The 144179-nt window shown below is 39.5% G+C and overlaps 1 protein-coding gene across 2 annotated transcripts; it reads left to right on the forward strand.

The window, feature by feature from the left end:
• The first annotated feature begins 1718 nt into the window (after positions 1-1718).
• On the forward strand, positions 1719-95056 carry CWF19L2 (CWF19 like cell cycle control factor 2). 2 transcript variants are annotated; one of them, XM_075050006.1, is made up of 18 exons: positions 1719-1853; positions 17947-18057; positions 18820-18939; positions 20347-20454; positions 24273-24392; positions 25765-25858; positions 27000-27115; positions 28679-29397; positions 34558-34654; positions 38336-38425; positions 63206-63331; positions 64593-64730; positions 83749-83961; positions 85100-85216; positions 89312-89467; positions 90855-90935; positions 93856-93957; positions 94853-95056. In XM_075050006.1, the coding sequence occupies exons 1-18, from the start codon at positions 1776-1778 to the stop codon at positions 94991-94993; spliced, it is 2727 nt and encodes a 908-aa protein (XP_074906107.1). In that variant the 5' UTR covers positions 1719-1775; the 3' UTR covers positions 94994-95056. The 2 variants fall into 2 exon arrangements, with proteins under 2 accessions (XP_074906107.1, XP_074906106.1); XM_075050005.1 differs by lacking the exon at positions 17947-18057 and having other exon boundaries at positions 1738-1853.
• Positions 95057-144179: the final 49123 nt, after the last annotated feature.

Below are 144179 nucleotides of genomic sequence, written 5' to 3' on the forward strand. Positions count from 1 at the left end.
AGTTTGAAGCACACAATAGCTATAGAAATTTAGGAACATACAAAATGTGCAACATGCAATCATAAAAAAATAAGTATTGTCTAAGATCAGTTAACCATAGAAATTTAGGCAATTTGTTAGATTATAGCTTTTAGTCTTAATGAACTAAGAGAGAGATCGTTATGGACTTTAGTTCTGTAGTTTAGAAACCCTACTTTGATCAGGAGACCAGTTAGTGAAATTAGGTAAGATTAACCAATGAATGTTATAAGATACGAATATTGATGAGGTGATGTGATTGAGGGCCAATCACTAGAAACATTAAGTGTAAGAATTAACATTGAATGTACTTTATGTAAATCTAATGCATGATGGCAAGATCGTACTGCGCAGAATCACATGAGAGGTCAACTATCGGACAAGGTGAGGAAGACTATGGAAGACCACCAGAGGGCTTCTGAAGACCACCAGAGACTTCACCACGCCTGCGTAAAAGGACATTTACATATGCTAATGATTTATCGGACAATTGATGATTATGTATGGCATTTCCCAGAAATCTAGTGAATATGTATAACAGGTGTGTATTTAACCTACATGATTGAATCAGACAGGTGCACACACTAGGTGGAGTGATCCCCTGTGTGCCCAGTGCTGCAATAAAGAAGTGCCTGCTTCTTAACTTCTCATTGCTGTTAAGGAGTTTTATTCCGGTTTTTGGCAACAACATGGTATGGAATACACCGTTGGCCAGTTTGGGTCAGGTGCCCTGGCTGGGCATGAGAAGCTGAAAAATCCTTGACTATAGTCTAAACACTACTGAGCAACAACTGAAAACATCAGTGTTATCAACATTCTTCACATACTGAACTCAAAACATAGCACTGTACCAGCTACTAGGAAGACAGTTAACTCTATCCCAGCTGAAACCAGGACAACAATGCTCTGATCTCCCAAAGAAATGATGTCTCAAATAAACGTTTGCTTCACTTGAGATACAGCAGCCCTGTGAAACACTGTTGGCCAACTGTAGCTTGTAAGCGCTTGAACGTGCATGTTTTTTAATTTCCTTCCTCCCACCCCAAACAGCTAGCACCCTGCCACTACAGAAGCCACAGGCTAGCACAGATGCACCAAACCGGCTGCAAATGGGGCAGAAAGCGGCTGGGAGATGGTCTGCAGGTGGGTCGTGGCAATGCGGAGCAGCAGGCGCTGCGTGGCACTGGAGCATGCAAACGTTGGTTAGGCCACATCTCCCTTCTTTGCTTCTCGTCAGTGTTGGTCTAGAGGAGGAGGCTGGGGTGAACCCCGGGTAATTTCAGCCCAGCGGGAGCGGCGAGCCTGGAGGTCAGTTTCCCCATCCCGGTGCTTCGTGGTCCTGTCAGTCAAGCAGCACAAGGGTCCGCTAAGCTGCTTGTGCCACCACACGATATTTGCTGTGACCTTCACCTGCGAGGCCGCGGAAAGCCTTCGGCAAGTTCACTTTGATTTTGAAGCTACGAGGGAAGTTGGGGAAACTCTGTCGTAAGACCGAGAGCGTTACGGCCGGACGCTGGCTGAAAGCCGGCCTCCGGGGGCACAGGGATCTGCCGCCTCACCCCGTACGCGGGAGGCGGGCTTTGCTTCACCTCAGGGAAGGCGCAAGGACCTCGGAGGGCCCCGGCCCAGCGGGGAGGCCGCCGTGCCCCGCAGCACCGCCGGGAGGAGCCGCCGTTCCCCGGAACGCCATTTACGACAGTCTCCCGGCCTCGCTGCACGGCGGCTGCGCGGCGGTTGGTTTCCGGCGGGGACTGGCGATGGCGTCCGGGTTTGAGAGCGAGCGGAGCTTGCCGGAACGTAAGGAGCAGCTGCAGCGGCAGGCGCTGCTGGCGCAGGTGGGGTGCCCGGCCCGGCCTTGCCTTTCCCCGAGGACCGTTTAGCCTCTCTCCCTCGCTCCCCCAGGCCGGGTGCTGGGGCCGTGTCGTCTTGCGCGGGGTCGGTGCGCTCCTGAGGGCGGCCCTGGCCGCCGCCTCCCGCCCGCAGGCCCGCCAGCGGCAGCTGGAGGAGGGGGACGCCCTGGGGAGAGCCCCTTCTGCCCCGAGGGGAGCTGGGCTGCGGTACCGGCGGTGGCAGAAGGCAACCGGGAACTCAGTTTTGAGTGGCAGCCGCCTGAGTTCATGCGTTTTGCCCCTTGTAGAGCTATTGAGCTGCTTGGTTTTTCTCTTATTACGTGTTTTTGTGCGTACGCCTTTGGAAAGAGTCAGGGTCGGTCTTCTTTACAACCCCTCTTCAGATATTTGTATACATTGATAAGATGACACCACCCCCGCTCCCCAGCCTTCTCTCCTCTAGGCTAAACAGTCCCAGCTCTCAGCTTTTCCTTAAATGAGATATAAAAGGCAACTCCTCTTCCATCTCTTCCTGGCCTGTCTTTCCTAAGAGTCAGTATCCCTCCATTACAACACTCTGGTCATGGAGTAGTAGTAACTTGAACAGAAGTAGGACAGCCTGCTTTCGTGGAGCCAGGATGTTATTTGCTTGGTTATATCTTGCTGTAATGTTAGTTGAGAATCAGGAGGCTCCCACTCACAGATGCTTTTGTAGAGTTGCTGTGACTTTGAGACCTGTGCTAATCCTGATGCATGTTATTCAAAATCTGCCTATACACTATGCTTGGTACTTGTGTAGTAAGCTGCTGATTCTTGTTGTAACTTATAGGTGGACTGAATGATAAAATAGTAAATGGCACATCAGTTAGATGACATGACTTGTTTTGAAGTTTAAGGAGTGGGGAATAACTGTATGGAAAGGAAAGTGTAAGAGGAGGACAGGGTATGGAAAAAGTATGAGGTTGTGATGATGGGCTTTTGAGAGAGGGAAGGCCAAAGTAAGCAGCAACCAGATCTTCAGAAAAAAAGTAGTGAGAAAATGGCCTGAATAGCCTGAGGCTTACGCAGTAGTGATGTCTTTTCTCAAGGCAAAGAGGGAAGACAGAGAGAGGACTTCAGGTAATATATTGTGTCTCTCTTGCACAGTTGTGGAACTGTTTCTACGCAATAGAAGTTCCCTTCAGTGACTTCGCAAGTGTGGGATGATCCTGCTGCACTGTGTGCTTCCCCCTTTTTGAGAAGCAGTTGAAGGGAAATTCCTTTAACTTAGTAATAGTGAATCATACTGTCCTGCAAAAGTTTGTTGTTGTTGTTAAGATGTCTTTTGCTTTACTTGAACTGCTGTATGATACATTTAAGAGTGCTCCTTTGCTCCATTCAACCTCTTGGATGTTCAGAAAATACTTCTAACTGGAAGCGAAACTTATGTAGGAAACCATTATACTACTTTACCTTTTTTTCTCAATTGGTGCCACTTGTACAGCAAGCTATCTGGGGCAATGCCACTCTCTTAGAATCATAGAACAACCCTGGCTGGAAGGACCTTTAAAGTTCACCTGGTCCAACCTTCTCTGGGAAGGGGAGCCTAGATGAGATTATCTAGTGCTCTGTTCAGTCACGTCTTAAAATCCCTAGTGATAGGGATTCCACCCCTTGTCCTCTACATGTGGCTCCCTCCTTGTGAAGGGAGAGTCTCTGTCCTCTTTATAGGTGTCCTTTAAGTCCTGGAGTACTGGGATGAGGTCCCTGCCTTTAGGTCTTTTCTCCCTGGAGAAGAGACATCTAACTCCTTCAGCCTTTCCTCGTAGGGCAGGTTCTCTAGCCCATTGATCATCTTTGTGGCTCTCCTTTGGACCCTCTCCAGTCTGTCCATGTCTTTCTTGAATAGTGGGGGCCAGCACTGGACACGGTAATCCAGGCATGGCCTGATAAGCGCTGAGTGGGATGATCACGTCTCTATTGCTGCTAGTGATGCCCATGCAAATGCAGCCCAGGATCCAATTTGCCTTTGTTGCTGCAGCAGTGCACTGCTGACTGCTGTGCAGCTGGTTGTCCACCAGGACCCCCAGGTCCCTTTCAGCAAGGCTGCTCCCCAGCCACACAGATCCGAACCTGTACTGGGCTCTTGGGTTACGTCATTCCAAGTGCAGGACCTTGCACTTGTCTTTGTTAAACTTCATACAGTTCTTGCTAGCCTGCTCTTCCAGCTTCTCCAGGTGTCTCTGTAAGATGTCTCACCCTTCTGACGTGTCCACCTCACCACCCAGTTTGGTGTCATCAGCAAACTTGGTGAGGGTGCTTTCAGTCTCATCATCCAGATTATGAAGATGTTGAGCAGTGTGGGGCCCAGTATTGATCCTGGGGGACCCCACTTGTGACAGGCTGTCAGCCTGAGTAAAAACATTGGTAAATAGTTACTTTTTGTAAAAGCTTTTTACAGTGTCAGGTGTTATTGTAGTAGTTTATTAAATAATCATTTTCTTCTGTTCTCATTTGCTTCTATTTGCATCAACAGTTTAACATGAAATAAAAGTGTTCTGTGAGGATGTTGTTTAAAAATTTTGGTGTAACCTCCTCTTTCCAAATATCTGTGGATGGTTTTTATATTTTTTTGTTAATATCTCTAAAGTACTGTTAATTTGAAGCAAGAAGTCTAGCATTAAACACTTCTGTGATGTTTTTGTAGTAACTGGATTGTGTTATTAAATATGCTGCAATCTGTGGAAAAGGCAGTAAATTTGTATTTAACCTCTCATTGTGTAAGGTCAGTCTCGATTCAGGGAGGTAGCAAAGCTGAGAAAGGAGGTTTGGTTGCAGTAGTGTTGGGAGAAATGCTACAGCAATGAGCCAAACTACTCATAGAGAAAAGGTTGAAGTCAGGGATGAGAGCACTTACTCATACAGATGATGTGCGGGGAAAAGGGGTGAAGGTTGGTTTTGGCAGAGTTTAAGTTGGTACTAGAAAGCATGGTATCTTGAATGTAGGGGCTATGCTTCTTACTGTTAGGATATGTCTTTAGAGGTCTTTGATGGTAATGTAGCTTCATAGGTCCTAGCTCTCAGTGTTAACTACGTTCTTGTAGGTTTAGATGCTGCTCATCAGCCTTGTTGAAGAATATTAGAAAAACTGTTTTGGAGGTTTTAGAATGAAACTAAATCTGGTGTGTTTTCTTATCGATAGGATGCACTCTATTACAAGGTATGTATATAGGACCTGTGTTGAATTTTTTTTTCTTTGATTTGAACAAGAAACAGACCATCAGCGTGTTTTTAAAATGCTATGAATACAAATTACTCCTAGATGGAAATCTTAAAAACATATCTGCAACTTTTGTGCGATGCTAAATAAAACCAAATGCACAACCCTAATTTTCTGTATACAACAGTGGGCTCAGAGTTGACTATTTACCACTCAGGACTAATGACTGGGGAGTGAATAGCTCTATAAAGATGCTACATCATTGGTCAGACAATCAAGTGTTAGAAGTTACTGGGAAAGCAACAAAGAACAAAGGAAATGGTTACACAGACAAATTACTGATTTCTGTATAATATCAAATAGCATATGCAGTCCTGGTCCCAGCATCTCAAAGAGAACTGAATAGCCTTGCAGGAGGTGGGAAGAAAGGTGTCAGAGGTGATCTTGGTTCAGACTGTCCAAGGAGACTAAAGGTTTTGAGATGGGGAAAAATAGGCTGAAAAAAGTTAATATGAGAGAGTTCTGTATAATCATAAGTGATATGGACAAGGGAATAGAGAATAGCTATCTGCTGTTTCTTTCAACACAAGAACTATGTCCCATTAAGGGATTTGCAGGTAGCCAGCTCAGAGCAGACAAAAGAAATGAACTTTCAGCTGGTGCACAGGGAACTTGTAGGGCCTCTTGTATAGTGTGTTGCAAATACTGACACTTCACTTCTATCCAGACAAGAGTAGCCTAAAAGCAAAAATATATGTTGGTAGTTATTAACTGAAAAGCTGCTGAGCCTCAAACTGCTGGAGGATACAGGAATATTTTGGAGATGTCTTGCTGTGGGCTTAACCCTGTATTTACTTCCATCAGCTTCCCTGGACGTTACTGAATGTTTTTCACTTGGGGTACTAGCTTAGATTCTCAGTTCTTAGAATGACAGAGTGCTGAGAAATTCAATACAGGGAAGCAGGATGGAGTATAATTTGTGAAATACCAGGCACTATGGTTTTACAAGTCAGGTTTTTTTGTGGAGTGCAGGAAGGGGTCTTGAGACAATGACATTGTTTTCTACAGGATTTAACCATTAGAGGTGCATGGTCCCTATATGGCCATTGAGAAACTCTTGCAATATGACTTTTCAGCTTCTTTATTGCAAGTGCACATTCTGGAGTCTGTGTTATTTTTCCATGGTATTATCTTTCCACTTTGAGCAACCTAAAGCTAAGGCAGACTCCATGACTTTCAGGGATTCACTTGGGTGCATTGGGTAGCACTGAAAACATACATTAGTGATCAGATGTTTTCCATTGCTGTTGCTTGTGGGATTGCTGTGTTCATCATCATATGTATGTCCTTGAACTACTTATTTTCCTTGCAGTAAGAACTAAAAGTTGAAGTAAGGAGAGGACATGCTGAAGGTTGGTAGTTTCCCTGCCATCCTCCTTTCTGTACCAGAGTTTTAGAATGTGTTAGCAAAAGTCTATAATAAGCAATTTTATCCTATTCAAGTTGATATGGGTCACAGAAAGTTATAGAGTTTCCTTTATCCCTATTTTGGCTGATAGAGAAATTTAGGAATGAAGCTTTTTTTTAAAGAAAAAAACTCTTTACATGTTTCCTCTTCCCATTTATGGACTGAACAACCTAACATTAAGCTATGTAAAATGGCAAAATTTTTAAGACTTTTACGTAGCTACTCTGCTATTTCTGTGCAAAATCAGTTTAGCATTTTGTAACATGGAAGCATGAGGATGTCTTGGTTGCCATGTCAGTACTCTGCTGTCTGCTATTCAGAAATGGAACTGACTTGCGGCCAACTTTTTGCTGACAGAATAACATTTCTGTCTTCCTTGAAGTTGAGAGACACTGTAACTTGCAAAGCCTGGAGATGAATATATATATAGAGAGATATAAATAAAGGCTATAGATATATATGTAATATGTACTGGTACTTCAGACATGTGGTGACATACTACCATTTAAAACAGCATTTGATAAAGTGGTCAAATCTATATTTAGCTTAAATAATTGACGTTGTCCCCATTAAGTATCACACATTTAGCAATAATCAGTACTTAGCTAAATTTGAACTCCATTTTTGTTTCTTATGTTTTGAACTTTTCTTAATAAACTCTCTTTTGAATTAAGTTAAAACTAGATTTTGTTATGTACAGGTGTGAAAATCTTTCTTTTTCTCTGTTCAGAAAAAGAAGAAAGCAGAAAACAGACAGATGAAAATAACTAACCGCCCCTTGGGGGTACTCTGCCTGAAGTTTTATGCTGGAAAAATGTTGCAAATGGCAAATTAGTTGGTAGGGTTTTTTTGCTTCCCTACTTCTTACTGGGGAAGGAAAACCAGTCCTCATTTGAAGAAAATGAAATATTTCTGAAGTTTATGAACTCCTAAAGATGTTCATCTATTGATTAAAAGAGGTATATTATTGATAACATCAGTAACTGAGAACGGATTAATGTTTTAAGTGTATTGACTTTCTCTGCTTTACCCAGGTTACTTTGATTATTGTTAGACTGCCTGCTGCTGTAGTGGTGGAACAGAACTGGGAGAAAACTACTGCAAGGCTTCATCTCAGTGCATTTTGGCCGTGTTGCTTGCAAAGGCAAAAAAAAAGATGCGCAGGGACTTTTCGCATGTGGCTGATGTAGTCAGGACAGTTATTTGGAGGTTGCAATCTTGGAAGCTCCTGCTTTTTGCTTTGTGAAATACACTTGGGAAGCTGCATAGGTCTGTCTTCTGATAATCTGAGAAGTTTGCAGAAATGACTGTACGTCAGCAGTTCTATTTCTGGAAAGATGAGGTGTTCAACCAACTCACCTTGAGGAGCTTTGAGTTATAAATTATTGAATATTAGTCTGTCTTCTGTTCTACAGAGTATGCAGTTGGGGCTAAGATAAAAGGGAGCTCTTTAACTCTGGCTCTTGAAAGTTAGGACACTGAGGAGTCTGAAGGAATCGTCACAATCTCTTCAGAAGTAATTCTCCCCCAATCACCGAGTGTCGCGGTTTCAGCCCAGCTGGTAACAAAGGACCACGCAGCCGCTCGCTCACTCCTCCCGCCCCCCTCCGGTGGGATGGGGAGGAGACAGAGGAGAGAAAAGAAAAAAAAGACCAAACACCTGGAACCTCGAGGGTTGAGATAACGGCAGTTTACTGGGACAACACAAAGAAATTACAACAACAACAACAACGGTACTAATGAAAGAGTACACAAAAAGAGTGATGCACAGTGCAACTGCTCACCACCGGGACTCGACACTCCGCCACTTTCCCCCACCGAAAGTCGAGCCCACCCCCCGGCCCGCTCCCCATTTATATACTGAGCATGACGTGACATGGTATGGAATAGCTCCTTGGCTAGTTCAGGTCAGCTGCCCCGGCTATGCCCCCCACCTCCCAGGTTCCTGTAAAAATTAACTCTATCCCAGCTGAACCCAGGACACCGAGGTCAGTACAAGAATCTGGGATTAGCTCACTCTTGCAGATTCCATATCCACAATAATCAAGAGATAACATATAGTAGATTTTGAAACAGTTATAGAAATAGAACAGATTAATACCTTTTACTTTTAAAATAAGCTAAACAGAAGAAGTTGCTTCTTGTGGATTTTTTAAAAATTTATTTAATGTTTTTGGCCAGTTATGAACTTACGCTTCTTTTGAAGAACCAAAATGCCACCAAACTCATTGATTGAGATTTCTCTTTTATATTTTGGAAATGTATTCTTTTATGTGTGTAGTCTGTCCTCCCAGCTGCATTGGTAACACCCAGCAGCTGGTAATGTTTATGATAATGATCAGTAATCACATAATTAAGTGTTGACATGCAAATTGTTATTAAGCTCCAGAAATAGCGTCTTGTTTTGATGAGTGGGATAGTTTGTGACACTACTGTTTTAGTTTGCAAGTTTAGAACTAGAAAATAATCTGATGGGTGTTTTGGCAAGTTCAGGGATGTGTACTTTTCCTAGACATGAATGGGGTTTTTTTGGTAAAAACTAGCAATAATTCAATTTTGAATTAATTCTTGCATCTGTGCTAAGACATGGTATTTCTGTACTTCAGGGCTACTCTTCTGTAACTTGTGTTTTTTCATGGACTTTGAGTCTTTCACTCTTTGGTCTCTGAGGGTGATGTGATTTGACCATTCCTTCTGCATAAAATCCTGCCTTTTAATTATTAAGGATTACTGATAGATTACAAGTTTCTCTTGATAGCAGTACGTATTGATTTAAAACAAAACCCCACACTTGAGCATAGGTAAGAAAGACCTCACTCAGTATTTCAAACAAATAAGATATTCTTGAAACGATGTAAATAAAACAATACCTTGAAACAGGTTCATTGCACAAACAAGAAATTGTGTGCTTAGTTTTATTTAGGTTTCTGAAAAAATTGATTTGAGATGTGCAAGCCATTACTTCTGGAAACATCTTGTTTGATGCTTTTTACTCAGACTTCTACCTTTATTTTTGTTTTATATTTTTTGGTTTATTTTCTTTGACAATACAACCTAAAATTTAAAAAATCCTAATGTGTAACAGTAGCACCAGGTTCACCGTATTTGAGCTCTAAACGAGCTGTGAAATCACCAGGTTTTCTGGTGAAGTACAATCTGGTATTTCCTCATAAAAGCCTAACCATTAGGTTGTTGCAGTGATTAGCATTTGCCAAGGTGATGGAATGCTTTGGCAGTATTTTACATGGCAGTTGTCAGCAGAAAATTACAGAAATTTCTCTTTAGACAGGAATTAGTAGCAAAACATATCACTGTTAGGGTTTATAGAGCTGTTATTTGTTGGAAGTTGCTTTGGTGCTGTAATACTAAGCACCTCCTTTTTGTTCTTTCTCTTTTTAAAATCCTTTATGAAGTGTTACATCCCTGACTCTCTCTGTCAAAGGAAATAAGCATGTCAATATTACTATACTTACTTAAATCTTTGAGTGATATTAGGATAGTAACAGCACTGAGAAATGAATATTGCCTTTTCACAAAAGGTTTTCAACAACGTTTGACAAAGCACCTCTATAGGCATTTTTGCAAGCAACATCTTTAACAGACAGGTCATTGTATAAGGTGAGTGATGAAGACAGATATCTTCATTGCTGTATTCTGTAAGTCCTTCCTCTAGAGCTTGCTCTGCTACAGGAGTGGAGAGGTCCTACATTAATGTGAAGTATCTGCCTATGGTTTCCTAGCAGTAGTAGCTACTGTAGTACATCTGTTTATCTGTTGTCTATCTGTCTGCAGCTGTACCAGCAGAAACAGTTCCGGCCTCCCAGATGTTTCTGACTGAAGGTTGACCTCTCCTACATCTGCTCTTTAAATCGCATGTCTGACTGTTCTGTAGTGGTTATTGATCACAAGAAGCTTAAATGATTTAAATGATGATCGTTTCAGTGACCTGTCTTCTGTGCCTTTTGGCAGGTGAAAATGACAAAGAGCGGTGACGTTTCCAGCTGGCAGGGCTGTGTCTGCTGGAGGTGGAGGTACAGGCAGCACTCTGACTCAGTTGTGATTTGGGAAGTTGGGATGGAAGCTGAGTCCTTTCCTGTGTTTCCACTGCTGTCCTCCTTGGGGAAGCTTCGTGGATGTAACAATAATCGGAATATTGAGGGATGAAAAAAGTCTAAGCATTCACAAAAAGAAGTGTGTTAGAGAATTGGTAGGGCATCAGAACTGCAAGGAAGGGTATGTTCAGGTTCCCTGAAGGTAAGCACTCATGTAACCAGGGCTCTCCTGCCCTGAGCTTTGGGGTGATGGAAGCCAGGAGGGTAATATAGGCTACAGCAGCCTTTCTGATAGCTGAATATTGGAACTGGTAAATGAGTGGAATGGTTTGTGTGATAGGATGGGAGATGGTCCTGAAATTAAAAAGAAAAGCTCATTGGTTAGATTTTGGGTGCCTCATGTTGGTGTCTGAAGGGTAGACAGCAGGAAGCCGCACTGTGCTGTTGGTGGGATTCATTTTGTGTCAGGGCGGTCCTTGAAGTGGCTTCTCCTGAGGCCAGAGTGCAGGGACAGGCCTGTGTGGGGAAGGTAGTGGGAACACACGAGGGGGCGCGTGGAGAGGTGAGGTGTGGGAACAGAGCCCTGCCTTTCAGTGGCAGGTAGCCGTTAGAGCAGCTTAGCTGTTACTGTCTGTGATGGATGTTTTTGTCACACTGTGTTGACCTGGTGTTGTGCTGTAGAGTTTCTTATGATTGTTTGTCAGAGAAAAAAGGAATTTTTCTTCTTTTGGACGGAGACATTGACTATTGAATGGTGGTGATTATCATCTGAAGAACTAGAGTTTGACCACAGTTAAAGATGGGAAATTGGATGGTCTCTGTAGTTCTATGGAAAATTTTCTCTGGCCTTGGTGAGAGCTGAAATGGTAAATAGAGTTGGGGTCAGGAAAGAGTGTTGGTCAGGGTTTCTGTGAGCTGAGAGGAGTGTTTTAGCCTGTCTCCCTAGGTGACATCCCTGCATCCCTTTTGGATGTCTGTGGGGGACTGTCATGTAACAACCTCCATTTATTGTGTGACCTAAACTTTGGCCATTGGCAGTGTCTTTGATCTTTTCTGCTTCTTCCTGGGGTGGTGTGATGGGTTGACCCTGGCTAGATGCCAGGTGCCCACCAAAGCCGTTCTATCACTCCCCCATCCTCAGCTGGACAGGGGAGAGAAAAATATAACAAAAAGCTTGCGGGTCGAGATAAGGGCAGGAGAGGTCATTCACTAATTACCGTCACGGGCAAAACAGACTCAGCTTGGGGAAAATTAACTCAATTTATTAAAAATCAGCCAGAGTAAGGTAATGAGAAATAAAATGAAATCTCAGAACACCTTCCCCCCCCCCCCCCCTTCTTCCCAGGCACAACTTCACTCCCAGATTTCTCCACCAAGCCCCCCCAGCAGCACAGGGGGACAGGGATGGGGTTTACGGTCATCACATGTTATTTTCTGCTGCTTCACCTCCTCAGGGCGAGGGCTCATCACACTCTTCCCCCGCTCCAGCGTGGGGTCCCACCCACAGGAGACAGTCCTCCATGAACTTCTCCAATGTGGGCCATTCCCATGGGCTGCAGTTCTTCACAAACTGCTCCAGCATGGGTCCTTTCCACGGTGTGCAGTCCTTCAGGAGCACACTGCTCCAGCGCAGGTCCCCCACGGGGTCACAAGTCCTGCCAGAAAACCTGCTCCGTGGGCTCCTCTCTCCACAGATCCGCAGGTCCTGCCAGGAACCTGCTCCAGCGCAGGGTTCCCACAGGGTCACAGCCTCCTTCGGGAACCCACCTGCTCCGGCGTGGGGTCCTCCACGGGCTGCAGGTGGATATCTGCTCCACCGTGGACCTCCATGGACTGCAGGGGGACAGCCTGCCTCACCAGGGTCTTCACCACGGGCTGCAGGGGAATCTTCGCTCCGGCGCCTGGAGCATCTCCTCCCCCTCCTTCACTGACCTGGGTGTCCGCAGGGTTGTTTCTCTTACATGTTCTCACTCCTCTCTCCGGCGGCTGTTTCTCACTCTCCCAACTTTTTTTCCTTCTTAAAAATATTATCACAGAGGCGTTACCACTATCACTGATTGGCTCGGCCTTGGCTGGCGGCGGGTCCGTCTTAGAGCTGGCTGGTATGGGCTCGCTCTCTCTCGAACACAGGGGAAGCTTCCAGCAACTTCTTACAGAAGCCATCCCTGTAACCCCCCCGCTACCAAAACCTTGCCACATAAAACCAATACAGGTGGCATGGTGTAATTTGTACAGCTTTTGGTGTTCGTGTCTGCAGTGTATTACAGGCTGTTTGGAGCAAGTTTTGTTCTTCATTTAGCAGATACTGTTGTCAGCAACCACGCACGCTGGCCTTAATGACCTGCCTAATGAAAACCAGAAAGCAATTTCCCTGAACTTGATTTTCTTCCTCATTCAGATGGGGCTGTGAAATCCAAGACCCTTTGGCCTGTTTGTGGTAAAGACTGCACAGTTTGGCTCTGTTCACCTTGGCAAACATAGCTAACATAGTGCTGTAGAGTAATGTTTTTGTTGCACCTTACCAACAGACCTTTCAGAATGCTTTGCCAGCATTATACTTCACCTTGTGCTTATTGCAAAGGAGACTATGAGCAACTTTATTAGGGTGTTGCAGAAGTATGTAATGTAGCATGATGCTTGTCCTCCTTGACAGATTGTGGCTTCTAATGGTCCTCTGTGTTTGTGTGTAGCATGCACAGTCATTTCCATAATTAATGCATTACTTTGAAATACAGGTATTTCAGAAATGTAGCATCCTATATTTATGGAGAAAAAAGTTAAAAATATTGCAGTGGTGACCTAAAATGTACCTAATGTTAAGTACTAATTTGTGAAGGGGAAAGGATAAATGGTAGGATATTTTTGTGGTATCATAAAGTATTAATGAACCTTAATGTGAATTAAATGCTTGAACTCCTGTGGGTTGAGATGTGAAACTATTAGAGTTAGCCTTCGTAGCATAGAAAAGTAAGTCTGACAGGGGACTTAACTAGTTTTTCTTCCTTTTCTATATTTTATAAGATGCTAGTAAGCCCTGCGTCATTATAAAATATAAGTAGAATAGAATGGTAAGGTTTGAAGCTACTAAAGTAGTGTAGACAGGTTTTCCTCCTCCCTCCCACTTGAAATAATTGTGTATGTGTGTGAGGGGAAAGCATTCACCAACACTAAAAATGAATATTGTAATTTGATGGTAGAGGGAGCTAGATAGTTTTTAGAGATAGAAAGGATCAGAGGGTATTGCTGCTAACTTTCTAGTCTCATGTTAAAATGATAATTTAGGTGAAAACACATCTTCTTTAATCTTTTTAAATCTCTAGGCAGCTTTCTCTTTTTATTTTACATACAGATATTAAGATTCTTCTGTGTTTTTTATCTTTGTCTAAGAATAAACAAACTTTCACCTGATGCTTTTGTGTCTGTCTCTCTCTTTTTAACAGTCTGGTGGTATTGCCACTATCGATTCATCTTGCCCAATCCTGTCTCATTTAGTATTCATGAGACAACAGTCTGTAGTTTGATGATTTCTAGTCATTCTGTGTTCTGAGTATGTATTTGTATACTTCAGCCAAGGTGATGATCCACCTCTTTTTTTAGGATCATGTATCTCAATTACCTAAATACATGCTTGCATTTTTTCTGTTTATTCTTAGATCTAACAAAAGGTATAAAAACTCCTTTTGAACCTTATTTATAATGTTAACTTCATTTTATGCAATGTATATTTGTAACTTTGGTAACATGAAGGAAATAGTAATTTTATTTAAAAATATACCTGTTATTATAGAGAAGGGTAAGAGGCTAAATTTTCCTAGACAGGCAAACAGCATATTAAATAAAGACATCTTGGTAAGCTGATCTTGATTGCCCTTTGAGGGGTTTATAGATTTATAAAGTCCAAGAGCTGCTAAAGGGGTGGAAGGGAACTGTTGACTCCAGCTGCACGTCTTTCTCAACCAAAAGTGAAATGGAGTATGCAGAAAGCCTGTCCTTTTTCCAGTCTAAACTTTGGCAATGTTTCATGTTTACTTGCAGAACAAACAAGATTGGAGTCTGTTTTTGTTGTGTTTTTCCCCATCTAGAACTATATTCAAGTTCCCTTTATCTCCACTGTTTCATCTCTGTCCAGTTATAAGCTTAAGTTTTGTGTATGTGTGGCTTGTAGGTATTTTGTGAGTTGCATAGCTGAGGTTATTACCCTCTACTTGTCCACAAATGTGGCATTTTTAATTACTTTATTTTGGTCAGATGAATATATTTTTAAGACAGAAGGGCCATTGTCATCTGTATGTGTATTGGCTTTGTGTGGCACGGGTTTGAGGGGGGGGTTACAGGGGTGGCTTCTGTAAGAAGCTGCTGGAAGCTTCCCCTGTGATAACATTTTTAAGAAGGAAAAAAAAGGACAGACAGAAACAGCCGCCAGAGAGAGGAGTGAGAACATGTAAGAGAAACAACCCTGCGGACACCCAGGTCAGTGAAGAAGGAGGGGGAGGAGATGCTCCAGGCGCCAGAGCAGAGATTCCCCTGCAGCCCATGGGGAAGACCCTGGTGAGGCAGGCTGTACCCCTGCAGTCCATGGAGGTCCACGGTGGAGCAGATATCCACCTGCAGCCCGTGGAGGACCCCACGCCGGAGCAGGTGGGTTCCCGAAGGAGGCTGTGACCCTGTGGGAACCTCGCGCTGGAGCAGGCTCCTGGCAGGACCTGCGGATCTGTGGAGAGAGGAGCCCACGGAGCAGGTTTTCTGGCAGGACTTGTGACCCCGTGGGGGACCTGCGCTGGAGCAGTGTGCTCCTGAAGGACTGCACACCGTGGAAAGGACCCATGCTGGAGCAGTTTGTGAAGAACTGCAGCCCGTGGGAAAGACCCACGTTGGAGAAGTTCGTGGAGGACTGTCTCCTGTGGGTGGGACCCCACGCTGGAGCAGGGGAAGAGTGTGATGAGTCCTCCCCCTGAGGAGGATGAAGTGGCAGAAAATAACGTGTGATGAACTGACCGTAAACCCCATCCCCATCCGCCTGTGCCGCTGGAGGTGCTTGGTAGAGAATCCGGGAGTGAAGTTGTGCCTGGGAAGAAGGGAGAGGTGGAGGGAAGGTGTTCTGAGATTTCGTTTTATTTCTCATTACCTTACTCTGGTTGATTTTTAATAAATTGAGTTAATTTTCCCCAAGCTGAGTCTGTTTTGCCCATGATGGTAATTGGTGAGTGATCTCTCCTGTCCTTATCTCGACCCACAAGTGTTATATTTTCTCTCTCCTGTCCACCTGAGGGGGGGGATTGATAGAACGGCTTTGGTGGGCAACTGGTGTCCAGCCAGGGTTAACCCATCACAGTATGGACTAGAACAGAAAATACCAATCAGTGATTTCTGCATGAACTTTCAAGGGTATTGTCCCAGGTGGATAGATGTCTTAGGGTGGCCAGGGTTAGCCAGTGAGCTCTCTGGATCATGGAGAGGTAGCAGGAAACATACCTGCATTTTTTGGAGTCAGGGGTGGTTTTGGTGGCCCTGTTACGCTTAACAGCTATTTCACTCTCACTGAGTTATAGTCTTGCTTATTCTTTTGTTGGTTTGTTTATTTATAAACTGGAAAACTGTTCTGATATTGGAATAAATGTCTCAACGTGCTCTTAACTCATTCTTTCTTTATCGCTGCCTTTTGAATTTAAAGATGTAGCATTCATCCTTGTAGACTGTCAGCTTCATTCTAGAGATGGAAGTCCCAGTCTCGGCCTTTTTATTTGAGCTGCCTTAAACTCTTTTGTTTTGTTTTGCAGAGTCCCTTCTTTTAAAATTAAGTCTGGGTAGCAGCCTTGCCTTGCTTGCATTTAAGTGCATTAAGAGTTTTTATCACCTCGGGCTTCTAAGAAAGTAGACGATGAAGGTTTAAAAGGGTGCTTTGTTTGGACACAGATGTGTAGTATTTTGAGGGTTTTTTTGTTGTTTTGTTGTCCTTTGTGCTACTTTCAATGTTGATAACGACAATGTTCAAAAATACAACACTCCTACCTTATGAGTTAGCTTGCCTTTTTTTTTAAATTCTTAATTTTTTAGCATGTGTTTCTGTTCATTGAACCCTTATGGCATATGTCATCTTCCTGCAAGCCTCGGTTCCTATCAGTACAAAAGCTGCAGATTTCCTTCTTGGCTGTATTGAAAAAAGACAAACTGGCCCTTGGTAGGGAGGTCACTGTCATGCGCAGTGCAGGGGGTTGTATCTATAGTTTGTTACAAAGAACTAATAGCTAACCAGGAGGAAAGACTTCAACTGGTTGTCTGATCTCCTGAGTGTTGTGAAGGGTGTTTGTTTGTTTGTTTTAAAGATTGGTCTTTTTTAAACTTGTATGTGATCTCTTGGCTTATGATTGAAAACATTCTGGTAAAACTCGGTGTTTCAGGATGAAAACCAAACTCTACCTTTAGTTTTTGCTTTGACTTTAGTTATGTAAAGAAACCCCCCACAAACAAAAAAAAACCCAAAAGCAGGCTCAAACGCACAAGACTTATCTCACACAAAATTAGGGTTGTGATTATATGACTTTCCTCCTGTTTAATCAGGTGTGGTGATATATTGCACTTTGGGATAAAGAGTTTCCTAATGGCAAGTTATATTTAAGTAAACTTGTTTTTGATTCTGCTGAAAGTAATACAGGGAACTTCAGAGGCTGAAAAGGTCATTACTTTATTGATGTGGTTTATGAAAATCCTTTTCAGGAATTGAAACTGTCTGCAGTGATTATTATTTTTTCAGAAGTAGTAGTAAGATTCCTTCTAGTTTTATCTCCATAACCGGAAAGGGAAGAACATTCTGCAGCCCAAAATGCTAATCCTTATATAGCTGTATATTCCTTTAGAGCATGGACTTCTGCATGTCCAAGTTTTGCACCTGGCTGTGATGTTTTCAAAGTTGAATGAGCACAAAGGTACCTTCTTGCTAACTTCTCAAATTAACAGCTGGTGAGCTGTGCTTTGCAATGGAGTATTTGCCCAGAGAATTTTTTGAAACAGAAAAATCAGAAGTCCACTTATATCATATCATATGTAGTTCATGAAGGTTATAAGAACAGGAGACTTCTCAGAATGAAGAACCGAAGTAGAATGTTTTTGTTTCACTCTTGTTTAGGATGATAGGATGAAATCAGTGCTAGAGGAGCTGCAAAGCTGTAGCTTGAGAAAGTAGGGTGCATAATATATTTTAGCTGAATTTCCCCTTTAACGTGTAATCCAAAAGTATTTTTATTGCAGTCCTCTAAAAGGAAAAGTTCTCAAGCACAGTTCTCAACATTGCGTATGGTTGTGTCAGTGTGGCTTACAAAGGTGTGTCTGTCAGTAAATGCTGCTGGACTCCGTCTGGTTATTTTTCTTCTCTGTTTGTCTTAGGCCAAAATTAGTTATGAAAAGGAGCAGAGGTACAAGCTGCTAAAGCATCTACGAGGTGAAAATACATGGATGCTTGCTGATGTGAATGAATGTGTGGAACAACTGGAAAAGGTGTTGGAACTGTAAATCATTGAATTGTGTTGTTAGCTTTACAGCATGTTTGAACAGAAGGCTTTGAGGGCTTTAAGATGATCTTTAAAAACCTCCTGATTTTCTAATTCTTTATGCTTTGATATTAGCTTTTTTTTTAAGTGGAAATAATCTTTTACTCACAAAGAGGAAAAATTTCTGTCATTCAATTCCAGCTTTAATTTTTACCAAATGCAGAAGAGCAAGCACTGCCAGACAAAAATAGTCCCATGGGAAGAAATCTGGAGGATCCAAGGCTTCACAGCAGTCCCATTTGGGGTCATTCACACAAGAAGCCCTAATGGAACCTCTGAATATCGCATCCTTTTAGTGTAGTAATCTGGGCAGATACTTCAACAAAGGACAGATGTGTATTGATGATGCAGTGATTCTGGAGGAAATAGATTTGACCGAAATAAAAGTAGTGTAGAAGGTATTCTATGTATAGTTATAGTTTCTTAGTTCCAGTAAAAAAGATACTGAGAGGGGGAAGAAAAATTGATTACCGATGTGAGGCATGCCCTCCCTGCCTGTGCCCAGTGTCGGTGTCCCGTCCCTTTGTCCCCGTCCCTCCCCACACCACCCCAGTAGAAGAGAGAGAAGGTAGTAGAACTAAAATGTAGCTATGTCCAGCTGTGTGTGTTTTACCTTTTTCAGTGTGGTTTGGCAAGTAGGTTGTGATTGTTTTTCTTGTATGTGGGTGATTTGGTTTACTGGATCTCATTTACAAACATTTACTTGTAGGAACATTCTGTGCAGAAAAAAAAGAAAAAGGATAAGCATTCAAAAAAAGCGAGGAAAGAAAAGAAGAAAAATAAGAAACAAAAATCTGAAAAGAAGGTTGACTTACTTGATAGTTCTTCGGTAAGTAAGAAACTTTAAAGTGCTTCAGATGACATTTTTAAAACCTGCACCATTTTAGTTTCTGTGGCTACACATGGTTAGTAAAATTAAGACTTATTCTTGCCATTTTCTGTTGGGAAAAACTGAGGCAAAGTTTGCCTTTTTAATATACTGAGTATTTAATCAATTTAAAAGATGCTGTTATTTGAGTGCTTGTGAATTTTATAATATTCACTCATTAGGAACAAAGGTATTTACAGTTTTTCAGGAGAGAGAACTTGGGAAAAAATCCTCATTCTAGGACAGTGTGCAAAAATTCGTAGGTTCCCTGTTGTCAGTTGTATATGGTAGAATGGTGTGTCTAAAATTGCAAATACTTGACTTTGATTTTAAGCATGAGTTAATGTTGCCTTTTTCCATAGATGTTCAGCCACCAAAACTCCCAACAACATGGGAGTTGTATGTGGATCTGAAGGAAGGCTCAAACTTCTGCATTTGAATCTGTACACAGATGCCCTCACATTGAGGGGCAAAACAGTACACAGATGGTATTAGAAATCTGAGTGCTGCTTTCTGACCATGTTGTGTAAAACATCCTCCCAGCATTTTGGTGCAAGTCAGGTAGCGCTGTGATTTTTTCTTTTCAGAGAGTCTCTTTTATTGAATGAAAGAACATGCAATATGACGAGATTTATTTTCTAGGGACTGATATCAGAGGTGAACTAGGCTTTTCAGTATGGGAAGTAACCTTAGGCCAAATGTCCCACATTTCCCATGGGAGTCATCAAAACCCCTCAGATCACATCAGTGAGACCTCAGAAACAACACAGTTCTGGCTGATACCTTTGATCCAAAGTCTGTTATTCCCATGACAGGTTCATGTAAATAGCAAAGAAACTCTGTTCAATGGAGTCCTATTTGCTTCAAGTGTAAAATCTCAGTACGCTGTGGCAAGTGCAAGTGTAGGAAGTTGGATATGAAAAAAGGAGGAGGTAGCATGTCCAGTGCTTTATATTATACTGTGTTACCGATTTTACTTTTTTAATGTAGAACATAGTAATGAATTTAGATTTTTTTTTAATTTTGTTTTTTTTAATGCCATAAACCCAATTTATTTTGGTTTCATTCTGACAGTTAACTTTAGCAGTGTTATGCTAATAAACTGCCAGTATGAACTAGTTTTACATAACTGTGATGTGCTCATGAAGTATAGTGGAATGTTTTGATTATGAAGGAACAATCTCCTATGGGAATATCAATATTCTATTTTTATTATCAGTATTTTAAAATAATAAACAGTATTATATTAGTAATGCTAATCAGAATCGATTTTGATTATCAGTATACTTGGTAAATATTGCATTTTATCAACATATAAAAGTACGTTAAGGTGTTATTGTTATTCTTTACATTAAACTCTATTTTTAGGATTCGTCAGTTGAATGGGTTGAGTCAAATGTGTCACAGTCAGATAACAGAGAAAAGGCTTGGAAGGTCAACAAGCAATCAGATGCTGTGAAAGATCCCTCCCTGCAGGTGAGCAGCCTGATAACAACTCTAGAAATAAATTCAGGGTGACCAAATGTGAAACTTGCTTAGGTTTCTTGACAGCTCTTTTGCAGTGTGTTGAACAAAACCTATTTTACAGACAAATGTCTTTGTTTAGCTAGGTAAATGTTACATTTCATTCATTGGAAGACTTCTCTACCTAATACTTGCTTAGTATTTAACAAGGCACTGTTACCCGAAATCTCGGAATAAGGAACTTATCAACACCAATTTAGTGTAGATAAGCAGACACTTCTTTATTGACGGCTGGGTGCGCGGGCGAGTCCTCTCACGAACCACGCACACCTGTAACCAAAACAATACACCTTATATTGAACTCACTTATGCATATTCATAAGATTACAAAGACGTCATTTGCATATTCATCAGATTTCCAGGAAATCATTTGCATATGTTAATGTCCATCACGCAGGCGCACTAAAGGTCTCTGGTGGTCTAGAGTCCTCTGGTGGTCTTTCGTAGTCTTCCTCACTCGTCCGCTTCTTGACCTCTCAGGTGTTTCCAAGCAGCAAACTGGTGTCCATAACGGTTTCCTTAGCCTTTAAAACAAACACTACAAGACTACCAATCTTTGTCAAAACTTCTGTGGTTAAATGATTTTGAACAATACTTGAATTCTTATGGTTACACATTATACATTTTCTAAGCTCCTAAGTTCCTAAGGCTACATTTCAAACTTAACACTCCCATACTTGTGCTTCACAATTTTCTACTTTTTAGTCAAACCAAACTCTTCTATAATCAGATTTTAATTTTCTTTTATCTTGTTATCTAAGTTCTAAATGTTCCTACTAGATGATTTTAGCCAATTTCTCCGGCCTTGGTACAGGGCTATACAGGGGATTTCACAACAACACTAGTTGTTGGTTAAATATATAAAATACAACATACATATAATTTTGCTAAACTATTAAAATTAAATATGATTAATTCTAACTAATAACAAATCAATGACAAATCAGTAACAGCACTACACTTAAAATTGCTTAGTGCTAATTCCTTTCATCATGTTTTGAGGCTCTAGCAACTTAAGCTTAATTTTCTTGAAGAGGTCAACTTAATGATCTTGACTAGACATGTTATTTTTTTCTGCATAATTTTGGTGGCTGTTCTACAGTTGAATGAATTTTTGCTTCTGTGGTGCTTAAACAGATATAAGGAAGAGAGGTGTAGAACTTTTCAGCAACAATATTTATGGCATCAATGCCTCTTTTGATCTTCCTATGTGAATTCTGTGCCCAGTAAGCAGTGTTTATTCTGGAAAATGGAGTAATTCTGCAATGAACTGATGTGATTTTAGTAATGTAAATGTACTTAGATATCATGACATCCTCAGTTGTGTGAAAATGATGATTTTTAATTTAGTGTCTAATTCCACTCCTGAAAAAAGTTCCTGTTTCTCATTCTGAATTTGTGCATCTTGTTAAGAGAACTAAAAAGGTTCTCTGAATCATATCTATCTTCTTGGAAAAGTATAAAGTAATGAAATATAAATCCTTATGTATGTCGTGATAACTTATACTGCAAAACCATTTTTTTTTCCCCCAAGCATTTCTTGTATAATGTGTCCCCTGGGCTTGTTTATTTTTGGAGCCAGAGCGTGCTTTTGAAAGGAATCTCCTGGTCATCTCTTCTTTTTGTATTTTGGCTCACATGATGAAAAAGTCTAGGAGCATGTAAATCCATTTTCTGTTGGATTAAACTTAATTAGAAGATATGTTCTCAAAGTGTACGTAAAGTGCTCCACAGGACCAGTTTCGGACTAGTCCAGAGTGCTTACTTAAAAAAAAGACATAAACAAACAAAAATCACCAAATGGCTGATCGGAAGCCTGTACAGAAGACAGTCAGGCTCGTTTCGGTGGTGCCCAGTGACAGGGCCAGAGGAAATGGGCACAAACTGACATACAGGAGTTTCTGTCTGAATATCAGGAAACAGTGTTTTATTTACTGTGAGGGTGATCAGGCACTGGCACAGGTTAGCTGGAGAGGTTGTGGAATCTCCATCCTTGGATATATTTACAAGCCATCTGGATATGGTCCTGGGCGACTGACTCTAGGTGGCTATGCTTGAGGAGGTAGGTTGGACCAGATGACCTCCAGAGGTGCCATGCACATCCACTTCTGTTGATCCACATTGCTTGCTAATGTGGGTGTAGATCCTATTGAATCACTTTAAGATAAATTATTTTTCAGTTCCTCCTCTTTTCTAGAAGAGATCCGAGAAGTGGAATGTTGTATTTCACCTTTGAAATTCTCTAGTGTGTTGCCTAATACAATTTTTAAGTAACAGAGAAAGCGTGACATATGGTATCTGTTCAGATTGACAACTCAGACTTGAGCCCTACTGAAGACATGAAGACTCTTCTGCAAGGACATGTTTCAAAATAGGTGTATTCTTGTCATTTTGGTTGCTATACTGTGATAAATGAATTTAGTCTCAAACAGGATTCCAATCAAAGTTAACAACTTATTAAATGAACAAAGGCAAGCAAACACCGCTGGGCACACCAGGAGCTTCTGCTCTACCAAGACGCGCTCCGTGAAAAACAAACCAGCTTCTTTTATAACCTAACATTAGTTACGTATTCATACTAGGCGTGTCCTTCCAAAAGACTCTCCACCTCCTGGTTGTGTGGGTGCAGTAGTTCTCCTAGAAACTTATCTCTGACCTGGCTCCCCACTGCTCGGGCCAGGCAGCAGACATCCTGTGTAACAGCCGACACCTTGCACAGCACCAGCTGCGATCACCAGAACCCAAACAAGTTCACAACAGACACCTCCCCCTCAACAAATGCACACCACAAATGGCCCATCAAGACCTAAGTACTGCAATCTCTGAGGCCAAACACACATCCAAATGCCTCAGTTCTCCCCCAGGAGCTCTTGTTTAACACTGTGCAGTTAACAACAAAACCGGTTTTGGGCTGGCAAAAAAGAACATATCATCTGTCTCCTCCTGGCCTGCGGTTATACGAGGACCAAGAAAATGGTTAAAGACAGTGAGGGTCACATTTTATTATGCGGCCCTAGCATTGTTTATATTGACACGAATCAGATGAACACATTTCACATATACTATCCACAGAAGTGTTCCAAATACTTGTTTTTGTAGAGTAGTTTATAATGTGTATGTCACTGCTTTATTTCGAGGCTTCAGGTTTTGTGCATGTAAAGGTGGTAGATGTATCTAGGCTTTTTATATGCTGCTTTTCTTTAGAGAGTAGTCTTCATTTTTAAAATGTCCTTGGTCTAGCTTAGGTTTTGTAAATGCAGTTTTCTACCTGTTATTGTGGGTACAGTTCACAGGATTTAGATGTGTAACTGTGTGAGGGTGCAGTTAGTGCCTAGATACCTGAGGTATGAACTGTGCTCAGTTACTGATTTGTGGATTTTGTATACAGTAGAAGACATGTAAGAGGTCGTGAAGTCAGAATTAGCAAGATGGAAAGGAACTGGTCTGGATGTACAGTGCTTGTTTAACCAAATAATAAGCAGTCTATATGGTTCGCATGTTTACTAGTGTCTTAAATACACTGTGAAGATTTCAAATTACAGAAGGACATTTGTGAAATTTATTTGTGTACGTGAATATTAAATAATTGAAAGATTGGGGCTCTTAAAATAGTACTTGCTTTTCATTAAAGTATTTCATATGTGTTTGTAAAACCTATACTGTTCATTGTAAGTAACATTTGTCAGTAGTTGCAGTGGTTTGATTTGTGCCTAACCCATGCTTTTTTTTTTTTTTTGGAAGTATGAACACTGATTCTGTTTATTTTAAAGAGAGAAGAATGGATGAATTTAGACTTTATGTCATTGAAAACCACGTCAGCAGCAGCTGTCAGAGGTGAAAGACACAAAGAAAAAATATTGGAACGACAGAAAGCTCAAGAACTTGAGCAAGTAGGAGGAATTAATATATCAATTTTTTTCTGCATCTTACTAAATTTTGTGTGATGAATGAACCAATGAATTGGTTCAAATATGTTAAGTGTTTGTATAGTTTTTAAACTAATGCCTGATGTGTTGTGTGATAGTGATTTTAATTAAATTGTTCAGTTATTTGTTCTGTTTGGGATGGGAAGGAAGGGTTCATACAGCAGGCTTATCTTGTGGAGAAAAGACTTTAAACTATCTCCTAGGTAAGGAGAAAGCGAGTTTTGTTAGTACCAAGTTCTGTAATATTTGAAGTGCTTCTGAGATATTTTCCTTAATGACAGACTGTTGGTCTGGCCTTCTTCCCCATGGTGTGTGTGAAGGGAACACCATTATTTTGTGTGATAAAAGCTAACCTAAGTTACTATGTTTAAAGTGTAGGGTGCTGAGGCTTGTTTTCTTCCTGAAGAAAGAATTCCCAGTAGTTGCTGTTACTTTCATGCCACAGTTGTGCATGAACATATGGGTGGATCAGGGTCTGGCTGGGGAAGGGGTTGCTGTCATTACATTAGTTCTGTTTACGTACAGTTGCTGGCTGCTACATTTGTTCATTCAGCTCCTTAAATACAATACAATGTAGTCTGATCTGAAAACATAGTTTTGGTTATTTGTCTTATGAGAAGGGATATTTGTTTTTTCCCCGCATAATTTTTTGCTGAGCATTTTTTCTGAACTGCTGAAGGACCATTTAATGTGGAGATCTTAAATCACCATAATGTCAGCATGTATTATATGGTTGATGATGATTTATATGTATTTGTGGTCCTAGAAGAATACGATTTTTATAGACTCTGCCACCCAACCATGTGCTCTCCAGTTTTATACTTTTGTGTTTTCTACACCAGAATGTCTGTCCTTTCTTTGATACCCAAAATAATATATACAACAGATGCATACAGCATGCCAATGGTGATGATGAGTGTCAGTGCTGGAATGCATGATCAACCCTTTTCTCCAGTGGACTTCCTTGCCTGCTTCCAGAGAAGTCAGTTGACAGAATCACAATAAGAGATCTAGTTTGAGGGTGAAAAGCAGTAACTTGAGGTAAAACTAAGAGCCCCCATAACAGCAGTGCTTCGGACACAAGTGCATATTACTGCTATGCTGGCAATGCAGTCAAATAGTAGAACTGCTTCTGTGTAATAAGGGTGCCAACTAAGCACATGTTTGAGAGCTTTGACTCAGGATGGAGTTACATTTATTTCTACCTGTGTTTAGATAGCACAAGTTATGAATAAGCTGTTCTATTCCCACACAAGTCTCACAAAATTTATTTATCGAGTATCATAGAAAATACAAACCATATGCCATGCACACATCAAAATTATTTCTGTTTTAGGCCATGCTGTCTGAGAGAGAACTCAATCCCTATTGGAAAGATGGTGGTACAGGTTTGCCACCAGAGAAGGATGAAGCAGCTTCAGTTAAGAAAGGTAAACAGCAACTTCTAGTAATAATCTTAAATTCCTGTCTCCAGTCTCTGGTCTCTGTGTTGCTAACAAGTTACTACTAATGTTGATGGAAAGGGATTATGAATAACATGTAAAAAAGTAAAATTTGGATGAAAATTCAGTAGTGAATATTGGATTAACATCATAGTATGTTGTTTTGCAGAATTTATCTTCACTGGTTTTTAATCTTGAGTGGTTTGAACTTCAATATCTTTACAGAAATTCTCCATTTTGAACTAATTAAAGGAAAGCATGCTCTAACCAAGACAAGATAAATTGTTGTATCTCATTTGGTTCCTTTCATTCCATTACACAAATCATAGTTTTAAAATATTCAACCACAGAAGTCTGAGTCACATTAAAATGAAGTACCTTACAGATACAGAGTTTGCGAAAAATATTATTTCTGTAACCTTTTCACTTCTTTCTTTACCCTAGGGTTATCCTGCCTATTTCCAGCAAGAGCAGTTAGAAAAATGTTTTTCATAATGTCATAAAGTGTTTATTATGTGATAAGAAGGATGCTTGTATTCTGTCAACAGGGAACAGTAGGGTTCCCGGCTTTTCTCTTTGGGAGCCTTTCCTGTGGACAGTCTGTCCTGCAAACCATTAGCCTCATGCCCACTTTTAGGAGTCAGAGATGAGCCTTCTGTAAGAGGTGACAGGCATCAGTGAGTATATGTCCTGAATGTTAAGACCTCTGCTAGCTTCTCAAATGGAAAGCAGTGGTTTACTCACTAATTTTCTGAGAAGGAGAATGCACTTGTTTGTATGTAAGGAGTATGCCAAAGAATGGACATGGAAAGTGGAAATAATAAGAAGGTTCTTTAATTTCGTAAAAAAACCCCCACAACTTCTCATATGCCACTCCTGTCTTGTAAACTGCTTGTTGTGTTCTGTGATAAAATGGAGCTTAAATTAAATCAGTGGTATTACTGAGGTATATCCAGCATTAACTTATAAAAACATGTAATTTTATTATAATATTCTTTGTATTTTTCTTTTGCACCCCTTCAATTTTTACATTAAGTTTAGGTGAAGGTTTAATGTCACGTACAGAGTAAGGTTAAATAAGAGTAACTATTGAGATAAAACTATGACCTCTCATTGTTTTCTGCTTTAGTTACAGTGGTAGAAGATGCTGGATTAAGTTGGCTACAAAAATCATATCAAAGAATGAAGGAGCAGGCTGAGAGAGAGAAACGAAATTTTGAGGAAATTGTAGCTGAGAGATATGGGGTAAGGATCTTCAATTAAATTTTTGTCATACTAATAGATGCTTGGAAAAGGTTACTTTCATGTAAAGGCACAAATGCTTAATGTGTAGTGTAAGATACAAGGAAAAAAGCAGGAAAAAAAGCCTCTGAAGCTTATCTCAAGCTATGAAGAGTTTAAAGCTACCTAGCCTTTTAGATCTTTTTTGTTAAATATTTTTTAATATATGGGATCCTATAGCAAATTTAAGATACTTAACTCCTACATCTGGAGGTTCAAATGATCCCAGTTACAAAATACCCAAGTGCTTCCAAAATTATGATGTATAGTAGAAAATATATTTTTTTCTCCTGCATGTAGTGGATAATAATGCATGTTGTGGATAATAATAATGTCAAGATAATTTTGAGAGCTGTGTCAGATTTTACCTACTATGAATCTTCTGGCCGCTTGCGATCTGCTCAGTCCAGCTACACTGAGAAAGCTGCTTGCTTCTGAAGGGTTTAAAAGTCTTCAAAATTTATTTTTAATGAAACAGTCTGCCATAACAATATTACCTCTTTAAAGCTTGCCCCCTTTACATATTTTATTATTGTCTTTGAAAGCATTGGTCAAAGGGGTGGGGTGTTAAATCTTGGCCATAGTGTTACATTTGAGTTTTCTGTGGGTTTTTTGATTGGGCTGGTTTGGTTGTGGAAATCTGGGATAAGGCAGTATGACTTCATACTATTGTCTTTGAACTGAACCGTAGTCACTTCTGAGTGATAGAACCAACATGGTCAGTGCTGGTAGAAATTATTCAGTGCCAGTGATTGTAAAGAATATTATTTTTAAGAATCTTTCTCAGGAAACTAGAGTTGAAACAGCATGAACCACTCTGGCTGCTAAAGTACAGCATAGTGATTGAAAGAGATCCCTGCCTGATTTGCTTCAGTATGTAATGTTTTGAGGGGGAAAAAAAAAAAAAAAAAAAAAAAAGTAGTTGGTGGCTTTTAATTCAGCTTAAAAGAGGGAAGAGGAACAGGCCACACTTTGCATAATTGCCTAATGGATAGAGTATTTGTCCAGAACCTGAGACAGGAGTACAAAGCTTGTTTCAAGCTAGTTTTTGAACCCACTCTCCAGTGTTTTTAAGAGTTTAACTAGATTGTAAAATAGTTTAGTGGGAACATCCATTGGTTTTATGGAAGCTGAGCATCTGGCCAGCATAAATGCAAAGTTATTGAGTAAGAAAGAGGAAGCCTTTCTCCCTAGCTCAAGCCCCTAATCTCCAGGTTGCCAGGAGGAGACAGTTCTGAGGCTTTGGTCCCTGTTCCTAGGAGTGCTTTAGCACTTTAGAGCCACAGGATGAAAGTTAGAAATAGTCCAAGAGAAGAGAGCAGAAAGCCTTCCCAACAGACAGTCTTAGACACGAGGCTGTAAGTTCCATTTTTCATACTACTCTTCCACTCCATGGTTCATGCCTTGCCCTTTGCACAGTGACTCATTCTCACAGAATGGTGCCTTTCTTGTAATAATTTTGTAGGGAGCTTCACGATACCCCATGATCTTAAAAGCAGCATGACTTTTTTTTATTTTTTCTTATAGTCAATGGAGGTATTTCAGTCACGATTAGAAGAAGCTGAAAAAGTTGCAACCAGAAAGGAAAATTATTATCGAAGTGGAAGATGGAAGAAAACTGACTATTCAGAAAGTGAGAAAGAAAAGAAAGAGCAGCATATGAAAAAGGAGACACGAGATGAAGATGATAGAAACAGGAATGTGTTTGGGGGTTATACTAGGGAGAAGTATGGCAAGGGATGGGCGCAAGAAGACAAAGGTTACAAAAGAGGTATGTCAGGAGAAGACCAAGAATGTGGACACAGTAGCACAGACTCAGTATTCAGAGGCTACAGCTCCAAAGCAGAAAAACACTCCGATGAAAAACGAAGTCAGGAAAAGAGTTCGTCTCTAAGCAACATGAAACAAAAATTTCTGAAACCCTCTGAAGATGATTTATCGTCTTACAGTGCACCTAGAGACTATAGGTCACAGCAGTCCTCTTCCAAACTGCCAGTTCATAGGTCTTTGAGCAGCCATTTCCAAAAACCTAGTGAGGATGCTGCACTGTGGACCAAAACACGCACAGAAGATGACAATGAGAAATTAACATCTGATCAAAAATCATCAGGTACTAGGGAACAAATTGATGACAATAGTTGGGAAATAACTCCAAGTGATGAAAAACAGAAGCTGCAACAGGAGTACCCAAGTGATATCGCTGAGAAGAAACAAACATTATCTGACAGTAAAACATCATGTTCTAGGTATTTTACAAACATTTTTACTTGTCTTTTATTTGCTGTATTTTTCATGGTAAAGTATACCAGAAACTCTATCTTCTTTGTGACAGTATTAGATCTGATCATATCATATCTCTTTAGTTAGGAGGAGGCTATCCTCCCAGCTAGGGGCAGCTAAAACAGACCACTGTAGAAGTTATGAACAGCCCCTACTTGTCCTGTCTCCTCAGCATATTTGAGAATTGCTAATGATAGATTATTTTCTGCTTCTTTCTAATGTTAGTTCACGCTGCAGTAAAATTGGCCTCTTAGGTAAAAAGCTGCAAAACAGTATCTTAACTGTTGTTGAATTCATAAAAGACAAACTTGAAATGTTAGAATGCTGATGAAAAACTGAATTAATTAATACAGCAGGGATAGATTTGCCACCTGTGAGATGAAATCATATGCTGAAGTACTAGCATATGAAAAATAACAGAAGGTATTGATTAGAATAGTGCATTTTCTGTGGAAAAGAGGAAAGATGAATATGAGTGGCAAGGGAAATGCAAACTAATACGCAGTAGGAATTTCAGTTTGCCTGACTTGCTTTAGTGAAAGACAGCAGAGTAGTAAGGAGAGGTGGTCAGAAAAGTAAGTTGTGGACAACTGAGCTTTTGTTCTACTCGAGGCCACCTGTTTTCCAGTATTACCAGTTTGCTGGTTCTTCCAGTGATACAAGTAGTGTGGTTATTACTGTGAATGCTTTCCTTCAGATCTTCCCAATAATAGGTAGGCACATGCAGAAGTATTTCATAGTCAGGATGGTGTTATTTAATTGCTTGGGAAAGCTGGAGAAGTAAATATTCTTGGTCAGAGTATGTAAGAAGGATGATATAATTTAGTTGGAAACAACATTTGATGAAATATGATCAAGCGTAATTCCTTCTTTCTTATATGCTTATGTCAGTTACTTGCAGAAAAAACTTCTTATAGCAGGGTTATGAATTTACTTTTAATGTTTAATCTTTGGATTCTAATAACAAGACGATACCTTAGAAGTATTTATTTTATTTATAACTGTTCCTGTGTGTAGTACTTGCAGATACCTCACTGTGTATTTGCAAAGAAATATAGTATATTAAATAAGTACTGCATGACTAACCAGGAACAGGCAGCTTAGTCTACACAATTCTTTGTACTGTATAGGTTGGGTTTTTCCAGATTTTTACTTGCTGTATTTTCTAATTTGATAGGAGCCAATTAAATCTACATTTTCTTCGATAGCAGGAAGATAAATTGTTTGCATGATGTTCACCTAATCTAATTTATTTATTTATTTATTTTAAAAAAGCATGAGTTTGAATATACATCATGGCAGGAGTAGTTCCCGATTCTGGCATGAATAGTTTGTATGCACTATGGGAAGTCCCACTCAAGTGTTTGTCATGTCTTGTTTTATTGTTTATTTTAGTATTTGGCTAGGGGTTATTTTGCTGGAAAATGAGAAATATATCTTTATAGTTGTTTTAGTTACTCTGAAAAAAAATATTGTAGCATTAAGCCTGTGGTGTATGAGACATTATTCGACACTGGAATTTAGTGATCCTCTGTTTTTCTAGATACTGCCCAAATAGATACTGCCCTGAAGCACCTGGGGTTTACTACTTAAGTGCACTTTGTAAACTCCTGATAAGAGCGATTCACAGTGTGTCTGAGTGGGGCCTATGAGACTCCCTCAGCTCTTGAGTTCAGGTTTGTTCATGACTTTGTTCAGGTGCAAGATCTGCACAATCCACAGTTGTTCTTTGCCTGCCTTGGGTAGTGCATCAGTTTACATAAGGAAACATAGGTATTCATGTAAGGAGGGATGCTGTGGTGAGCTGGGAGAGTGCATCTGTGCTGCAGTTCAGGCACAGACTCCATGAAAATGAAAATATACACTCAGAACTATATGTCTGGAAAAAACCCCACCCTGTTAAGAAGCTTTTTTGGGCACATAAAAAGGCATAATTATGTGTGGTTAGAGCCTTATCCTTCATCTTTAAATATCATGCACCTTTTTAACAAAACCAAATACTTCACTGATTAGCAGCACATAATCTGTGTAAATAACATATAATCCTTTAGTAAGTCTACCTTCATTCTCAGTTTTGTTTTCTCCATGACTCCTGAAAGGAGGAAGCAAGATCTAACAGCTGTGTCACACAGCTGATAGCAAACAGGAGTTCTGACAACCAGTATACTTTATTTGACTGTAGTGAACTACTGGTTTGGACTGGTGATTGTTCAAAATGCAGAGACTGAGTGAGAGAGACCATGTGAAGACCTGGCACCGTGTTTTTGTTTTTGTTTTTTTTGGGGGGGTGTGTGTGTGTGTGGAGCTGGGTGTTGCTTTGTGTGTGTCCTGTGTTGACCCTAGCAAGCAACTAAGTGCGTACCCAGCTGCTTGCGCATTCGTTTTCCTGCAGAGGGAATCAGAAGAGCAAAAGAGAGAAAAACTCATGTATTGGAAACAGTTTAACAAGCTAAGGAAAGAGACAAAAATAAGGGATGCAAAGGCAGTCAGTCACTCACCACCTCCCACCAGCAGACTGATGCCCAGCCAGTCTCTGATCAGCACAGCTACTTTGGAAAGACTGTGCTCCCCAGCTTTTATTGCTGAGTGTGGTGTTATGTGGCATGGAATAGCCTCCTTTGGCCACTTCTGGTCGGCTGTCCTGGCTGTGTCTCATCCTAGCCTCTTGCCCACCCCAGCCTACTTGGTGGGGGTGCAAAGTGAGAAATGGAGAAGGCCTTGAGGCTGTGTAAGCACTGTGCAGCAACAGCCCAAACACTGGTGTATTATCAATTCTGTCACCAGTTAAGTCCAAAGTACAGCACTGTACGGGCTGCTATGAAGAACATCAACTCCATCCCAGCCAGACCTACTAAAGCATATAATTATTGAGTAGAAGTTAGTTATACCATTGCCTCATTTTTGCTACCTTAAAAGAAGCAACTACTCCTCTACAGTCTTATTTTTTTGTTAAACAATGGTGATTCACTTTTTAATTGCAAGTACAAAGCCTCTACCTTTTAGCTTTTTGTTACCACATGTAGTAAGTGCAATGCTAATTGTCACTGGACAGAGCTGTAAATTTTTGGAAACTAGATTTTGTATGGAAGTGGTTTGCTTATTTGAGTTCAAAGAATTAAATTATTATGATAGACAATTATTTTCTTTTCCTCACAGAAGAGAACTAAGCATAGAAACTATTTAGCTGATACTTTCTTTTGCATGTGTTTTCTGGTTTAGTACTGTTAAACCCAATTGTGCATCTTCTTTGATATTTTAATTGTGTTTCTTAGGCAATACAATTACCTAGCTGATTTATTAGTAAAGTGGAGATTACTTAGGCCTGGAAAACCATATAACCTCTGCTTATTGACTTATTTGTTTCCAAGTTCCTTTAAGCTGACTCTTAACTCCGAAGCTTCTGTGTGTTTGAGATTGTGCATGACCTGTCTTCCTGTTTCCTTCAGTGAGAATTGTCTTTTTTTGGTAGAATTTTGTAGAATTCTGGCTTTTGGAACACTCCAGGTTTGGATATGTGGGGTAGTTATCTGTTGGGAATAATTTATAAGCTGCTGCTTTCTTTTTCTTCCTAAAGTTTCAAGTCTTGTAATACGTGTACTCTTTCAGTGGTGTCAGTCAATCACAAAAAGTAAATCGTCATCAACGTGAAGGCTTGGATTAATAGGTGTTGCTAGTTCAGTTCCTCATCTCTCATGCTGACAATGTACCTTTTAAGTTTCATCTCTTCTAAAACACAGAGAGTTTCTTCAGCCTATAAAGCAAAGTATTTTGGACAGTTATGACACAGGTTAATTAAAAGTGCTGACTGGATGTCCAAGGGATCTCCCCAGAGGAAAAGTCCATCCAGCTAGTGTTTGCTGAAAATCGCACTTAATGTGACTGCTTCAGAGTTTAATTTGAGACAAGATAAAAAGCAAATCAAAACAATGTCTCTAGTCTCAAAAAGTTCAGACAATGATGCAACTGCTAGCACTGCTTAAAAAAAGCATATATAAAATAATAAACACCTCTTGCTCCCTTTATTGAAATAGTCTGCCTTGTTTTGAAAAATACAGGTTAAGTAGATGTGAAAACTCCATCTTTGAGGACTCTGTTTCTGGTGAAGTTAATGTAAATATTCCTGCTGAGTTTTGGGGTTTTGGATTGGGCATCTTCAAGACAGACAAAAGTAACTTTGGTAATTTCCTCAGGGCTGGGGAGATCTGGCAGTTAAAGATGACACCATCTTCAAAGTTCTCCCATTCTTCAAATTCTACAGGGTTTAACCATATTGAGTAATGAGTGAATTCTCTTGCTCTCTTTTAATAGCAGGAACCAATATCATAACTGTATTCTTATGTCTCTTTTGTGTTTTAGAGTTATAAGATATTTTTAGAGTTAGTTGGGTTTAGTCTTTCCTAGGGTTAGAGAAAAAGAACCAAACTTGTTTGCCTCCTTGCAATAATTCTTAGAGACCTTATTTATTATCATAAGAACTCATACACTGACCTTTTAATATTAAAAGTAAGATAAAATACTATTTATTACTAGCTGTAGCTTCTCTAGGGTGACTTCATATTTTAAAAACTGTACCAGTTAATTTTCCATGGAAAATTACCATATCAGCCTTATCATCTTTAAAAGCAAAGATTGTACTGTGAGCAGATAAGTATGGGCATTTAAGTAGTTTTCAGGGGATGGAAGGCCATTTGGCATACAGGAGAACTGGGAAACAGGTGATTTTGCTGGAGCTGAGAAGTAAAAGCATGACCAAAGTCAGAAAGGAGAATGACAGAGTGGGTTTAAATTACTCTTTCTGCTCCTCTTTTCCTTGCTTTTTGTTTGCTTATAACTGCTACTGTCTCTTGACTGTTTTTTCATGCTGAGAAAATGTTCATGCATAGTGCTTTTCATTTTAATTGATCTCAAAAGTAAAAGGAAACATACTCCTAAAAATTTTCATTCAAGCTTTTTAGTTTTAGAGTCCTTGACAACTTCTGACTGCAAATATATTTTTACGGTATGTTGTTATCAATTATTTTGATAATAGGAGCATATGTACCAGTACAGTAGGCATATAATACTTAATTACACAGGTGAATACTACATTGTTTTTTTATGGGTTTAGTACTGCTGGTGTTTTACAGATACACATCAAAGGATGAGCCGCCTCGGGTCCTTAGTGAAGAGGAGATGAACAGACTGGGAGCGAGGATTGTGAAAGCAGAACTCACGGGAGACATGGTAACGTCTTTGAAAAATTGTCATGATTTACTGCAATTTTTCTTCAAAGCTCACAGTGATTTAGCTGTTTAAAAAAAAAAGTATTGATTCAAACAAATAAAGTCCTGCAAAATTTGATCAGGTAGGATTTGAAGATACTGCTTTTACTGTAACTTCTGCTTTAAATGCAGTGGTTCATAGATTAGAATAGAGGATTCAGGTCCCCAGGTTTTGTAGGCTGGGCAGCGTATCCAAACCCTGTTGTCCTCTGCCTTTTTTTATAGGATTGAATGTCTTTTTATTAAGCAGGGAGCAGGTGAAAACTACAAAGGTCCCAGTCTGTGTTACAAGGTCGACAGTGTCTGGAGCTTTTGTTATTTCACCAACTTTGTCAAAACTAGATGCTTGTGGTCCATAGCTCTGCTGTATAAGCATGCTTATTAATTATGATACGGGAATATAAAACTGAAAGGAACTGCATAGGCCATTGCATCCAGCCCTGCGATGAGAACAACTTTGTAGTCAGCTTCACAGAATGTCTGCCCTGGGTGAGACTGGGTCCATGGAGCTGAGATAATCAGCTGCGGGTTTAAAGTTGCTTTAGGAGGGTTGTTTCAGACAGCAACCTGAAGGATGAAGAATTTCACTCTTTTGGAACACTCCAAGCTCTAGAAGTGTATTTTTTAAATTACATTAAGTATGGCTATAGTGAGTTAATTGCATTCAGTAGTACTGCCTGAAAGTTTCAATTATAGCAAGGTCATAGTCTGTTAGTTTTTAAGCTATGTTTTACAAGTGCTTGCTCCAAATAGCTGCTCTTAAGAAGTACTGCTGAAATTATTTGAAGGATATAATACAATAACATCTCTTAGAAGTGAATCCTATCACTATTGGCCTTTTTTTTTTCTTTTCTAAACATTGTTAGTGCACCTGTTTACCTTGCCTCTTGTGACAGAATATTTGCACCCCTAAGAAGTAATAAGACATGTTACAACTTCAAGTGCCAAATTATATTTCCTGGGAGCCATCAATTCTTTGATTTGTGGGAAGTTTTAGAGTATTTGGCATACAAATTTATTGCTGGATTAGGACATGGTGTTGGTCTTTGTGAAAGCCCGTCACATAAAATTTTGTTAGGAGAGTGTCCATCGTATAAATATTTTCTTTTCAAACAGATTTTATATTATGAATTCTTAGTGTTAATGATTTAAATAGATGCCTCCATGTTTTAATCTGTAGTTGTCCTAGTTAATATGCAAAAAAAATATACTAGTGAGGAAAAAATCTGTTTATGAATGTAATTATATGATAGGTTTGTCTAATGCAGGACTGGCGTTAGTCACTATCGTGGTTTCAGCCCAGCCGGTAACAAAGCACCATGCAGCTGCTCGCTCACTCCGCACCCCGGCCACAGTGGGATGAGGAGAAAATACAAAGAAAAGCTTGCGGGTCGAGATAAGGACAGGGAGGGATCACTCCTCACTTATGGTCATGGGCAAAAGATAGGCTCAACTTGCGGAAGAAACAAAATCAATTTAATTTACTACAAATCAAATGAAAAAAAGGATATTAGGAAGTAAAACCAAACCTTAGAACACCTTCCCCCCACCCCTCCCTCCTTCCCGGCTCAACTCCACTCCCGGTTCTCTCCACCTCCTCCCGCGCAGGGAAACGGGGTGGGGGTTGGAGTCAGCTCGCCACACCTTTGTCTCTGCCGCTCCTTACTCCTCCCCTGCGCCGCCGTGGGGTCCCTCCCGCGGGAGACAGTCCTCCACGAACTTCTCCAACGTGAGTCCTTTCCGCGGGCTGCAGTTCCTCACAAACTTTCGTGGCGTGGGTCCTTTCTGCGGGTCGGTCTTCAGTCACACGCTGCTCCAGCACGGGCTTTCCCATGGAGTTACGGCCATCTTCGGGAGCCTCTGCCTCTGCTCCACCGCCCCCCTCCATGGGCTGCAGGGGGACAGCCTGCTGTCTCGCCACGGGCTGCAAGGGCATCCCCTCCTCCAGCACACCTCCCCTTCACTGACCTCGGGATCTGCAGAGGGGTTCCTCTCACATTCCTATCCCCCCACTCACTGCAGGTTCCCCTTCTTAAATCTGTTCTCCCAGAGGCGCTGCCACTGTCACTGATGGGCTCGGCCTTGGCCAGAGGCGGGTCTGACTTGGAGCCAAGGTAGCTTCTAGCAGCTTCTCAAAGAACTGGCCCTGTGGCCCCTCCCCTGCTACCAAAAAAACCGTGCCACGCAAACCCATAACAGTCACTTAAGATAACTTAAGGTATTTTCCTACAGGGGAAAATGATTGAAGCTATCTGTACACTACTTGCCATAAAGTACTGGGGAGGGGAAAGTTTTCCAAACACTCTTATGGAGAGCAGCAAAAATTTGTAAACTTCTTTTTTTCTACTGCTCAGCTTCAATAGCATTGTCCAAATAAAAGTTTGGGCACAAGTGTGAGTTTTTTCAACCTGACAGTAACTGAATAAGAGTAGTCTGAATAAAAATATAGGGGTGTTCTGTGGGGAGAGTGTGATTCTTTTATTATTCTACCATTTTGACCAAAATAATGTAGCGGAGGCAAACGTTACCATTTTACTGTTAATTTTATATACACATTTTTCTACATCTGCACTCTGAATTAGCCTAATTAAAAAAAAAAAAAAAAACAAAAAACAAACCAAACACAGTATAAATAATAAAACAGCTAATTTTTGCCTTGTTGCTGTTTAAATATATTTTCATGGACTTTCTCTGGTCAAATTGAAAAGGCAGCTTGTTTAAACAAGTTCATCCCCACACACCGGAACAGATGGTTATGTAACAGCCTGTCCTGGTGGCCAGAGCTCAAGGTTGACCATGTGGGACAAATGAATTCTGAATCTGTTTTTGTTAGTGACTTGCTGCTTGGTGTTGATCAAATGACTTAATTTTGGGGTGACAAGTATAAGAATGATTGTTGGAGTCCAATCAATGAAATGGCAGAGTGGTCACAGTATAAATGGTTGTATTTCTTATAGGTTGATAGGTTGACACCTGGCAATTCTTAGCAAAAAAATACTTGTATTTATTTAATAAACAGATGGATGAGAGAGCAGGAGCATCAAAAACAATTTACACAAGACTGTAAACAGTTGTTATTTTCCAACTCTTGTCCATTTTAATACCCAAAGTAAGGTCTTAAGTGCCAAAATTGGACATGCGGTGTAGAGAGATGTGAAACTGCACAGCCAAAATGTCTAAGAGAGAGTTCCCTAGACCCACTGCGTGGGGGGTTGTGTGTACATATGTGAGTGTGGGTGTATATATATAAAAATAAATAAAAGGATATGTAGCATAACATGGAAAGGTTGTACACTTGATGTGTTCAGGCTTCCTTATTTGGCTTCCTATACATAAAGTAGTATCTATGCTAGCTACATAGAACATTTATTAGTATAACTGAATAATGTTTAAGCATAATTTTTCTGGTGTTTTTATGACTATATGTTTCTATACTTTAGATGCCTCTGTTCTGAACAATTTTTTATCTCCAGTAAAGAATTGTGTGAATTATATTGACATTTTCTTTAGGTTTTTTGTGTCATCCAAGTTTAAAAAAATATATCAAAACATAAATAAATGGAATTAATAGTTAATTCTGTTATAAAGATCTGTAGAGGTTTAAAATGCTTAAACTAACCGAGTATTACCACTTTCTTTGAAGGAGTTAGCTTCAAAACTTCAAGCAGAACTTGAGAACGCTCGCAAATTGAGAGAGACTCAAGGGCAGATTCCAGCAAAGTCTGACAGAGAGGTAAGGGGCAAATAATCTTTTTTTTTTTATGCTAACACAATGGTATGATACAGGTAGCAGCTGAATTATAGGAAATGTGAAACGTACTTAGGAAAACTACAAGGTGTGACTTTAGGCAAGTTACTGTTCTAATTGAATTGTACTTTTTCATGGTAAACAAAACTTTCTCCATTGTACTTTAGTAACTTCCATAGGATTTTTTTTACTGGTAATATTTTCTCAGCAATGATATATATCTTCCATTAAAAATAAAACTGATATGTGTCGTGTTGTTGACTGTGCTGGCTGTCACAAAACTGATGTCTCTGAAGAAGCTGGCACTTCAAATGTTGTTCTTTTTAAAGGGTGGTGTTGAAGAAATGGGTAGTAATCTTCTTCCATACCAACTTTGATATAGCTACAAGGAAACAGGGTCAGTATCTTCATGTACGAGCTCTGTCCTCATGATGGAGAGGAGACTTTTATGCAAAAACTAATGTTCTTGTTCAATTTGACACCAATTCCACAGTGAAAATTCAGCTGCAAGTCAGCTGAGTTTGAAAAGCCACTAATATTTCTTTCTTTTTTTTGAAAAGGCTTCATCTCAGACCTCATACCTTGACTAGTATTTCTCCAGTCTTTAGAAGTCAGACTCAACTGGAGGTTAATGTGTGGCCTCTTGGTGACTACATTATGACAATAGCATTAAAGTAGGAAGTCTCAGACCTTGAACTCAGAAGAATTTAAGATTACATAAGCTCTGTGTAGGTAGACTCTGCTTTGTTGCAGTGCAATTCTTAGGCATGTTTTTTGTGTCTATACAGAAAAACCTGAATGAAGCAGATTGGAGTTGTGTAATTACACAGGAAAAAATCCATTCAGATTTTAAAATTGGAAAGTAGAGGGCATGTTATGGGTGGTCCTCAGAAATGCTGGTATGTAGGGTTTAGGGTTATTCCATGCAGGGTCCAGATGATAGAACACCAATATGATGATTAAAGTCGCTAGTTAATGAGCCTAGCTGATCATTCTTATGCAATTCTCTAAGTTGTTTAGAAGCTTTGATTGGCTGCGACATGCAAGCATTTGGTGTCCACGTGCACAAGCATAAACTGTGATTGGTTACATCGATACTGTCCACGCGTATAAACATAAGATACAGTTAGTTATACTCGCTTTGTACACGCGCATACACACAGGAGAGCATGCGAAACTTGTCTCAGTCCAATTGGTCGAGATAAGCCCCTGAATTGAGGTTGTTTGTGCCAAGTTGCCTTTATCGTGGAATGTGCATCTGTGTTTTTCTAATTGGGATCTTTCTTTTTCTATCTTCTTGTTTATTCTTTCAAGGCCTTCTAAAGGCATCTGGAACGCTCTTGTGACCATGAGCTACTTTCAGGCCCAGTAACTAAGTTCCCTATAACTGAACCCTACACTGGTAAAGACTTTTTCCTTAGAAATTGAGTCACGAATAACAATTTTGGTCAGCCTTAGTCTTAACTGTAGTCTGATTTTTATTTTAATTTCTAATTAATGGATTTTTAGAACTAACAGCATGTAGTCATTGCAAAAGTACCAAATGTAAATACTATTTTAATTTTCAGAAAGGAAAAATAATTTTAAAAAAAGAGTGAAAACATACTTAGCATGAGGCCTCTCTTTCTAGCTCTCTTGATCCTGAGGGCAGTTGATCTCACGGCTTGTGCTTTTACCAAGTGATGGGCTGCTCTGCAAGAGGGAGATTCCTTCCTACATGTAGAAACACCAAGCTCAGCAATGCAAGGGTTTGAGGATTCAGAAGGATAAACTGACAAAGAAGAAATAGTCTGCATCCTTCTGGCCTGACATGGGTCCTGATCTCTCTCTGGACTGGCATCTGAAAAATGTATGAGTAGTCCGGGAGGAACCTTACTGAAAAAGAATGGTGTATTATAGACTTGGCTAGATTGGAAATGCCATCTTGTTGTCCTAAAGCCTCAAAGGGATTGACTTATTCACTTCTACTCATGAATATGCTATAAGATAATAATGATTTTTGTTTTATCTTTTGTGTGCCTGTCCATATTGTTTTGCACTCTTGTGTGCTTATTTACCCAAGCTGGTTCTTGGGACTTAGAGGCCATGTCCATTCCTTGCCCTGCATTCCCTTTTAACATGCTGGAAAAGGTCGTGAATACCCCTAGTCTGCCCCCTCTTTCTTCCTCTCCTGTGGGAGCTTGACTAAGCCCCCATTGACCACCTTAGTGTTGTAATTGATAGAAGCTTCTTTGGAAGATTGAAGGGATTTAAAAACAGGGCTCTTTCCTCTCTGAAGTATCTTGGATGCAAAATATCTACCTGTATGAGTTCCGCGTTGGCTCTCTGAAGCTCAGGATCAGCTACTTACATAATTCCAGATGTAGAAGCTTGATTTTTAAGTCTGTTCATCTCAGAATGCCTATTTTTATGTTAGAGTCCATCTGTCTTGCAGCAATGTTCTTTAGTTTGTGGGAGCCAGCACTGTTGACAGTCCTGCTGTTTTGGACTTTCTGTGGTTTGGCAATGCAAATAGTTCCTTACAGATACAATGGGCTTGATGTTTGTAATTCTGGGAAGGTTAGCTCCTGAGCTGCATCATGCCAGAACAGTATCAACCTCTTTATAACTTGCTGTAAAGTTGCTCAACTTCTTTGGCAGACTCCCCAGACCATAGTGAAAACCTTGAAGTTTATTTGAAGTCATTCAGGTTTTAATTACTGCCAGGGCTTGCTTTCCAGAGGGTGAAGGTCCTCCTGTACATTTTAGAGGGTTGCTGTCTTGTCTTTATGAATATGCCTTGCCTGCGCCTGTTTCATGGCAACTTCTAGCCTGTATTATGTGGCTTTTGACTGTGAACAGTCTAGCAAAGCTGACATTTGCTCTGTCCTAAGTCCTATCCTTGTGATAGTTGCCAGGGTAGTCTTACTGGCTTTACAGCTTCATACTGATACTGTATTACTGGGACACAAGCAGAATGTGTTGGATGCTCCTGTGTATCCAGGGCCAGCTATATCACACTGTGTGTCTGAACAGCCCAGATGTTCAGAAACCATGTCATAACACAAAAGAGGCTGATTTGTGAAGGTGCATTTGATACTGTATTAATCAGTCTTTCAATAACATTGACCACCCAAATGATAGCCTCAGTCAGTTCAGCCAGATGTATTGGAAGTAAGATAGCTGAAGCAGTTTTCACAGAAGTGGTTTTCCGAATGGATGTCCCAAAGTTTGATAGCTTTGCCTGCGCTACAGATAACAAACTCAAAGCATTTTGTTTCGGGCAGGTCTGTCTCTGGTTCCTTGGAGCAGCATGGCCAATGTCATGCTGAAAGGTCCTGAAACATGGCTTTGGTTTATTTTCACTTCTGTTGGGAGAACTGGGGAGATAAATCAGGAAGCAGGGAAGGCAATTCTGAATGCATCTCCCTAGGGAGGCTTTTTTTTTCTTCTTGATTAATTGAACATGGATCAGTTTCCCAATTCAGTTCACTATGTGACTGAATGAAGACTTGTGCTAGTATAAGGGGGTGTGCATGGGTGGATGAGGTTTGTACAGAGGACAGGATCAATTCTTTTGAACAGCAGTGCTTGTTTATTCTGCCTTAAAGTGATCAAGAAACTACAGACTTGAAGGGATTGTAAAGTGGTAGCTTAAGTCCTGGTTTTATTTATTTGTTTGTAAGTGAGAACAGAGGCAAATCTAGCTTTTATAGTTTATTTGATTTAGACAAGAATTCTACCCCAAGCAACCCCCAAAATGTGGTTTTGAAGTACAATTTTCAAATACTGATGTTTGGTGCTTAAAAACCTTACGTTTATTAGCTGATATATTTCACCAAGTGTACAGATCCTGGTAAGACTATTTTGTTACTAGTTTCTGTTTTGGCTAAAGTCATCCATCATTTTGAGACCTGTTCTTTGTGATGCGTTTAGATGTTGCAAGTAGAGATTTCCAACTGAAAGGTGCCAAAAAGCATGAATGTATACATCTTTCTGAACTTAGAATAGCAAGAAAATTGTAAAAGATACTGAAGGAGAAGAGAAGTCTACAGATGCATCCTGAGTAAGCCCACGTGGGTAATTTTATAGCAAAAATTTACCTTGAGGAAGAGGATTGTTGTTGTTTTCTTTTTTTATTTTTCTTTTTTTTTTCTTCTTTGTTGTTGGTAGTTAGTGTGATGTTTCTATTAAATGAAGTGAACACCCACAAATAATAAAGTTATAGGTTTTCTGTGTATGAAGTTATCCCAGGATAAAATTCAGTACAGGCTAAAACATGTTTGGATTCTCTTGATATTGGAAAAAAAAAAAAGTAACTTTGTCTTAAACCATTTTTCAGCAGTATTGAAGTGTTTCTTTTATGTACTACCAGCTCTCATTTTGCCTGTCTAATATTTGATTTGTTTTTAACTACTAGCCTTCCATGTGTCTAAAGTGCAGTCAAGATGAAAATTTATTAGTTGAGTTGTTCTTAAAATTGTTTGTGGCTTTTGAGTGGCTTTATAAATGGAATTCTTTTGTCTGAATTGAGATATGAATTTTTCAGTAAAATCTGTGTGGTTTTTTTGAACAGGTTAGTTTATATATATATATATATTCCTCTTGAAGACATATGAGTAGCTGTTATCTTGCTTTTTTGGTACTTCATGAAAAATACTAGGTAATATTGTTTGGGGATATTGGTTCACTAATGTTGTTTAATTTTTTCCACATTTTTTTTTCCTCCTTAAATATTTAATTTCTCAATTTCACTTTTCCCTACTTCTTTCCTGTAGCTAATTTTTTGGATAAAATATCTATATCTATAAATAAATACAAATATATACACACACACACATATATATATATATATATATATATGAAACCCAAATAGAGGATAGGTGTTTTTTAATGGCTTCTGAACTGGTGTGCTGTCATAAGTATTTTCCTAGTAATTTGTGCTAGGAGAGCTAAGAAGCATTGCTGTTATCAGGCTTAATGCCTGAATATGCAGTTAAGAAGATAGAAGTTTTCTGCTCTACAGTAAGCAGAAGGGCTCTGAGAGGACACCACTGTGTATCAGGCTGCCATAAGTTGGGAAAGTCCCTTGGTACCAAGGCTTTGTGAAACAGAACACAAGACTAGACAGGAGGATAGTTGGAGGTAAAAGGTAGATTTATTAATATTTCTCTTTGCACCTCTAAATATGTCAATATCCTTAAGTGCATCACAGGTTATTTTCTGTATTAGTAACATTAAATAAACATTTTGATCCTAATATTTCTAGTTTGAAACATGAAATTAGATTGGAACAACAGTTTAAGCACTCTAGACGCTGAACAAGCCTGACTTACGGCACATTGGAGTAGATAGCTCTCATGGGGTAGACAGACTGTGTGTGTTGTAAATGGAAATTCTCTGACCAAAAGCACAAAGTGCAAAATGCATAGGTGTCTCAACTGGTTTTGTATGTTCAGCTCCAGGGAGGCAGACATCGACTTGTCTGAATGTAGCATCCTGAAAGTCTGTAGACGGAAGTTACTTGTGTGGTGTTGCATGCTATGTGGATGTCTCAGCTTGGGTAGAGCCCCTCTGTTCTTCACTGCAGGGTACCTTAAGTGTGTAGTCCTATAAATCTTAGTAGGATTACGGTTAAACTATCTGTTAAGTGAAATTTGGGGGCCTTAATGGCTATTGTACTCAAATACTTGAGTCACATGTATACAACTGCAATGAGTGCATGTGCAAAGACCCTTTTTAAAAGGATGAATTAAAATGTCAATTGTGCTTGTTTTGTCTTTACATTTGAGAAAGAGGCAACCTTCGAGCCTATGGAAATCAAAAAACTGAGTGAATAGGAAAAGAGGCATGTGGGCTGTATGAAGGGACCAACCCTGAATTAAATATTTTAATTTAATTTGTGATAGAATTAAATGATGCTTATGTCTAATTTGTCACGGGCGTTTTGAGAAAAGCAAAGTTGCAGTCTGACCCCTAGTGAAACTGTGTAAGAGAAGGGTACTGTACCATAGGGTTTCTGAGTTAGGATAGGTGATGAAAATTAGTACTTACTGAATTTAAGGAAGCAGCAGAAAATTGTGGAGACTTCAGCATTTAAAAAATAACTTCCATGTGTTCATGGTTTACCTCTTAATTACAGTTTGTATTTCTGAAAGTGCTACACAACTCTTGATTTGAGTGTGTTGGTTATGAGGATGTTACCTCTGCCATTGTCAGTACCAGTCATAATTGATGTAATTTATGCTTTTATTCTGTACTTTAGCTTAACGAAATATATCTGGAACATTAGTACTCCTTTTGAGGCTCATCATTTGCAATGGTTTTTGGTAGTGCAAAAATTGGGAGGTAAAATTTAAATGAGCAAGAGGCAGAATATGGAATATTTCAGTTGGAAGGGACCTACAACGATCATCTAGTCTAAATTGAAAAGGCAGATTAAAAACAAGAGGGGAAAAAGGTGATTCTTCACAGAATGGTTGTTCCAGGGTGTTGTGGATGCTGAGAGCTTAAGTAGATTCAAGGAGAGACTGGGCAAGTTCATGAAAAATAAATCCCTTGAGGATTGTACAGAAATGATGTCTGGCGCTTAATTGCTGAGTCACAAATGCTCGGAGGTATCCTTTCTTTTTATACTCTTCGTTAGGCATTAACTTTTGGCTACTGCTGGAGAAGGCATGTTAGGCTTTGGTTTGATCCAGTATAGCTGCTTTTATGTTTTAATCTGCATGTAGAAAGTGCTTTTTATGGGGATTCCAAATAATTTACGGTGTGCATTATTTGTGTGCTTTGCCTTTTCAAATTTTCAGAATTTTTTTCCATCTCTTCTCATGCTTCCTTCAGTATGGTCCCTGCATAAGAATTAGAGTAAAATCTGCTAAATGAAAAACAGTTTGCTTTTGTGTTGCTACAAACTGACTTAATTGTGTTTTTTGGTTTTTGTTGTTGTTGTGTTTTTCTTTTTTTTTTTTTTTTTTTTTTTTTTGTCAGGAAGTAAATTGATATGATACAAAATTAGGTAAATCTAGACTCAGTTCATGGTGGTGGATGAATGAAGTATAAATGTATGCGGTTTTTTAAAACTGTTTTCAATTCCAAATGAAGTAGGGCCTATAAGAAAAAAAGCTTCTCAACCCTAAGCCTGTTACTCTGTTCCATAGCACTTAATCAGTATGCAGGAAACGGAAAGTAGTCTCTGCTGAGCAATGGCTAGAGACAGTTCTTAATAATGATGAATTGTGTTTAAAATACAGAATCAATACAAAATTGAATGAAAGCAGAAGGTGGTACTTTAAGCAAAATAACATGGTAGAGGATATACTATTGTAGAGTATTTAAAAGAAGAGGGTGACGTTCTGAAAAAATAGAGAGAAATACAGGCTTTTCTGTCATACGTTGAGAAATTGTAAGGAAAACATGAATGATTTCAGCATAGCAAATCTTTATTTGAATAACTGAATTTTCTATGAATGTCCATCAGCCTTCAGTCTACTGTAATTAATTTAATAAATACATTTAAAGCATAAGGAATTAAACAGTGATTGAGACAAATATATATACAGACACACACAAAATATAAAAAGATATATATATTCCACAAGATATATTTGTTCCTCAAGATAGAGCAAAAAAACTCAGAAAAAAAATCTCCTGAAGTTTTTCTGATGAAGGGTATGTAGTGCTTCTGTGAAGCCTTTTGGGCATGAAAGATATCTGTAGAGCAATAGTTCTCAATTTTGGCAGGCACCATATTTCACTTTACATAGGCATCTGACTGACATGATGCTGCTTTAAAGGAGATAACTTTCTAGGCTACCTGTTTCATCTGTAAGAGTAACACTCTCCAGTCCATTGTTTGTGCATCTTGGGTGGAGAAGATTTATAGTGCAAAAAGAACTTAATTTAGCTAGTTTTGTGGCATAAGTAGGCCACGTCTTTAGTGAAAACCTTCCTGATAGCAAGACCTTCATGTACTTCAAATGCTTCTGCATTTTTTTATTTAATTATTCTTCCCAAGTATAGATAATGATGATTAGGATGATTAGGATTAAGGATGATTAGGTTTCCAACACCTCCTTTTACAAACTACATCTGAACACAAATTTTGATGGATTGAAGGTCTGTTGTTTAATTTGGATCCCTGCATTACAGTCCAGACTGAGAGAGAATTCTGGGGAACCTAGCTCAGTATAAATGATTTTCTTTTTTTTTTCTCCTTCTTTTTGAAGAATTATTACTTACCTTTTTTTTTCTGAAAGGAAACTGAATACAACTTGGCTCATACCTCAAATCCTATTTATGATAAAATACCATCCATTGCATACCATTATGTATAGTTTTGCAGTAAGAGAGACGGGATGGAACATGCTGGATCTTTACCCAGAGAATTTTTTTGCAGCACAGTTATTATCCCAAGACAAGTAAACCATATGACATTAGGAGTAGCTGAGGAGAATCAGTTGTGGAACAAACCTGAAATAATGTGCTATTGGTTCCAATAATGATAATAGGGAAAAATGAGAATGTTTCTTTATTTTTCACGTGTTTTCAAGATTGGCTTTTTCAAAAATAGCTTAAAAATGACAGTGATTCCTTGGAAAAAGAGCCAGTTATCTAAAAGTAAAATAGTGTGTTGTTTGTGTGTGTATATGAGTATACATGTAAAATTTAGATAGTGATTAATACTTTGGAATAGGAAGTGAAAGAAAGAAGAAAAATAATCAGTGCTTCTGATGTGTGGTTTTTTTTTTTCTTTACCTATTCCTAGTGCAAAACTTAAATACAATTGTGGTAACGCTTTTAGACTTACTATGTATAAAGAATCACTAAAAAAATTATTTAAAACTGCTTCTCAGAAAAATGTAGCTGAGACACTTGTATAAAAACTAGAATGCTGGGGATTAATGATCCTTGCTAAATGCACGGTAAAAATCTGTAATTTCATTTGGAACTTCAGATGGTGGGGAGATACAGCAACAGATGGTTCTTGGCCTGTTTACTCTCAGATATTTTCAGTTCATCATGATTTCTAATTCCTGCTGTTCCATCACACTTGAATCTCATCTGCAGGATGGCTGTGCCGTTCTTTCTTCAGCAAAAGTTTGTATTTGCCACACAAAGGGTTGACTAACTCTAACTGGAACAGGGAATAATAAAGTGGACATACTTTTGCAGAACAGCTTTAATATCATTAGTGCATACTTTTTAAAAATAATAGGTATATGCAGTTTCTGGTGAGTGTATTTCCTGAACACTCTTGTTGATGTCAGTAAGAGAAGATTACACAGTTACTTATGAGACAAAAATATAATAAGACAAAATGGCTTAACTTCCTGAATGAAATCTATAGGAAATTGTTTTTTGCAATTAAAGTACTGGAGAAATTGTATCAGTAACTAAATGATGTAAAATATCTTACTGGTTTTGGTACATACAACAGGTATAAAAGGGCAGAGCGGATAAAACCCCTTAGAGTTCAAACTGATAATACAAAAGCTTTGGAGTATGCTTTGACACTGGAAGCAAAAGCTGTACCCAAGTGCCATGCAGCACTTGTAGTTGACGGTGCCATTTTTTCTAGCTCTGTTTTTCTCCTGATACTGTGTTGAATTTCTACATGTTTTTACTGCTGTATCTACCCTTTCACCGTGTTTCCTCAGAGTAAATTCTAGTTTTCTTAACAAATTTGACACACCCCCAGTCCCAAGAAAAAACAAAAGCAAAAACATTCCTGGAAAGCCTTTCTGGTGCAGGAGATACTTCCAATCTGAAATGGAACAGTAGAACCTCACTGATGCTTCACTTGGTCCTCACACAGCTTTGGTAAATATATGGTATTAAACCTTTTTGGACTGTAAAATAATTTACATGTAAAACCATTTATAAAAGTGTGAACCATAAATTAACAATATATTTTGTATGTTTAAGCAATGAAACACAATTATTGTGTTCAAAAAGAGGTTTTGAAAGGAGAATTTGATCAACCGATGACTGTTGGGACCAGCTGGTCTTTAGTGTAGTTACATGTTAGGTCTCATTAGCTGTTGTTACCAACATAAAGCAGAAACATTTTATAGGCTGTTTAAGAGGATCAGTTAAACTATGCATCCATACTTCTAAAAGGAATGAAAACATTTGGCTTTGGGCCAGCACATCTGGATAATGAGAGACATTCAGCTAGCAGCATGGTTTGCAAAGTTGTATGCGTGAGATTTTTGCAGAGGTTCTTCACAGGTGCTGCACTGATGGCTGTGGAGAGTGGGGCTCTCCGCTGGTGTCTGGAATGGAAGTGCCACTACCAATGTCAGTGTTAGCGTTACCATTCTGTTCTGCCTGTCTAGGTAAGATGTTACAGGGTCCTTGCTTTTTCAAGTCTTTGGCTTTCTTCTGATGTCTTCCAAAATAACAGCAGTGATAATGGCTTGAGAGTATGATATACAGGAGTAGAAGCTTAAAAGGATGTGGAGTTAAATCTTTGTTCTGCAATATCTAATTGTCCACATTCTTCCTCTGCTTTTTTTTTTCAAGACCCTTTTCTAGATATACTCTTTTAATAATAATATTTCTGATTGGACTACCTCTCTTTATAATAAAAATGCATTATTAAGCTCCCTCATACGCCTGAATTACTATTTTTTGGTTGGGTTAATCTGTTGCTTTCAGTTTGTAAAATTACCTTTTCTGATACTACAGTCTCTGAAAGTATCTCATATACCAGATCTAGGGTTATGTGGCTTTCTGACATCCAATATTATTGTTAAGTTCGACTTGATCGCTTTAGTTTTCCCTAGTACTAGGCACATCACTGGACACGTTACAAGCTGCTGTAAGTTACACATTACAAGTTCCAATCTTACTTCCACAGGCTGGCAGCACAACTCTTACTGAATTTGATTTGAGGTTTGTGTGTGTGTCCATTCTACTCACAAGATATTATTCTGATCGACCTAGCTCAGAGATGCTCTACGACAATGAGTACTGAGAGCAAATTGATACCGAAAAAGCTGCTCAAAGAAACTCTCTAAGACTCGATTTTGGAGTTTTAGAAAGCAGGTGTTCTTTACTGCAGTGCTGGGTGCATGGGGGATTGCTCCACCTATCGTGCACACTGTCAGGCCTTTTGGTTGTGCAGGTTAAGTACATGTTCTACATACACATTCACTAGATTTCCAAGAAATGTTATGTAAATTCATTAGTTTTCCGGGAAACTATTAGCATATGCAAATGTCCTTTACCTAGGTGCACTGAAGGTCTCTGGTGGTCTTCAGGAGTCCTCTGGTGGTCTTCTATAGTCTTCCTCACTTGTCAGCTACTTGACCCTTCTCGGATGATTCTGTGCAGTGTGATCTTCTGCATGTTTGATACATCTTATCCTAAAGAGTGCTCGTTAGTGCTTCTATTATCTATGTTTACATTTTGAAGTAATTCACATGGATGCTTCTAAACTAAGTTACTTAAAAGGGCTAAAGTCCTTATCTTCTTCAGTGGGGGCTTGTCTGGGATGGCCCAGAATCTGCAAGGCCATCCAAAAGCAATTTCTCACGCATTTTGCAACATATACAGAACCCCCCATCCACCACTGATCAGCAAACAATTGGGTAAAAAAACCAGCAGCGCCATTGTATTCAGAAAAACATCCTGCATCAAAATAGAAAGATTTTTGAATGCAGGGATGATTGGGGGCATTCAATATAAAGAAGAGATGAATAAGAAGGTCAGGTTACTTATTCTGAGTAATAAACAGTTTAGCTAAAATACCTTTTTTTGTAATATAAGAACAATGAATTGTTGAATTTAAAGGACAACTGATTTTTGTAGCAATAAGACGAAATTTTTAACACAACGTGTTATTAACCTGTGTCACTCACTGACTGGGGGAAAGAAAGGATAGAGACCAAACAATCAGTAGTTATCTAAGTATCTAATCCTTTTCTAATAATTAATGTTTTCACTTATAAAAAGGAGCTATGGTTTGGAGTTTTTGTTTGGTGGTTTGGGTTTTTTTTTTTTTTTTCAGTCTCAGGCTTTATATGTAAACCTAGCACTGCCTGATGAAGATACTCTTCTGTAGACTTGTTAATTTCTGTGTTACAGCCTGCATTAGATTTTCTAATGCTTCTCCTCACTGTTAAGCACAAGGTCCTGATTATGGCAGACCAGCTTTCTGATCTTGTAAAAACTTTTTTAAAATCCTATTTCTGTATTAGCTTAATACCTTTTGAAGTTATAATAGTGATGCTTATTACTATGTTTATTGAGTCTTTCTTGAAATACTAAATTTTTAACCTAGTTAGAAGTTTGCTCTTGCTTCCCTTCCTCATGCTGCTATTTCTCTTAATCTGATCTTTTTTCTGCTATGAGAAACCCAAATCAAAGATACGAGTTTTATACAGTGGCCTGCTGTTACAGACCTGTGACCATTTTAATTTCATCTTGTTGTGAGATCCAAACCTTGGTCTTCCTATGGAGAATGGTCTGCCTACTGATTTTATAAGTATTACCTCAAAGTTGACAGTTCCATTATTCATAACAAATGGCAGAGCCTGAAGGGTAGCTTAGGTGCTTTGAAACCTATGTTACATGGGGACTCCAGGTAGTGACTACACTGACTGCAATGATGACACGTGCTCTTATAAATAGCCAGCACTGAAGGAGGCAGACTGCTCCCTCTAAATGAGACTGGCTCATCCTTCTGGTAACTGTGGTGATGGTGTGTAAATGCACCCTGAGAACCTAACAGAAGGGTAACTGATGGGGGAGAAGAAAGAGTAATGGAAGAGAACAGGAGACAGTGGATGGAAGAAATAGCTACATCCAGCACTCTGAGAAGTGGTAGATGTCTTCTAGACACTAACTAGATATTATAATATAAAGACAGACTTTTCCAATAGAGGAAAAAGATGATATTCAAAGCATTTTCATTGGCCATAGACAGTAAGAGAAAGGAAACAGGTTGTATGCTTAGTCCAGCATCTAATTTGTCCATAGCAAGCATTTAATTGTAGAGGATTGTTCCTTGCTGAAAAAGGTTGCTTCGTTACACTGTTCTGGTACCATTTTAGTGTAGCTTTCGGTAAACATTTGCAGACAGCTCTCCAACTCGCACAGCATGCAGCTTTTTGTTGGCTGAGTAATTAAAAAAAAAAAAAAAGTTCGTTTTTCCTAGCTCTGGTTGCTCCCTATCTCACAATATACTGACTCTTAAAATATATTTTATTCTCTTTAGCTATTAATATTGAAAACCAGTTCCAGTTGAGTAGATCCTATCTCAGATGCTTGGCCTACTTACTCCCTTTGTTCAGCTACTCCAGTGCCTGTTCCTCAAATTAAGCTGTCCACCTGGTGGCACAGTTTTTCCATTTCCTCCTGCTGGATTATGGAACAGGCATCATCTCTGGAGAGTTCAAAAATCTTTCTCAGAACCGCATTTTATTTATTTATGTATTTAATTTAAAGCATTTATCTTTCAAAACCAGACTTGCCTGCTTTGTTCATTGGGTGTTAATCGCTGTATAGCGGTTTGTACATTTGGTGAGAACAACTGTGTACTTTGCATATTTAATTGGCCTGAAGTAAAAATTCATGTTCCTCAATTAATGTTAACAAACAATTCCCCTCTGATTCTGTAAATACACACTATCTTTGTTTGTTTCAGACTGCAAATTATATAGTTTGTGTATCAGTCGTCACAAGATTCAGGGATAGTGACTGAGCCTCTTTTCCAGTTTCAACTTTAACATTTAATAATATGTATCCTATTTAAAGTACTTTAAATATATTTTTAAACCTACATTGTACTTATATAGATAGAGATAATATTTATCTGTTAATTATCAAGTAATATATTACTATCACCATTTCTGTTTATAATATAGCTTATTAAATAAATATTACTAAATATTAAGCATATTAAGCTATTAATTCAGAAACTTGAGAGGTTTAAAGTAAGTTATGTAATGCCATGCCACTGCATGAAGAAGTAATATACTTTCAAGATATTAAAAGCAAGTTAAAACAGAAGCAAAAAGCCAGACTCAAGTGAATCTCTACATAAAGCATAAAAAGATAATTCTTGCCTCTTTTATGAAAGATGGTAACAGTTCCTGGGAATATTTGTAAGGTTGCCTGCACAATTTCACAGTTTGTTAATAGGAAAGAAAGTAGTTAGTCTATTCTTGTGCTATGCTGGCTGGCACATAGGTGTTACTGTATACCATGTTGTATAGTTGTAGGAACGCAAGTCTATAAATTTATAAAGAAAATATCAACAGATAAAGTGAGAGTTTTAAGTACACTCTTTCAGTTAGATTGGTATCCACACTCCTTTAAATCCTCCAGTAAAGTCTAATATTTCTGTGAGTCATGGCTTTTCCCTGCAAAGGATCTTTCCCAGTATGCCACATTTGTTCAAGTGTAGAGGAATTCTGTTCTTTATTATGCTTGTATGAGTTTGTCCATTGCAAATGTTAGATGCATCACCCCTTAATTCCCAGAATCAGCCTTTGGTGCATTTTAAAAGTTTATGTTGTAATTGCCACCTTCTGCTATTTTTGTAATGAGACCTGTTTAAGTGATATAATGCATGCTGAGGAATGTGGACATTATGTATTGCAATTCTTTTTGGGAGCTGTAGTGAAAATAATCTCTTCATGGCAGCTTGCTTGAAAACTCTTTTTACTGATATTTCAATTTAAAGATGATCCCTAAAGTTTGTTCTATTTTTAAAAAGAAAAAAGTTGTTAAATAGGAAGATCTTATCTTTAGAATGCAAATAATGAAGTTATTATTCAAATGTCATCATCTGATACTGCTATAACCATTTGAGCGTCTTTTTTTTTCTACCAGAAAGCTTTCTGCTTCTGATGTGTTTAGAAATAGCTTTAGTATTTATTGTTAGTAAGATCCTCCTCAAAATCAACTTTTGCCTTGCCTTTTTATGTTAATACAATTAACTTTCTATATTTATGCTGTGTTTTTAATTCAGTTCTATTTAGACAGGATTTTGACTTCTGAAGGATGTCTTTGCCTCTAATAACATCTTTAATCTTCTGAATAATCATGCCTGGTGTATTTGATCCATTGGATTCATCTTGGTTCATAGTATGCATTTCCTTCTAGTCTCTAACATGACTTCACATTAGTCTTTATGCTGTCCATAATTATTCTGCTCTTTTTAATTTCTCTTTGAACTACTTTTTTTGTACCTTGTCTTCTAAAGCTAAATATTACTATAGTTTTTTTGCCTTTTCCTTTTCTCTGAAATATTAAATCTAAATACGTTATGGTCAGTCTCATATGCCTTGTGTCAGGACTCTGGACTTTTTGAAATTAGGAAAAAAAAACCCCCAACCCTCACAAAACCCACAAACCTGCCAGCTCTAGGATTCTGAATCAAAGAATTCAGTATGTATTATATCTTATATCTAAACGTTTGTCCTCTGCATCATTTCATGTTGTGTAAATCAGAGCCTGCTGAAGTCTCTCATTAGAACTTACTAATGCCTTACTTTCTTCCTCTCTAGTTTCACTGTACACATCTATGGTTCCTAGTAGTTTTCTAGCCCGTTTTGGTTTTAAAATAAACCACCAAAACCCCAAACATGATGATTCCATATTCTTCTTAGGCAACTGTACTGTTGTTCTACACTCCTTAATGTTAGAAGAACCTTTCTAATACCTAATGTGCATTTCTTCTGCACTTTAAACCTTTTAGTTTTCCTCTTATTCATCATAAAAGGTTTTGGCAAGCAGAATATGCGTTTTTGTAACCTACCAGCATGTTTTCCCTAATTTTGTCTTCCTTCTCTTCTAACTCTTTTTTTTTTTTTTTTAAAGAACTTTTTCTTGTCCTCTGGTCATTCTTCTTGCTTTTTTCCAGTTTCTCTCCTGTTAAGTTTGCATGTTTCTTGAAGTGTAATGCCCCAATAGGTTGTGAGGCCATCTGAAATTTTGCACAAGTCAGCTTATACTGGTATACATCTTGTATATGTGTTCCAGTATAATGCTTGTTTTTTTCCAGAAAACATAAGTTTACTTGGTTTGTGAACCATTCTGCATCTCCAAGATCAAAGCATTCACCTGGAGAAAAGATCATACCTAGATAGGACTACTTCTAAAAACAGAAGCTTAACAGCAGCTTAGTGTTTGGTGGCAGCTACTGAGTTTTATATCATGCTAAAATAACAAAATGTTCTAGTGCTGTGTTTAATTGGGAATTGCTTATTGCTAGAATAAATACACAACTTTGAAGGGCCTCATGGGACAGTATTTATCGAGAAGCTGAGAAAGTGACTTTTGAGGCAGAACTACAGCACCTTTAAACAGTAAAAGGTGGGAAGGAAACATATGCCTATTTATGTGGATGATCATTAAACATGGAAATAAAGCATTGATATCTGTATCAAACATGATACTTTTACTTTAAAACATTCCAGAAACATGTCCAAAATCATACTTCTAAGTCAGAAGTTAATCATTGTTTATGGGCAAATTTGGTCATTTTTCTTCTCTCAGTCTATAAAAGGCTTTTTTGCAAAAAGGTTGGGGTTTAGGTGTTTGATTACTGTATTGTATTTTTGCTTGATATTCAGTCAGATGTTTTAAGCTTGGTAGCAGCCTATGGGGAGTGTAATACTTGAAGTGAAACAGTTGATCCTCCTGAGGATAGAAACTTAATGAAGAATTTGATTATCAGATGCATTAAGAGAAAGGAGAAACATTTGAGTGGGCACAGAGGCAGCTCTATTTCATTGAGTTCCTTTCCAACCCCACCTGAGATTCCATGGTTCAGATCCAGGAGATACGCTTCTACTGCCTGTATATTAGTATGTTGGCATGCAGAAACAAGAAGATGAAAGTGCAGCTGTTGTTAGGATCTAACATTTTGGAGCTTGTCTTCAAAGGCACATAAAATCTGTTTTTCTGACATGTAGAACACCTCGTGAATTCTGTTCATCTGGGGAAAATAATAGGCTACTCAACAATGGCATCCTTTTTGAAATGTCTGTATTTTAAAAACTTTAGTGAAGACACTTTAATCTTGGGATGGATGTTGTAGAAAGGAATTGGATGCTTGTAAGTTGACTTAAGAATCTGATGTTTACTATTCTGTCCAGTTGCTGCAGCATTGCTGTTGTACTTTCTATTCTTTTTAGTGATTTATCTTTTTGAAAAGTCATGTATGCAATGAGGTGAAAATTTAGAGACTGGGAGTGGAAAAGTTGCAGCCATTCCTTGTGGAAAATTTCCATCCCTTTTCTTGTCTGAGCAACACAAAGATGTGGGGAAGGAGGGACATAATTCACCTAAAAATCAGCATCTTTTTTGAGACTCCATGGGGGCAGCAGGCCCCTTCACAGTTTTCAGTGAATAATCTAACAAGTAACCATTTCTGAAGGGTCCTGTTTATGTGAAGTCCTCAGTCAGGTGCATCTTTCCACTCGTTCAACTCCTGTTATTTGCTGCCCCTTCTGTGTGTGGATTCGCCTAGTCCTCTTGAGAGAGCTGCTCTATCCCTACTTGGCCATGTGCGTTTGGTAGGTTTGAGACAAGTTGGTTTTTTTTCCTCTACAAAGGTCTGTTTCATTTCAGACTGATTAGCAACGCTCTGGATTTTTGAGTTTTCACTGCAACATCTGTAGTTGTATCTTCAGCTTCCAAACTTGTGGAGTTATCCAAGTCTTTAAAGATCTAGAAAACGTGGCAAATGCCCTGTGATACGTTCTGTTGGTGTTAACTTCATTTTTGCTTTCCCTATCTGCTGTGTATAAATTTTTAAAATTATTCCCTGTTTCCTTTCTACCTTTTCGTACTGCTCTTTTTATGATTTTTCTCTACATGATTATCTTGTGTTAAGTCTGAACTACTTAGTCTGTGAGTGCATTTGTCTTTTCCACCATTTCAGACAGGATTTTGTGCTTATTTCAACCAAATGTTGCAGATGGGTGAGTTTCTTGTTGTCAAGTGAAGTACTCCTTATGCAACATTCCTCCCCCCGCTTCTCGTTTTTAAAACTTTGTTTTTTCTTTGGCTTTCCTCTTCCCCAGCTCCTTCAACTGTTAAAATTTTCTACTGTCTGTAACAGTACTGAGCCTTGCTAAGTTATAGGTTGTTTAAGCATTACAATATTCACAAATGTCTGCCTGTTTGGTTTTTTTTTTTACATGCAGAAATGACCAACGCCCTAGAAACTTGCATCAGTTACCTCTTCACTATTATATCCAGAATACTCCATTTGCATTTATTCCATTTATATCCCATTTAAAAGTGTGAAGTACATCCTGCTGCTTTTCGCTCATGTTGTATTCTTTCTCCACCCTGTTGTCCTTTGTCTTTGCTCATCTGATGCTGATCATTTTTTTTGTTGTTGTTATGTTTTCAAATTAATAGTGCTTTTAATGCTGTAGCGGTAACTAGGTCTCACACCTGCCTGGACAACATAGTGATGACATGAAAACAGCCCCCCTCCCCGGTTGTCTCTAACCAGGTTTGACCTTTAGCACGTGGCAAGCATGAGGTGGAAGCACACAGCCTTTTTCTCCTATTGTGATGAATAACCTCTTCTCTCCCTCCCAACAGAGAGAAAACACCTTATCTTCTGAAAAAGTAACAGCTGAGGCATGTATCTGGCTGATGCTGGAAATAAGTACTGCTGCATGTCTATTGTCTGAAAAAACCGTTATCAGAGCCAGACTAGTGTTGGACATCTTGGTTTGCTTTGCAGAATGGGATTTGTCTTTGATGGTACAGAAGAGAGAAGTTTGGCTTACCTAGACAGCTTTTTAGTCCATAACTTCCACCTTCGTGTGACTTTTCTTGGAAAAATATAATTAAGCCATTGAAGCCAGCATACTTCAGTATCTACAGAATATTCAGACTTTATTGGGGTTTCTGGGACAAGCTTTCATTAGGCGAGGATGGTGGATGTAAAGCAGACATCAATCGTTTGGTGGAAAATAGCTTCAAATTGAGATTAATAAAGTTGTTTATAAGATTTGACAGAGGCTGTCCTAATATCACCAGATTCAGTAATGTCCACATTATTTGCTCTAATTTAATCAACCAATTTACCTAAACATCTTTGTAGTGTAATCAAGAAGCTCTCAGGCTTTTTAATTTTTTTTTATTCTTAAACTTTTAGAAAGTTAAATACTTACTTTCCTGGTGAAGAATTTCTGCCTTTGTAAAAATTTTTTATATGTGTATGTATATATGTGTGTGTATTTATACTTATATACAGACATACATACACCTTTATTAAATCTGAGAACACCCCTGTGAAGTGGGAATGTACTGTTGTCCCTGTTTTGGAGGGAGCTGAGCTGACCTGGCTCTTGACAGGATGTCCGTCATCTGAACAGACATCCATCGGCTGAAAAGGTAGTAACCTCAATTCTAAATGAGAAGGTAGTTGGTGGGGGCACTTGAAGATATGGGAAGGCTGAGGGCTGGGTGCATAAAGGGAGTGACACAGAACAGCACTTAGCACTCCTGTGCTTTACTTGTAGGCAGCTGGCAACAATAGCGTGAGCTGCAACTCTTACGTACCTAGAAATGGAGTTTGCAATAGCTGAGGTGTAAGGAAGTATTTAAGAAGTCATGTGGGAAATGGATATATCCATTCAACTCCCTGGGTATTTTGTCTGAAGGACTGCAATCCATGGTAGTGCCTTCATCACCGAGCTGTATGATAATGCTTCATTTTCATATGTGCTGATAAATTCTGTCTGGCTTAACGAGTCCTTTGTGTCTATTTTTCACTCCTGCTGTACAGGTATTCCAGGCCTCTTCTTCCTCCTCTCTCTGCTTGGTGGGTAGAGAAGTCGTGGGAGATTAGATTCGTAATCTTCCTGAGCTGCATTGAAGTTAAATAAGTGAATGATATTCCTCTGGAATATTTTCACAAAAGAGTGTATTTTTCTGGATTAAATCTGTGGCTGCAGCCCTTTTTAATGAACTCAAGAGTGTTAATGGGCACTGGATGTGAACTAAGCCAACCAGGGCTAAAATTTAGGGATAAGGGTGTTTAGTCCAGCCATTCCGGTTGGGTTTGGATATGGAATAGATGTTAAGCCACCCATCTCTGGCAAAATGAGAGCAGTTTTGGGCATGCTTGGAAGCATAACTCAATGTGACTCTAGAACTCCACCAGGAAAAACTTAGGTGCCCATAAGATCTTAAGTGCTGAAAGGTAGACTGGGAATTCAGGGATTATACTTTTCTGTCCAAACTAAGAAGACCTCGCTTGTAGGTAATTCCTTGAGGCAGGTGTTTGCTTCTGCCCTTACAGTTCTGAAGGTGCCCAATATAATAAGGATTTACACTATCTGGCAAAATGTTCCTGTTATACAAGGAAATTGAGGGATCTCCTCTCTGCTCATACAAGTGATAGTGATTTTACTATCCATTCACCTGTCACTGGCTGACAGATTGAACTGAAGCCAGGGAACTGGCAGCTTGCTTTTGGGTTCTGATAAAGAAAAATCAACATTACCAGTAGTGTTCATATTAACCTTCTGTATCTATGTCTAATGGTAAAGACCACTTTGTGAACTTCTTTCTTTCTGATATCCAGCATTTAATGTGTTCATACCTGTTCTGTTTTTCTTCTTTGTACTATAATCTCGGTCATAGTCTGAGAGTCATAGCTAATAGGGTTTTTTGTTGGTGGTTTTTTTCTTTTCCCACCTTCAACTGAAGTAGATATTGGGAACATAATGTAGAATGGACATGCGCTTTTTTGGGATGGCATCCCCTATGTAAGTTGTGACATGGATCTTGTGATACCTTTTCAGTAGTGATCTGCCTTTCAAGTTTGAAATGAAAGTTTAAGAAAAACAAACCAGAGGACTAGTTCTGGGTTCTGTCTTCTATTAGTTTGGGTCCTGGGACATGGTGCTTTGTGAACTCTGGTATTGCAAAAAAAAAAAAAAAAAAAATAATTGTGTTCAGAATGCTGATAGAAGTAATGAAAGGAAAATGACACCGTTTATCTTAGTTTCTCATTGGTCTTTATTCAGTTTAAATAGAAGATGTATGTCAGACAAAGGATTCAGTTGACTGATTGCACTAGTTCTAGATTGAGTAACTCCTATTTAGAAGTTTTGAACTCTTACACCAGTTATAAGAAGCATATTGAAGAAAAAAGAAAATACATAATAATCTTTTTTTGGGCTCATAGGTCATAAAAAGGTCTCCATGCTTTGTCAGATAATAGTAATTGTGAAATAGTTGGTAAGATGTGCATTTAGTGCTATTAGTCTCATTAAAGAGAGCAGATTAGAACTTGTTGACTGCAGTAATAAGCAAACTGTTTTTTGCTAAGAATAAAAAATTTCTTACTGACACCTGTTGATTACAAGGAAAGCAAAGGCAATGTGGAGACTTACAAAGCTCTACCTCCATTGTAAATAAGCAGTTGTATTATGTTCTATATAAAGAACGCAGGAAGTCTGCTTAAAGACTGTTTTGTATCTGTAACAATGTTAAATGTTAAAATATAGAGTAGAAAATTGCTGAAAAACTTCTAGCTGATAGTACAAAAGATGTTAATCTGAAAATACATTTACAAGAAATGCATTTCTGTTTAGTTTTACAGAGGGGGGAAAATGATAACTGTCTATCTACATTTTTTTTAGTATTTGACAAAACTGATTATTTTACTCAGCCATGTTTCAAGGCTACATACTTATATCATTAAAAAAATAAGAGTTATTTCAGAATGTTTTTCTACTGTATTTTGTCCAGAGGTAGAGCAGTTTTGGGAGAATGAATGCTTCAATCTTGTTTCAGTTGCCTATTTCCCTCTGTAATCTTACTAGTTTATGGGATCTTTTGAAAATGACTTTTTTGCAGTTCTTCTATGGGTAGTAAATTGGTGTAATAAATTGCATGTTCTTGATTCAGGGTAGTGTTTTGGCCTCTAGAATTCTCATTACTTTGTATAATCTACGAGATGGAAAATGCAGCTCAGGATGTGATTACCTGACTCACAAACTCATTTTTTGATGTGCTACCAACCAAGCATCCCAAGTCTTTTTTTCTACAGAGTTGCCCACTAGTTTGTCTTAAACCTTTGCCAATGCATGAGTTTTCCCCAGGTGCAAGACTCTGCATTTGTTTGAGGTTCCTGTCAGCCTATTTTTTCAGGTTGTAGAGCTCCTTCTGAATGGCAACCCTATGCTTAAGTCTATCAACCATGTCCCCATCGCACCTATGTGGTGTCTCAGCAAACTTGCCAGAGTAATTCCATTCTGTTCCATTGTCCAGGGTGTTGAAGTTAAGTTGCGTTGATAGATGCTATTCCTCAGGGGTTGATCTCTGTAACATAGTGCTAGTTAAACTATGAAGAGTGCCAGTTAGACCTCGGAGTATTGACAGCCACTCTTTGAGCCTGGTAATCCAAACAATTTCCCACCCGTATTGCAGTCTATGCATCCCTCCAGTTTGGCAACAAAAATACTATGTTACTGCATTGAAAACCTTGCAAACTTAAAGGTAAACAACATCCCTGGTACTTTCCTTTTGCACTGAACCAGGCATCTCACTGCAGAGGGCAGATTTATCAGGCATGATTTGCCATTTGCAAATCCATGTTGGCTGTTTCCAGTCACTTTGCTGTTGTTCTTGGGCTTGGAAGGGGCTTCCACGAGGACCTGTCCTGCAGTTTTTGGGGGACTGAGGTGAGGGTGGTCATCCTGTTGTTCCCCAGGTGTTTCTTCTTCAACTTTTTGAAGGTGACTGTATACATTTACCTTTTTCCAGGGGCATCCACCAATCACCACTACTCTTTAGATGTGATATTCTTGTCCAGCATAATATATGCATCCCGTCTAGATCCATAAGCTAGCGTATTTCCAGTTTGGTTAAGTAGTCCTTAAGTTGATCCTTCTTTCCTGCAGGTAGTACTTCTGTCCTCCATACTCTACTGCTAGGCACTGGGGCCTGAGAAGCCAAAGAGTAGACCTTGCTGGTGAAGATTGGCAAGGTGTTGAGCGTCTTAGCCTCTTTCATGTCCTTTGTCACTAGGTCCTTCCTCTCTTTCAGCAGTGGGCCTGTGATGTCCTTGCTTGTAGAAGGATATCCAGTATGCTCATAGAATCCCTTCTTTTTATTCTTCGCATCTCTCGCTAGTTTTAGCTTCAGCCATGGTTTTTCTAATTCTATCCCTGCATGCCTGGAAAATTCATCTGTGGTCCTGCTAGGTAACTTGGCTCAGGTTCCACCTTCTGTAAGCTTCCTTTTTCTTTTTGAGCTTCCTTAGAAGGTTCCACATTTAGCCAAATAGCAGATCAAATGGACCCTTCTCATCCTCTGTGGAGGTTGTCCTTGAAGATCAACAGCTCTCTTGGGCACCTTTGTCATTCATGACCATCTCTCGTGAGATCCAGTCAAGCAGATTCCTGAATAAGCTGAATTCAATTTTCCTATAATCCAGGGGTTTTTCTTTGTTCTGTAACTTGCCTTCCTCATTTCCCTTAGAATCTTAAGTTCCGCTATCTTGTGGTTGCTGCAGTCAAGGCAGCTGCTGACTTCCATGTCCCTTATTAGGCTGTTTTTTTAAAATTTGTAAGTAGAAAATTCAGTAGAACAACACTCCTTGTCAGTTTGTTCAGCATTTGTGTCAATACTTGTCCTCAATGCATTTGAAATCTGGATTGCTTGTGCCCTACTGTGTTGCTCTTCCAGCAGATGAACTGGTGGTTCTATTCCACCATGAGGACCAAGGATAAGTGTGTGAAAGCTTCCCTTGTTGCCCTGTCCTGTGTATGCCTCTCACCTCATATCTCCAGCACCTCAAGAGCTTGGTTTAGTTACATTTAGAAGACACCATTCTCATGATTCACAAATTTCTTTTGGTATGTAGAAGCAGTAATTAAGTAGAAGTGTAGTTTAGGTGAGACTGAATGTGTTTGCCATCCAAAGACAAATGACTTATTTTTGGCGTATATCAGGTAAATGCTTGTTTTCCTTTCCATTATTTCGGCACACTAACAGATGATTTAAATGTTGTCATTTCTGCCTCAGTCTATAATTTAATTTGACCTAAATAATCAATGTACCTCTACTCATCTATATCTTCTTCACCATAGAGATACTTGTGTTGAGCTGTTTGTATTTCCTATACTGCATATCCTAGGATCAAGATTAAAAAAATTTCAGTATTACATTGTGATAAAAGTGATCTGTACTGGTGGTAGGTGCAGTGTAGGAAACAAAAGTCTGATCTAATGTGTTGAATGTGTTGAAAATGTGTTGAAAAACAATAGCTAATGTTTTGGCTGGTTTGTTAGCCAAGTTTTGAAAGGAAAAAAATATACCAAACAAACACTGCACACACATCCCCTCCCCTCCCCAATCCACAAAAAAGCCCCAAAGTGGTGATGTGCTGCAGCTTTTCAGACAGTTTTCAGGAATACACTGTTATAATGGTGGTGGTATATATTAATTCAATATTATCTATTTGTCTTCAGAAGCATTGTATTTCTTCTGGGAATGAAGCTTTATGAAAAAGAACAAAGAATACAAACTTGGTTGTTTTTGGAAAGGGTTTTAACTCTGTACTTAACTAGCTGAATATATTTTTAATATTCTGTTCTTTTTGAATGTGGATAAGAATACCTTGTGTAAGGTAATACTGTCTGCTTTGAATTATAATGAACATGCAAAATGTAAAGGATCTGTTACTTAATCTTTAGGATTTTAAACATTTAATCAATGTGGGTTGGGTGTTTCTTTTGGTTTTGTCTGTATCATCTGTTTTAAAATACATCTTTAATCCTGGCACAGGCTTCAAGCCATCAAGAAGATGAACAAGTGGTCCTTGTCAGAACAGATCAAAGTGGAAGGGCGTGGCCTGTGACCACACCAGCTGAACCACAGGAACCAAAAGGAGGACGGAGAAAGCGACAGATGGTAAGTTTTACAAATGTGAGTATTAAAGTGTAATTCTGAAATGATTTTGTAGTTTTACTTTTATGACGCCATAATTAATATGTGTCTTATCAGAATGTCAATAGGTAGTTAAAAAGTTCCTTTCAGAAGATGATTGTAATTAAGTGTTAGAGTACATATTTATTAAGCATATATTAAGTTTATTTTCAGACTGCATTTCCCTAGGGATTACTTTGGGGCTTATTTGAAAAAATTACTTTTCCTTGAATGTGCATTTAAGTTATCACAGTCTCTTAGCCAAGTAGTTTATATTACATAAAGTTACATAAATAATGAAGATTAGCAGAGGTTAATATTTTCAAAATAAGAAAGATTTTACTGAGATACTCAGGGGCTAATTTTCCTTTCCTTTTCTTCTGATCAAAAATACTGCTACTGCTGATAGTAAAAATTATGACCTAATCTTTGTAACAAAGTGCTTTGGGGAGCAGTGAGAAGCTTGAAGCCTGGAGCAGTGTTTTATTCTTAGGATAATTGCTTGCAACAGTAAATAAACTAATATTTCGATCCTCTTGGGATGAGAGGAGGTGACACCACCTCATATTTCTAGCAGGTGTGTTCTTGATGAGTAGGACAGATCAGTTTGTAACACTGTTATGGAGGAGCGAAAGGCACAAGAGGGTGAGGAATTGGTTGTCATCCTCCTGTTGTTTCCATTTTGGAAAATGCCATCTTGCTTTATGTTAATGACCATTCCCTATGCTCCTTCAGGATTTAGTTTAGTCCTGTCCTAAAGGACAAACTCTGTTTTCCTGTGCAGTCTGTCTAAGATGGCAACATTTCCCAGAAGAAGTACCACATTTATACAGGTTTTCAGTACTGTCTGTTATTGCTGTGTTTCAGTAGTGTCTGTGACTTCACAATTCAAAAGCTTCTGTAAATAATGAAGATTAGTTTTTTGAGTATTCCATTTTTGTGAGCTGATTAACTGTTTCAGTGAATTACTGTACATCGTTCCTGAGCGGTAATGTTGTAGCTTAAGGTAATAAAGGATATAGCAGCTGTGGGAAGAGGCTGTATTTTTATTTAGACATACTGATGCAATTGAAGAAAGGTGAAGATGTTCTTTTTCTTAAGTCAAATGAAGCAGCAAGCCCAGTTGTTTCAGATGCGCTTAGCTTGATTCATGATTCTTTGAACTTGTTGAAATTACTAGCATCTGAATTTTATAGTTGATCTTTCTCACTAGGTTAATATTTATTTTCAAAATGTTTGGTTCCAGGTCCCTACTCATATAGATAAAGAAAGAGTAAGGTATTTTCAGGATGATGATAGTATGAACCTGAAGGATTTGGTCAAAAACGAGAAGATGAGAACAGCAGAGGATCAAAACTCACTGTTCATGCATATGGTGTCAAAGGTAAGGTGTTGTGTGTATGGCTTTTTAATTAAGCATTTTATTAGAAATAGCAGGGAGGACATGAGTCCTCAGTGCTGTAGGTATGTTGCTTTTGGTTGAGAATTCTGATTGTCTTGAATAATAATCAAGTCTGTTGTAAAATGGTCCTCATAGATGTTATCAAAGTGTTGGAGACTTGTATGCATGCAGGAAATGTGGTGTGTTCAGTTCCTCTGCCTGTAGAATTTGATGTTTTTGAGGTGAATGCTTTTAGAGTGTGTTCTACATTAATAGGTTACTTATGGCCAACGAAGCATGTTTTCCCCAAATTAGTGATAAATAAAAGCAGCATTTTTCTTAGTGTTTAGAATGTCTCTTCCATCTAGAAGTTACAAGAATCAATGAGATTTGAAGCAAACTACCTGAAATTCCATCAGGATGTCATGGATAATGAGATAATTTATGCTCACAGGCCACACAGATTTATACATTATGTTTCCATGCGTGATTCCACTTAAAGAGCAGCCAGCTCACAGACAGACACTGCAGTGCAAATGGAGTGATTAATTTCTGTCATCCAAACTGAGTAACAAAGGATACTTTCTGTGCTTGAAGTGTTGAACACAGATGATTTCCAAATAGCTACAACATACAGTTTCTCTAGCATGCTTCAAATTTTACTAGGTTACTGCTCCAGTATTTTGTGCACCACCGAGCAGGTTTTGAAAAAGCTTGTTAGCATGGAATTAGTATCACCACAGACAAAATTTGTTTTTCCATATATCTAGATCCTGGAGAGTAGTTTTTTGGGTTTGTTTTTTTTTTTTCTTTTTTCTTTTTAAAATTTCTGAAAACTTCCCTTCTTCAGGTGATACTTAGAAGAATCAGAAAAGCCATGATAGTGCCCAGTAGAAAATATTTAACCTGATGATATAAACCATCTGGCAGGAAGTTCTTCTAGAAAGATTATCAGAATTTAGAGTGGTTTATGCATCTTCTGATTCAGCTGCTTCTGGTAGAAGTTCTCATTCTGTGCCACTAGCATACTCAAAAAATTGTGCCCTTGGATTCCAGTTAAATAAACACATCTTGTTGCCGGTATTTGATTTCCTTCTTTACCTTCCCTTCCAAAAAAACCCCCAAACACATAAAACTTTGCTTCAAAAGCTGTGAAATAGTGCAAGCTATTAACTATAATTAACTAGCGTATCTGTCATGCAAACATTTACAAGTAAATGAAAATGTAAAGACACAATAAAACTCTGTACTGTCCGCAGCATATGATAATATGAGAGAAGTGGTTGCCATTTTCTCAAGGACCTTATTCTTCTTTTATTGTTTTGTCTCCATTAAGTATTTTCTTTAGAAGGGGTAATTTTCATAAAAAATGGTGGTTAGTGTGTGTGTGTATGAATGTCTATATTTAAACATAAGTGGAATGGAATTTAAAAAAAATTTGAACTAAAATCTGGGCATCGAAGGTGAGTTTGTAAATCAATATTAACGTGTTTTTCTGAAATTATTATTAATGTGCTCAATTTGACCTGTGTTTAGTCTGATGTTTTTCATGTGACTGCTTCCACTGAACAGCTTGCACGATTGCTTTTTGTGCTCTGATTCTTTTCAGAGGTGTGAAAATAAAACCAGGCTAGTTTGAGATTCCTGAGTCTGGTAATAGCAAATGTTTGCAATGCACCTATGAAGACATAGTGGAAAATGCTCTCAAAAAGAGAAATAGTTTTTTGCTTGGATTTTTCCAAACTCAAATGAAAGGCCATTCGGCCTTTTCTGAGAAACATGTGTGCATTTATACAGTAATGTACTTGGCTTGCCCCTGAAATTTCTAAACTTTGTGAGAAATATTGTTAGTGTATTCATATATTTATTGATTCCAAATTTCTTCACTTCAAACTGGAAATAACGTTTGACTCTTAGAGCATGTTCAGTTGTCCTTGGTTTAGTTTTTGTATTTTTTACATTATATTAAGTAATTATTAATGCAAGGAAGACTAGCAAACTTGAAGGGAGATAAATGATTTCTAGATTATTTAGTTTTGTAAGTCTTCAGAGGGAAAATTCTGATAACTTTTCTTAGTAATTTTTTTGTTTTGTTCTTTTTTTCTATTAAATTTTGAAATGCTGTGAATTTTCTTGATGACTGAGACACTTAACGCAAGAGAGTGAGTCACTCAGCCCAGTATTCTGTGTCCAACAGTGACTGGTTAGGAGAAAGAGTATAAGCACAGATCACATTTCCAATGATGCAGCCTTTATGTACTTTCCTGGCCTTTAGCAATTTGGAAGTTTTTATGGTACCTCCTTACCTGGTATTTCTCTCTGCTTTTGGTTTCTGGATAGTTATGTTAATTACGGATTGGTTTGAATATCTCCTGTTACTTTCTTTCTGTGGCTCCTCATCCCCCATTCTATCATCTGTACCTATTGTTAAAAGGCATGAGCTATAATTATTGAATTTGAAGAAAGCAGAAAACCAAATCCTGTACGCATAACATCCTTGGTTAGCGTTCTTGTACCTGCAGCTGGTTTCTCAAAGATTTTAGTTACTTGTACTGTAAGGATTTCTGGGAAAATGGTGAAATTTGATCCATTTAGGAATGGTGCAGAAATGGCCTGGCTCACTATGCAGCTGTGTTGTGATTTAACCCCAACCAGCAACTAAGGACCATGCAGCTGCTCACTCACCACCCGCCCCCCCCCCCCCCCCCCCCCCCCCCCCCCGTGGGATGTGGGAGAAAATCAGGAAAAGAAGTAAAACTTGTGGATTGACATAAGAACCGTTTAATAGAACAGAAAAGAAGAAATTAACAATGATAATGATAACACTAATAAAATGACAACAGTAGTAATAAAAGGATTGGAATATACAAATGATGCGCAGTGCAATTGCTCACCACCCGCTGATCGATGCCCAGTTAGTTCCCTGAGTGGCCATCCCCCCTGCCCCCCACTCCCCCCAGTTTACATACTAGGCATGACATCACATGGTATGGAATACCCTGTTGGCCACTTTGGGTCAGCTGCCCTGGCTCTGTCCTGTGCCAACTTCTTGTGTTGAAAAATCCTTGACTTTAGACTAAACACTGCTTAGCAACAACTGAAAACATCAGTGTTATCAACATTCTTCGCATACTGAACTCAAAACAGCACCTTACCAGCTACTAGGAAGACAATTAACTCTATACCAGCTGAAACCAGGACAAGCTGTTTTAAAAATAACAGTTCTGTACAAATGAGAATGAACTTTGGCAACTGAACTTCTGCATCCATGTACTAGAGAAAAATGCAATATAGTGTTTAACTTCTATAAAGAGGCAATTATGAAGAAACGTGGAGTCTATTTAGTGGGAGTTTAAAATGAGTACGTAAAGAGAAAATGCTTGCAGGTTATGAGGGACTCTCCAATACTTGGAGCTGATTGCACATGTATGCCACTGGTGAAAACATTCTAAGGGAGTGAACACCCTCCAAAAATGGGATAAAACTTTATTTAATTGTTTTTATTTAAAAATAAATCCAAGGGTGGGTAAATAGAAGACTAAAGAGCTTCTGGAGGTTAAAAGAAAAATAAAATCCAGAACCCAACCATTATTTAAAAAGTACTTGTCATGTCCCACTAAGGAGAATGGAAAAGAGTGAGAGCCTAGCAGGCTTAGAAGTAAGCTTTGATAAGAAAGATTGAAAAATTATCTTGAGGGAATTACTTTAAGTAATTATTTTGAGTTTGCTAAAAGCATAAAACCAGGAGTTAAACTCCTTGGAAGCAAGAAGACTGCAGGAATGTGGTGTTGAAAAAACATGATCAAGGTATAATTAGAGCATTTAGGAAAGATAAGTGCATGCCAGAAGCACTAATGAACTATTTGCATTAATATCCTCTATAAATGAGGTCAGAGTGATTCTTTTGCATGAGCCATTATTTACAGGGAATAAGTGAAAAACTATCTCAAGTTAATAGTGTCAGTAAAATCAATTTTAGCTTCAATTTATAGAAATCCATTATTTTAAAAAGAAACTTTGGATTTTAGATGAATAGTAACAAATGACTAAAACCGAATGGTCCTCATTTAAGTGGTCTGAAAGAAGTCAAGTGTGGCATGCTGAACTATGAACTGCTGAGTGTAGTTATTCATCCCGAGGAACGGAAGATGGCAAGTATAATGGCAATCTTTAAAATGAAAACAGAGGGCAGGAGTAAATGGTTATTTTTTATTATAATAGGAGGTTACCAGTGGATTCATCAGGAATCTCTTCTTTTCAACTCATACATAAACCATCTGGAGTAAGGGATACTTTATGACCTGACAATTTGTTATTGTTACATAATTATTCAGGGCTGTCAAAAATAGAGGTCACTGTAAATTGTAGAATTTCAAAATATAAAGCTGGGATTTTTCTAACATTGTGAAACTGTCCCGATCCAATGTTGGGGAAGGTTTCGATATGATCCCAAGAGCGAGATTAAGACACAAACGAGGTCAAATGCCGTATAGTCAAAATAGCCTTTATTATCAAAAGTATCAAAATTGGAAAACGGTGGCAATAGGATAGAATGGAAGAAAAGGTAGAAATCAAGCAAGCAGTTGGGATAGGATTGCTAGGATAGTCACCACCACGGATCCAGCGGCGTCCCGTTGGTCCTCAATCTTCAGTTCTTTGGTGGTGAAGAAGGCTGCCCACAGCTTGTCTCTATGGGTTTTTATAGGGCATATTTCAATGATGTCATGCGCTGCAGGTTTCGTTTATCACATGACCTTCACGTGATCAACACCAGATCAGCTCCAGCCGGTTTCCTCCCCTGGATGTCTCAATGGCCTGGTAATCGTCCTTATGGACAGAGGAGTGTCCTGCTTAAACAGGCCATCTTAGAGACAAAGGGCTTGAGATAAGCAGTTCACAGTTCCTTGAGATGATGGTCCAGTCCCTCACACCTAACAATCTTTGAGGCAAATGGTTCAGGATAACAATTCAGTCTCTTACAGAAACTTATATCTGAACTGATTCTTAAGATTCACTTAAGTCTCTGGAGACACGTACATATTTTAGTGGTGTGAGTCATCTGTCCTATTTTGAATGCCATCTGAAAGACATTATGGGTATAAAAGGAATTAAGATGTCTATCTCAGACACAGGAGATTATGCTGTAGACCTCTCAAATAAGGAGAAAGAGATCCCACCACAGGTACTGAGGCAATAAATTCACGTGAAAGTCAGGGTTGATGAATGTAAAATGATGGTAATAGTGAAGCTGAGTGAAGCCATAATTGCGCATATACTACATGAGGCTGTTACTGCTTGATTTGAGAGTCATTGCAAGTCTGCAAACATCGTCTCAGTGCTGGTGTGATTAAAAAAAGAAACAGAATTTTGGAGATTGTGAAAAAAGGGAATTTAGGACCAATTTAAAACATATAAGGCTACTATAGTGCACCCATGGTGCACCCATAGCTTTAATGCTACCCAAGCTTATAAAGCATATCCTGTGATCAAAGGCACAGAATGGTGGCCATCTGAAGAAAACCTAAGTAAGCAAAATTTCTTCAGCCTGTGGGGGAGAAAAGGTAGCTGGTAGACTAGAACACACAATTAGCATATAAGTTCAATAGAAAACAACTGGTTTTGTTTCTCATATGTGAAGTGGTCACAGAGCAGAATTTAGCATGAAGGAGGGTTTTGGTGTTTGGGGTTTTTTTCAGTGAAGAAGGAAATTGTAGAACTTGCACTGTAGCACATGAGATGCTGTGGAGGCCTTAACTGTGAGTGGGAGGAAAAAAGATGCAGCTACTCTGAAGTACAGTTGCATGGGTAGATATTAAATAGGGAGATCTAGATAGGCTGTTGGCTCAGGATTTCCACAGTGAAATGCTGAGAGCTGCAAGTGGTTAGTAGAACTGTCAGTTCTGCATGCTTTGTTTATGCTTTTCCCCATACGTTTTAGCCATTGCTGGAGATTGATTTTGCAACATAAAATGATCACACTGGGTTAGTGAGTGGCGGAGTTTATGTTCCAATTTAAAGGCTTCTTTTTTTTTCTTTTTTAGGTTTAAGGATAAAATGTCTTAATAATGTTACAAGAAAGTGTTGTGTTTCCTAGCTTACGCAACTGCTTTATTTTTGTTTGGGAAGGCTCTGAAGTTCCTACTGACTTCAGTAAGCTTTGGGTCAGATGCTATGTACTGTGTTTCTTTTTTGCTACTAGGCAAAGATGCACTACATCACATTATTTTGTTAGAACAAGTTTCTTGAATGAATAGCTAGGTCTTGACTAATCTTTTAAGATTGAGCCATATCATTTATTTACTAGGTAAGTGTGCTGGAGCATGTGCTCAAAGTAGATGTTTTTGTCCATTACTGTTGCAATGGATTTTTAGTTGTCCAAATTTCAATTCATGGTACTGAAGTCCTCCAGTCCCATTGTTACCGAAATCCAGAATAAAAGTCCTTAACAGCAATGAGAAGTTAAGAAGCAGGAACTTTGTTTATTGCAGCGCTGGGGACGCAGGGGATCGCTCCTCCAAAGGCATGTCCAACTTAGTATCAAAATCCATCAGTGTTTATAGACTTTTTCTGTCAGGTCATTGTTACATAAGCTCTTTACGTAAAAATGCATACTATGCTCGCTCTTTATAATGATTGGTCCTTTGATTATATAACTATCAATATTCTTATTTAAAAACCAATCATTGGTCAGTTACACTTAGCTCTACTGATTGGAATCTTCGATACTCAAATTAAGATGGGAAGGGTAAGGGGGTTTCCAAGCAGCAAACTGGTGTCCATGATGGTTTCCTTAGTTTCTTGAAACAAAACATAGAAAAAACAGTAAATTCCTGGTGAGGTTTCTGTGGTTAGCTATTTCAAACTTTAACAATGTTAAGGTTCCTATAGTCACACATAACACAGTTCCTAGAGTTTCTATGGCTACATTTCGAACTTAACAATCCTATACATTATGCTTCACAATCTTACTTCTTAATCAAACCTAACTCTTCCATGTGATTGAATTCTGATTTCTTTACCAGAATATTTGCAACACCATGCAATGTCACATTTAGGTTTTGAAGGTATTTTTGTCTGGCTTTCATAGAAAGAAGCACCATAGATGTCAGTTCTTCTCCGTTAAAATATGAAATGCTTTTCTCTATTAAAATATGAAAAGCTTTTAATGCTCTGTTAAAATATGAAATGTAGTTTCTGAACAGGTGATTCCCAGCTCTTGTCACCACAAAATGTGATGGTCTTCCCCAGATGGTGATTGTTTCTTGATCCTTAATTAAGAAACTGGCTCCTAGGCATCCTGAATTTTCCATGTCTTCAGAATGCATTCTTGTGCACAGCAATAGAGGATCAGTATTAGCACAGCAGTCTGAAAAATTTGGGTGTGATCACAGATATTCTAGGTGGTTTCCTTTTGTACTTTATAAACCTATACTACAGAGAGTATCTGTATTATGATCTGGGGCTCAGTGAGCCAATCTTCAAAAATCTTGCATCTCTTCTAAGTGGATTCAGCAAAACGTTTTATATCCAGCAGGAAGTCTAGCAACCACACCTCTTTTGTCAGTTTTAGTTTGATAGCATAGTACAGAAATTTGATGCATATGAGTTACTTTCTCTTTGTGCCTTCATTTGAGAAGTGGAAAAAATATCCACAAAATGAATCTGTCATCTTTCAGAAGAGCGGTGGGAGGAAACTGCTGAAAGTCTATAAATGATACTCTACCTAGGATGGGAGAAAGGAGATCCTATCCCTTAAATTCTGTTGAATAATTTTATTCATCTTATCAGTCTGAACTGCCTTTGTTGAATGATTATTGTGATATTCTAGGAGTGGCTACTGGGATAGAAGAAGTTATCCACTGTAGACAAGGCAGTTGCTTTTAAAGAATGAAATATAGGGTATATTTTTACCACAACCTTCCTATAAGCATCTCTATTGCACAATTGCGTCTCATTACAGTGGTGTTTTTGCTTCCATAAGTTCTAATGTCAAATCTGATGCCAACATAATTTGTGGGAAAACAAATTTTTGACGGGTGGCTCACCCTTTGGTTCAGCTGGATGCCTCTTTTCAGCTGAATGAAAAAAAACCAAACCAACCAAAATTTGTTTGAATTACCAAAAACAATTTTTTTTTTTTTTTATCTGTTGCATTTGTTAGTTGTCTTAAAATTTCTGGCTGCTCAGCCAAGTAAAAAGAAAAGTTAGACTACAAATTTAAGGAGCTGCTGCTACCATAATATAGCCAAATATGTCTGGGTTTTTTTGTTTGTTTGTTTAGAGCTTCTGTCTTATGGTCAGATTATATTTTTCCATATTGTCTATAATCATATTCAGTCCAGTGAATGTTCAGTGTCTGGCAGCAACGTGGCTCTCCAGTCCTTACAACTCTTTGGTTATGCAGTGTGATGACCCTTATTGCCACCTTTAATCCAATGCGAATTTACCAATGTGAACAGAGGAGCCTCAACCCTCCCTGTCTTTATCCCCCCAGTCTTGTGCAGTGTGTTTGCTCCTACTTGCGTGATGTGTTGGACCAGCCAGCAGTGTAATTCCCCATGCGGTTGTGGCTGTGGCCAGCTGTGGTTACCGCTAAGCATATAGACTACAGCACTGTTATTTCCTTCGTGGATTTTCCCAGGGCTTTTATCACTTTCCCAGACTATGCCAAAAAGAAAATTCCAGTCATGTGGCTGTTGAGGATGGAGGAAATGGGCACTGCTCTCACGAATGGGAACAGAATGAGAAAGACCAGCATATTTTCCGGCTTTTACACAGCTGAACGCTCTGCTCCACATGAATGTTACTTTCCCAATATTCAGTGGTTTAATGGTATTTCAAATGATACACAGGCTAGTTGTTCTGAATCTCTGAAGATAATTACATAATTGCAGTTTTGTAAAGGGAGTAGGGGATGTTGAAAGATACAATTCATAAAAGGATTTACTTTCTTAAAAGGGACTTGGAAGAAATGTCAGTACGTAGACCCAAAATCTCTATCCATGAAACCTCTGGCTAATCCCATTGGCAAATGAAGGTCTATATAATGTTACCTCATGCCTGACTCCCACTCAGATTCACAGACTAAACATCTGATGTGGTCAAGCCATACTTGTCCTTACAAGTCTTTTTTCCATGTGTAAAGTTTCCTTTTCTGAAGAGCTCCATGAGATTAGGTGGAGCGAATATGCCATCTACTTGCTATTTGTTCACCTGTTGAGCCTATGTTTTAAATTTAGATAAAAAGCAAATTCTGATTTATCATTCCTTTCTTGACCATTCTTCTTTTTCTAGGCATGGTTCTAATACAACCTTGTTGTACTTGAGGCTTTTATTTCCTGTTACTTTTTGGCTTCTGTTTGAAGCAGGTTGATGTAGACATCAGTTACCTCAGTTTGAAATACAGCCTCTCCCACAGTTGTCCCATGTATGCTGTTATGTCAAATTTATAAATATCAGGAAAAAGCCCCAAATTTTTAATTTTCAGTGGTGAAAAAGCTTTTTTTAAACAAAAATTAAAAACCCAACACTAATCTTTTTGATATACAGAAAAAAGCAGCCTTAAAGTCCGATTCTTTCATATTTCACTGTTACACCTAAAGAAAAAAAAACCTGTTTGAAGTTACTGTATTTCTACTTTTTACTTTCTTCAGCTTTGAAAGCAGATGGGGTTCTCAATGCTACAGAAGCATGACTATAGGATACAAAAAAGTCAACAAAATATTTGAAAACTGATTTCCCCCCCCGCCAGTATAGAGTACAAATATGTGCGAAGTCTTAGGTTTTCACTACTGATAGCTTTAAGTACTCTGTGTGTAGTTCCTTCTGCCCTTGACTGTTCTGAGTAGTTCCATTTTCCCAAGTTCATGCTGCTAAGACTTACGTAATCCTTTCACTTATGTCAATAGATGCTTGTGGGTGTATAGAGACTGATTTCTAGAACATTACCTCAATAGAAATTACCTTCTATTTGTATGCATAAATTCTCCTAAGGCTTTTTTTTTTCTTTTTTATTGTGTTTTACTAAAAGTGAGAATAATTTGTGTTGTTCATCAGACCATTTAAATTTTGTCCATAAACTCATTTTATTTAAAAATCTCTGCAGTAATCCATAACACAAATTTAAGCAGTGAAAAATACAGAACTACATTAGTAATGCTGACCTTCATTTATGGGTTTACTGGAGAGGTATGCTGGTATTACAGGTTTGCAAAAAGGGAATTTGCATGTTGCCTTTCCTTGGTTCTGAAGTCTGTAAAATGGAAAATTGCTTTCAGCCTTATCGTTTTTACTTGCTGTGCAAACCTACCTGTTGAACATCTTCACGTTTCCATCACCATAAACCAAAACAATAGCCTAGAAAAATTTTAAAAGCTAAAGTGAAAAATGCAGGTTGTTGCTGCTGCTACTATTATATAATAAACCTTTCTTTCTTCATACGGTGAAGACATTCTAGCACAGTATTTAATAGACATGGTAAAACTCTAACAAAGCTCTGGTGCACTGTTGCTTTTTACATTTACTTAAAGATCTAAGCATGTGCATGGTTTGCTGTAAAAAAAAGAATATGAAAACCCAAGAGAAAATAATTTCAAACACCTTGTTCTGCGTTGCGCTACATTTCGGTTCAATGCGCTAAACTTTCTGTGTATATTGTGTGGACACAAAGTTAAAGCTGTTTCTGCATGTGCAAACAAAGCAACAGCAGTGACAGCTGGATTAGGAAAGAAAGCCTGGGAATGGGAGGAACTTTGTAGATGCAGCCCATATTAAATGTCTGTGTGAGCATTTGGTATTCCTGAATTATGTTAAAATTACTAGATGTGTTGCAAGTGAAGACTTGTGCAGGACAGTCTTTTCTAGGCATTAAAATTATGGCCAGGGATAACTGTAAAGTTAAATGCTAATCACATTTTTAATAGCAGAATTCTGTGGCTGAAGCTATTTTGTTTGGGTTACATTTCATTTCACTGACTCGCATATAAAGTTTTTATCTGTCATAATAACCAATTATAGCAAAATCTACAGTTTTCATTTCAAATAACTGAAACAAAAAGGAGCTTGGTCCCAAACCATTGAGCAGTACTCTGCTGTCTGTTTATTGCTTGACTTCTGCTCGAAGGTAGTCCTGAACTACCTTGCGTATCAACATAATTCATAATATTTTCCTGTCAGTGACACAGGCCTCAAAAGCATTCTGTGCATTGATATGTTAAAATCCTTTGACGCTATGTGTTTAAAATACTATTTATTTCACTGGGATGATAAGTTTGGGAAATGCCTATATGCTGAATTGTATGTTGAATTAAACCTACACATTCAGATGTCTGTGCTCTTAGGGAGATTAGAGTGGTAATAAAGTTAACATGACAAAATTCTGCCTTGATTTGGCTTAAGCAAATGCTATTTGATATCAGACTGTTTTCTGAGGTGATTTTTGTTGTAAACAATAGGTGCTGAATGCTGAATAAATTTAAATGTGATGAGATGTCTTCATACATCACTCGGGTTTATATTCTAAAATAATAGTTTATTCTTCTTTATTGCAGCTTCCCAAAATAGGAGTACAACATTCCACAAATATTAACTCTGTCATTTAAAGTCGAAGATGTCAGTGTTGCCATGACAATTTAAAACCAAACTGATACATTTTAGAAAATCTATAGACTTTTTTCACAAATTTTCAGAGGAGATGCACTTTTATTAGCTTATATGGAAGTAACTTTAACTATGATTGCATTAGAAAACAGGAAAAGTAGTTCAATAGTTGCATACAAAACGGAACAAAAAATAAGCAGAAAAGTAAGCATACAAAAAAGCTGAAAATAACCCACACTAGAAAGATGCAGGCATATTTTGTTACCATGCTCACATGTTTAATGGAATTTCCTGTTTCATCCCCAAATTTCAGAGGAAATTTAAAGGGGGGTGGAAGTCTACTCAGGGTATTATATAGGAATAATCCATGATGATTAGGAGTTCTGTGTCTTGAGGTTTACTTTCAGTATCACAATGGTACTAAATTCTTTAGTAGGGCTTTCTTTCCACAGGGCGCACCTAAAGAGCAAGGAATAGCAGCAGAGGGAGAGATAAGAGACACAACACACAGCACACTTCAGATGGAGTGTGTCGGCAGCCAGCAGTGTATAAGACTCCAGGGGTTTTACTTTGGAATAAGAAAAACAGAATCGGTTTAAAACTAAGCTGTGAGATACAGTTCCAGCAATCCGAACACGTGTCGGCAGAAAAATGAGTGTGACCCTGGAGTGTACCTTGCACAGATCTAGAAGAGTTACTTTAGGAGATAGCCCCATGCCAAGGTGCCTGATGGCTTCAGTAACATAAAAAATGAAAAAAAGACATCAGTTATTTTATGAACAGAATGTTACATAATGAAATTGTTCATGTAATGTATTCATATTATTCATGGTAATTATCATGTTAAGGATTTCATCAGCAAATACAACATTGCAATTTTTCCCTCTCAAATCATTCTCATTTATGCATAGTCAGATGCTGATGTCTTTATGAATTCCTGTGCTGAATGGTTAAAGATTTCTCTCCTTTTCTTGGGTTTTGGCCACATTTGCACTGTATTTGAGCTGTCCAGATAAGAGCCCAAAGGGTGATCTGCTCCTGAGAGAAATTTGGATGCCTTCCCTGCCTCCTGTTTAAATATTTGTGTATTACAGGCTTTTCTTGGCCAGGGCAAGCAAAACTGTGATGCTGTCTCTGTTGGGTAAACCAAAACTGCATCCTGGCTGTAGAAAATGGATCCCATGTCAGATGGATGGTAGGAATTTCACAGTTGCACAATTACTCTGTGAGGTGTAGGAGGCTATGTCATTTTGCCTGGTGCTGAGAATCCTAAAGCTGCCTGTGTGTTCTCTGGCTAATCAGTCCTTGCCAAAAGAGAAGGGGAAGTTGGAAAATAGAGAGTGCATACAAAGGAGGAATGTGGCAGATGAACCCAGAACAAAAAAGTGAAATGGGAAAGAGAAGGCAAGGGACTGCAGAGATGATCTGTCTTGAGAGCACATCAGTTTACGTCAGCTCTTGGTTTTGGCCAGTGTCTTGTAGAAACAAGGACTTCAGGTACATTGCCTTTATAGATGTCTGAATTTCATGTATTAACTTTAGGAAGTTCAGTGATGTTTTGTGGGACATGCCAACTTAAAACTATATAGCACAGTGACTTCCTGCTTCTTTCCGATCTCTGTGCAGCAGCTGAAATACAGCGAGGGCAATACCGAGCAGTATCAGGCATGGTGAGGGAATTAAATACAGAACTCCAGAATGCATTTGACTTTCATGTTTAACAGGTGTGATGCTTCAACTGATGCAGAACAGCAGCTTTCCAGCAACTCTAATACATTAGCATAGTTCCTTCTTTGGATTTGTACTAGCTATGTCTTTTGTATGGAAGATGATGTGTATGAAAGAAATCAGTTTTTAAATGATTACTTGCTTTCCTACTGGCATTTTTGAGAACTCTCTCTTCTTGTTCTTTCAATTCCTGGTTAATTTTTTTGGAGAGTTTTTGTTATAGCCAAATAATGCAATTGGCAGAACACACTGTGCACCTTAGTATAAAAATAAGAGTATAAATTTTTGGAAAGAGAATTTCTGTTTTCTTCTCAAATAACTTTTCAAAAAGGCCAATATTTAGAGTAGCAGTTGAAGAGTGCTCTGTAGTCTGCCATGGTAGCAGCTATGTTTTATTTTATTTCACTTCTGACACAGTTCAGATGTTTGGCATTTGTAAGATTCGAGGGAAAATCATATTTAAGGAATTATGCCCTTAAAAAAAAAGTTTGGTTTTTTTTTTGTTGTTGCTGGCAAAGAATGCGTTAGTGACGTTCATTGCTACTATTCCAGTATTGAAGACTAAATGTCTTTAGTGGCTTTTTGTTTGTTTTTAAGGCAGAAAACATTGCTGCATGCATTTTCCTACTTGTATTCATATCATATCTTGTTTCAGTAGGAATACACAATTCTTGCTGGATGATATTTTTGCTTGTTTTTAGGTTTCTGTACTTTCTGAGCTGTTTCAAGGTATGTTGGAAGGACACTTGTTGCAATATGGGTTGCAAAGAATTTCTTATTCCGTTCATGACTGTAGTTTCTAGAGGTGGAAATATATCCCATTTTAACACTCCTTTAAAGTCATCTAAAGGATGTGATAAAACATGGCAAGAAATCAAGATTCAGGGTGTCACGTCCCAATTTCTCAGGACGATGACTCAGGTTAGCTGATTCCCAAGTCAGGGTTAAGGTGAAACGACACCAGGGATCCTTTAACTCACAAAACTCAATTTTTATTTGCTCACCATCAGAATTGGTATGCTCACAACAAAAATTGGCATGAAACTATGTCAGTAAACTGTGTAACATGTTCTAACCATACATCACCAAACATACACTACAGGCCTTGCTTATTTGGGGATCAGTTCAGGGAAGACAATAAGGAGAGCCCTCCCATTGAGTCACAAGGTTCAGAGCGGACCCCCTTGCTTTCTAGACTCCTTCTCAGCAAGGAGCCTAGGGGCGGCTGGATCTGCTCCTAGTCCCAGACTTGGTCAATGCTTTATGTCTAAAGGGATGAGGTGTAGGGATTACGGGAAAGGAAAAGGGAAAGAGAGAGAGAAAAGACAAAGATTTCACCAGTTCTGGATCCAGTGTTGGTTCAGTCAGCTGCGGGGTCCAGTTCTGGTGGGTGCATGCATGTGGGGCTTCAGTTTGTGTCCTTTTATCATCCTTGCCCCTCCTTTGGGTGGGCACTTGAACTCATTGGGCTAATTAGGTAGCCTTTGGGCCAAGGTCTTGGTGGTCTTTTGGGGAGTAGCTTCCCCTTCTCTGCCGATGTGATCTTTGGCCATACATGGTGAGCTGCCCCATTCAGCACACCAGAACTAGGAGCTGTGCACCCTCCAGCGTGCCTTCCCCCTCCTGTTGCTGATGGGCTTCTTCTCACCTATGGTTCCTTGCTAGGCAGAGTTCGTTGTTATGCTGGTAGTCGTTAAGCAGAGCTTGCCCCACCACAATGTTTGAGACATTAACTCCTTCAGTCTCTCACACAGGGACAAGGTGATCATCTATAACTTGGTCTCTTTGTCTCAGAACTGCAATATAATGGCACTGTGCATTGATGTGACTTCCAATTTGAATAAAGGTCTTGTAAACTTATCTGTAAAGGTGTGAAAAAGGGGAAAAAACCCCCAACTCCTCATTTTTTCACTTTATCCTTGTCTGTTTTTCTTCAGCAAGGGAAGGGTACAGTGCTTGGAAGAGCATCCAATTGGACATGAGTTATTAATGACTAAGCTTTTTTTTTTTATTGCACAAGCAGATTGAAATGTTTAAAGTAACTTTTTTCTTAGACCCTGCTTATTTCAAGCACTTATTTAATGTCTTTGAAGCCGGGGGTTGGTTTCTTGAACTGCCTTGCATTCCTTCTTATCTTCTGTTTATTTGTTAGTATTGCAGTGGGATCTATAATTTTGTTGCTGGTAGACACTCTGTGGTAGAGGTAATCTGAACCTCATCTGTGAATACTCCTCTAAATATCCCTTTACTATGGCTTCTCTCCCCAAAATTCTGCACTGCTACCTACCTTATCTTGTTCCTTTACTTCTTCAAAGTAATCTTACATTTATTTTACTTCCTTCCCCAATGTGCTTCATCTAATTCTGTTGACCAACATATATTACATCTTAAACCAGAAGTGCAATGTTGTTTGGCTCCCATGGCCTCTATCTGTATGAAGAACTCTTCTACACATCTTTATATCCAGGAAAACCCCAAAATTTTGTTTAAGACTCTCCACTGACTTACTCTAGCCTGATGAACAGACCTTGGGTGGGATCCAGGCTGCACTAGGAGCTTACATTGAATGGGTGATACATGCGCATGATTCCACTTATGTATCTAGCCTGTTTAGTAGTATTAGAAGTGAAGGTATTATTTAATCTTTTCCATGGTTTCCCTTCACTTTGAGTTCTTAAAATTTTGAATTCTGAAATACTACTGTTAGATTTCCAAAAAGCACTAGGAGAATTCACTGGTGCAACGGAGAAATCTTTCTCACCATTCTTTTGGGTGACTCCAACTTTTGCCAATAGCTGGTTGGTTGGTTTGGGTTTTTTCCCCTTTTCCTTTTTTTTATTGCATTTGTAGCTTGTTGTTTGAAGTCTTCTAAATTGTGCTTGTTTTCATTAACTCCACTCAAGGTCATGTTTTGGTCTTTATATTGCTTCAGACTTACTCATAGGTTTGAGTCATTGAATTATGAATATTTTTTCATATTGCATCAAACATGATGCAGAAGAGTACAATTCCTGAAGAACAGCAACATAATCTCTTTTTGGTCTTACTGAATTACCATTTGAAATGTAGTGATCTTCTGTTGGTCATGACTGTACCAGGAGAAACCAAATCTGGTCTTTAGACAGCACTTACTTTAATAAAGTTTAGTGCTTTTTAGGTGAGCATTCTGGTTTGGGTCCCAGATGTCTCATAGTATACAGCACTTTATCCACTGTTTAAGAAAGGCACAATCCAGCCTGTTTATTAAGATGAATATTTATTTCATCACAAGAGGACCTGTTGAGTATTTCTAAGGTATTCTGAAAAGTACTATTATTTAAAAGGTCATGCATAACAAACCAGGAATTTCCACGACTACTACTAAGTGCAAGCAGAGCAAAATAGTAATGGTATTCTGTGCTGCATGTGATATTCCTGATAGCCAAGGTGTTTTGATTTCCGCTCTTTTTTAGTCTGCCAGCTGTCTTGTTTCATATGTATTTGCATTCTCATGGTAGACTTTTTTTATTTAAAAAGAAACCCAAAGAAAATAGTGAGCCTTTAATTCTGGTAGTAACAAGTGGTGCCATTCTGTAGGTAGTGCTTATTGCAGTTTCTTCTACTGAAGCTCTAATTTCGCCTTTCTTATGCTTATATAACAGAAGAACAGAGACTTGATTTTTGTCACCCATACCACTAAATATTTTTTCTAAAGGTCAGGAATCTCCTGTTTATTTTAATTACAGAATTACAGCATTGCAATAAAACAGAACAAGAATGGAGTTGAACTCCTGAACTGTTGATTTTCGTCTGCAGTGGCTTCCAGTAGGAAGTGCACATAAGCAGTTAAATGTATTCTAGCTAAATAAAGTAATATTAAGGAGGTTGCTTCTCAGTTGTTTGGTAGTGAAAGTACTGAACATATTCAAAATAAGCTATTGGTCTGTGTTAGAGAATCGCAGTATTCAGGAAAAGCAAGAGCTGTTGTCTGGTTTTTTGTGGGGGAAGTTATTTATCTACCCTACAAAATAAGTCTTAATTTGTTTTAATATCAGATTATCTACACAAACTACACCTGGGATATTTGGAAGATTTTCTTTTATTTGGAGACCGTGCTTCAATTATGATTGTATGACTTCCAAATGCCTTCAGTTAGCATTAGTCCTTTGCTATGGCTACCCCAGTCAGTATTGTGAAATATATTAGGATTTGTTGTGAAGACACTTCTGCCATTTTTTTAGCAATTCTTGGAGAAAAACTACTCATACATAAGTCTGCCAAGACTCTGAAGGATCAGCACCTCCAATATCAAGAAATCTGTATAGTGTACTGGTTTTTTTTCTCTCCCTGTCATTTTGATCAGGAGATTACTGAAACTATTCAAGGTAAAATTACAGTCAAGTATGGCATAAAAGTGTTGCAGCACTGGGATTTAATTTAAAGAGAAAAACTTGAAAAAAAATCTTTTGAATGCTTTTTACATTTGCTTTAGCTATACGTGTTGAATGTTTGATATTAATGGCACATAATTTTAAAGTCGTTTTTTTAAGTAGAGCAGCCAAAGCAGAAAATGGAGAAATACTTTCCTAAGTCCTTTAAAAAGTTAATCTTTACAATCAAGACTTGCGAAGTCTTGATTTAGGGAAGATGTCAGGGGATTTGTTTGTAATCAAAATAAAAAAAAGATTGTTAAAGCCTAATGCTACATATATATTAAAAAAGTGTTCTGTGAGTTGTGAAGCTTAGTGAATTCTACTGTCATCTGGGTTTGAGTCCCATGACCCCTGTAATTTTCTTGCTTTCGTTTCCGTTCATTGTCTTTTGCTGCTATTGCCGTAAGCCCACCTTCTTACCCTGTCTCCTCCTACCTTGCGTCAACTTTAGTTACTCCAGTTCCTATCTACAGACTCCATCCCTCCTAAATATCGTTTAGGTGAGATGTATCCGGTTTCTGTGGGTTTCCACTATTAAGGTCCTGTAAGATGCCACTGACCCTCAAGCATGTCTTCATAACAAATTTAGGATTTTCAGAGTTTCCTTTTAAATGTGGCACATTTAACTAAAATGTAGCAGTTAATGAGCAAACAAAAAAAACCTGTGGATCATTGAGCCTTGTTTCTGGTAAAGTGCTAGTTGTGTTTGTTATCCATGTCTAGCAACAGGTGCACTCAAGAAAAACTAAATATTGAAGACAAAGACTGTTTTCTTCACAAAATGGCTTGGTACTGTTCACTTGGTAAGAATAAAAGTTGGCAGGTTTTCACAGAATATGAATATGTGGTGCAGAGTCATGGTCTAGTTATTTCACAGGAGATGATTTAATGGATAATGATAGTCATAATAGGAGGAGTAGGGGGGGAAGACTGAAATAAAATATATGATAATATATGATTTAAAAAATTGTGCATCTATTTAAAGCTGAAGTTTTGTCAGGATAATATTGAAATACCTAGCCCTTAACTTGGGATGGAATATAGTAATATATTATCACTGTTGTCACACATCTATATTTTAATACCTATGCTGTCTAAGATTGTGTATGACTAATCTCAGTAGATGTACCTGATGATTACATGTGCTGCAGATTCCATATGGAAGGAAAGAATGCTACTGCTTACGTACTTTATGCTTTTCTCAATAAAGGATACTACAAAGAGCTAAATATTTTTTCTTGTTTATTTATATATACATGCAATTTTTCTGTGTATCTTTTCAGCTCATGGAAAAAACTGACCGAGAGTACTACACTCTGGATGACATGTTTGTTTCCAAAGCAGCCAAAAGAGCATGCAGTGGGGAAGAGGAAGAAATACAAAGAAGAAAAGCAATACATGAGCACCAGCAGCTTGCTGCACACATGGAAAAGTGCCCATACTGCTTTGATAGCAGTGAACTTCCTAAACATCTTATTATTGCAATTGGCACCAAGGTAAGAAAATAGCAATTTAACACAGATGTAAAAATAAAAAAGGGATAAAGGAAGGCAGTGTTGATGTTAGCATGCCTAAGATTAAGAACAAAATCACTTCTATGAAATGATTTATTGTTCTGCATCTTATTTTCCTTGCCCTTCTGATTGATTTCACAAATTCCTCAAGGGTGAGGGAGGAAAAGATATAAATCTGTCATGAATTTTGAAGCTCATCTTTGATATCAGAACTTCACATTTGTGGATTCGTGGAAGACAGGAGTAATAATAAAAGGTCTGAGTGCAGAGATTAGACTGTAGGTGGATTTGTGGAAGACTAAATCACACTGCACTGAAGGAAGTTTGAACTGTATCTCAATGATATCAAGAAAATTAAGTGTAGAACTCAATTTTTAAGCCTAAAATCCTTTGAAATAGGCAGAAGTTTGATGCGGGGAACTTTCCTGTTTCTGTTAATGCTTTTAAAAGTTGCATAAATATTTGGATTTATAACATCTGAAATGCTTCAATATAGGCTTTTTTGTCATTCTTTCACTAAAGTTTTCATTTATTATTGATGTTTTTAATTTGATTTGAATTTTTTTGTAGGCCAAGTAATTAAATGCATAGATATGTATTATGGTACATTGCATTTATTTTTTTATATAGATAGATTATATATATATAAAAATATATATACATATATAAAAAGTGCATATAGGTGTATATCTGTGTATGTATATAATCTGTGTGTATATATGTGTGTTATATATCTAACATACATATACAGAGATATATCTGTATCTGTATACATTATATATTTTATTAAAAATACATACATACATATGTATTAAAAAATTATTGTAATGGACTAAACAGTGTGATTTCATAATAGTTAGGATACCAGTTGGTCTATACGGCTGATATTACTGCCTTGTTGGTGGAACTGCTCTCTGGATGCTACTAGTTCATTGGAGCTGCTGATGGATAATGGGACATTTTTAAAAAAACACTAAAATTACTGATACCTTGCTGTAATAAGAAGGTAATGGCTTCTATTGGTTTGACTTTAGCAAACAATATATTTCTTAGCCTCAGCAACCAGAAGGTTTTTAATGCTAGAAATATGGGCACTTCAGTTTTTGTTTGCTTTTTATAGGTATACTTGTCTCTACCAAGCAACCAGTCCCTTACTGAAGGTCACTGCCTGATAGCTCCTCTACAGCACCATACTGCAGCCACTCTTTTGGATGAAGACATCTGGGAAGAAGTACAGGTCAGCTGAGAAACTGTCTTATGTTCTAACAGTTTTGTAAAATAATGTTGTTTTGAATGATAATATGCTTGTCATAAGTACCTATTTTCATAATTTCCAGCCTGGCAGCAGTCTTCTGATTCCATGAAGGGGCAGAACATTTTTGCATTATTGATGAAAATTAGTGGTCAGATATTGAAAAAGGGAGATGCAAGGTAAACGCTGAAGAAAAGTTCCCATTTATAAGCACTAGAAAAAGTTGCCTAGAATGCTGCAGAACCTCTGTCGCTGGAGGTCTTTGAAACCAGGTTAGAGGAACATCTTTTGGGGACGATGGAGGTACAGCCGATCTCTTACAGAAAGCGGAATAACTGGCTTCACAGTTAGGATTTCCTTGGGAGTGCCAAGGAAAAGAAAAGGAATGTCAGGGCAGAAAGATCACTTGTTACGAAACAGAAGCTGAAGATACATTGTTTAAATATTTTCAGTTTTTTTTAAGCTAATCTGGGTTTTGGGTGGATGTCAATTGAGCAAGAATGACCTCATTCTTCAAATCACTGAGGTCCCTGTTAGAATGCAATTTCCTACTTTTTTGAAAAGAATTATTAGAATAAAGTGCCAAGCATGATGGGCCATGCTTTCCAATGTCTTATGAAGACATTTTGAAGGTTTTGAGTTCTGTTTTCTTTGGAAAATGAAAGTCGAGGGAGGAACGTAACAAGCTTCTGCCTAAGAGATTGACTGTGATTGTCAGTCCCCCCCCGCTGCTGCCATCAGGATTACTACAAGGGGAAAACAATTTCCCACCTCTTATATCAAAATATTGGAGACTGTTTCATATTAGAGAAAGGCTTCGTTGCTTGCAGTTGCTTAGATTTAAAAACAGGTTAGTTGATGAGTTTGAAATGGTTTAAGTAACATTCGTCTTGGCTCAAGCCTGGCAGATGGATTCTCAGACTTTCCAGATTTGCTCCCTACATTGATTCTCATGGCTGATATAATTTTTATATGGTGTTTCCTAGTAAATTATGCTCCCCACCAGGGAGGAAGGGAAAGGAGTTCTTTTTGTATATGACACAAATACCCATGAAAGTTGGATAAGAAGCAAATAAGTATAACAAGTAGGATCAGGAGGAAAAACAGAGCACGGGGAAAAGTGATAAATATATTTATTCTGTATCTTCTATTTATCCTAACCTCTTTTAACTAAATAGATGATAATTTTTCTAAATTTGTATGAGAGGGAAGATAGGATAAAGAAAAGATAAGCAAATGCAATTCCTGTATTCAACGCTAGTCTTTTCCTTGCTAGAAAAATGCAACTGGTTGGTAAAACCATTATCCATTGACCCTGTGAATATATTCATAGGCAGTTTAAACATTTCTTTGCTACAGAGCACTTTGGGAGCTGATGGATACAGGTAGGGTTTTTATTGGGGGAGGGGATGTTCAGATTCTATGTAGTTCAGCAGAAGGAGTCTGGAAGGCTTTAGCAGGAGTATAAGCATACACTTACTCAGTGACTAAACTAACTTTCTGATGCCAGAGCCATATTTTATGTTACTGTTGAGGGGGGAAAAAATATCACACTTCAAATATTCATAACATGTTGTACTGAGCACATGTTTTAGCTAACTACTTTTGCTGGGATTTTTTTTTTAAGACATGTTGGAATAAAGTAAGAAGGGTTCTTTTATACTGTATGCCTTCAAACACTTGAATTTAATGTCTTGTGTGTTTTAGACTGATGTGCTCACTTGCTAAATAAGCATGTAATTTTTTTAGTATGAAAAGATATAAATCTTTACCAAGCCCTCTTATTTGCTCTTATGAATGGTTTTGTCATTTCCAGTGCTAATTATCCTTGATATTTTGGCCTGCTTAGAATTTGGAGGAAAAGTGCAATGTATTTAAAAACAAGAAAAATGCAGTCTTGGAAACGTTAGCTAACATCTGCAGATATTCTAGGCTTTTCAGTGGATTTGCATTTGAGTTGATATTGCAGGGTACACAGTTGCTTGCTTTGGTCTACTGCAGAAGTAGAGGTCTGGAAGCTGGGGGAGAAGACAACAAACTATTACTCCAGAGTTGTCTGTTGCTTTGCGCAGTAAAGTCCCATATCAGTCGTGGTGCAGTGACCTATTCACTGGGCAATATCTTCTAGGTGTGTTTCATCGGTTGTGTTAGGGGAGTGGTGGTAGCTTTTTCTTGTCACAGCATGGAACAGCTTATTTGTAAGGAAAAATTCAGGGCACAAGAGCCTGCTTTGGAGAGCTTAAATGCCTGGATAAGATTGGTATTTGGCCAAGTTTCTTAGACTTTTAGTTTCATTCATACTGTGCAAGATGACAAAGGGGTGGTGAGGAGAGAGCTCAATTTCCAGTCCTGCTGCACTGAAAACCTGGTAGTGATTTGTTTTCCATCTGTTTTACTTCAGTACTTGCTGATGTTTTTGAATATGTGGTTTTGCTTATGCTTGTTTGATTCATCAAGATAGGGAATCTTAAACTTTTACATGGCATTAGCCTTTTAATTGTGTTATTTGTATTTCTGAGCATTGTTAATTGAACAATAATCAATGCAAAAAGGACAACTTATGAGTTAGTGAGTCGTAGAGCTATGGTACCTGTGGTCTGTGAGGCTCAAAGTTTCGGTGATTTCTTGGCTTACACTGTGGAAATGGTATAGGGAACATGTGTAATACAAAAATCTCCATTTTTAAAAAGCAGTTTTCAAGATCTTGAGACACTTTCAGAAACATTCACCCTGTCATAAAGTCAGATCTTTTGTGCATTTGAAAATAAGTCTGACTGAATCTCTGAAGTCATCCCTTGTGCTTGATAATCTAGTTCAGCATTTACATTGTAAGCTACAGAATGATACTCTTGCGTATCTTGGATGCAAATAACCAACTGCCAAGAGTCAGGGAGCAGCAAGAGCGGGCTGCTCCGCAGGAAGGCAAGTCAAGGATGGAAGGTGATGGGCAAGGCAGGTGGGGGAAGTCACTTCACTGACAAGGTGCAGGAGAAGCCTCCCAAACCAGGATAAGAGAGCATGTCTGATGACAGTAGACGGGGTCAGCCATGGCCCAGTGATGGCCAGACAAGTCTGCAGTGATGACTTAAGTTCAAGGTCAAGTCATCAAGTCAGCGCTGAGATCTGCCAGGTACATGGGCTGGGCACAGGCATCCCTGAAACTTAGCTCAGGCAAGGACCAAAAGCGCGAGCCTGAGCTTAACTGCAGCTCCTGAATGACAGGGGGCCAGGCCCCCACTTCTCACAGGTCTTTTTTCCCCAGCTCTTTCTGCTGCATCTGATGGCAGCTTACAGCTGCAGCATGTCAGAGCTGCCCATCTGCACAGGCAGCCAGAGCCCCAGCAGGTAGAAGAAGCTGCAGAGCCTGTTGAGTGTGTGCAGGGCCCTGACACTGCAGCTAGCAGAATTATAAATTGAAATACACTTTGAATAGGTGTAGCACCTAATCCCTATGAAGGGGAACTGGTAAGTGTACTTTGAGGCCAGGCGTATTAAGTATTACATTTTGTTAGCTTCCATACAGTGAAGATGGTGGTTATAGCTATGGCTTTCTTTTGAGGCAACATTAATATTTTCCTTAAAAGTCAAGCATGGCTGGTGGAAATGTCTTGTGGTTTTGGTTTGGGTTTTTTTTCTTTTTTAAACTGTGTAAGTGGAAGTAGTGGTGAAAGGATAATAGTATCTATAGTCAGTACAAGCCAAGACATTAGCTTCTTAGAAACTGCAAGCTTGGGACCTACTGTTAAAGCAATGTTGTTTTATGGAGCATCACAGTTACGAAGTTCAACATAGTTTTAGTTTCAACTGTAAAATATGCAGTATTTATTAAAACTGAGTTTGTAGTGTTAATTATAATGCATATTTCACAATAGTTTTCTAGACTTCCTTTGTTTGTATCATAGGAAATATAGTTCATATTCAATTGTTGAATAATACAGAATTTTCTTAGTATGTTTGCTGCTGTTACCCATTTTATTATGAGTTTATTATTAATATAATGTAAGTGAAATAATATATTATATCTGAAAGCTTTGAGAAGTTAATTCAAATTATACATTTTTTTTTTTTTTCTTTAAACAGGTGTTCCGAAATGCGTTGGTGAAAATGTTTGAAGCTAAAGACTTGGACTGTGTGTTCCTAGAAATGAACATGAGTATGAAGAAACGGTATCACATGGTATATGAATGCATTCCTCTTCCAAAAGAAGTAGGAGATATGGCTCCAATCTACTTTAAGGTACACAGAAATGTTTTTTCTTAGGTCATTTGAATGCATTTATCTTAATTCATCTATTTCTGGAAAACTTTTTGATATTCAAGTGCTATTTTTGAAAAGACGGATTCTTTGATCCTACTTCTTGATCCACTCTTTGATCATATTCCTTGATGTTAAAACAAGCCCTGTAAGGTAATTCTGTTTTTCAGGTAGTCAGTGAAAGAGCTGTATGTCACTGTGCAGTTGCCTCGAGTCTGACTGCACTGATAAATACTGGAAGAAGATGAGAGAATTATAGTTTCTTGAAGTGCTGTAAGGATTGCAATACTTCTCACTTAAGTCCTGTAGTATAAACTTAAAACCCCATACATGTGCCTTGGCAAGCGTAAAATGAGAAAATAATGTCAACTGTTTTAAGAAATACCAATATATAATGTTTCATCCCCATTTTATTTCAGTAAGCCCAAGTTTTACATGTGTCTTAGGTCTCTGATGAACATTAGACAGCATGATAGGTATTTCTTCTATAGCTTTTCTGGTCTCTTCACCCTGACCCTGGAAGGAAAGGCTCATTGAACCTTTTTACTGGAAGTGAGGCCTTTTAGCTTTCAGCAGCTGGATCATGATTTGCCTTTTATAAGTAAATTATTTTATTTGTTCTTTGAAATATTTTTGTTTTCTGGAAATAATGTGATTGGGTTTTGATTAAGTGGAGCAGTCAGTATGATGAACAGCAATGTAGTAACTTTTACCACATTTGAAACTTTCCACCTGGTTGATTTCATTGATATGCTTCAAGTGCTGGTAAAACTTGTGTTTTGTCTGAATACTACAGGAAGGATGAAGTATAAGACTTAATGAAATGTCATTTGCATAAAACTTTCTTTCAGAAGCTTCCGCCATTAAAATACACAGCAAATGAAATTTGAAAGGTACTTACACTACACAATACCCACTTCTGTACTATGGAGGATAGAGAAGCAATATTAAAGGTTTTTAAGTGCAAACAGCCTTCTAAGCTGGATTCTCCTCTTAGTGTTTGAAAAAGAAAAAAGGCTAATATAGTGTAATGAATTCATAAGAGGTTTTGTATGAGCTTAGTAAAAAGAGAATGTGACCTTTCAGTTGAAACTTGTTAGAAATAATTTGTGTCAGGCAAAAGTTAAATATAAAAAAAAAAAAAAAAAAAGGAGCAGAATTAAGTAATTAAGTGAGTTTGAAGATACTGTACGATGCCTTTATAAAAAGTATCTAAGTTGTGGAAATCAGAAAGGTTGCCAAGAATAAAGTTACTTTGTTAAGAAATAATTGGTATTTGCAGTGCAATGTACTTCACTACATTGAAAAGTTAGCTCTTTGCTTGCTGTATGAAGGACTATTTTCACATTTAGATAAAATGATTTTACAGAAAGCTATAATGGAGTCTGATGAAGAGTGGTCCATGAACAAGAAGTTAATTGATCTTTCTTCAAAAGATGTTCGGAAATCTGTAAGTAATGAAATGTATTGAACACTGAATTTCTCAGCAAATTCTTCTCATCTTTTTTGTTATTAACTGTTTCAAAGAGAAAAGAAAGGGAACACAATTAGATTAGTGCATTAGGAGATGGCATAGGTATGATTAGAATTAAGGGTCTGACTGAACTCCTAACTGACATTAGGGAAAAGATTCCCATTTATTTCCACAGTTGGTGGACTGAGCTGCAAGCATTGGTTGAGAACAAAGCTAGCACTTTGAGGACATGTACCAGCATAATTCTGTTGATTAACTTTTAAGAATTAAGGTAAATCAAAGTTTTGCAAATAACTTTCCTGGAAAAAATATGATGTGTCTTTTTCATTGACCTAGAACAGCCTTTTGTGTTGCTAAATTTATGAAGCAAAAATACAAATAGTATTATAGTATTATAAATCTTTTTATTCTAAAATAAGGGAACAGTACTCGTATCTGTCTCCTGGATACTAAACTGAAACATCTTTGTATATACAAATTTTAAATGAATAACACTGAAATTGTTAGGTTCAAAGATTGTTCCACTTTTTAATATTGAAGTGAAAGATGAGTGTTACGTAGACTTTACCACAAGTAGTTTAGTACTATGAAGTAATAATACTTGATTTCTGAAAGTGTCTTTTAGTAAATATAACACATTTACACTAAAAAAATCCTAGTTTAGGAGAAAGAGGAGATGGGGTTTAATAATGAGACATGAAACCTAATATGACAAAAAGTGAGATTAAATGCATAAGAGTAAGGGATTGCGTGTCTGTATAGTAGGAGAGATTTTGTATATTATGTTGACTCTTGAACCAAACCAACAGTGGTACCAAATGTAGCAAAAAGACAAAATTTATTCTACCACATAAGCTCAAATGTCATATAAATGGGAGTCAGTTATGGGTCACCTTATTCAAAGTGGTGAGGCTTCACCTGGAAAATTTGGTTCTGGCTTTGGGCACAGTGTTTTAAATCAGTTACAAAAGAGGAGAGCATAGATTAGAAAACTTAACTAAAGAAACTGGTTGAGGGGTTGTGCAGTCTAGGAAAGAAAAGACTGAAATGGGATGTGATGGTAGTTTTCTGCATATAGGAGATTGTTTTAAAGAAGATATTAGGTTGTTTGCTAGCACTATTGGGTGCAGACAAGAAGGAATTAAATTAATTATAGCAAGGATTTAGGTAAGACTTTAAACTTAAGGTGGATGCAAACAGATAACAAAATAGCCATGCTTTGGATATCTTCTGATCATCGGTGTTTCAGAACGGGGAAAGCCAACATCTGTCACAAATAAATGAAGTATAATTTTCTTGACAAATGGTAGGACATCAGGACATTTGATTTCTTTAAGAATCTTCTTAGCCATACATTTTTGTGACTATTTTATACCCATTTGAAGGTAGACCAGTTTTCAGATTATGTCACGAGTGTAAATTGTTACACAGTTGTGTGATTTTTAACATTATTTTAGTGTAAAAGAAATGCCTGTAACCTTCAGGAAGATAGGAAAGTATAGTTTAGAGACCGAGATGAGGTTTGGGAAGTTGCAGAGTTGTATTGGGTGATGGTGGTGCCTGGAAGGTGGGTCAGACATGGCAGAGACATCATCTAATAGATGGATTTTATGCGGAAATTGGGACTATGGTGTCCAGAGGGAGAGTCTAAGCATCCAGCCCTTGCATAGCATCAAGGTCTTCTCTGCTTCCCCCTCTGCTCCCTGCAGTGAGGGAGCTGGGGGTGGGCAATGGGCTGGAAGGGGAGCACAGCCAGGAGACCTGACCCGGCAGCAAGCACTGTTCAGCAATAGCCAAAACACTGGCATGTTATCAACGCAGGTTTAGTCACTGGTCCAAAACTCAGCACCATATGGGCTGCTGTGAGGAAAATGAGCTCCATCCCAGCCAGACCCCATACATTGCTAGACACAAATAAGATACAGCTGACGCTTTCCTTAAGGTGTCACCTGCCAACCCATTTTTTACCTTATTTAATGACTATTTTTTTTTGTTCATTTAAAATGTTTTATGTTTCTTGCTATGCTACATTGACCCTCTGTATTAAGTCTTAATTATTTTTAGAGTGAATTTTCAAGCAATATATTGAACGTGCCTTGTGAAAATTGCACAGTTATTTAGATTGTAGCAGAGGAAATGCTTATGAATTTGAGGCTTTGTAAATCTTATCTGTACAGGAACATCCTCAACAATTAAGAGTGGAAAAATACCTTGTTGCAGTGAAGTAGCAGAATACTGCAGCAATAAATTAATTCACTTCTCACTCTGTCAGACTGAAGGGTCTTTCCTTGTGGCAGGATAACCGGCGTCTCCTCTCTAGGCTGACTGAATTATTAAATTATCTGATTGGGCAAGTTAATGATAACTTCCAGTAGTGGTGTTTTCTGGAAGTGTATTCTCTGTAGAGGTGTTTCCCCTTCCCCCTGAGTGTCAGTGTTTCCACTGGGTACATATTTCCTGTTATCACACACCACCTTATCTTTAATAAATGCAACTTGCTGGTGGTTGTCTTAAGATTTCTACTCAACCCATGTAATTCAGAGGTGTGCAGTCAGGAAGGCATTTGCTCAGTGTGCATGCTGCTGCCTGGTCCCTCCCAGTCTTTTACCTGGCGCTGCAGTGGTGGTCTCTGGAGGTTCTGCCACCCAGTAATCATCTTTTCAGTTTTCAATGTCTTTTTATCTAGTTGTTCTGTGTTTGTTCTTTCCCTTTACCTGTTTGTTGTGCTGTTTCTCTGTTGCAATTTTATGCTATGCATACTTGGTTTGAGGGATGGTTTAAAATAAAATGTGATGTATCAACTGTAAAACCACTTTCAAGTTCATTAAGTTGTGGGGAGATTAACTAAATGCCTACAGTCTGTTAAACATCTAAAAATGTGGTATTGCACGTATAGGTTCCTAAAGGGTTACCATACTTTTCTGTGGACTTTGGCCTTCAAGGAGGATTTGCTCATGTCATTGAAGATCAACACAAGTTCCCTCATTACTTTGGAAAGGTATTGTCATGTAAAATATCAATTTACCAATTATACTCTGTTTTGTAAAATTAAAGTAATTAAAACAGATGCTTGCCAGAACAGTCACTTTGATGTACCTTATCCCAGTTTATTAACTGGCTTTTCTTGGTGAGTCATTATAACTTGGCTTGTTGACTAAAGGAGTAGTTGATTTCTTCATTGGCTGATACTCAGAATGTGATTCTAGATCCATCTTTCTTTTGAATTAATAGGAACTCTAGATATTTGACATATAATCTAATAGATGGAAAATACTTGCATCTATTTAAGAGTTTTCATGGCCATAGTATTGTCATATGGGTGCAGTGACTTATGCTTGTATAAATTAGGGTGCATACACACAGAGACTCAGATGACTCCTAGTAAAATACTTGGGTGGTTAAATTGCTCCATGTGATTTAAAGAGTATAGTACATACAGGAAGAACTGCAATAAATTTTCCTTTCTTTATTATGTCACAGCAATCATTTATTCAAAGAGTCAATATTGCAAAAATATTAAGAGTGATTGGGGAGAAACATAACTTCAGAAGGAGTTAAGAGCAAAGTGGGCACAGCTTTATTTTTTCTGAACTTTTCTCTTAGTCACAAATTTACTAATTTATTAAGAATCTTGCAATGTTAGGATATTTATGCAGTGCATTGCTATGCTGTACTTGAAAGAATTTCACTGAGGCAACCATCTAACAACTACAGTTCTAATTTTTGAATTGGTATGTCTTTTATACTTTCAAGTTTAAATAACTACCACTTGAAGAAAACAGTGACAATCTCATAATTTGAAAATATATATTTCTTTATTCTGTGGTAAAATAGTGTGAACTAATATGGTAATTATGTATTCATAATTATCTATGTTTCTTCTACTTGCAAAGGAAATTATTGGTGGCATGCTGGACTTGGAACCGCAGCTCTGGAGAAAAGGAATCAGACAGAACTTTGAGGATCAGAGGAAGAAGGTGTTGCAGTTTGCACAGTGGTGGAAACCATATGACTTTACCAAAAAGAAAGAATGAGGACATCCCTGCCCTATATAAGCCATAAATTATATTAAACGATATTTCCTATACTAAGAATAACACCAATGCGTTATGTATTGCTAATATATTTTAAAACCAAGGATATTGTTTAATTGCTGATTACCTGTTGTTGGTTTAGACACAAGCCTGACAAACCAGAAGTGTACAGTGGTTTTAGTTTTTAACTTTTTAGCTGAGCCAAAAGAATAATATCCATGTGGCCATTGGAGTTCTTCAAAATGTAGCTTCTGCTTTTGGATTTTTTATAATCTTTGAGGCAACTTGATTTTTTAATATTGTATTTAGCATAGAGCCAGTGCTTAATTATCATGGTGACTTTTTGTAGAAAATGGTGTACATTTTAAGAACATTTTGATTAATACAAATATATTGTTGCAGAAGGAAACTGTACAGAAAATAATTTTCTGATTTTGAGTCCTTGTGTTCTTTAAGTTGAGGCCATACAAATGTTCACGTAGGATGTGGTTGATGAACCTCCTACTACCCCTCTGCACAAGAATTAATGCAATTTTTTGTACTTTCTTTCAATATGAAGTAGTATTTTTCAAGCTGACCTGTTGCCCAAAGAATGATGAGACAGTCCATAGCTGGTGGCAAGTGACAGCTTTAATGGTAACAGTTACTTTTGATGGCAATAAAAAAAAAGAAGAGGGGGAGTGTGGTAGAACCTTAAGGAAAAACACTCTCCCATGGCCAGCAAAGAAAATCATCACAGGTGTATACGGATGGGTTAAAAGATGGGATTTTGGTCCGTGGATGAACACCGGGAGAGAAGTAGATAGCAGAGAAAAACGCAGTCAGCACAGAAAATGGATGGTTAGTTGCCCGTTGCTTGGAATGCTGACCATGGAGATAAGAGAGCGGAGCAGTACTGGGGGAGGACAGGCAGCAGGCTGTTGCACAGCACAGCTGTGAGCATGATCAGCGCGTGACTGCTGGATTATGACAATATGCCGTGTGTACAAAGCCCATGAACCAATAGACAGGGTGGCTATGGCTCGTGCAACACGCCTGGCCAGCGAGTGCATGTGTCATAGGCTCCCTATGTTATAACTGAGGCGTGTTTTGGCACCCGCTGGCCACGTGTGCTGAAACCTGTTCTTCTGCAAATGTATAAATACCAGGATTTCCCGAAGAGCATTGGGCTGGTGTACAGCAAGGCCACTGTTGCCTCCGTGGGAATGCCCATGTAAAGCTGGCACCTATCAATTGCTGGGCTGAGTTCACAGCGCAAGACGGCACAAAACTGTGCGGATGGTCCTTGGGTCGGTATGTTAATTTGCTTTACAAGATACCCATAGCGTAACGCACATCTGTAGTTAATAAATGCTTGCTTTTTCCCCTTATAGTCAGTGTGTGTGTGTTCACCTTCTCGGGAATCCTCAAAACCACCCTAAAACAACAGGGATCTTGCCAGGTGACTTTTCTTCCCTGGGCATCCCCTCTAGTGTGGCAGGTGGTCTGCCACAATACTTTTCTGATAATAACTATATAGTTTTCATGAGGACCTGCTCGAACTCCCTGCTCATTGTTCCTGCTTGTGATGCTGTTAGCGCTGATTGGAGCGTGCTCTGATCAGAGGCAAGAGTTGCCCATTAATTGATTGTTAAGCTTTGTGTGTGAATGTCACTGGGAAATGCATGTCTGTTATTTAAAGGACTACTCTCTATTGTGTTATTCACTAGGTTTTGTTTTTTCTTTTGTATAAAAGTTACAAAATGGGAGTAGGAAAGCATGAGGGGGTAAAAAAGGATGATTCCTGTATTGGTGTCAATCACTTTCCATGGGAAACATGATGTAGCAGGCTGAGGCTTTGCAGGTGCAGAGCTGGGAGAACAGGACAAGGACAGAAGGACGTGGATGAAAACATTGCCACAGCGTTCTCCCAGTGCATAAGGGAAGGGGTGCAGACCTGCAAACAAAAGACTGCAGTGCTACAAGGAAAGGCTCCACATGGCAAGTGGAATGCCCTTAGCATAGGAGACATTAAGGCATTCTGTGAGTGTCTCAACATGCTTCTTGTTCTTTTCCTGCTGAACCATTGCTCTGTACAGCTCTGTTAACTAATGTGAACTGCTCAGATTGAGAAGTGGATCACTAAATATTAGTGTTGAGTAAGTGTTCATTTCTAGTCCCTTGGTGGTCTTTTGCAACTTTCCTGAAGAGCTAGTACTTCCCCACCACCCCGTTTTGGCAAATAAGTCTGGTAGAGGTAGAAATCTATTGCATTGTGAATTATTTTCTGTAGGATCTTTGTGAATTTGGGTCACTACAAGAGAAATAATTTAAAAATCAGCTAGCATGATAATTTTAGTGATTTAATGTCTGATTTATACTATTTTTCACCAGCAAGCCATGGATAAAAGGGCCAGTTCTACTGTTCTCCAGTAAGTTTTGATCTTCCTTAGGCTACTGGGGAGATTACAGAGCAAATAGGATATGAAATAGTTGCTAGTAGTTGCTTAGAATGTGGTAACACTGAAGCAAATTTAAGTGAAGTGCAGTCTTTGGTGGTGTAAAGCATGACTAAAAATTGTTTTTTCTGAAAGCGTATGTTGCCTCCGGTCTCATCTGCCCTCCCTGGAGGATACCTTGGAAGCAGCAGAGTTGACTGTCTTAAGGCCATGGAAAAGTCTATCCTAATGCTGTGCTGGAGATGCAGTTTTTCTAAATGGGATCACTTCTTGCAAAATTTGTGTTCCTCAAGGGAAGCACCATGTTTCACAAAGGATATCTGACTTCTGTGTCAAGAAGTCTTTGTCTCTGACTTATGGTCTGTGTATATTTTATTATTTTGGTTTCAGCAAAACTACTGTTATTCTTTGGATCAGAAAGGACTCTGAAATATGGAGTAAAGGTAACCATCTCAAGCTAGTGATACAGGAAAATGTGTCTTACCCTATTACAATTTTTCAGAATGGGAGACTGTGCTTACCACATACACTGAGAATAGGATATTGTTGTAACTGGTCACAGACCAGACATGCATATCCTCAGGTAAAGCTGTTCCTCTTCATAAGTATCTCTAAATATTCATGGGGCCATGAGAGTGAACACAGCTAGTTAGGGCACTTATGTGGAGGGCATGGTATGCTTAGGCTTCCGTCCTTACTCTTAAAAATATTAAAATATTTTAAATAGACCTCCTTCATCCAGGAGAATACACAATACCTAAATTCTTTGGCACCAAGGGGTGGAAAATGTAAATTCAGGTGTCTTTAGGGAGAACAGGGTTCAGCAGCTGGATTTCTTACATTGCTGTAAATGTGCTCCTGTGTACTCTGGTGTAGCCAGGAAGGAAAAGCGACTTCTCTCTTCAAGTGAATCTATGTGTGTGATTTAACAGGTATTAAAACATATCCATGTCCTGCCTTGTTAGACAGGAAGATTCTTACACATAGTATGTACTGCTACTCTTCTGCTCAGTGCCTGGCATAAAATGCAATGTTTCCCTGCTATCAAGTCAGCTTTTTCCAACACTGAGTACTCCCCTCTGTATTTCCTTGCTGTGCTGAAGGAATTGTGTCCTCTCACCTGCATTCCAGATCTTTCAGCAGTTTCAGGGAAGGTGTGCTGCACCAGCACAGCACCATTACTGCTCCTTGATCAAGCCCTGGGTGAGGTCTGAGCAGGAACTCGGACTGCAGAGGTTTTTATTCAGTTATGTTTGCCACCAAGTTCTCTAGAGAGAACCAGGGTGGATGCTATAGTCAAGCAGATCATCTGCCTCAGGCCTTGATACCTTGGAAGATTCCTGGCCTGGGTCTGTCTTGGGGAAAATGAACTAAAGAGGCTTCTGTGGGATGTTCACTTTCTTCTTAGCTTTTTCTCAGGCTGTACTGTTCAACCTTGTATTCCCCAGACCCATGCGATTGCTGTAGAAAGCTGCCTGAAGCATGAGGCAGTTGTCTTCATATTAAGGACCCACATTTTGAGGTTTTTATTTTTGCTCAAATTGAAGGAAAGCACCATGAATTTGTACCACACCATTAGCTACAAAATAAAGTGCAAAAGCTGCCATGGTATCATTATTCTTATCCATAACCAGTGGTTGGTTTATGTCAAGATGATTGCTTGAAGTCATCTGTTGATGTAAACTGAGGTAATGTAAAATGAAGTTGATGTAAGCTGAGGTAAATTCAGCTTACAAATGGAAAGGAAGGCTTTCCGCTAGTTACTGGTGTTCCTCCAGATAGCTACTTCTCATTTATGTCCATATTCCACTTGCTTTTCCCCTCTCCTTTTGTGTTTTCCTTCGGAGTAAGACTGAGATGCTGCACTTAGTGCAGTTTTGGTGTAACAGTGGTGGATTGTTGCTCTGTGCTTGTTAAAATACCTGGAAGAGAACAATGCGGATTTTTGTTGCTTTGCTAGAAAATCAATACAGCAACATTCAATCTTAGGTCTATTTATTTGGGCTGATTTTTTTTCAGTTTGTTCATGAATCCAAACAATGAGTTATTCCCAGAGTCATTGTGGGGGACCTCAGCTGGACTGAGGCCCCTGGACAGGTCGGCTTTGACCTTGAGAAGATTCTAGTCTATCCATGAGAGAACAAACAGGAAAAAGGAGAACTGCAAGATAAACAAGTTTTGAGGCAATGTTGACCGCAAGACAAGGCATATGTGTCCTTTTGGCAGAGGAGCTGAGTTGTGATGGTCTGTGCAAATGTTAACCAATGATAAGACAGCATAATAACTTTGAACCAATAAGGAAGAGACACATCTGGGGCAGCTAAGGGGAAAGAGAGGATAAAGGAACAGAGAAAGAGAGCAATAAAGGCTTTTTGCACTAGCTTGCTTTTATAAAGTTTTGTTATCTTGTTGTTTTGTCTGTTTCGACCATGACAAGTCATAATCAAATGTGATTTAGTGGGGTTTTACATATTGAATTCAACCAGCTTGTTTTAAATTTCATACAAGTTCTGATTGGAAAATAACATGTTAAAATAAATAGTAACTCTCAGGGCAAGAGACCATAAATCTCTTGCAATCTATGAAAGAAGAAACATTTTAATGGGTCCCTTAAGGGTTCTTTCTTTGGTTGAAATTTCTTCAGCATTTCCTGTCTTCTGCATCTGTATTTTTATCATTAAGGCATGTTTTCTCTTTCTAATTCCAGCTGGACTACTGGATGAAAAGATGTGGAGACACAGGCTGCTATACTTTTACTTTAAGTGTAGCTGTTTTGGAAACAAGATCCTTAATATCCTACCTGAAAGTGCAATTTTTAGCCCTCACAAATCAAGACAATCTAATCCAGTATGAAGGAACAGACTTTAGATATCCAAGCTTGCTAACATCATAATTCTCATGTGCATATTGATGTAGCTGTGTGGTAACATTACTTTTCTAGGTGTTGCATTTGTTTATGTCATTAAAAGTGAGAAGGAAGGGTAGGTAACATGCTTCCTTCAAGAAAGTCACACTGCTACACCCTTTACAGGGAAGTTGGTGTAAATTTTACCCCCTAACGTAAGAACGACTGCAAGTTGGTTCTGAAAGAACATTTAAACTTTCCTTGGGTCCCAGATTTCAAAGCTAATAATACAATCCCAGGGTTGTCCCAGGGAAATCTTTGGAAAATAATTATCTATCATTGTAGAAGTTGATGAATTTGTAGTTTTAAACACCGTGTCCTGCTTGGTGATGAACCTTGCACAACTATCCTGCTATCTGTGTTTATTCTGAGACTTCTGATCATGTCTGTGAAATACTAGAACTATATTTTAAAAGGACTGCATAATTGTAGGACATCTTTACAACCATTTTTACCCTCCCTGGTGTCCTCCCTCATAGGTGTGACCTAAGCACTGTACACAGTGAGCCCAGAGGCACATCACACCACACAAAATGAGTGTGTTGGTTACATTAGAGAAAGCGCAGTCTGAGCTCTTGATGTGTGAGTAGATCCAAAAAGTTCATTCCCCAGTGCCGAAGCTGCATGTGCTTTTGTACATGTGGTCTGAGGGCAGCTGGTGGCCTGTAATGGCTGTGATGAACCTGCTTTAAGTTCTGTTTTAGTATTGAAAATCCATCAATCATTCTTTTTTGGTTTTTAGTTTTTTGTAAAGCAAGTACCCTAGAGCATACATGCAGTAGAAACAAATTTAGCAAAAACCACAAGCATCATTAACCTTTTAGGGTAAACTTGAAGGCATTCTTCATGGCCCAGTGTCTTTGAGGGCAAATATTTTTATTCAAGATTTTCTGGTTTGTGATTTCTGTTCATTGATGCACAAATACTGGTCTCCTGTCAATCTGGAATGACAGACAGGTACAGTTTGGTCTTGAGACAGGACGAGATGGCTTTTCAAAGTCTCTCCTAGCTCTTTCCACTGTGATTTTAAGATCTTATTTAATTCTGATATTTTATATGAAAATGGCTTGTAGCAGCACTTGTAAGATAAGATATGAACAGCTGATAGAGCTGACGTATTTAATGTGGTATAAATATACAGTTATCACTGTGCAGCTTCCCTATTGCTGTCGTCACAGGTTTACAAGGCTTCATTTGGGGATGCCAACTGATACCTTATGTCTCTAGATGCTTTTTATAGTCAGCTCCAGGTGTGTGCTTTGTAGTTGTTGGAAAGCATTATAGCTCTTCCAGCTGCTCCAACATTCTCCCTTTTAGTGCAGAACAACTCTTTGAATGTTTGACCCCAGTTCAGCAGGTCCAAGAACTTGCATGTGAGGTGGAAGAAGACAGCTGACAGTGTCTTTATGGATGATGGCATCTCCAACTGGAACTGAGTATGTAGGCTCTTAGTTTAGAGTTAACATGGGCAAGTTCAACCCAAAATGGTGACCTTGTGCTCTTTCAATCCTTTTCTCTTCTTTCCTGGCTACTGTTGCAGGAGTTAGGTTTTCATTGCCTTATCCAAGCTGCTCTTTCATTAGGTAGATTGTCTTAGCAATACTTGCTAAGACTTAGCAACTATTTGCTAGGACTGGCTGGTTCAGCCAGTTAGCCACTAAGATTGACCAGTCTACTAACTATTGGGTCTTCACCTGAATCACCCTCTCCCATGGTTGACAGGGAGGGCTTGCTACTATTACATAGTAAAAAAGGTAGGTACAAAACCTGTCATGCCTACTGTTTGTTAGAGTCATACCAGCACTCCGGTTCTCCATGTGACTGTGTGTATTAGGATATATATTGAGTACATTTAGAGGAAAACTGCTGAGACTTAATATGATTTCACTAGAGTTACACTGGGCTTTACAGCATTAAAAATGTCAAAATATGTCCCTTATCATGAGGAGGAGGTAGTTTTAAGTACGTGAAAGGAATTGCAGCTTTACTTGTTCCTGTACTTAATCTGGTAACACAGGATTTATGAAATGCATTAAGTAAACCTTAAGCCTTTCATAAGTGGTTTGTAGCATCCATAGAAGCAGAGGAGGAGGTAAGGAGGTAATTTTGTCTAGTTGATCCCAAGACAAGATCAGGTACATTTGTGGCATTCCTAGATCTGTTTTCTATATAGACATCTCCGAGGAGGGAAAATTCACAGCCTTCCTGGGCAACTTATGCCAGTATTCACTCTTTTCATCATGAAACGTTTGTCTTGCTACTCTAATCTGAATTGTCCATGATTGAAGTCCAGTATTTATTGTCTTATCTGTTATGAGTGTGTGAAACATTATTTAATTCTTTGGAAGTTCCTTTTACATGTTTGAAGACTGCAATTAAGTTGTCTTTCCAAATTCTAGTCTTCAGGTTAAACTGTGCATATTCTTTTCTTGTGCATCTTGTTTTCTTGTAGGTTGTTTTTTCTGTTCTTCTTATCATTCTTTTGTGCTCCGGAGTCTCTCTGGTTCCTGAACATGTGATGTAATGGAAGTCTGGAGAGTGGATATGGTATCTCCAGGTGAGGTGCTATCAGTGTGTCTGATACAAAAGGGTTACTGCCCTTCTTGGTGGAATATCCTCCTATTCATTCCCCCCTGCAATGCAGTGTTTGCCTTTTTCACAAGATTATGACATAGTGAAGCCCATAACTCCCTGCAATCTTCAGATCCTCTCCTGCTCCCAAGTCAACAATTTGCCATAGTAGCTGGATATTTTTTTCCCAAGTCTAGGTTCTTGCTCTTATCTTTGTTGACTTTTTTTCTTTTCATAGACTATTTTTTTTCTATTTTGCTGAGATAATTCAGAATTCAAATTCTGCTTTTAAGTGTTTTTTTTCTTTACAGCCCCTCGAGTCACTTACAAAACTAAGCAGCAATACTGTATTGTGGCAACTAGAAATTGATGCCACATTCATATGTGCCCTGCAATATTTGTGTAGACTGGCTAAACTGTTTCCCTGCTATCACTTTTATTGTTGCTGAGGGACTTGGTGCAACTTCCGATACCATTATTTTTGCTATGGAGGTGGGTGCTGTGAGTGTCACAAGTAGAAAAAGAAATAGGAAGGGTGGCTTTAGAAGAGTCAGAAACCGATATCATCTGGGAAACGTGAGGTGGAAGTGAACTCCAGGACTATATTCTGTGTTTCCATGGGGGAAAAAATGGGCTGAAAATCAGACATTCCTGTAGTATCATTCCCATTTAGGTCATCTGCCTGGCTGTGTCCCCTCCCAACCTCTTGTGCACCCCTGGTGTATTCACTGGGGGGGCAGAGGGAGGAACAGAGAAGGCCTTGATGCTGTGCAAACACTGCTCAGCAATAGCTGAAACATGAGTGTGTTGTCAGCATTGTTTTGGTCACACATCTAAACTACAGCACTGTAGGAGCTGCTATGAAGAAAATTAACTCCATCTCAGCCAAAACCAACACAGATACCAGATACAGGAGAATGAGTGTGAGGTTCTACTCAGGCTTGTATTTGGTTTGACTATCTGGGAATTGTATAGGATCAGAAGATAAGGTGGCAAATACCTAATTACTGAGCTGTTTTTCTCCATTTAAAGACTGTCACTACATTTCAGCAGGGTTAGGATGTGCTAGATTCTCTATGTCAGGCTTAAGGGAGTGCCCCTTTGCTGCAAAGCAACATTTCTTCCATTTCCATCTATTGCGGTTCGTGAATGTTCTTGAAATGGGAAGAAATCTTTCTTACAAACTGCAGGTGGCATTAAGCACAGTGTTAAAACACTCTTATGTGTCCACCTGTGAGCTGTGTGTCTAAGTTTACATAATATTCGGTGTTGGCCTAGTCAATAAGTTAATGGAGCCTTAAAGAGTGATTCCTCTTAGACTACTGTAGGTGACCTGATGGGTTAATTGAATCATTCACCAGGCTCTAGTGACTGTGTTGGTTAGGGACCAACACCCACTATTGTTAATTTTATTATGTAAAAGCAGTCAAAATTTGGCAAATGTCTGACTCTCTTAGCCAAAAGAAGTGCTTGATGGAGGTTTAGCCACCAGTGTGGCTATCCCTGTGTAGCATTTATCTGTTCCACGTGGATGGATGTAAGGAATCTTTCAAATGTTGCAAGGTACCTCTATGTCAAATAGGGATTTTACAGTCAGAAATCAGAGGTTTCTTTTGCTTGGGTTTTCATCTCTTTAACCAAAAGTGATCAGAGCACTGAACCTCAGTCTGTCAGCAAAGAAAACTTGGTCAAAATCAATGTTTTTCAGTGAAACGGCTCAGCTTTATTGAAACAACTTACTGAATTAAACTTCGTGGCTGATATGCTCAGCAGTTCTCTCTCATTGCTTATTTTGTGTTGAATATTAATGTGATATTCCCATATGTAGTATTTTTAGCCAACTGCATTTAGAGTGAATGGAAAGTGATTGCCCGTGTAAAGCAGAGATCTGGAAAGCTTGAGACTGGGTCCTAGTTTGGTCCATACTGGTCTTGGGGCAAATTATCTACTTTCTTTGCCCTTTGGTATTGCCAGATAGCGAGAGGACCAACACCCAGCAGAAGTTTTGAGAGACTTGGCTGAAATTACGTGCCATGAGTGCTTGCAGTGATTTCCAAACAGGTTGATTGAATTTAAAAATACATGCTGCTGGCCATTCATGAGAACTCTGAGGAAAACGTTATCTGTAATTACAACATAGATTTGGGATTTTAAAAGCCCTAAACAACTTAATATGCTTTTGAAGGCAGAGAGTAGACAGAGAATTTGGCTATTATCTCTTTTTACAAACAGTACATGCTTCTCGAAAGATTCCTGTGAACCAGCTCTCCACTTTTCCAGATGTGTAGTCTTCTTTGGGAATTTTTGGGGAGTTATTTTCTCTTTAGAGCAAAAATATTTTGGCCAGTATCAGAACAGAAACAGATGATATGAAATTCACCTCACATCTGTGTAGTAGTTCTTGTCTCTTCATATAGCTGTCTGGAAGACTGTGTGGATAAATAGCATTTTATATTTCCAACCAAATATGAAACCTTTTAAAAACTTTGTTTAAGACTGAAAAAAAAGAGTGAAGCCCTCTGAAGAAATCTTAATTCTCAGGATTTTCATCTTCACAGCTCTTTAAAAACATTAACTTCATATGTCTGAAGGCTTTGACCAACGTAGCTCCCTGTGACAGCTGCGAAACTGCTGTCCCTTTGGACCAAGTGAATTTGCCCCCACGCCTCTGCACATCCTCTGCCCCAACCCAGCACTTGGGTTTTGGGTTGCTGAGAGCGCCCAGAAGGTCCTCTCAGATCCCAGATCCTTGTGCACCCCTGAGATCCCTCCTTGAAGTGCTCCTTGTCCACGGACACTGTTTTAAATGATTTATGACTGCGCAGTCTTTTATTTTTAGCTTCTGTGCAAAGCTTCCAAATCAAATCTTGGTGGGAACTGCTGTCTGTGTTAATTTTGTTGTCTTCCTCTGCACTAATGAAAAACAAGTTCAGTCGTGCAGTTAAATGGGGTGGTTGTCTTCCTTAGTACATTTTTATACAAATCAAACAGGAATACAGGTAGATGAGAACTGCAATATGATTCTGCCATATTAAATAATTAACTTTAAAAAAGTCAATGAGTCCCTGCCTAACAAAACAGCAGTGCTAGAAAGCCTGGATTGTCTTTTAATGATGGAAAGAGAGGACATGTAAATGGGCTGTGAGGACTCCAATTCACCATTTTCTTGCTCTTGATTCAAAGAAGAGTTGTGCAGCATTCATAGGAAGTGAGTTTGCTGTGCAGTGAGGGTGCTCACTTCTCCCACCCCTCTTTAAGCCTCTTTATCATATTTGGTTTCTATGAATTGCTGTGATTTAAACATTAATACTTATTTTTAAGGTATCAGAGATGTGAAAATATAAGAGGATGATAAGGGTTTCTTCCAAACTAGAAGGAAGGGGCTAGTTTGCGAGGTGTTTGGCCATCTCATGGCAGAATCCTGGCTTTTTTTATGTCAGAGACCAGACATCAGTGGCAACATTGCCTTCCCACTGGTACCTGCAACCTTAGTCTGCAAGGGCTCTACAGGGAGAAGCACAGAAGGCAGGAATGGAATGAAATTTGTATAGGACATATTTGCATTCAAGGAGACTCAGGACTCTGAAAAAAGAGATTTTTTTTTTTTTCTTGGAAAAAACTCAGAAGGGCTGGAAGCAAGATGCTGAAAGATGACAAGAACATGCATATTGCAAATACGTGGCGTGTTATAGTCCAGACAGGTAATGCTGTCAATAGTTGCAGCTTCCTTCTTATACTTAGTCTTATGTCATACTAACATATATGAATGTGTGTGACATGTCTTTTCCAGCCAGTGGTGGCAGTGTCTGAGCTGGAGTAGCGTACCCTGCTCTGGGCTCCACAGCTCTGGGATGTGGAGGTTTGGAGAAGAGGCTTGAAGAGCTTTTCTTGGGAATGGCACAGGTGGGGTGACTGTTTTGGATCAGCAGAGTGCACTAAATCACCCTCAGAGTCCCTCGTTGCCCATGGCCTGTGGTTTCTAGGGAATTTGCACACCTCCTTTGCTTGACAGTTCAGTTATTTTGTCACAGGAGTGTAGGATTAGGAAAGAGATATTTTTGTCACTGATTCCAGGAGACTGATCCGCAAACATTGGTCTTGACTGTCCATATTACAAGCCACAGATTTGTAAGTCTAAACGAAAAGTGATTAGCAGAGATCTGGAAAGGCTATAAACAATTGCAATTTTGCAGGAAATAAACAAGAAGTAGCAGGAACTGATGCTGCTTGGGAATAGAGATTATGACTCGTGATAAAAAGAGGGAAGAAGTCAGGTAACAGCTAGCCATGAATGTGGGGGCAAAAAAGCATCTGTAAGGGTTTCCAGTGTCAATTCCAGATGCAGAACATCCCATCTCTTCCTGTAGCCTTGCTCTGGTGTTTCACAGGAAAATGAAGTAATAATCCAGGAATCAGTTTTACACCAAAGGAGGCCAAACTCAGTTTGGTTACTTTGGGGAAAAAATCATCAGCAACATTAAGCATCCAGCAATTAATTTCTTTTAACTGGAAAACTCTACCTTAAGGTCCCCCACCGTGAAAGACCATTCCAATTACAAGTATTTTGCTAACAACAATGCAACTTTACTTGATAATGGTTTTAAAAGAAATCTTTGTTTCTCCACTGCTTATATAGTTTCCTTTGCTTTTGTAATCAGGTGATTCCTCAGTTCTGTTGCTACCAGTCCTGTGGTGTTTTGCACATACAGGCTGCATTATTTAGGGCAATAAAATGTTTCATTTTCTTAAATTAGCCCGTACGCATTACTTGAGTAACACAGTCATCTTTGTACAACTTCTGGTTAATGTGTTTTAGACTTACAGAAGATTTCTGGCTATGCAGTTTTCGTTGTGTGGGTTTTTTGTTTTGTTTTGGTTTGTTTTTTTCCCCCTGTAACGTTGCCTGCAGTACGTCTGCTAATTTGAGGGTGCCAGCAAGAACACTTCTGCTGCACAGTGTCATGCTTAGCATCTCTGTGAATTCCTCTTAGTTAAGTAGACGGGCACTGCCTGATCCAGGGGAGTCCTTGGAGAGCTCTGCGGTTCCCTTTTCTAATAGGTGGGGGTCTTGGGGACAGCGTTTGTTTATTGGAGATGGGGTGTGTGGTTATTGATTGTCTCCCTTCTCTGAAGGAAGAGCATTATGCAAGAGGACAGGTCTTGGGGAATAATCTAAACATGATCACTCTCACCTTTGCAGGGAGTGTGTTCCACATGTGGATCAGCTTATTAAGGATATTTACTAACGAAGCCCTGGTGTGGTGATGCAGCAGCCAATTATTTTTTGCACTGAGTTCCCACTCGTTTAATGACAGACAGCAGGACCTTTTAAAACTGCAGGCCTGACAACTTTGTGTTAAAACTGTTATTTCAGTTTAGTCTTTAACAGCATGTCTAAACCCCAACCTGAATCCCCAAATATAATCACATTACAGACCAATTATTTTGCTTGCTGAGTCACTTTGTCAGTTTGACAGTATGCCTGGCAGAAAATTTTTATTCCTTTGAATTCTTTGATTAAAGAAATCAATTAATTCAGAGTTTTATTCTGTTTGCAGATACCAAGGTCTGACTCTCCCACTGAGTCATAGTCCCCACTGATAGTCACTGGTGCGATTCATCCTCTCTCCAGCCCTTTGAAGCTGCAGAAATCTCTTTTATGGTAAAGGTAATGAGCAGTCATGCTTCTGGGCAAAATCCTTCTTACTGCCATGCTAGGGCGCAGATCCCTGGTCTCCCTATATTTGAAGACCAGCTTATTGTTTGTATTTGTCGCGCTTTCCCGTCGCTACAATCTAGGAGAAACAACACATCGCCAGGGACTCGCCCTGGGGAGAAACGGACCAACACAGATACTGTGGATCAAGCGATTTCTCCGTTTAATTGCTACGTAACACTTGGTTATATACCATAGCTATGCACAAGCCATCTACTGATTGGTTAACATGTGCTGTTCATGCACCTAAGGCAATAATTTGATTGGATAAGGTCTTCTGATCATGCGAATGATTCCTCCTGTCTGTGTCTTGCCTGGTGTCCTGCTTTCAGTCACGTAGGCCCAACTTGTTCAGCTTTTTGTGCTTATTTCATCAAATTTGTAGCAACAGTTAGCCTTCGCTGCGTCCTTGAGGCCTGCTGCTTGCAGAGGCCTCTGGCTCACAGATTGAACAGTCCCATTGTGTCTCTTGTTCACTATGTGTCTACTTTTATAATTATCCCACAATTCCCCCTCCCTAAGCACAATTGAGTTAGACTTCATTTGCAACAGGTGAGTACAATACGTAGGCTTGCATAGTTTGCTTAACTATTCTATCTGGCATATTTTTCAAAAGCGCTAGAGCACAGGGAATGATCATACAGATAACAGCCAAAACACACAGACCCCCAACTATGGAAAGACCCCATTTTTTCAACCACCAAACCAATCCCCAGGAACATCTGGAAGACCTACTACCTTTACAGCATCTTGGAGTTGTCGAATGATCTCGGCTTGTCGTCTGATGGTTCTCAGCGTGTTGGTGTTGTTTTTAAAGTCTAAACAAAAAAATTCTGGAAAAACGGTGTTGTTCTGCTTACACCCTACATCAAATTGGGCCAATAAGAAATCTATGGGTGGAATTAATACCTGAAATTGATTCATAGTCGCTTCTTGAAGATTTGCTAATTCATCGATGGCTCGAGCAGTGGCATTTCCTTGTTTTAAAATCAGGCAGGCTAAAGCTTGTATGTTCATTCTGTTTACCCAAGGTCCTACTGGAGTAAGTGATGAAATCATCAAATACAGAAAATCGGTGGGTAGATGAACTGTGGGATTACAGGAACCATCCAACTTCGCCATCTGTACACTTATTCTCTCTCGATGTGTCATGTTGACCAAGTCCTTTTCCGTGGGTGCCCAGGCTTTCAGTCGCCCTATGGAACATAATCCTCTTCGTAACAACACGCAGATATCTTAGTCCTTATTGGTTCCTTGTACATCCAGTCGGATCCATTTGGCTGGTACCCATCTGGGTTCAATGTCTGTCTGGACACAGGCGTATCCTCGCCCCCACTGTAAAATGGGTACTGGTCCTTGCCATTCCATTGTGACTGGATCTGGGTACCGGACTGGCACTCCTAGCGTGCGGTCGGAGAACGACGTAGCGGAAAAATGTCGTTGTGCTGCAGTGTGATGCTGAGATGGGTCTGAATTACCCCGTGGCATATGATTTAGTACCATGCAGGCCTTGGTTAATAGTTCATTTTGGTAGCTTACAGGTACCTTCTCCCCCTCCCTAAGGCGATGTAACTGCGCCTTCAGGGTTTGATGGGCTTGCTCAACTATTGCTTGACCTGTGGAATTGTAGGGTATTCCGGTTGTATGTGTGATGCCCCATTTATTCAGAAATTTGCAAACTCAAGAACTGACATAGTTGGGGCCATTATCTGTTTTTATCTATTGAGGGACTCCCAGAACACTGATTGCTTGACAAATATGTCGTATGGTGGCCGTTGCGTTACTCTTAGTTTTGGCAGTGGGACAGATGTAACCCCTACAGGTATCTACAGTAATATGTAAATATTGCTGGGGTTTAAAAGGTTCGTAGATAGTAACGTCTTGTTGCCAAATTTGATTTGGTTGTAGACCTCGAGGGTTAATTCCCCATGTCCAGGAGTTAGTTTGATGACAGTGTGGACAAGAAGCAACCACTGCTCGAGCATCAGACAAGGGTAGTCAAAATTGCTTTGCTAGTGCCCTTGCCCCTTGATGAAAAAATTCATGAGAAAGTTTGGCTTGTTGTAAAATGGGAATACCTACTGATTGAATGAGGGTTCCTGCTGCTTTGTCTGCATGAGCATTTCCTTCCATTAAGGCGCCCGGTATCTGTGTGTGACTATTAATGTGTGTAAAAAATACAAGGCTTTGTCTTTTTTCTAAAACTGACAAGAGTTCCTGAGCAGGCCCAGTCCCTCCTGGCAAACTTTGTTTACATCGTTGTGTTAATCTATATACATATTCGCTGTCTGTGACAATGTTTAAAGGGGTGGTAGGCCACGTAGTTAGAGTGGTTAATACTGCATGTAGTTCTAAAATTTGAACTGATCCTTGTCTTTTCCAAGTTCTGGTATGCCATCGGTTGTCAGAAAACCAGGCCATAGCTGCCTGTTGGGTCGCTCCAGAGGCATCAGTGAATACTGTAAGGCCTTGGAGGGTTTTTTCTGAAATGGGTGTTTGTGGTTTAAAGGTCAACGACAAGAGGCTTTTAATGAGAGGGTCACCCCTAGCTGGGATAATTTGTCCCATAAAATCTGCTAAGGCTGCTTGCAAATACATATCAAACATTATTAATTGTTCAAAATTACGGGGACTGACAGATGTTGAAATAAATTTAGGATCTCTCCCAGACAACTGCTGCGTTCGCCATCGTCCTCGAGAGATCGCATCTGCTAATGCCACTAAAAATTGTGGTGTGGCTTGTTTTGGATAACTGGTATATAGCCACAACAGAGGGCATACTCGTGAACCAATAAATTGATATATCAGTCCATTCGCTCCTTCTCATTGCATGGTTATATGTAATTCTAGTGGGACTTCTGGGGTATATCGGTTGAGACTCCTGTGAGCTAATTTAGTAGCTATTTGCTGTAACGCAGCTTTTTGTGTACCTGTCAATGTTCGAGGAGCTGCGACATCTGGGGTTCCTGCTAGATCTGCTAACAAGGGTTGTAATTCCGTGTGTGTAATAGGAATAAACTGTCTTAACCATTGCAGATTACCAACCAGCACTTATAGGTCGTGTAGGGTTGATACTTGGTGTTCAATCTGCAGCTTTTGAGGCTGGACCGCCTGCATCTGAATGAGTGTACCCAAATATTTCACTGGAGCAGTTTTCTGTACCTTTTCAGGTGCTATTTCTAGACCACGTTCTTTAAGAACTTGGATCAGGTGTTCTAAGGTTGTGTTAATGTCTCCCTCCCCACATAACAAAATATCATCCATATAATGGTACAGGACCCAATTCTGATGTGTATCTTGAAACTGACACAACGCGTGAGAAACAAACCACTGACACAGAGTTGGGGAATTTTTCATCCCCTGTGGTAACACCGTACAATAGCATTGTACTGGTTCTTGATTGTTGATCATCAGGATTGTCATCGCGAATCTGGGTTGATCATCCAGATGGAGTGGAATAGAAAAGAAACAGTCTTTTATGTCAATTACCACGACTGGCCAGTCTTGGGGTAACATGGACGTCCAAGGCAGGCCTGGTTGCAAAGGTCCCATGTCTTCAAGAACAGCATTGACTGCCCTAAGGTCATGCAAAAGACGCCAGGCACCTGACTTCTTTTGGATGACAAAAACAGGACAATTCCATGGACTGGTGGTTAGGACTAAATGTCCTTTTTCCACTTCGCGCTGTTACTAATAGCCGTAGCTGTCCTGGTTTCAGCTGGGATAGAGTTAACTGTCTTCCTAGTAGCTGGTGTGGTGCTATGTTTTGAGTTCAGTATGAGAAGAATGTTGGTAACACTGATGTTTTCAGTTGTTGCTCAGTAGTGTTTAGACTATAGTCAAGGATTTTTCAGCTTCTCATGCCCAGCCAGGGCACCTGACCCAAACTGGCCAACAGTGTATTCCATACCATGTGACGTCCCATCTAGTTTAGGAACTGGGAAGGGGGGGCAGGGAATCGCCGCTTGGGGACTGGCGGGGTGTCGGTCGGCGGGTGGTGAGCAATTGCCCTGCGCATCATTTGTACATTTCAATCCTTTTATTACTACTGTTGTCATTTTATTAGTGTTATCATTATCATTATTGGTTTCTTCTTTTCTGTTCTATTAAACCGTTCTTATCTCAACCCATGAGTTTTACTACTTTTCCCGATTTTCTCCCCCATCCCACTGGGTGCGGGGGGAGTGAGCGAGCGGCTGCGTGGTGCTTAGTTGCTGGCTGGGGTTAAACCACGACAGTAGCTGAGACAGTTTCTCTTGAGGAAGGGGCCACTGGTCAACCCACACTGGCTGCTGGGTCTTCCAATTCATGGCTATGGCTGATGGGTATTGGCCAGCGGCCCATACAAAAAATGCGGATTAGTGTTTAACTGTGGGTCAGAAACTATGCGAAGCGATAGGCCCTGCATAGCCTCTCTCCCTAACAGGGGTAAAGGAAGTCCCTTTAAAATAAAAGGTTTGATAACAGTCGATTGACTCTCTCCTTTTATCTGAATCTGAATTGGCAAGAGGCTTTTTTGGGTACCATGACTTCCACCGACCCCTGTTACTGAGATGCTGGTCTTGTCCAACGGCCATGTTATGGGCCAGACTTCCTGTGGGATTACTGTGACGTCGGCCCCAGAGTCTAAAAGGACTCTAATTTGACATACGGTCTGTCCCCATCACTCACATACTGGCTGCAATATACAGTCAAGGGTAGGTCGTCTCAACATATCTAATACCAAATGGGCCATAGGAGTATCTTCAGGAATATACATTGGTATTTCAGTGAGGGGATCTATAGTAGCTTGTATCGTGTCATTTGTTTCAGTGTGTATGTCCGGAATAATATTGACTCCCCATTTGTGAGCTCCATCACCCACTAAGATTCCACCCGCACTCCTTCCCAATCCTCCTCCCTTCAATGTTACCGTTGTTCGTTGCTCTACCCACACCCCTGTAGTGGTTTTTAAAGCCTGTCGGTGGTCATCTTCCAGGGCAGGGGTTCGTCCTTTCGTTGTCCAATCGTCGGTGACTCTTGGCACTCCACTGGATACACTTGGTGGGACGGATTGTTCCCCGGCAGTCCCTCCCACCCCGTGCTGGGACTGCCCCTGTAGTTTCCTGGTTGTTCCCTGTTCCGTGTCATGCAACATTGTTTTGCTAGATGTCCTACTTTTCCACAGCGAAAACAACTCTTTTGTTCTGAATTTAAAGTCCTTCCCTGATTAGCTTTGGACATCAAAGGACACTGGCTTCTGACATGGCCACATCCCCCACAGCCAAAACAGGAAATGTTTTTCCCTGGGCCGTTGTTTGTTCAATTGTGCAATACAGCTGCAACCTCTGCAACCACAGGTGCCGCTGCGGTTTGAGCCTCTGCTTCCAATACTCGTTTAATCATATCTGCTACTGAGGTTTTCGCTGGCAACTGCATTAAAATTTGCTTTGTTTGGTCATTTGCTTGAGTGCGAGCTAGCTCGTTTAACCTTGTCCGGTATATCCGCTACCTCAACCGCCTTTTGCAAACGTTTTAAAAAAATCCTGATATGGTTCATTAATTCTCTGAACAACCTTTGTATACGGTATGCTTTTCTTTTCAAACTTCCCGATTTTTGCAAACGCATTCCTAGCACAAGTTGAAGAAGCTACTATCACCCGACCTTGCAATCCAGCCTGATTCTGAGGGGCCTTATGCTGTCCGGTCCCTACTAACTGCTCCATAGTGACTCCTGCTAAATTGTGTCCTGGAGTGAGAGCATCTAACACAACTGCTTCTGCTTCCTCCTTAAATGCCTGCTCCCAAAGGCACGTCAAAAGTGCCATGAGTGCTGCACGCGCCAACTGTCTCAAGTCAAATGGTAACAACGGCTGAGCATAAATCACATCTAGCAGAGCTTGCGTCCTTGGGCCATTCAATCCATCGTCTCTACAACTTATCTGCCATTCTTTCACCAACTTATAGTCTAATGGTTGCCATCTCGGTCCATCGGGAGTAATTAACAACGGGCACACTAACGCTCCCCTTCATCTGAAGGTTTGAAATCAACACCCTCTAAGATACACTTTTTTGCTATTAATTTCCAATCCGTAAACAGTGGAGGTTGTGCTGCACGAACTACAACACCTTGAGCATGCTGCACTGTCTGTTCAATATTTGCTGCTAAATTTCTAAATTTCGCCAAAACGTCCGCTACCTCTGTGCTCTGATTCTGTCCCGGTCTCGACACAACCTCCTCATCCGAGTCTGGCAATGGAACTGCGTCCGCTTGTAACTTCCCTCTAACACGACTTTCTTTTTCATTCGGATCTACCTCCATCAAAGACAACGGTGGTGCACTAGGACCCGTGATTATACCACTCGCTGGCGGTGGGACCGCCACCGCCATCCGCACCGCTACCGGCGGGACATGATCAGGCACGTCCCCCGCCTCATGCGAAAACAACCCTGGCGGGGGAAGGGGTGGATATCCAAAAGGAAGATCCCCTGCTTGCCCGTGAGAAATTGGAAACGCCAATGCATCCAAAATACCCTCCGCCTTTCCCAGCCTCTCTCCCTTTGCCTCCGACACTTCCCCCGACACCTCCTGTTCACTTTCATCTTCCTTATCACCTTGTAAATCTACCGAATCGACCTCTTCTGCTCCTAACGCCGCTGTAGCCGCCAGCCAAACCTCCTTCGCCTCCCTCCCTTTCCTCAACACTGTCAACACTGAACCCAGAGCCGCGAGCTTATCTGCAGCTCCTTTTTTCCCACTCAGACGCTCTACCACTAACTCCTCGCGCGCAGCCTGCAGCCGCGACGCATCAAATAACTCTCCCGGCTTTACTATGAAGCCCTGTTGCATCATCCACTGGATGAGATTCGTGACTGGAGCCGTATGCACTCCACAGTCCACCTCCCTGCATACCACCTTTAATAACTGAATAATCACTCCGATGGATGCCATCGTCACCGGCAGGGTCACCCCAAAGGCTATCTTCTATCTGCCTGGCCAGTCAAAACACTCGAGCACTGCGCGCATCTCGCACACTCAGCGCCTGCAATCACGTCGGGGTCACCACTTGCCGCGCTTTCCCGTCGCGACAATCTAGGAGAAATGACGCATCGCTAGGGACTCACCCTGGGGAGAAACGGACCAACACAGATACTGTGGATCAAGCGATTTCTCCGTTTATTGCTACGTAACACTTGGTTATATACCATAGCTATGCGCAAGCCATCTACTGATTGGTTAACATGTGCTGTTCACGCGCATAAGGCAATAGTTTGATAGGGTAAGGTCTTCTGATCATGCGAATGATTCCTCCTGTCTGTGTCTTGCCTGGTGTCCTGTTTTTCCGTCACGTAGACCTGACTTCGTTTTACTTTTTGTGCTTGCTTCATCAAATTTGTAGCAACAGTTGTCCTTCACAGCATTCTTGAAGTCTGCTGCTTGCAGAGGCCTCTGGCTCACAGATTGAACAGTCCCATTGTGTCTCTTGTTCACTATGTGTCTATTCTTCTAATTATCCCACAGTATTGGCTAGAAGTTGACTGTATTTCTCTCTAGCAGCCATGAATGGCCAATGCAACAATTAGTCATAAAGAGGGGGTTGATCCTTATGAAGGATGTCTTCCTGATGGATTATTATTTAAAATGGGGAATACAAAGATGTGTAGACACTGTTTGGAGATGGGAAAGAATCTTTTAGATTTGAACAAGCTGGTCTTGAAGTTTGAAGTTGGCACATATTCATAGCGTTTGAACTTCAGAATATTTGGTTGCTTAGAAAAGTTGGGTATCTGCAGCCTGTAGTGAAGATTGAGAACTGTTAACAGAAAAATACTGTCATAGGTCTCTGTTTGCTTTTCTACTCATTAAAATGGGAAAGGAATAGTATTTGCATTGGCACTTTGAAACTGTTTCTCAAATGCAACAAATACATTATGGTTTAGAATTTATGAATTTTGTATTGCTATCAGCACACTGCAGACCACATCAGCTGTTGTGCTGGCTATTGCCCAGTCATGTAATGAGGCCACCCATGTCATAAAGAGTTCAAGCTCTAGTCAAAAAAAAAATCTCAAGAGCAGAGGAAAAATTCATACTTTTCACTCCCATTTTGCTAATGAGGAGTGACCCACAGAAAGATTAGCACTCGTGGGGGGTTCCGCTTAACACTGTGCAGTCCCTCCTGCTCAGATGTGGTCAGCACAGGGCAACGTTTAATGGGAGGAATGCTAATACACTCCTAAATTATGGAAAGGAAAATTATTAGAGATCTATGTAAGGACATAGTAGGAATGTGTAGGGATAAAATCAGAAGGGCTAAGATGTGAAGTGGATCTAGTGACTTGCAGGGTCATAAAAGACAAGGAGAGACGCTTCTACACCTATGCTAAAAGGAAGGCAATGAAACCATGGCATCATTGCTGAGTTAGGAAGAACAGCTAATAACTGATGATGCAAAAGATAGATGAAGTAATTTGGGCTTCTAACTTTGTGAAAAAGATTAATTTTGACCAGATGCTAAATACAATTAAGTTTTCAAAGGAGAAAATAGTCATCAGGAATAAGGAAAGAAGAGGCAGAACAAAATGTTTGATAACTTGCATGCATGCCAACCTCTGAAAAATCAGCAAGAAATTATCTGGATGGTTTGGAGTATTTGGGGGAGATGTGAAAATACTGTTACCGCAGACTAATAAATATTTACAGAGAATTTCAAGTATAGTATAATGTTACAGTATGTGTAAAATTGCCTAGACCTATGGCCCATAGCTTTGTTCCTTTTGTTAAGGACCTTTTTTAAAGAAAAAAATAATTAAGCAAACCTTCAAAAATAATTTTTTTTTTACATTCTCTCCATGGGGTTCTTCACACTCTCTTAAAAAGTTACCTTTCCCTCTGAGCAAAGCTTGCAGTATTTCTGCTTTGAGTTTTCTGTCATTATGCAGTCCAAATAAAATTCTTCTGTGAAAAAGTTCTTTCAGATGGAGCTTTACTGCCAAGAAAAAGAGTATAATTTTCACTATCCTCTTGGTGATTTGAGCAGCAGAAAGGTTGTTCTGAAGTGCATAAAACCTGCTCTTTGTGGTGGGTAATTTTGCACCCTCTTGTGGCCACGAGGCTTCTTTTTTAGTCCCAAATGCCCTGAAGTAGATAAAACACATTGCTGCAAGAAGTAAAATGTTCAGATGCTGAAAGTCATCTGTATGCCCTCTCCCTATAATCAAGTTATCCACATCTGTTTCTAAAAGGGTATGTTCAAATAACTCTGTGTTTTAATGAACTTTTTCCTTACATAGTGCTCCCTACAAGTGCTGAAAAAAACCCCAACCCAAACCTCACCTGTGACAGTTTATGCTTAATAGCTACCATAGGCAGACTGGAGTCCTACAGTACTTTCTTGTCACCTTTGACAGGCTTTGTAGTATCACAGAAAAACAGCCCATGGGAATTACAAAAACGAGCTGTGGTTTTGTGTCTGCATCTTCAGACATCTTTCTTTCTTCTGTTGGGACAAGCCCTCTGAGAGGAGAAACTGCTTCAATACTGGGACAATTTATGTATTCTTTCTAAGGCAGGCATCAACAAGAGGTAGTGAAGGTCTGCATACCTCAGTGGTTGTCCATGTTTTTTCCCAACTAAATCACAGAACTGCTTGAAACTTTGTGCATGTGCTGTCCATACGTGGAAAGAAACTTCTCTCAAATGTCCATCGGCATCCTCTGGAAGAGAACCTGATATGCAGTTGTGGATTGTAGATGCATTTCAATCAAGACCCCTTATATCTCTCTTAAGTCCAGTTTTTACATTGAACAATTTATCTTTCCTCCTCTGAGAAGCAACCGAAGACAGGGTTACCCATGCTGGCAAGTAACCCTCAGCCTTTGTTTCTTCTGTGACTTTAAGAATTCATTTGGAAATGAATTCTGCAGTTTCACTAGGAAATGTAGCAAAAAGTGTAGGCTTTTCACTAGTGTCAGGAAGGTGTCTAAACTCCTTTTACAGTCAATACAGTGAGTGGAGTTGAGAAAGTGATTCAGCCCACCGAGTGTGGGTAGTGTTTTTGGGATTGAGTCAGCGGACTCCAAGCCGTGTCCTGACTGGCTCTCCATGGGCTGTAATGGGAGCTCAGACACCTGCCTCACATGTAGATACCTGCATTGTAGAAACTCAAATCCAGGAAGGCTGGATTGTAGCCTGTATTTCTATGCAGAAAACTATTGTCATGATTTTTTTTTTCCTATATAGGAGTTATATCCTATAGAATATAACTTTTCTCCTGTGAGTCTTGCAGCAGCCATCAGAATAGTATTGAATTTTCTTGTTCTAAGGTATTAGCCAAATTGCATCTTATTAAAATTGGAAAATTTAATATGTTTCACATATTGAATGTTTAATGTTTGTTAATATAGCTTAATGTTCTTATGAGACATGGGAGAGAGAGATGGGTTCTCTGCAGGGAGAACCAAGGGCTCCTCTTTCTGAAGGCATAGGATCTTAACTGAGGCCAGCCCCTAAAAACTGAGGGTAAGTTTTCACATAAACTAGTGGTTATATTTCAGAAGACAAAGGCATTGGGAAACATCCCAGAGGACTTGCAGAAGAAAAACATGTTTCAAAAAGCAGAATAAAGAGAACTTGGGGACCTACACTCTTCTAACCCATACCTTGGAACTGGAAAGAAAGCAAGTAAACATGTAAGGGTGATATACATGGGTAAGGAAAGAAAAAAAAGGATTTTGAAAATTTCTCAAGACTAATTTTTTCTTTGAATGACCTACAGAGAAAGCAGTAGATATGATATATGTGGAATTTTAATGATTCTGTAACTCATATGTGATACTTCCATAAGCATCCTATGAGGAAAATGAAACCCTGAAAATGTTGGTTCGTTCTACTGTTCAATCCATCTCTTTGGTGTCATATAGCAGTGGGATCTAGATGATTCCTATGATGCTATTAAAAGTCACATGGTTGTTAGGTTTAGGATATATGATTTGTAAAGCCTTAGCACAACCCTGAAAGAAAATTATTTTGAACTTTTGTTCAAATCCCCAGTCAAGACAAAGGACCTCAAAAGACCATTTTGCTCAAGATGGGATGAGGCACTGTGTGTAGCAACACATGATGCCACTGGAGTGTAGTTCTCCTGCCTTTCACATAAAAACAAGATGGTGATATACTGGAGGTGATAGACAAGAATGGAGGATGTACATTGGACAGAAGCAGTCACATCCCCCTTCTCCTTGTCCCCCTGCTTTTAATGAAAAGAATGTGAGAAGAGCAGCATATCTTTTTGTGCCCCCCGCCTTAGACCAAATTTTGTCATGTCAGTTGTGTTCTGCTGAGCTCCAGTTCTCATGCGCTTCTTGCACAAACAGTGCTACCTATTCCCCAGGTTACATCAGTAGCCTCTTCATCTGACTGATTAAGCCCTCCTGTCTTTAATTCCTGCTGACTTTTACTAACCATTCTATTTAATGACTTCAGGTGGACGTTTTTTGCTTTCTCTGGTACATGCCTCTGAACATGTGAAATCTCTTGCTTCATGCTGTTGTGGGTAATATAGCATTTTCAGCCAAGTTGTCAGATACTGGCAGGAATCCCGGGGGCAGAGTAGCTCCAGGCTCTGTGCTTGTGCTGAGCACAACCAGGAAGAAGAGTTGCTGGTGTGGAGGTCCGGCCTCTTACACTAACAGTGGACCTATTATTTCAGATAGGATATGTATCTTTGGAGGATCTAGTGTTCCTCATGGCTCATATTTCTGGATGCACTGCAAGAACCCAAACAAAAATAAACACTTCCCGAAGATGTTTTTAGTATACCAATTGCAGTAGTTTAATACTATGTAAAAATACTGCAGGAATAGAAGATTTTTGAAAAATAACATACTGCTGTAGAGGCCAGGAGTTTTGTTATGGATTCATGACTGCCTACATCTGCAAAAAAGTCTCTCTTCTTTTTAACTGTTGTTCAAAGGACTGAGAACAGCCCCTGGCTCCAAACTGAACAGCCCAGGATGTGGCATCTGTTCTCCAAAGTTCCCTAAACAAGAAGTAGCCCAGATATTTCCCTAAGTTTGAGAAGATTATATTGTTGTTATATGAATCTTGACTGCCACTGCAACTGCAATTATAGCAGAAGAATGTTTATGTATCCTTGGGTTTTATTGTTTTGTTTTTGTTTTTTTGAAGAACTTTATTCTGATGGAACTGCTCAGGACTTTGCAAACAATATAGAGTGATGTTTCTGTCTTAGTTTGCTCATTCCTGATGATATAGATTTCAGACTACTAATTCAGTTTTATGTTAGCATAATTTTATTGTCTAATAGTTACTTCTTTGAAGAAACAAAAGTGATTTTGAAGAACAGAGAAAAAAATACATTATTTTATTACTACTTGGGTCTCCAGCAGGATCAGACAAGAAATGCTGTGAATATACAGAACAAGAGCAGTTTCTATCCCAAATACATCATCATCTGTGGGAAAGGAAGGACTATTAGCCTACTATTTAGAGATGGGAAACTAAGGTGCAAAATGATAACTTTTCCTGTTATGCTACAGCTGTGATTATAGTTACTTGTATTCAACATGATTGTTTGTGTTCAGTTCTTTCAGATTTGAGCATGAGAAATATTGGCATATATGTAACACCTTTCAACTACCTGAACCAAAAGCTTTATACTTAGAAACTATTGTCCGTCCTTTGGTGAGACAGAGACAGCTATTGGAATCCAAGCCAATCCAATCCAGTGAAGACCAAAACTCTTTGGTCGCTGGTCAATGGACCAGTAAAGGAACTACTCAGGCACAGCCTTGAAGATATAAGCCTCAGATTTGTCACTGATAAAGAGAGAAAACATGATTATTGTGAGTGTTGTTGGATATTTGAGGGGGCTTGTGGGCCTATGCAAAGCTGATTATGAGATATCAGAAAGGGTTTATGGGATTATGTAAAATTTATTACAAGAAGTTTAAGGGAAGGGGACAGATCAGGGTGGATGGGTGAGGAACATTCATGAGGCAATTGAGAGAAGGAGGGATAAAAAGGGCTGGCTGGACTGAGCCCTGTGCCTGACCACCACATCTATCTTATCTTCTTATTAAATCCTTTCCTGAATCATTCTTTCTTTGTAATCTTGCTTTGCTGTGTGTGAGAACTGTGAGGTCTAAGTGCCAGCAGCTGGAGAAGGGGCTGTGGGTCCCAGGGCCTGGGGGTTTAGCTGTCAGCAACTGGAGAGACCAGCTTGTATATGAGAGACCTAAATGCCAGTGACTGGAAAAACCTGAGTGTGTTAATATTTGCATGGTGAATTTAATCCTGTATGCATATGTTTGCCAGCAAACTTTGAACTGGACTAGCTGGAGGAGATCTGCCTCTGGAAAGACTTGATGTCTAAGTTGGTGGCTGGGTAAGGGTCCTGGGGTCTAGGCATGTATGTTTGGTGGACTGAGAGCCTGTGCTGATATCTGAGGGATTGGTGGGTGTGGGGTGCCTGTGAGATGAGTGTGTGCATCTGTTTCACTAGTGAGCATCAAGCTGGGTTAGCTGGTGGGTAGGAAGAGACCTGCATATGAGGTGAGGGGGGCCAGGTTCAGGCATGGACATTAGGTGGACTCAGGGGCTGTGCCGACATCTAAGGGATCTGTGGATGTGCTTGTGAACCTGGAGAGCAAAGGCATGTGTGTTCTCTCTAGTGAGCTTCAATCCTCACCAGCTGGAGAGGAGGGATAGGACTGAGCCATTGGTGCCTGTATATGAGCACTGTTGGTGTTTGTGGGGATGGTGGCAAAGGCCGTGCCCTCTGTGGCAGTCTGCGTGGCAGCCGGTCAGTGTCCTCTGTGTGTGTGTGTGTCTGGGATACACTCTCAGCCCCACAACTGGCCGACCCTGCAAGCATCTATTTGAAGACTACTTTGTCATTGACTGGCATTCCTGAAGGATCTAAGTATATGGTATCAAAGGCATGGACTTAATTAAATGACTGTCTTAAAACAGGGACCATGTGGTATCCTGCTTCCCTTGACTGCAGTGACATCTGCTCTGCTGACAATAAAAGAAAAAAAATAGCCATGTCAAAGGTCATGTGCTATTTCCATGAGTTACAGAAAACATGCTTTCCTAAAACTCTCACAGGACCAAATGTAATGACTCATTGTCTCTGTTTATCCCTTAATTACAAAGCTCTTATTTGGGGGTCTCAATTTTATGACGACAGATTTCACTGGCATCACTTTCATAATGACTCTGCTCCATAGCATGTTTGGGCCCAAGCATGGGATTAGGCTGAGACCAAAAATGTACCTTGGGGTTTCCGGTGGTGGAAACCCCCAGCATTTACAGCTCCAGCACCTACTGTCTCATAGCCAAGGAGAAAATGGGTGGAAAATTCTGGGGAAACTGCTGCACGTGCCAAGCAGGAGAAGCAATAAAACTGTAATGTTTAAGGCAGAACTAGGTGATGTATGTTGTGGTACAGCCAGAACCACATAAAGCAAAAGACCGCTTTCAGGTACATATTCCATCATCACGCGATTCCCACAGTGCTGCTGGACACAGGCTCTTGAAAATAATACTGGTTTACTCTGTGTAATTTGGAAGTCAGAAGGAATTGTAATTATCCACTTGAATGACGCCCAGCCTTTAGCTGAAACTTGCTAATAAAATAACCTTGTTTTTCTGACTGCCTCTAGTTACACCCTAATATGTGCTCCTATCTGTCGCAGAGCCATGATTAATAGTTTTGGTGGTGATATTGCTTCTGTGATAGGAGGTCCTGCCAACCCAAAGAGAAGCTAATCTCGAGAGGCATGGCACAAAAGGTGAAGCTGCTCTAGGAGTGCTGGGAAAGTTCATCAGAGGGGATGAAGGAGCAGCTCTGATGGCCCTGAAAATATGCTCAGTAAGCCTGCTGAGGCTGCTCGGAGAAAGTACAAAAATGGTGTTTGAAATAAGAAGGAAAAGGAAAAATTGCAAGAGCAATTGAGAGAAGATGCAGAGAGAGAACGCTTTCCCTCTTAGTTTCACCCCTGATCAGTACGAAGATTAGGAGAGACAAAAGAGTTTTGAACAGGTCTGAGTCATCTCTTCTAATTTGGGGATGAAATATTGTTCTGCAGAGTACTCTCTCCTCTTCAGGGTATGGGACTGAGTCTGCCTAACTGAGGTAGCTGTAGGCCTTGCAGAGAAAATTGTGATTGCATTAAGTCTATGTACTGCCATAATAGAAGCAGAAGGAGATGTGTTTGGTAGTTGCTGAGCCTGCAGACACCCACTTTTGATAATTTGGGTTTCAAAGGTGGCATCTATTACCATTGAATAATTAAAGTGTTATCCTAATTAATCTGGACCTACAGATCATAGTGTCTCTGAAATACTTTTTTTCCATTAATTAGTGATTTTAACAGTGTGGTTAGGTACGACAAAGGCTGCCTTTCCCTGACATGGGATACGCTCTAGCTTCTTCTAATGTGATTTTCCAAAAGAAAATCAAATCTCATTCTCCTTCTTTAAATCTTCATTTAGACAATCATTCTTTGTGAAAATGTACTAAGAGGAGTTTCTTAAGTACTTAAGTAAAGACTGCAGAAAGAAATAATTGACACACGTTCAACCCTAGGAGCTGGAGATGCCTCTTTTCTACCAGCCTTTTAACCAACCCTGTGTGGGTTGCCCAACACATAGGCCACAGATGAGCAATAAAGATTTCCTGGCAAGTCAGTAGACAATCCTAGCTCACAACTTGCTTTTTCTGTACTGTTCAGGACAGCATCACCTAATGAGGACTTGTGCTAATCTATCAATTTTTTTTTTTATGTTAAGAAGCCTCAGCACATTTTGATCCCTGACATAATTTATTCCTCCTGTGCAAGGGAATGACTCAGGTTCTTCTAGCTGTTGTGGCTGACTTAAAATATATTACTCACTTTGCATGAAAAATAATGCTGGAGGCGTATGATTCCATAATGGCTGCTCTGCTGCCATTTTGTGGTCTTTGGCTCACTCCCATTATAAATCTTGTATTTTTAAGGTATTTCTAACTCACTCATTGACAATTGCATCAACCTAACATTCAACATTCAGGATGTTGGTTAGAAAAATTACCCAGGAGTTTAAAAAGATGAAGATGCCTTGGTCAAAGGTAAGCTCTCCTGAGACATAATATTTCTTCTCAGAGCTACCCAAGTTCACATGAAAAGCCTTGGGGAGGAAGGCAAGATCAGAAACCCCACAGCTGTTTGATGTAGTTTGAGGGTCTAGGTAACCTCCTACGCTAGACACCCTATATACATAATAAGATTGTGCCTGGCCCAAATAGCTTATAACCCAAAGAAAGAGAGGCACAAACTGATGAAAGAGGTTGGGGAAAACTGAGTTTTGTGGGTACCAGGCCAAACCCTTCCTGCCCAACTGCAGAATCGTTCTTATAACCTGGAGCAATTCCAGGTGCTTGTGTCTTTTTGCGATCATTCTGTTGGTATACAAATAGTGAATTAATGGTCCTTAATCCCTGTTACAAGAAAGGCTTAGTATAAGTGGTCCTAACAGGTTTAAGTAGGACTAGCACAGTTTGAGGTAAGTGAATAATGAACAGGTGGGGGGTTTTGTTTGTTTGGTTTTTTTAACTGAGTTTATCTATAAGAAATATGCTCAGTAAGGTGACTTGGTGTTTCATGTTTACTGGACAGCAAAATCAGTCTGCATTCTGGATCTTTAAGGATGTATGTAAAACTGACTTAAGTCAGTCAAAGCCCGTTTACACAAAACTCAGTCTGGCAGTACAGTGTAAGGTGGGACAGATGATAAGTGCGTTGGCATTAGGAACCTCACAGTTTGCTAAGAAGTTGTTCTAGATAAGGAAAAGGAAATGTCTTCAGGGGTATCATATTCAAATGCATATGAGCAGAGAAGTGCTGGAAGAAGAGCGCAGGAGAGGCATGTCAACACTGGGCAGCTAGGAGAGGACCCTGGCTGGCCCCACCAGAGCAGCACAGGGTACCTTGCCTGGCTTGCTCAGCACAATGGGTTGCATCAGTAACACAGATACTGCTTTTCTTTCCTGTCAGGCCATGGTTTTATTTTTTTTTTTCACTTAGCTTCAGCACAGAAGCTATTAATGAATGTGTCATGCTGGTAGGGCTGCTTCATTATCTGGGCTCCAGGCAATCCAGCCTGGACACCAGATCCTACCAGACTGCATCATGTGGAATTTCTATGCGTTGTTTAATTAATACAACAAATACAAATGACAAATTAGGTGGAGATACTGAACCTGGACTTTGCATGGGGATTTTTCAGCCCATAACACTAACATCAGAACAGTTTTATATTCTTTCTCCCTGTTACAGTGATTGGGAGATGATATCTGAAAGTGCTACAAGGAGCAGAAAGAGGTGTAATAAAAGCATCAATTTAGGTTTAAAACATCTTCTGTACCTAAGTGGAAGATGCAAGATGACACTAAGTAATTTTTAGGCCTATTACCTTATTACAGGTGACACAGGTGCATTCAGACAAATCTGTATGAGCAGAAAAGCAGTATTTAGAGAATAAGGGGAATCAAGTGCTTAGTAGTTTTTTTGACAGGCCTTTGTGATGAACAGGGGATAAAAAAAAAAGCTGCATAATGAGACTTTGGAACATGTACTACAACTGCAATCAATACACAGATTTTAGCGAGATGATGAAATTGTTGCACTTTCTTGGTGTCTTGTTCTTGTAAAACTAGATGTTACTTCCACAAATTTGAGGCTTGGAAGCACTGTGAGAACAGTAAGTAGTGCTGTCTGCTTTCTTGATACAATCAATTTTCTATGTTTTTTTTGTTGTTTTTTTTTTTTTAAATATACTTAAAATTCATGCCAGAGAGAAGAAGAATGAGAGGTGATGTTTTTTCTTTCTACCCTCAACAGCGTCACCATTGCAGCTTGGTACTGGGAAGCTTTCAAAAGATATCCTAATCCCCTGAAATGGGAAAGGGAAACCCTGTCCTCCCCCAACAAAGCCAGTGCATAGACATCATAGCTTAGACAGAAAAACTCTAACCTCCTTTGCTAAAATGTTCTGGTTAAAGTGTGTTACTGAAATGGTTATGAAAGTTCCAGGTAGCTGTGAAGGGCAGCAGTGCTGGAGCTGGTCCCTCTGCAGCCAGCGAGCAGGTAGTCTCCCTAGAAACGTGTCCTTTCCTCCTCTTCAGCAAGGCCACCTCCAGACCTTGGCAAGGGATCAGCTCCTTCATAGTCGAAGGAACCCGCTCCAGGTATTGGCAAACTGGCATGGGTGGTGTGATGTCCCTCCACTCTTCTTTCCTAGGGACAGCAGCATCTGAAAGCTATGTAAGAGACTGATTATTCCTAAATCAACTTCTGAATCCTGTGTAGGGAAGGCAGCTGCACTCCATGGAAATGTCCCTGCAAACACTGTAGTGAAGTTGGGCAAAAGGAGGAAATCGCCGATACAGCAATGAGTGCTAGAAAGCATGTGTCTGAAGTCACAACTGAGGCTGATCTCCACTCTTGCTAGAAAATCAAAGGGAAGATAGGAAAGGTTAAGGGATAGAAAAGAAAAAAGGAGAAAATATTCAGGCCAAAACAAGTGAGGGATGACACTGATTTGCATCAGTAGAGATTACAGGCCTTTTTTAACTAAATGGACTTTCCTGAGTTAAAGAATTGCATCAATTCATCTTGAAATGACACTTGACAAGGGGCAAAGTATCTATTATAATCTCATTTAATAAACTGTTCGTCCCACTTAAATATGCCTTCTATCTATCTGCTTTATCCACTGGAACTATGTGCTTTAGCAATTCATTAACCTCCCTTCTAATTACGTGGATGTAGGCAGCACTTTGTTATGACCCAGCAGAACTGCAACACAAGAAATTTTGTTCTGTTGCTCAAAGTACTTGTTCATTTCCGAAAAGGGGCACAGAAAGGTCAGAGGAATGTAGCTGTTTGTACCCTCCCTTGGATTTACTGGAATAATTACTTCCTTGTTCAGAATTAGTCATTACTTCAGTGTGGATTTTATTACAGGTCAAAGACACACTTGTGGAAGCAAAACCAAATCTCCTACTAAAATAAAAAGTAACAGATAACATCAGATACAGTATTTCTACTTCAAGGAAAATATAAGTACTTCATTAAAGATGTTCTCAGAGGAAATAAGCTGGCTTGGAAGAGCTCTGAACTTCGGGGACATTTGCTCAATGTGGAGCTAAGTTCAAACTTCACAGCACTGGAGATATATTATATTTTTTCTGAAGGGAATGTGGTGGGCTCAGAGGATGAGAATGCTGATAAGTGCAAGAGAGCTTCTAGGCTGCAGTTTCTCCCAGTGCAGTTTACTTTCCAGTTTAGACTGGAGTCCAACACTTACTGCTTTTAAGGAGGAAACAAGAATCTTTTCCAGGGCAGTTTTGGGGCTGACTGCTGTCATGGAGATAGTTTGTTTGAAATGCCCAGTGCTTAGAGGTGAGTTCATGCTGTCTGGCACAAGCATTTTGCAAAGCTTTGGAGACAGCTATTTCCCAGCTTTAGTATTAACTATTTCAGCTTAAACGATGTATAGGCAGATTTGAATCCACTCATTTCAGAGTCTGGAAAGTGGCTCATACCACATGTATCATGTGGCAACAATGTTCAAAGGCTGCTAATGCACCAGGAGAACCAAATCTTGGAAGGAAAATGGGGAACTTTCAATACTCTCAGGAGAAACACTAGGAAAATCTCCCAGGCGTTTTTCCATCCTGTTCTGTTTTGTTATTCGTATGGATTCTCTCACTCCAGGAAGGGTGTCCCAGGTGTTGACAGCTGGGGGACAGGCCTATGGCTTCTAAGAAGTGCACTGTCACCTCACTTAGCACGTGAAAAGGATGCCTGCAAATGTGTGTGCTCAAATTGCAGCAAAGATTAGAGCATGGACCATCCTTCTGCTCCTTGCCGCACAGTGTCAAGTGCCACAGGGGTCCTGGTCCATTACTGGTGTTTTTACGTATTACGTCTGTCACCAGAATAGACAGTTAAAATAAGAAAGAGCTCCTCTGGTAGTACACGGGCTATCAGATGCAAATAATAAAATGTGACTGCTGGTTGAAGCAGCTGTCTCAGCAGCGCTCCTGTTCTCCACACAGCCCTGCATTTTGTGAATGAGGAGAGAGGTTTGAGGGAAAGCTGGTACTATCCTGCATCTAGCACAAAAAGAGGGTCAGGTAGAAAGCTCTGCACAAAAGTCTGGAATAGAAGAAAGGGTGGGAGCAGTAGGAAAGCAGTGCTGAGCTCTGGTGAGAGAGGGCTGAGGACAAAAGTAGGTCTATCTTTGCAGACTTGCTCTGAACAGATACAAACATAGTGCTGCCTCTGCTCTGGACTGGGTACTGGATAGCTGTGATGAGCATGGTGCTAGGCTGGTAACACTGCTGGGAGGTGATAGCTATGGCTGCAGGCTCAATGTCCTGTTAACCACAATGGCAGAGCTAGCTCACAGCTGTCTCTCTGTGGACAACATGCAGGTACACCCAAGGAAACTTTCCCATTGGGTGAATGTCTAAGCTGTGTAGAGACCTTCATGGCTCGTACTTCACTCACTGGAGTGTAAATAACATCACTGAATTGCCTTTACTACCTCTTCCCTTAACAAAGATTCTAGCTTGAGGATATCCCCTGTTGCAATTCTTTACTGTAATGTAACTCCTTTGGCACTTCTCTGACTGAATCAGTCTGTATTGGGCAAGTAACTAGGACTTTCTGAGGAGGAAAGCTGGTTGCTTGGGTAGAACAAGGCCACCATCCATCCACAGATACAACGGACTGTTTCCAGGGTGAACCCTAAGTGTTATTTTAGAGCTAGTCCCCATCCTCCAGATGTTCAAAACCATACATATGTTAATATTTGATACCCCTTCATTAATGGTCATTGTTGCACGTAACCTACATATTTTGAGGAAGTGTTGCTGTCAATATCTTCACATAAAATTCTGAGGACCATGCATGCTCTGCTCAGTAAATAGGGGAAGAGAAAACGGGGGAAGAGCTGATGCTGCTGGCTATTTTACATCAAAGGTGCCTGAAGGCAAAAGAGGCATGAAGTGAGGGGCGTAAGGCATCTCAACCAGCCCTTGCTGCATGTGTGTTGAGGTAAATAACTGCACAAGAAGCAGGACCATTATTGAAAAGCCTTGGGCTTCCATCTGGTATTTCATTCAGGTATTTCATTCAGGTTTTTCTGAGATGAGAGGGGCCACATGCTGCTGTGAACAGACAGAAAATGAGTGCTCAACATGAACCTTGTCACTTTGTGGTGGACTGTGGCAAGCCCTGGGGTTCACTGTTGTAGAGTAGTGGCATACACAGTACAAAATCTGACATTAATTAAATAATGAATTTGAAGGAGTAATGGACATGGATTTCTCTTCCAGTGTTTCACAGTTAGATCTTGTCAGCCCAGAAACTGGGACATTTATTATTCAAGAGTACCTGCCATTGCATTTGGATTCAGCCTGATGAAGTGTTTTTGTTATAATGGGGAGGCCTAAGAGCTGAGCAGGAAGACCACAAAGTTACTTCTACGACTAGTTCTCTTGCAGGAATCACCTGTGTAGACAGAAAGTCTCTTTCATGTTTAATGCCATGTAAAGTGCTGTGTACAGCAACTTGCTTAACTGAACGAGTAATATGAAAGTGATATAATAATACAAAAGTAATATAAAATCTCTTGAGACATTCATGACAAGAATACCATCTTTTTGTCTCAGTGTATTTCAGAGTGCCCTAGGGGAACCTTTTTTCCAGGAGAAAAGCTGACTTATGAATTTTCCTACTATATCTAATTGTAAACAGATATTCCCATAACAGAAAATTGAGCTGCCTCAAGAGTGTCTTTATCTCCTAAAATTGGATACCCACTCATGGGGGATGTGTGGCCTTGCTGCCAGCTCATGTACTCAGTGATTCTCTTTTGATTTTAGATCTGGTACTCTCCTGAGATAATAGATGGCTCTGTGGGGCTTACCAATATAGGTATGGAATAAGATAAGTATGTGGTAACCAACTAAATGGGTAATAAAAATATAACAGCTTGGAGTTTCAAACCCCTGTTTTCAAAGAATTGGTGGAAAGGGTTAAATATGCTTGTAAGTATACCTATTGTGAGGCTTTTTCTGGCTGCATGCCAAGTGGCAGGCAGTCCCTTTGGATGCATAAGGGCAAATGATGGCACGGTTAATGCTCTGGAAACCTCTGGAACATCTGGACTTCCAGCAAGGATTAAACAAAGGTAACACTGAATTAGCTGTGTCTGTGTGTTCAGATATTCAATGTGTACACAGAAACTCTCAGCTCACAGGTGTTACTGGGGACCATTCATAATCTTTCTAAGCAGGAATTACTTATCAGAGAGAATAGCATAGCAGGCAAATTTCAAATATGTTGAGTGTGGGAAATGTCTATGAACTTTACAGAGTTAAGGATATTCTCCTTCTCTCCTACATCTTTCTCAGATTTCTGCCTCCTCTTTGTACTCTTGGTACTGAGGAAGGGGTTTGTTGTTGAAATTTTTGCAGTTCACCCTGGAACTGTCCTTGTCCTTGCTGTTTGTTCCTTTCCTTCTCACGTCCTTCCTGTGCCTGTGGATCATACAACTCTCCAACCAACTTGTTCCTGCATAATGCCCTGTGAGATGTGGGTTTTGGCTACTCCCTGTCCCATGCTTGTTATTGTGGTCAGAGTCCTCACATATGAGGTATTGCCTACAGCCCCAGAAAGCAGGACAAAATACAAACTCATGAGAAGAGCTGAGCTGCAAGTCTTGATGCTGAAGGAGATGGTGGGTTCAGGAAAAGTACCTATGTGATGGTACATTTCTGACTTCACTACATGTGAATTACTGCAGTCTTGGAAACAAAACCCCTCAAGGTGCCTTATTTGCACCAGGCACCTGGAGATGTTGAGATGCTGTGCTGAGCAGGCTGGAAGATGAGGCACAGAGCTGGGGCCAGGAGCTGCATGGTGTATTTGAACCTATTCATGGATGAATGTATGATAGTCATCCCTCCACATCCTAAGCATTATAATGGAGAGAGAGTGAAGAGTTCCCCTTCCTCTCCTTTGAAACAAGCTTCTGCCAGGGCAGATGATCCCTCTTCTCCTTCTTCACTGTCCAGCCCTTACAGTCCTGCCTCCTGCCTTACCTATAGGTGTGGGGATCTTCTGTGCTCGCCCCCAGGAATTTGTTAGGTTCTACATTTGTTGTAAAGCCTAACCACAATGAACACAAAGACCCAGCAAGTATCAGAGTGGCAGTACTACATGGAGCAACCAGTAACGTCAGCAGTGCCAACGGAGCTCCAGACCTGCTCCCTGTGATTGTTAGAGGAGAACGATCAGCCCCAGACTGGTGAACCCTACTGAAGAGTCAGTGGAACCATCCCCTCCCCAGAAGGCCCAGCAGGTGAGTGAGCACCTACAGGGGTGTGGGACTCACAGGGTGCTACAGGGGAAAAGCATTTGGGGATGTTGTACAGCTTCTTATGAGGTGTCTTCAGGGGGTTGTGGGCATGTACAAGAATTATTATGGTATATTTAGGGGAAGGATCAAAGGTGGTTCTGCAGCAGGAACAAGTGCGAAGGAAAAGGGGATGAAAGGGGCTGGCCCTGGGGAACAGCTGGCTCATCACTTGTCTGACCGAGCCCTGCATCTGATCACCCACAGCCAGCCCTACAGTCTTACTAAATATTCATATGTAATGATGTAAATAATTATTACTACTAATAATACTAATTATTCTTACATTCTTTCCATCCACCTTCTGTGTGGGTACACCCTCTGTTCTGAGCCTGCATGAGAGACCACCAGCAACCTTCAAGCCAGACTAGTGGGCAGCAGCATGAGAGCCAAGTGCCGGCAACTGGACCTGGACCACGAACCTCAGGGACTGGAGGGTGCTGGTACCAGCACCTGGGGAAACCAGGCCTGAGGCCAGCTCTGGCACAGACTGAGTAGCTAATGCCAGCCACCGGAGAGACCCCTTTTCCATGTGTGAGTATGTATTTCACTAGCAAACATCGATCTTGATCAGCCAGAGAGGAACAGTACCTGTCACCCATGCTGTTCACGTCTGTGTGACTGTGCAGGTTTAGGCACAGTGTAAAGGCACTGCTCTGTGCCCACCAGTGGCTGGCCGTGTGTGTGTGCGCGCACCTCCTGGTAACATGTCCTCAGCCTTGCTGCAGGTTGGAGTTGGGAGCAAGGAGATGCAGCTTCTTTTCCACTTGAGGGCTAACTGCAAGTCCAATAAAAGACTTTATCCGTGCCACGACATTACCCGGCAGCATTACCATTTGCCTATATGCCAGGCTGATCGGAGAGATGTAAGATTCTAGCTGCTGCTTAAGAAATGCAAAACCAGATTCAGGGCAAATAAACCATCAGTTGTGATGTTTTAAAATATCCTATTGAAAGAACAGTGAAAGTACACAAAGAGTTTGCAGCATAGCCTGTAGTTTATTTTTCGAAAGGCCTCTTCATTCAGCAGAGGCATGTCAGGATAAATTCCCAAGTCACCTGGACTCAATGCTTGCATATTCTTGCTTGCATATTCATAATCTGCTAACAGGGTAGGACATTGATGTTACGCCTGAATTAAACACACCTGGGGCTGCTCTCTTGCATCAGGCCAGCAGGTCTGGGGCCACCTTCACCATATTTTTCTGTCTCTTCCGCCCTTTGGGAGCAGGACTGGGGCAGACAGCCTGTGCACTGAGAGGCTGCTGGAAGTGGGTTTCCCTGACCATGACCTGATGGGCATGTAAGGGTCTCTGCCGCTCTCCCTGTGAGACCCTGAAAAGGGCAGGCTTTGCCTCTTCTGCTCCCTATTTTCTCACAGAAACCACTGTCTGCTCACTCCTTGGCCTTTTATTGTTCTTTCTTTGGGTCCTCACCTCCCCCAGGGATGGTACAGGGCATCATCTACACAGGTGGGAATTCCCTAAGGTCTCTCTCCTCTTACGACTCCCATCTGCAGTAGTATTAATGCTGATGTCTTACACTTGCCGCATCTCTATTGAGTTGCAGTTAAATATCATTTATGATGAATGGCAGGCAATGCTTCTCCTCCTTTAATGCATGGGGGTCTGTTAATGGGGGGACTTCAAGTGCACCTGCTAACAGAATACAAGGCATCGGGTGGCCCATTTGGAGGGCAGGTCTTGTGTTGATGCCACACAGCCCTCAGCTGCCATGTCCTCATCCACCGCATCGCAAATTCACTTTGGAAGGAGCCGATGGACTAATTTACCATGTCAAAGCTAATGTTGCGAAATCCTTGGGTATATCAATGTTTCAAAGCACAGTCATAAATGTCAGCAACTTCAGCGATGGAATGAGTTACAGCAAAATTATGGCTTAACCTGTCATGAAGAGAAGCTTCTGCAAAATTAGTAATCCTGCCTGTGTTTTGCAATGTATGTCTTTGGCTGAGGTCACATTGAGAAGTCACTGCTGAGTATTTAACAGAAAAAATGGTATACAACCTGGTGCTTACAAACTAATCCTTAATTTTTGCTTGTTCTTTGAACATTCATTTATTTTTTCCGTTTTACTGTCTTTCCTTCTGCAAGGTTACCCTTGCTGTATGAATGTCCTTGTGACATGCTTCTGTCTTTGAGCATTAACGTCACAGATATGGGGCTTCGTCTCGCTGTGACTCTGTTCCTGTCTGTAAAACAACCCAGCTCACCTCAGAAGACCACACAAAAAGTCCTTGGTCCTCCCTTTATCAGTGTCACCCAGTCCATTAATGACATGCTAATTGAAAGGTCTTCACTTATGGCCTAACCCTGCTCAGTAAGGTCAGGATTAAATGTAAGGATTTCCTTAACCAAGCTCCTCAGGGCTAATTCCTTTCCTCTGGCGAAAGGACTTGTGAAATGGGATTCAAGCTTGATGTCTCAGATGTGGGAAAAAAGTCCCAGCACTTATCTCCAACAGCTTTTTCCTCCAAGAGCTCAAGTCCTTCTCAAGTCCCTTCTGAAGGCATAAGGGGCCCCTTTGTTTTTGTGCTAGCTCTCTGCACGGATGCAAACCATCACCTCAGGAGATGCTAAATTGACTGGTTTGCCAAAGTGGAAATCTGCTTCTGCTTCAGAAAATGGGGTATCATTTGGGGGGGAATTTGGGAATGAATAGGAGGTGCCATCCTTGTGACTCACTCTTTCAGGAAAAACGCGAAGTAGGGTAAAGATTGTATAGCAGCAACAGGGAATAAATAGGTATGTTTTGCATAGCTGTTATCCAGGGAGACAGGGCTAGAGCAAACATATTCAGTGATAAGTCTCTTTTTTTTTTTTGCCTCATTGCTGGGTGTAAAAATCACTGCTCTAAGCTTGAGCAGGCAGGATGTGCATATGTGCAGCCTATCTAATGCTTTGAAATGCATTGGACTTTCTGCACATGTACAAATTGACTGTGCAGTCACAGTTAACCCAGTCCACCTAAGTGCAGCTGTGTAGTGCATGCGATCAACCCACTATTCACATGTTCTTATCAAATAAATCCTAGAAAGAAATACGGTAAAATTGGGAAAGGACTGTGTTTCAGAAGCAGTGATACTAAGGAAGATGTTCCAGGGATATTATGCATCAGTTCAGTGAAAAAGAAAGGAAAAAAATACCATGTGTTCATCAGTAAGAACAAGAGAAATTCCTTTCAGAAGTGTCTCACTGACTCTCTAAGAAAGACAAAATGGTCTGCGCCCTGATGAATCTTGTTGAGTAGCACCAAAACACATGAGAACAACGTAAGTTTCCACTACAAGCTATTGTCTGCTGTGTATGGACTGACTCAAATTTCAACTGACAGAGAAATACAGAAAACAGCCTTATGAGAATTAACAGTCATCAGGGAAATGCTAAACAATAATAACAACAAGTTAAAAACAACATTAGAATGTTTTATTAGGCAAAAAAGACAAACCAAATAATAATTTCAAACCTTTTCTAAATAAATAAAATTTAATTTAATCAGCTGTAGCATCCCAATGCCTGAGAGAATATTAAAGCAAAGTCTGAAATGTTTAAATGCTCTGCCTTCACTTTCAGAGCATCAAAACTATCGCACTTCCAAAGTCTAAAAAATGGACTGCAATAAGAAACTGGTAAAAGCTGGGAGTTCAAGAGAAATCCTGGAAAAGCACATGCACTATACTAAAACTAACATTGTGCGGTTGCAACATCAAATTTTATGGCTACCTGGATTTGAGCATTTAAAATCCTGTGTCCCCTGAAATCTGCAAACTGGCTTAAAATTGTGCCTTTTATAAAGGTGGAGTTGTTCTTCTTTGCTTCCTATTTTCTAAGCCTTCACAGCTGGGTTATATCTTTGTGCTTTTCTGATTGTTAAAATATTTTCTTTTTCTAAATGAGGACCAGAATTCTAACTTTAGCACATGCTTCTAGGATCTCAGGCCTGAAGAACTATATCAAATATCCTGAGATCTGCAAGAAGAAAAGGTTCACATTGGTGAATCCTTTGTACTCTTCCCCAGTCTAGTAGGACTACTTGCAGATTATGCTGTTACACTGGTTATGCTATGTAGCCTCTAGTCAATGCTCTTAGTTAAGAGTAGAATACGACTTCTTACTATCTTAGCTTATACAACGGCTCCAAAGCAATGGTGCAACATCGGAAGTTAACCTGTACGTTCCAAGACCCCAATCTACTGCCCTCACCCACAGGTTGAGCCTTCTCACTACAACTCATCCTTACATGCGTTTGGTACCGCTTTTTACTTTTCAATGTCTAAATGAAGTCAATCAACTCACCTGCTGCTCACCAGACCTTTAGAAAACATGGATGAACTCAAAATCTAGGAGAAAGAAGCTGGCAGGGGCTGGAGGAAACTCACTGTTTCCTTCATGTCTGCACTCACTCCCAGTGACTCACTAACAGAACATACATGTAAGGCAATTGGGCACTGATGATAAAAGGGAGAAAAAAATAGAGACATAAAGGTCTGGATTAAAAAATAATGAAAACTAGAGTTGGATAAAACTGCTCACTTTGATAAAAAAACCTGCCAAGTCTATAACTTTATGTCCAGGTGGAGAGATGGCTTAGATCCCGTTTCTAGCCCTGCAGAGTTATAAACCCTAAGCTTCTTACAGAGGCTGAACAGTCTGTTTTTCCCCTTTCTGGATTCAGGCCAGTATAACTTTGGAGGCAAAGAAGGAAACTTTTCTCTGTCAGTATTTAAAACAGTGGCTGGCTGAAGCCACTCAGATGCCTGGAACGTGAAGGCTAGCCCACGAGGAAACACACTGACAAGTGCAGGTGCAATGTTCTTTTTCTCTGCAATTTCTCACACAGATGACACCGCAGATATGCACTATCTAAACATCTAAAACATACATGCACCACGAATTAGGAGAAATGGGCGGACAAGATGCAGTTAGCTACTACTTCGCTACAGCACTCTGAAAGTGTTTGTGTAGAAATAAGCCTCCTGGTTCAATACAGCAAAGCAAAAATAAGTCTGATGGTAGCTCACTTCAGCCTTTTATTATATTTTTCCTTGTTACGTGTTTGCCAGCATTAAACAACAATGTGACGTATCAAAACTGTATTCAAAAGAGTATTTTCTTTCACTGTCTGGTTTCTCAAGTGTCTTACAAAGCAAATTATAGAGCTAGCATTACTTTCCAAGGCTTGACACTCCCAAAGAAAATATTCAACGATCTTAAACATAGTCTCAGTGCACATCATCAGTTAGAATCTTCCTGACTCTCAATTCTGATGCAACTTAGTCTAGGTTGTTGGTTTTTTTCCCCCCCCAGGATAAGTGGTGTCACTATAGCATATTAAAGAGACATCACTGTATAGATTTTAAAATTTGTTTTCTTAAATAAATTGTAACATGATTTTGTATTTATTTGGTTTTGTTATCTTATGAAGAGCTTTGAAATAGAAATACAGTCATGTATTCATATTATTATTATTATTATTATTATAATTTCTTGCTATACTTATTTTGGTATGATCAGATAAAGCTTTCTATTCTTGTCCAATAGTAAAATTTTATTTTTAGAGAAAAGCTGAAAAACCAGAATGCCAACTACTCCTCCTCCTTTTCCCTTGTCCATACACACACAAAAAAACTAGAAACAAGATTTTAAAGCAAATTTTTTTTAATTTTTGGAACCTAGCATGGGATTTTTGAATGTTTGCCATGCATACTGTACATAATCTGCCTAGACCCATGCAGGCAGGGGGCATGTTAGGTTTTATTCTATTCTTTTTACACAGAAGAATTCTTATAGGGGAAATAAAAATGAGGAAATATGCTTGGGATATCTGAGGATACAGAAACTGCAGAACAGTATTAAAGCAAGCACCTGAGTAGAACCAGTAGTCTGCCTGTCTGTCTGCACATCCAGAGTGTGTTCACTGCAGACTGTGCCAAAGTAACGGAAGAAGTCATATGTAGTAATGTGTACACTACACTTTTGCAGATATAGAAACATAGAATCATAGGGCCAGGCCCCTCAATGCATTTTGCAATATTTTTGTGATTTTTTTTTTATTATCATGTCTCCTTTTACCCTCACCTGCCTGTGCTACATTGGTTACCTGTAGTGATCACATTTCAGAATAACTGTGGGGAACAGAAGTTTTACATGTTTACAACACACACACACAGATATTTCTATTACCCGAAAGATTTGTCAGCCCAGACGTTAGAACCAAAGGAGCTCTTCATATTTCGAACACAGAAAAATAGTCCTAATCAAAACCGGAAATCTACCAAGTGGTCAAAACTTCAAGTACACTTTGACAGTAATGTCTCAGCACAGCTTTTACATGTGGATCTCTTGGAAGTCTATTATTTCATACCATCCTCATTTAAATATCTCAGTAACATTTCTTTTCAGTTGAGCTAGTATCAGCTGGGAGCGACCTGAACCTTTCTTTCAAGCAGTGACTGCTGGTAAGATTTTAAGCAAGAGTTAAGATTTGAGTTTGACGTGGCAATGACATGTTTCAATTCATATGTGCTAATTACTATTCATCTTGCTAATGTATGATTTGAAATAGACCCATGATTTCATGATACTAATGAAGGAATTCTAAAAAGAGGGGAGAAAAAGCCTTCTTCTGTGATAAATTAGGAGACTGAGAGTTTATTTGTTGAGGGGTTGGTTCCTGCTCTTTACTTCAAACACCCCGTGGTCCTTTAGTTGTAAACTTCTTGCAGCATAGCTGATGAGACCTGGAAATCACCTGATGCTTTCTGCCAGATTCAAAACTGATGTCTTGGCTTTTTGCTGTGCCAAAATATATTCACATCATTTGTGAAACACTGAAGTATAAAGAAGATTAAATAGAATCAATATTGAACAACAGTCTTCCAAAAAGTACTACCATGTTTTCTGCTACATAATCCAAACCGTTCTGTAACTTACAAGCTACAGACATTTTCCACATGGAGTAAGTAAGTAAATATATAATGAAAGACAAATTTATGCATATCTTCTACAGTATTCAACCTCTGCTCAATATTTTGGGGACTAAGATTCACACACATGAAGTGTGCTAGAAAAGCTGCCAAGCCTTGCATTTCCATATCGGGAAATGTCATTTCTGCAGGAGAGCAGGCTCTCGATTAGTGTAGACAGTCACGCGCCCTCTTGCAGTAATGTCTAATACTAAACTTTTATCTTTAAATGAACTGTAGGGCTTTGTGCTGCTAAATAAAGGAACACATTTACCCACACTACAACCTGATGTAGTTTCAAAAAAACTGTCCTGATTTACACCAGTTGACAGTACATCCTACACAATCTGTGACATCTGAGAGTAGTAAGTGAGGTGGTAACTATAAAAAACTCCCCAAGCTCCAGTAATTTACCTTGTGCCATTTACGCAATTCAATACTGCTTATCACTCCTAATTACTGTGGGTGATAAATCATTGTATTCTAAACAGAATTAGTGTCTGTTTAAACTCTCTTCATCAAAATTTAGACAAAAATCAAATAACCTGGGGTCACACTCTGCATGTGGTTACAGACTGTAGAAAAATAAGTCATGCAAGAGTGCATCTCCTAAGTCACCACTATCGGCACGACTACACACCACAGTCCTGGCTATGTTAGAAGCAAAGTGCTTTGCACATACTAAAACATTTGCTTCTGAGCAGGACTGATTGGCCAGAGATGAGCACCCTGTTAATGCAGTTCTCTTTGTTCAGAATTAAGTCAAAAGGCCATAGGTGATTCTGCATGGTAATAATGTACAAGCACACCCATCGTGTGAGCCAATTGTTTTATTTTGTCTGAATGAGAGGAAAGGAATACTGTCATAGCTGTAGTTTTGCCTTCTGATTTTCCTCAATGACACTTACATTAAAAGAAACATCAGAGACCCATCTTCATAAAAGCAGTGTACAACAGATTGTGTTTGTTTGTTGGCTCTTGGACCGGTCTTCTACTTCCTGCCATTTCTAGATGGGCTTTTTTGATCCATGGAGGGAAGGAAAGGGAGAACGGTGTCTGTAACTGCACTGCTTCATGCATTCATTTCTGAAGTGTAAACTCATCAAAGCTAACAACTAAATCCATCCTAAGGAATGGAAACGTGAGGCTCCCATCTCACCCTGAAGTGAGGATCCTCTAAAAGAGCCTTAAATATGCAGCTGCAACTTACAGAACACAGCCCCAAAGAAACCAGCATTTAATTTATCCTGTATTAGAGAAAAGGAGTGTATACTGAAGGATATTATATGAAATACTCACATGTAACCTTGAAACCTACTTAAGTCATTGTTTGGCTTCTCGCATTCAATGACACTGGTGAACTTCAAGGGGTCAAATTCTGAGTCCTGGAATAATAAAAGTGTTAATTACTTAGGGCAAAGACTTGAAAATTATAGCCAAAATCAGTTTCTTTTCTAGCTTTCATAATGTATTAAGGTCCATTTTTTTTCAAAGGCAATTAAATGAATGACACTGTCCACTGGCACTGAAAATCAAAGGGACCTGGGCACCAAAATTCCTTAGATACCTTCCAAAATCTCCCTTACAAGGATGACTTTTCTGTTCTGCAAATGGAAGAATGTGAGTTTCTAAAAGCATTAGATAAAAGATGCCGAGCCGAGAAGTCAAATGAATTTGGTCTGGAGTGGAAAAATGAAAGTTAGCTGGGAAGGCTCAAAATATTCAATAGTATCACTATACTTCATGTTCAGTGAAGCTACTGAAATTCTAGGACAACATAAGTCAATACACTGCCAATTATGAAATAGCTAATATGAGCTTTTGAAATATGAGCAAGCCTTAATTGCTTTATGCCAACACAGATAAATTAATCTACTGCAGTAAATTACACACATATAGCAGAATAACTTTTTCCTAATTAACACTTAAAAACCTTCTTGGTTCTCTAGCTCATTAGTCTGAAGCTGGTATTTTTGCTGACTATGTATGTTTGCCTGTAGTTAGGACCTTGTTGTGTCTGAGGAAAAACATCCCATCACAGCATAATTACTTGATTTTGTTAAATAAAAATCAAGGCTCTCCCTCCTTTGTCAGACCAAACAAACTGTGCACTGAAGTCAGAGATACCCAGTCCTGGTACTGCTAAGAAGGCTGTTTGTCTCCATCAATGAGGACTACCTTTAGAAAACTGCTTTGCACACCATTTGAATGAAAGAACCAATTGTGAATTATCATATTATTAAGTTTCAGTGCTGCAAATGTTATGTTTTATAATGGTTTTGCTGAGCAGCTGTAGACTCCAACCACTACTTTTTAGAACACACTATGGGAATAGCCAACTGAGAATCAGTAACCAAAGGACAGACACAATCTTATTGCCAGCTTCTCTGAAACACACAGGTGTGTCTGTTTTTTTTATACTGACTCTACTCAGAAGAGGTGAAAGAAACTAGATTTTAAATAAGAGATAAAAGAAACTAGGGGATATGTCAGCATCACCATCAACGCCCTCCTTCATTTTTCTGCCAGTTACACCTGGAAGAAAGACAGACTTACAGTATATAGGAGACAATTCAAACCACCCACACCTGACACTTTTGGGAACCTTTCCTGTATTTTTGAGAAACAAGAGATGATAAAGAGGACTGCAAAGAGGGGCTGTCACTTAGAGACAGCTACAGCCCACTGGAGGAAAAAAATCAGTTTTATATGCAGAATTCAGCTTGTAAACAAGGGGGGAGAAAAAGGACTACAGCAAAGGACAGCTCCGAGCAAAGAAGATTGCTATGCTGAGAATCAGACTCCCTAAATTAGGTCAAATTTGGCAGTCAAGTGCCTGAGCCTCAGCAAGAAACCCAGATGATCTCAGCACCAAATACTGTTGGTATTTAAGCTCATTAGATATTTCTCCTGGTTAGCCTTAAACTTCTCTAGGCGACTGAAGTTTGATGCTGGGAATTCTTGGACGTACTCAGTTCTTCAGAAGCACCTAAGACATCATTAGGCTGTAGAATGGGGCAGATACGGTAAAGCCACACGGTCACCCCCTTTGACCCTCGTTCCTCAGCTGCTCACTTCAGACAGGCACAGACACCAGCAGTCACAAGGAAGGAATCACTGGCTAGAACAGACATCACGAAGCTTTCTGGCCTTGGCATCTGAAATCTGTTACTACAGCTCCTAAACTATACACACTCTGCCTGTGTCCTTGCCTCCAGCAGTCAAAGGTTCACGTTACAGAGACACTACACTAGTAGCCAGTGCTACCTGGCAGCTGGCTTTACTTAAGCTTGTTGGAGAAGGTGAAGTTCTCCCAAGTCATGCCAAAACTTGTTGTGCTGGGAAACCTTGTGCTGTCTACGGAACACCTGCTCTGCTGCCTCAGAACATGATCATTTTCTTCCTTGCCCTGGTATGTTCCTTGGCAAAAAAAAAAAAAAAAAAGTACAGGGAAAATAATCTGTGAACATTGTTCAAGGTGTTTTGATAATATACTGTCTGTCTGCCCAAGGATTGTGCTAAAGAAGAGTCACCACTGTAGCTTGAATTGCATTTGTAAATTGGAGGGAAAAGACTGGAAAGGGAAACATTACTTGCCTTTTTATTATAACATACTATATATAATACAGTTAATTTAGCACAAATTTTCATTCAGTGGTCTTAAAAAAAGAAAAGAAAGAAATCTTAACATCTTTGATGAATGCCCCTGAGGGAACCCTAGAGACACCTAATAATAAACTCCATTGTAATCAAATGCAGGTTTTCTATGGCTGCTGAACTCAGCAGAGAGAGCATGGTTTCTAGTGCTGTACAGACACATTAACTTCTAGAGCAATTCGAAGTTTGCAGACTGAATCCCATTTCTGCTAAGAAAGCCTGCCAGTAAAGCCAGCGACTTTACAATTAAGAAAAAAATCTACTTAAAATCTAGAGCTAAAGTCTTCGCAAAAAAGAAAGATCTTGTCAAATAAGAGAGGACTAAACCTACCCAACCTCCCCATCACTACCATGCAACATAGTCTTTCTCGCTCCTTCGTTTTTTGGATTCTTTTCATTTATGACTCAGTTTTGGAACTAAAAGTCCTTTATTGTTGAAGCTAACCGTCTGTGTATTTGTGTTCTGTTACAATTAACTTGAAATATGTGATTATGGTCTTTAACCAGATAATATCTGGGAGGAGAGAAAATCCAATTAGAATAGTAGTTTATGTAAGGAAATGAAGCTGCTGAATTCTGATTTATGGCAAAAGCTCTTTGGTTTATTAATAAATCAAATAACTCCATCTCTTTCCAGTAAAAAGGAAGAGTAGATACACACTGTATATTACAGCTGATGACACTGTTTTGATGTGAAAATGTCTTTTGGTAAATGAATGAACAAATATGTTAAACACTGCCTGCGTGTAACTGCTTTCAGTGGTTATAAAGAAGCACAAAGTTAACATAAGATTTCACAATGATCAAAGTTTTGTTCCTTTTTATGCTGATACCTAACTTCCGCAGCAAATGAAACATAAACTGTGATGTTGGTCTCATGTAACATGTTTAGCTGCAGCCAAATAGATGTTCAAGCCCAAAGTGTTGCTTTTACAGTGCATAAATCGTGATTTGTGCTGTTTTCTGGGTAAAAGTCCATGAAAAAATTACATTCTCCACTACTCCCTTTAATTTTTCTCTTACAGTGAATTTCTGCATCACTGTTAAGACACAGAAAACACGATCAAAATATAGTCAAAAATAGCACTTACCCAGACCTTTGTGCAGCAGTTATCTGATGTGCCTGATTTTCAGTGTCTTACTTTCCCCATACAGAACTGCTGGGCATTAAAGCTGTCCCAGCCTCAAGAGGGATTAAAAGCTCCATGCCTAGACAGACTGCAATCTCTGTTAGGCTTTCCAGTGCCTAATTTCCCTGAAAACTTGACTTATTTGGTGCTCTCATGGTCTCCCAGCGCACATCAACAAGGCCAGGTCACTCACAAAAAGCAGCTGGAGGCATTTTTTTTTTTATTTTCTGAAGTTATGTGTCATATTTATCACAAGGTGCCTCTGCATGTGTCCCAAACCTGTGCCTTGTGCACCACTAACTTTA

This window comes from Buteo buteo, chromosome 18 (genome assembly GCF_964188355.1).
Source record: "Buteo buteo chromosome 18, bButBut1.hap1.1, whole genome shotgun sequence".
NCBI classification, from domain to species: domain Eukaryota; kingdom Metazoa; phylum Chordata; class Aves; order Accipitriformes; family Accipitridae; genus Buteo; species Buteo buteo.

Excerpts from the sequence above, each read along its gene's own strand:
- CWF19L2 (XM_075050006.1), top strand. The coding sequence starts at position 1,776 with ATGGCGTCCGGGTTTGAGAGCGAGCGGAGCTTGCCGGAACGTAAGGAG. Across the intron at positions 83,962-85,099 it reads TTATTGCAATTGGCACCAAG|GTATACTTGTCTCTACCAAG; the intron begins GTAAGAAAATAG and ends TGCTTTTTATAG. Across the intron at positions 89,468-90,854 it reads TGGCTCCAATCTACTTTAAG|AAAGCTATAATGGAGTCTGA; the intron begins GTACACAGAAAT and ends ATGATTTTACAG.